Here is a 144,179-nt window from a genome sequence, read left to right as displayed (position 1 = left end):
GTTTCTCACACAGGTAGACTTTATGACAGGTCTGACTTCTAAGAATGTTGACAAAACCAGAGAGATCTAAGGCTTGACAACTTCTACCGCCAAAGTCACTACAAGACCTATTCAAAAATCAAACCCTAGGGCTTAAACTTCTATGAAATCCACTAAAACACTCAATGCTATAGAAACAAGTTCAGGTGAAGATCTTTGACAAGGGACTAATGAATCTGGGCAGTAAAAACTAAGAAAAAACAAAATCTAAGAGTAAAAAAGCAAAAAATGGAGTTTTCTCAACTTTTAGCAGGGGGACGCAGGCAACCCGTTAGAATAGGTGCGGGCCCGCTCTGTGCACACGGCAACAGTGCATCCAGGGACGCACTGTGCAGCACTCAGAGGGTGCGTCCTACTGAAAAACTCAAGAAAAACTAAAAGGATTCTAACTCTAAGCTAACCCACCCAAAGACAAAGTCACAGAGCCAAAAACCAGAAAAATAAACTAATTTTCGCAGAGCAAAGTTCATACAAAGGAAAAGACTTTTCACATTAATGGATTCCCCAGCGGAGTCGCCAATTTTTCAGGCGGAAAGAGTCGATTGTGCGGACACAACCAACCTCCCTAGGAGCCTAAGACTCTCTAGTGACAAACAAGACAAACAAGATCTATCCTTCTCTAAACATGCATTATGATATGAGATATCAAGTGTTTTGTTCTTACCTTTGTCCAAACGCTGTTGTAGAAGTCCAAGCTTTGTTGATCTGGATGAGCTCCTCCTTTTCTCCAAAACCTGTAATCACCAACAGTCAAACAATTAAATAGCACCTAATTATAACATAAAACAAAGCATATTCAACATGTAGACCAAGGAGCACATGAAATAACTCATAAACAACAAGTTATTGAGAAGAATGGACTCATTTGCATTAATAGGTAACAAAAAGAACAAATACAACCTGAGCCTTGGTGTTGTGCAAGTCCTTCCCAGGGTCCGTCAAGAGTTCTCCTTTACTTTGACAAAGCACACCCACTTCCAAATAGAACAAGCAAAGATGGCAATCTCTCCTCACAAGCTTCTAAATGGGAGTCCTAATTCCTGCAGCATTTACCCTTAGAAAATGTATAGCTTCAACCTCTCCTCCTTCTGGCCCAATGCCTGTATTTATAGTGCTCAAGAGGAGGTTAATCAGGTCCACCATCAATGGGATAATCCCCTCTTTGGGTGGGATAGCTCCCTTATTGATGGGATAAGTTCCTCTTTGATAGGAGTGCATGAACCATCTGGAGGCGCCCAATACACGTCGAACAACCTTCTAGAATGCTCTAGAAATGACCACAAGTAACTTTTTAAAGATGAAACTTGCGCATTCTAACCTTTACAGGGGGACGCACCTGTCCCTTTACATACAGAGCGTCTTTGGACGCAGCTTTTGTGAACATTGGGAGCGTCCCCGCAGGTAAGGTTGAGAGAACCTGCGTCCCCAGAGATAAATACATTTATACAAGACTTTCTCTCTTTTTTGGAGTTTGACATGGAGAGCAGAGGCATAAGACTTGCCTAAGAGGGTAGCATGACTGTTGATTGAGCCATACTAACTGTAAATAGTCATGGTGACATTTTTTAGTGTAACACTAGGGTTTCAACGTGTGCGAAGAGGTCGAAGTAACGTAGTTTAAGGTTTGAGCAAGTGCAAAAAAAGGTGTGAGAAATATATTCACAATACCAAAGGTTCGAAAGCTTCAGACTCATGGAGGCTCAATCAAGTGGTATACGAAATAGAAGGAATTTCCAGGTTAGGTCCAAGGCAATTGTTTGTTAAGCAAGAAAAGATGTATGATGTAATGCAGTGGACAGGGCTTATGATGCAAGGTAATGATATGTACAGAAGAGATAAGCTAATTGCAATTAAAAATACCAATGCAATGCATATGCAGAGGTTTCACAGATTCCATGTAATAATAAGCAAATGCAAGGACATGAGTGCAAAATAAACATGCAGGGAACTAACTACCTACAGTAAATAAAATGAAGCATGGCAAATTTCAATCATAAAGCAAATTCCAATCAGCCAACTAATAAGCAAAACTAAAACCTAGCTAGTCTAAAACCCTAAATCCTAATTTAACCAAAGTATAGGTTGGGTTATGTGAAATCAAACTTCCAATGCAGCCACCACAGCAGTTCCCAACCTGCAAAAACAAAGATGACAGCAATTAGAATTTGTGGAAAGTGTTGTGCAAAACATAACATGTTTACTTGTAACACATGCACAACAGCAAGAACATCTCGTCCACCTATAGGGAAATGTGTCAGAGAAGACCTTTCAAGTCGAACTACTACCCAATCCTGATAAATCAAACCACAAGCGTGAAATTTATAGTCATCCAGCCATAAGATACATTCGTTTATGCCTAACCCTAAATCCAATGCAAGTAAGGCAAGATGTTGTTGGCTAGTAAAGGCATCTGCCAGATTGATACGATCAATGACCCTATCATGATGCAGAGGATGACCAACTTGATAACCTTGAAAATAGGGGCCCCTATCGGGTGTAACTGAGATCCCTGAGGATTCAAACACAGAAACCCCAATTTCAGAAACCCCAATTTCAGAAACCCTAGCCTGAAATTGTTCATGGACTTCGTCAAGGACGTGAGGACCTGACATAACCATCAGCAAAGGTTGAAGTACCTCATTGTCCTGGCTAACTTTTGAACCTTCTAACGACACACCATCCAATATTGGTAGATTCGCAAGATTAATATGTGAGTACATATGGTTATCGTCGGTTGTGACTGGACAACTATCAGTGAAAATATTTTGGATTGGATCCATTGACTGAACATTGATAGAATGGTAGCTCGACAAATGAGATTCTTTAGATTCCAGAGAATGAACTGAATCAACCACAAGAGTATCAAACGAAGGGGAGATCAAGCGATTGGCACCCTCCCATCTAGGATATTGTAAGGTATCATTTGATTGCGTATGTTGACAGACTGTATTGGCTAGGAGACAATAAAAAATATTTGAGACAATGGCCAGAGCACTCCCCTTAGCAAACAAAATAGGATAAAGAGGTTGATGCGCCTCAGTTGAAAGGTGATGGAAATATTTTCTCAAAGAGAAATTTCTCCAATCAGAGGGCTTCCAAGATGAGCTCGCATCCGGCGATAAACTGTTGTGAGGAGCGTGATGTGAAGAAACCCTAATTCTATTAGGTTCAAGGGTCTCATCGGGAACATGGGAACCTAACATAACCATCAGCGAACGCTGAAGTGCCTTAACTTCCTGATGAGTCCCTAAACATTCGAAAGTTGGGTCATCAAATTCTGGGAGCTCTGTAGGATCAACAGTCGGATAAGTAGGAAAATCACCAGAGGTGTGAGTGAATATATTTCGAGAAAAAATAGGACTGCTGAAAAAGGGATCAATGAGAGACCCATCTTGAATTGGGAGAGATGAAGGGCCCTCTTCCTCACTTGTTAAAGGCTGCAAGTGGCAAATATTCGGCATAAGGTATTTAGACTCTGCATCCCTTGACTGTAAAACCTCGCCCCCATGCACATGATTGCAATCAGTGCGGGCGAGATAAGGATATGAATGATCTGAAGGAACTACCAATGCAGTAGACCCATAGACTAAATCAAGGTAGGATGGATGTACAGGGTCAGATGAAGGAAAACCAATCGAACCCGGACTCACATCCTGCCCATTTACATTTTCCAAAGAGAAAGACGAATTTAAAGGCCTGATATTCTCTGTGGATTTGATAAGACAATCAACATTACTTGAGACAAGACCAACACCATCATGCATAGTTGAATGAGATCCCGAGATATAGTGTGACATATGTTGAATGGACTCGATCGGAACAGATGTTATGTGATTTTCAGATTCCAAACCAAAAGAATGTATGAGGGATTTAGAGACGAGACCATCAGATCCATTTCCCAGAAAGAATTGTTCATCGTTTGAACCATTTACGGTCACAATATTATTATGTAACAAGTCAAGAGGAGGATGAGAAATCCCACAAACAGTAATCTCTTCCACGAGGGTTTGAGGTTGTTCCATATTCAAAGAGATAGGCCAAACAAAATTACGGGAAGAATCTGGACACTTTGTAATATGCAAATTATGATGATACTCATGCAGAATAGGACTTGTTTCTAATTGAAAATGTTGTAAAGAAACAAGAACCAATCGCTGAAAATTTATATTCAAATACACCCAGTCAATATCACTTTCAAGAAATTCAAAACAAAGATGCACAAATCTGAAAGCAAAACCCTCTAAAGATTCCTTAGGTTTCATCCTAAGCTCATTTATCCTCTTTAACACATCTTGAAAGTTGTACCTGTCAAATGCTTGTTGGAGCTTACTGACGAGTTGCTCGAACGAATGAATGGACGCCACTAGCAACGTGTGGCACCATTGCTTGGCACGACCTTCAAGGGTGAGGGAGAGCAATGCACAAGCAAACTCTTCATCGTCAATCTCAAAATATTCACAAAACTCGAGAAAATCATAAATGTGCTTGTTTAAGGTTGTTCCATCCTCACCATCAAACTTTAACTGAGACAAGTGATGGAGCTGCTCCTGGGGGATGGAAAATTGGAAAATAGACAAACCAGATAAACACCCTGGGAGAAAGATTTTGGTTGGAGCCATTAACAAATATGAGACTAAACTGCAGGCTCCAAGGGCTTAGCTTGTCAACTAGCCCTCCTTCTAGCGCCAAATCTGTTGACGGGCTAGAATTCTCTGCCAACAGCAAGGGGGACCTCCCCGGTGTAAGTTCCCAACTAGAGCCTGCACCGTTTGTGATAGGGGTCCCTTCCAGTATGTAGGCTCGACTGTCGTTCAATTTTGTTGAGCTTGCTTCGGAAGGAGGCGAAATATAAACTCAATTGAAAGCATGTACCTCAATAAATACAAGGAAATAATTGACAAATATTTTATGCCACATAAACCATGAATAGCTAGACTATAAACAACATAAATCTTATGTAAAGTTACTGTTAGCAGGCTTCAAATAAGACTCATGTTTGCCCAGATAAAATGCTTAGTAATTGTAAATTAGTTCACAATGATCAAACATTTATGAGCATAAACAAATGTACAATCAAACAGATTATACCAATACCATAGAAATAGTTCATCGGCATGAGCATAGAGTTAGTGAATCAAATACCATTCATACGAAGCAACACAAATTTTGAAGTATGAGATGACATATGAGGAAACCGCACATCAAAGAGCTTTCAAGAACATCCGATCCATCAAGTGAAGAAAATACTCATGGCATTAGAACATAAAAGATCTGAAGAATCCAATAGTGGAAACATACAAATACTCCTTGTATCAATTACAAGGACATAAATTATCTTAAGTAATGTATATATATCTCCAAAAGTGTCCTTCTCAAAAGCCCCCCCCCCCCTTTCTTCATGAATGAGGCATGAGGGTATATTTATAGGGTGAGAGTGATTCTTGGCCTACCCTTGACACTTGAACTTCCTCATGAATTTTCATCTACCCGGTGACTTTTGGTATTCCACATGACCTTTCATATTCACAAACGTGTTCTATGCTACTGCAGAAGATGGCGATATCTTTCTACCTTCCTTCTACCTTGGAGCTAGCTTGACTTCAATATCTGTTGTTGACCAAGATCATGCATTTCTGCAACAACGATCGTTTGGGTCATTCTAGCAAAAAATAGGCTCAAGTGTCTGCATAAATGACAGGGACTTGCCTTCGCCACTTAAATCCTACACATGTACAAAATCATAAATTAATCATCAAGAAAAAATGTACTCTGATGAAATATAAGATATAAATATCACAATTAATACGAGCCAGAATTCGTAGCCTTGACATCTCTTGCAATTTCATGGTCACAAATCTATGCGTTGATACGTTCCATGTCTTGGCATCAATCGTTTCTTTCCTTGAGTGGTTATATTATCATTGTTATATCACCTTTCACACTCCTTTTCATCCTTGTTGTATTGTTTTTAAACATTTGCAAAGGTACTAAGTAAATGGCCGGTTGAGGCCTATATTTATAGTCTTAGGTCATGCATGTGGGGTCATATGGGTCGCAGGGCCTGATATAGGTTAGTGTGCGACCTGCGACCTGCGACCTATGTGACCTGCGACTTGTGCAACCTATGCGACCTTTGTGAGTCGCGAAGTGGCATAGTTGCACGAGGGACTGACAGTAATGAAGGCAACTTTGCGACTTTGTGACTCGAAAGGTTGCGGGGTCACGGGGTCGCATGATAGTTGAGCGGTTGGAGGTGCGACTACGCAACCTTGCGACATATGTGACCTGCAACCTACGACCTATGCGACCTGCGACCTGCAACCTATGCGACCTGCGACCTATGCAACCTGCGACTTATGCGACTTGGTTTGGCTTATGAAAGAGACGTGAGTCTTTTCTAGACCTTTCTGGGGTTTCTTGGCTTCCGAATAGACTCTAAGGATGGGTGGTAGCTACGGAAAAGGTGGAGGGGCTCCAAAATTTAGAAGAGTTTGAAATTTCTGAGGGGTTGTTGTAGCAGCTACAACACATTGATATGGCAGGGAAGATTTTTAACCATGAAAAGGCGCCCGAGCTTTTGTGAAAGCGACAAGATGTCTTGTTAATCCTCGATCATAGCTTAAAAACTAATTTAAACTTTATTACAACATTTAATCATGTTTAAATGCATGATTAACTAAATCAACTAGCTAATGAAACTTAAATTTACATTTTTGAGGGTGCATTTACTCTTGTAGACCCATTTATTATTTATAGACTACTAAAACCTATTATATCACTAAAATTAAATTATCAAAACTAATCATGTTACAAGAGTCTCATTCTGGACTAGAAGAAGCCCTAGACAGGTAGCAAGGAAACAGATCAAGTGCTACTTTGAAGCACTGTTACCAAGCCACTGTCACCATAATATATGAAGGAGCCAAGACTCCTGTGAAATAAAGGACCTGGGCACACACATATATACAAAGGACCAAGCCTATAAAGTGGAAGAAAAGTTGACATGAAGCATAAGTAGAATCACTATTATATAAGGCATATTAGGCCTGTTCTGAGCATTCAACTACAATAATCAGTAAAGCCTTATCCAGAGGGCCATAATTTTAATCTTATATATCAATCACTCCTACAAATTGGATCTCATCGAAATAAGACCATTCTCAGAAATTAATATCAATTTTTGACAAGGCTTGTTGCAGCCTCTCTTGTGTCATCTTGAAAAGGAACTAATCTACATCCTTTTTGAGGTTGTAAGGAAACAAACCCTATTGACAAGAGTAGTAAAGGAAGAAGCTTCTGCATCTGATAAAAGAGAAATCCAATTAATGACTCATAACAAATCTTTCATTGTAATCTAATAAGAAGTTGAATAGAGCAGTAATATCAAAAGATATCCCTGTAAAAGCCTCATTAAAATAAAGTCTTGGTGGAAACATCTAACATCCTAGAACTAGATCTATTGTTGTAAACAAAGTCTTGGACATCTTTGTGCATAATCTACCTTTGAGCAAGCCCAAGGAAAGAAGCTCTAAATTCTCCATGAAGGTCTTGAAGCTGGAAGAGGATTAAGTTGGCACTAAGGAATCATATTGCAGTAATTTTATGGACAAATTTTGTCTTTGAATTCATCACTCTTAAAAGAAGCAAAGAAATTGTCACCTGAAGTACAAAGGTTCCTAAACTTGAGGTACGTACAACATGTCCATTTGTTAAGGGTCTAACATGTAGAAATTCCTTGTAGATTCAAACTGCTTATGTAATATACTGAAACAAAAGACTTAAATCTACTCTACGTATCAGCGGAAACAATTAAACGATCATGAAATCATGAAGCATACAAGAGAAAGAATTAAATCAACACATTACACAATGATTTCCTTGGGAAAGCCACAGCTAAAAACCCATGCCATCTTTGTATTGAATTAGTCAGAAAATATGAGAAGATTACAATGCTTTGCTCAAGCCCGGGCAACCTTTGCACTATCTCTATTTGTCTCACTGCTTCCTTGACAATCCTCGGCCAATACTTAACCAATTTTTGCTTGTCCAAGTCCTTATTTCCTAGCTATGTTTCCTTGGGAATTAGCCCCTTATTAATTAGGGAAATTCCTCGATTGGAATTATGCAATCCTCATAGGACTTCCTCTGACTGCATGCACCACCTATACAATTCAAATAATTATACAACTAATAGTACACTGTCCCTAAACTCCAAGCTCAACTAAGTAACTCTCATATCTGACATGCATGAGTTATTTATGAGTGAATCATCAATTTATTGGTTGATCACTGTAGGCAGCACCACACCACTATACCTCCCACTAGTTCCTCTAACAGTTGGAACTAGTTTAACTGAATTTATCTCAGTTAAACTAAATTAACTAATTACAGCTCAAAATAAACTCAAACAGTGCTATTATATGTAAGAGACACTCTACATGAATCAATTTAGATCCTCAACTCGAATTAATTGAGCCAACTAAGTCAAATTAACTTAGTTAACTAATACAAGTTGTCATGAGATGTGGAATTACAATTTTATTCCCAATTTAATTCAAGGACAAAGACAAACGAGGATCAAAGCATGGGCGGGATCAAAAGGCACCACCAATCAGAGACTTCAGACTCAGACAAGGAAATAGGCTTGCAGAAAGCAGAAACACAGTTAGTCATAACTTCGATCGAGCCCACCCAAGGAGAGTGGCGCAAGGTCGAAAAGAAAAAGGGAAGAAAAACCTGAAGTGTGAGTTTTACTCACTACTGAAACTCAGTTTTTCTTGCCTCCTACTTTCTTCTCTCTTTCCCTTTCTTTTTCTTCAAATTGCACGTTAGTTCTGTAACGTTGTGAGGGGTGCGAAAGCACTCGTGCCCAATGGGCAGCTTATGGAAATGCTTCAATGCATCTGCAATGTGTAACTTTTCATTTTTTAAATAAAAGGTTACCGATTTTTTCCACGGAAAAAAAAAAAAAATAATAATAAATAAATAAATAAATAAAAAATTTTAAAAAAAAATTTAAAAAAAAAAAATTAAAAATAAAAAAAATTCAAGGACAAAATTAAATTAGGATTTTCTTGTTGAATTTTCAAAAATCCCTCTCAACAAGAAAGGGATTATTTGCTACCCCGATCCTACCTCTATGAAACTTGAATTTGCATCTTGGCAATTCCTTTGTCAAAATATCTGCTTCATGTTCTTTTGTAGGAATGTACTCCAACAACATGATTCTCCTTTGCACACAATCTCATAGATGGTGATACAAGATATTTATATGCTTGGATCAATCATGAAAAATCGGATTCTCAAAGAGTCTGATACAAATCTGATTGTCATAGTAAATCACTATAGGATCCATCTGCTGGCTAAATAACCCAACAAGGATCTTCCTCATCAAGATAGCCTCACAAGTTGCTTGACTAGCAGCCATGTACTCTGCTTCTGTCGAATTGAGTGCAACTGATATTTTCTTCCCACTGTACCAAGAAACTGTTGATGACCCAATACTTAAGATTCCCCCTGATGTGCTCTTCATGTTGGATGAACTCCCTACCCAATCTGTGTCTGTGAAGCCTTGAATCTTCACTCCCTCTTTCTATCTATACCAAATACCAAATTGAGTGGTTCCTTTGAGGTATCTCAACACATGTTTAGTTGGCTTCTAATAGAGTTGGGTTGGCTTAACCATCGCTTGACTAAGTTGGTTAACTGCAAAACATATCTTCAGTCATGTGTTCACTAAATACATAAGTGAACCCACAAGATGCCTGTAAATAGTAGCATCTTCCTTCCTCCAATTCCCTGCTAAAGGAGTCTCCATGGGTTTTTTGCTCTCCATGTGGAACTTCTTTAGTGTCTCGTTAGCATACTTTCCCTGAGAGACAAACATTTCCTCATCTCCTTTCCATACTTCCATACCAAGGAAATAATGCATGTTCTCGAGGTCCTTCATCTCGAATTCCCTTGCAAGATCCTCTTTGAAAGATTTTACCAGCTTCTCATCACCTGTTAGAATTAAACCATCGACATATAATACTATAATCAACAATTTACCTTCAACCACAATATGGTAAAGGTTCGCATTTGCTTCACTTTTGGTGAAGCCCAACCTGGTGAAATAGTTGTCAATCTTGGTGTACCAAGCATGGGGTTCTTGTTTCAATCCATACAACGCTCTCTTGAGTCTACACACATGCGACTCTCTGTTGAAGGTCTCAAATCCTTATGGTTGCTCAACATACACCTATTCCTCAATCACACCGTTGAGGAATGTTGTCTTTACATCCATTTGATGTATCTTCCATCCCATCTGCGCTGAAAGTGCTAGAATAGATTTGATTGAAGAGTACCTTTCTACTGGAGCAAAGGTCTCCTCGTAATCAATTCCCTCCACCAGATAGAACCCTCTAGCTACAAATATGACCTTGTGTTTCTCCACACTCCATCTGTTGCTTGCTTTACCTTGTAAAGCCATTTCGAACTCAACAATAACTTGTATGCTGGTCTTGGGACCACTTTCCAAACATTGTTTCTAATAATGGAGTCATACTCCTCAACCATGGCATCAACCCATATTGGTTTCTGCACTGCTTCCTCGAATGAGGATGGCTCAATATCTACACTCTCGCTCATCAGAGCCATGTAGCCAATGTACCGATCTAGTGACCTCCTTTACCTGCGCTATGATGTGGGTGCTCCCACATTCTCTCTAGCATCATGCATCAATTTGTTAGCTTCTTTGGTGCACTTCCTCCCATCTCTAGAAGCTTATGCATGAGTGGGTGCTTCCACTATCTTCTTCTCTACATGCAGTTTCTCCACATCATCCTGAGGTTCTTCTTTTGGAGCTAAAATATCCTCATCTCCATGCACCTAAAGCTCCCTCTCAAGGGAACATCTCATGGCTTTCTCTTTGTCGAACTTCACATCTCTACGAACCATTGTCATCCTATGAGATGGAAAGTACACCCGATAGTTGTGAGGTGTATCAATGTACCCCACAAATATGCCCAACTCAGCTGTTAGCTCTAGCTTTTTTCGTGCATCCTTGGTAACATGACAGTAAACTGATGAACCAAAGATCCTAAAGTGTGCCACATCTGGTTTCTTACCTGAAAAATCTTCTTCTGGTGTACTCATCCCAAGAATCCGATGAGGACTCATGTTCTGCACATATACAACTGTGTTGCATGCTTCAACCCACAAGTGCAATGGTAGGCCCTAATCATGTAACATTGCCCATGAAACTCCCATAATACTTTTGTTCTTCCTTTCATCCACCCCATTCTGCTGTGGGTTATGGGGTGTTATTAACTCTTGTCAAATGTCTTTTTCTACACAGAAGTTCTTGAATTCATTCGACACATATTCTCCACCGTTACCGCTCCTACGAGCTTTAAATTTCATGTAAGTGTCTTTCTCAACAAGTTCTTTAAATTCAAAAAAATAGCAAACGTCTAATATTTCTTCTGCATGAAGAGAATCTAGCACTTACGAGTAAAATCATCTACAAATATTACATAATATGTGTTCTTGGTCATGGAGGCTATCAAGAATGGTACACACACATCTGAGTGAACTCTTTCAAGGATCGCTTGCGCTCGATTGTCCTTGTCATCAAACGTAGATTTGGTGTACTTCCCCAATGTACAACCTTTGCATGTGTCTCTCTACTCTAGTGTACCCTTGGGAAGTCCTATAGAAATTTGTTGCATGATCTTCAAAGCACCATGGTGCAAGTGACCCAATATTTTATGCCACAACTCCCCGATGTCTCGGCTTTGCACCTTCTCTACTTTTGTGCTCAAATAAGCACAGTCTTCTACATCCAACTCGTAGAGGTTCTTCACCCAAACCCCGATCTGCTTCACTTGTCCTGGGGCTATGTGACGAAGGAAATCCTTTCCTTTCCTAAATATCACATCGTAGCCACGGTCCTCCAACATGAAAATTGAAACAAAATTCTTCTTCAAACCTGGAACATACATGACATCTTTTAATGTGAGAGGAGAACCAAACTCCCTATGAAAAGTAACAAACCTTCCATCATCTCCCATTTCGATGTGCATCTAGAGGTTCTTCTCCTCCGAGTCACTGAAGAATTCTTTATTGTCGTTCATATGGAATGAGGCTCCATTATTCGAGTACCACACACTAACCATCATCGATGTCACCATGCAAGCAATGAGGGTGAAATCCAGCTCAAATTGTGAGGCAAGAGCTTCACCTGCCGCTCCTCCCGAGGGCTCTTTCTGACCTTCTTGTGCGAACACGTTGTGGCATAGTGCCCCAGCTCATGACAGTGAAAACATTTAATCTTCGACATGTCCTTCTTCTTGCCGCCCTGACTGGAATCTGATTTGGAATGGGATGACTTCCCTTTCTTCGCCTTTCCAGCTAAGGCACAATTCTCCTCATCATCATGCTTGGATGAGGATCCATCTATGGTGTTTCATCGAATCTCTTCTTGCACCAAGTCGGACCACAAACGCTCCCACTCTGGTAGATTCTCCCTCCCATTTACTGAGTCCTGGTAGTTGTGCCAGCTCTTGGGAAGGCCTAGAAGTGCTAGGCTGACCAGATCATTTTCAGCAACTGTAACACTAACACTTCCAAGCTCATCCCAACATTGGGTGAATTTGGTCAAGTACTTTGGTATTGTGTCACCCTTCTCCATCTTGATTTTCTTAAGCTTGTCCTTCAATTTCAGCTTCATGTGGTCATTGTTGTTTTGAAACAGGTTTGTCAAGGCCTTCCACATTTCATATGGAGTCTCCTTACCTTGGAGGTTCGAGATAATATGATCTCGAACTCCTTCTAGGATAATCCTTCTCGACTTTGCAACACATTTTCTCCACTCTGTCAAATCTTGAGCGTCAACTATTCGAGGCTTATGAATTCCTTAAGCTCATTGTCTTCCAACACTAACTCCATCCTATCCTTCCAAGAAATGTAGTTTGAACTACCCTCAAGGGCATATTCGAGTCTCAATCCGTAAAACGAAATCCTGTTGCCTATGAAGTATGATACTGCAAATTTGATTTCAGCGGCAAAATACAAACTCATATTCTCCTCTTCTGGAGTGATTTATGCTTTGGTACCATGTAGAAATTCCTTGTATATTCAAACTGATTATGTGATATGCTAAAACAAAATACTTGAATCTACTCTTTTCTACTCATTAGTGGAAACAATTAAACGTTCGCGAAATCACAAAGAATACAAGAGAAAGAATTCAATCAACGCATTAGACAATGATTTCCTAGGGAAAGCCACAACTAAAAACCCCTTTTATTTGTATATTGCATTAGTTAGAAAATATGAGAAGATTACAATGCTTTTCTCGAGCCCGAGAAACCTTTGCACTATCTCTATTTGTCTCACTACTTCCTAGAAAATTCCAAGCCAATACTTAACCAATTTTTTGCTTTCCCAAGTCCCTATTTCCTTGCATTGTTTCCTTGGGAATTATCCCCCTATTAATTAAGGAAATATCCCAATTGGAATTGTACAATCCGCATAGGCCTTCCTCTGACTACATGCACCACCTATACAATTCAGATGATTATACAACTCATAGTACATTGTCCCTGAACTCCAATCTCAACTAGGTAACTCTCAAATTTGACATGCATGAGTTATTTATGAGTAAATCATTAGTTTACTGGTTTATCACTATAGGGAGCACCACACTACTAGACCTCCCAGAGTTCCTCCAATAGATGGAACTAGTTTAAATGACTTTAACTCGGTTAAGCTGAATTAATTAACTACAACTCAAAATAAACTCAACCAAGGCTCCTATAATGTAGGTGTTAGACAAACTAATCCCTCTTGCGGACAAGAGATATCTCCTTAGACCTCAAAGAAATATAGTAACAAACAACAAAGAGTTGCTACATTTCCCTAGCTTATGATTGACTGAAACAAACAATATGAGAGAGGTCACTTACCATTTAATTGAAATTCTTGATGAAGTCCCTTTCAGTTCCTTCAACCATTTGCTTCTTTTCGGTGCTTTAGAGATTGTTCCAGCACTTCCCACAGCTTCCCCGTGTTGTCCTAAAGGAGATCTATATAGACAAAACCATACGTAAGATCAAAGCATCCAATATATAGCATAAAATATTAATTAACTAATTAACTCAATAATATATCACAAATTGATCAATATGCAATCACAACCTATGTGGGTGATCAAGGAAGACAACAAATGATATCAAAGAAGACATAATTGGGAAAGAATTATTTCTTTAATTTAATAAAATGGAGAATAAACTTACAACCTCAAAGCCTTGATGTTACAAGTCTCTTCTCACAATCTTCAACTCTCTCCTTGAATGAATAGCCTCCTATCCTTATTTCTGCAGCGTAATCCTACTTCCAACAATCATCTTCAATCCTCAAGCATGTGTTAGCTTTATAGGCCAAGAGGGGGAAGTTTGGGATCCATTTCCCAAGGGATGAGATCCACTAATGGTGGTATAGGGGTTCCACAAAAAGAGGGAGGTGGCTCCATCATGGGATCAATCAAGGCTGATTAGGCATCCATTTGAAGCTTGTTAGTTGGGAAATATTCGACTAACAATGCTTCTAGACTTTACTTTTTATTTTTACATGTGTTAATTCATGTGCAAAAACCACAGTGTAAGATAGAGCGCACTTATTTGCAGTTTCTAATGGACCTTTCTGCGTATGCACAGAAATTGACTAGGGAACTGTGCAGAAAGCCAAAAATAGGATTTTGAGCCATGGGATCCAGGAATTTTATCTCTTTGGGATAGTTTGGATTCTAGCCTTGCAAGGGGATGATTTGGAACACATTTATGGATAGAGAAAGATCCAAACCGATGGTCATTTGCCTAATGTGACAAAATGACATGTAATAGATTTCCCCCTAAAGTGCAAAGTCAGAAGAGATGTTTGATGACTGAAGTGATTTATCATGCCAAGGTTTGGGTTAGAGACTGCAGTCGGAGACCTGAAACAATTAATCAAATGTTACAATGCAATATATAATCATCGTTGAGGTAGGCATTCCCATACTCAAAACATAAATGTCTCAAAGAACCAGTATAGAAATACATCTGAAGATCCATGTCAATAGAAAACATAGTATGGACGCAGCCATCAATGGATCTATGTTTACAATCATGAATATTTAATAACTCCATGTAGCCTGGATGGATGAAACTAGATCTAGGGTCTTGATCTCCATCTCTTGATCCGTAGTACGAATCTAGCCATGCAAGTGAATGTCTCGTAGTCGAAGATGGTAGAAACCACTTGATTATCGGTCAATGATGTGAATCATTAACAAGTGTGAGAGAAACCACCAATAATGAAAATGGCTCTCAAGGTACTTCCAGTACAATATATGAAGTGTGAATAGATGTGTTGATTTTGAACACTCATAGAATCATTCGATCAAAGGTCAATGATGATAACCTATCGTTGAAGGTGAGAAACCTACCATTAAGGCATGCAAGCTCCAAGATACTGAAGGTTTCTAGATAAACTTCATAGATAGTGAGTTGAAGTCGATAGGAAGCGACCCGTCACAGGAGGGCCTACGACACGAAACTCATGTCAATTTTTGAAGAACAACAGTTTGGAGTAATCCAGGACTGACTCAGGGATGGTCGACGCGATCAAAGACTATGAATGGAAAAGTAATTCAACTGAGGTTGGACTTCTCTTGAACATATCATAGACATGAAATTCTGACTTGGTAGCATTTGACTCAAAAATAATACCCAAACCAATTGAATACTTTCAATGAGGTATGGTCAACTGAGAGGCAAATGGATTTCCCAACCCGGACACAAAAAGTGATGGAGTGTCATGTTCAAGAGCGACATATTGCCTTTTACAATACAAAAACAAAGGTTTTTTCCCACTTTTCCCCCACCATTACTGGAAAGTACCTCTTTATTTTTTACAAGATTGATGAGGATAGCATATGCTTGGCCTATAAGCTCATCCTTCATATTAGTCCTTCGAAATATTTTTTATGAACCCTAGGAAGGAGTGGTTTGGTCTCGTCATGCTTAACGAGTCCTGCATTGTTTAAGTTTTACAAGTCCAGTGAAGGGGTAACTCGATGTCATTTTCATGTTTAAAGAGTTTGAAAAGACACAAAATGAAAACCCGTTCAGTTCTTCCAACGTAAAATTTTAACGAGCCCAAAGAAAGAGAAGCTCGGTGTTTTTCAGTTTTGGTGAGTAAGGAGAAAAACATAAGTAAACTCCACAGTATCATTTTTCATAAATTGAGTCCCTCAAGCCCGAAAAAGGGTAAAATAATGTAGGAGAGAACTCTATTGACCATGATTAGTCAACGTATACATTTTTCGTAAATACTCTAGTTCAGTTCGTAAAAGGGGTAAACTTATACTGAATAGACGACTGTTCACTTACTTATACGAGTTCGAATAGTCAAATACTCGACGATGTTTTCATGTTTAGGGAGTCTGAAAAGGACTTAAAGAGAACTCCTAAGTTTCGCTTTTTCGTAAGTTTTAACAAGTCCGAAAAAGTGATAAAAATTTACTTATATCTCCGACTTTCAATTTAATTAACGAGTAGGAAAAGATAGAAATAACTCGGCATTTTCATGTACGTTTTAAGAGCATGAAAAGATAGAAAAAGAAGCTCAAGATTTTCATGATTTTAACGAGTCTTGAAAATAATAACCGAAAGAGACTCGAGGTAGGTTTCATTTTTACACAAGCTTGAAACATAGTAAAATTTTGTTTGAGAGTGGTTTCATTTTTACACAAGCTTGAAATAGATAAAAACTATGCTTGAGATAAGTTTTCATGCCCCCGGCATAATGACATAGGTACATGCCCCCCAATCTTCGTTTCATTCGCTTGAGTAGACTACTAGTTACTAATTGGCAGATCAAATGAAGTTTCATTTACGAGATCAATTAAAAGACTCGACTTAATTAGGGGAGGATTTGTTTCATTTTTTAATGAGCTTGACACAGGGAAAAAACTATGCGCATGGGAGTTTTTTCATTTTTTAACAATGTTGACATAGTAAAAGAATTATCCTCATGGACCTGTTTCATTTTTTAATGAGGTTGACACAGTAAAAGAACCATACTCATCATGCTTGTTCCATTTTTTAACGAGGTTGACATAGTAAAAGAACCATCCTCATGGATATTTGTTTCATTTTTTAACGAGGTTGACACGATAAAAGAACTTTCCTCATGGGTAGTTTCATGTTTATGCGAGCTTGAAACAAAAATAACTATGCTCATAAGAACCTGTTTCATTTTTTAACAAGGTTGACACAGTAAAAGAATCATCTCAACCACTTGTTTCATGGCTTCCATTTTGGAAGAAACACATGCCAATGGATACTTCTCGACCATGGCCTCCAAGAGATCTTCATCAGAAGGAATAATAGCTCTATGGAAGGAATACATGTGAAGAGAATCAAAAGGGGTAATAAAATCCATTTCAAATTCCCCCATAAGGTTCCCTATGTCAATTACTGGATCTAAGTCATAGGAATTCGAGCAAACAGTGAGAGGCTCACTTGCATCGGTGTAACGAATAAAATATATAAATAATATAAATATAATGTAAAAGACAATAATCATAAATAATAGTTAGTTAAGCTAGTAATTAGGTTGAAGAGGCATGTCTAATAGGACATGACTCTTCATGAAGAGACACTTGCTTGGTATATAAGCAAGCCTCTCGTTCTCATTTGTAAATCATCATTCTTATTCATATTTGATATATAATATTTGTATCCTCATGGATATCTTTATATTCTTAGTTTTCTGGAATAATTAATTTATAGAAGGAACTTTGTACGCTTCATTTGGTATCAGAGCCATGCTTCATTTGGTATCAGAGCCATGTTTGGCCACCAGGGCTTTGGCTATCAACCTATCATCAACCTTGTTGTTGTCATAATTGAAGCGTTTCGCTATATTGGGAGATTCTCCATTTTTTAGGCCTTTGGCCATTAAAAAAATTAACCAAAAAAAAAATATAAGTAAATAAATTAAAAAAAAAAGAAAAAGAAAATAAAAAGTAAAAAAACAAAACGGATACAAAATCTCATACCAAGTATATTTAAAGCTTTTTACGTGGAGAAGCCCATGGTTTTAAAAACAACCCATGGTAATTGTCCATGGTATTTTAAAAAGTTAAAGAAAAAAAAAACAAAAAACAAAAGGAATACGTTTTACTTTTTACGTGCAGAGCATTTTAACGGAGGTTTTAAAAACAACCCATGGTAATAGCCCATGGTATTTTAAAAGTTAAAGAAACAAGAATACAAAAGCTCTTACCTGAAAGGTAAATATTACTTTTTATAGGAGGTTTTAAAAACAACCCATGGTATTTTAAAAGTAAAAGATATTTTGATAACATTGGAGAAAAAAAAGTGTGATCTAAATAATTTTAATCATTCAAATCTAAAGATTGTGACTCTACCAAGAGTCACGTCTCATCCAAATTTTCCCAGAAAAAATATTATTATAATTATAAAAAGGATACTATATAAGCCTTATAAAGAAGAAGAAGAGGAGAATATTTGAAAAATATATATAGGAGAAATAAGTGATATTTTATAATAAAAATAGCTCGAGTTGACATATTGTTTACGTAAAAACATCAAGGAAAAAATGGAGAATAGTAATGAAAGGTTTCCTGAAACCTGTAGTACATGTGTTCGCACACTATTTAACATCAAAGGATCACTCGCAGGAAGAGACATCATAATCTCTATCAGTCCTACTGAAAGAAGTAATTATGTTAGTCCTAAATGTGCTAATCAATTGGTGATTCCTGAATCAAATATAGTTGAAACAAATTTTTTTGGCAAACAATACGATATAAGCAATTTACACCTAAATATTGGAGATTATACTTTTACCTCACAATTCACCGTGCAAACCCTATCTTTTAACGATAGTGACATTGTTTTGGGATCACCATGGATGAAAACTCTAGGTTCCTTTATTCTAAATACTAAGAAAAAGTTTTTAACATTTTCTTACAAGAAGAAGAAAATAACGCTCCAAGATTTTACACTAAAACCAAATTCAGTAACACCAGAAGATATCTTAGATATTTCAAAAGTAATGTCTCAAGAAGGTAAAAAGGTATTACAAAATATGCAAAAAGAAATTGACAAAATCAATGTTGACAAAAATGAAGAAGTTTCTCGATTTAAAAACCATAGCGAAAGATTGCTGACACAAATTAAGAAACTTAAGAAGGATAAGAAGTCATTAGAAATCCAGGTCCAACAACTTATCAAGAAGGAAGCATCAAATGTAGGAATTCAAGTAGATGACAAAACAACAAATATCGATTCAGTGAATGTCACAACTCAGGAAGAAGATGAACAAGTTGAAGAAAACACGCGCTTGGATGTTGCAGTTCAAACAATGAACATCCCCAGTGAACGTTTCATAACCAACTCAACAACATCTTCGCCAGAAGAAAATATGAAAATTGGCACATGCCCAGTAAGGAAAAATCAAACAAAAAAGGTTCCATATCGGCATCCAAATCATGAGAATAGACAAATCAACTATGCTACATATTTGAACCAATCAGAACAGAAACAACAAACTAATGTTCCAAAAAAGAGTAATGTAACCTCAACCCAGTGCTACGAGGACAAGTCGTTACAAAGTTTTAGTGATCAGAATGCTATACAGAAGATTAATCTAGGATGGTCTGATCCCTTCTCAGTGCGACAATTTTGTTTGTCACTAAGAAGATCATATCAGCTTATATCGACGAAGATGACTGTTCCAAGAGAGAGAGACTTTCGAAGCCGAAAAAGAGATCAAGCCTTTTTCATCGACAAGCTTTGAGGACAAAGCTTTTTGAGGAAGGAGGCAATGTAACGAATAAAATATATAAATAATATAAATATAATGTAAAAGACAATAATCATAAATAATAGTTAGTTAAGCTAGTAATTAGGTTGAAGAGGCATGTCTAATAGGACATGACTCTTCATGAAGAGACACTTGCTTGGTATATAAGCAAGCCTCTCGTTCTCATTTGTAAATCATCATTCTTATTCATATTTGATATATAATATTTGTATCCTCATGGATATCTTTATATTCTTAGTTTTCTGGAATAATTAATTTATAGAAGGAACTTTGTTCGCTTCAATCGGTGATTGAAAACATGGGACTGGTTTCCACATAATTAACCCATGGCAAAGTAGATACCACTTGTAAATAAGGAACATTCAGGGATGTCGGATGGTTAGTAGTCGAATCAAGATCAACGAATGAAAGTTTGTCAATAGTCACAATGTTTCTGTTGTGAGGAAAAGACATCACGTGAAAGAGTGTCAACATGACAACTTTCATGGAATAGACATAGTCTCGCCCAAGTAGAAAATTGAAATCCAAGGGTCCTTGGACTACCATGAGATCAATACAGACAGTTTTACATTCCAGAGTAATAGGTAACTTAGGAAGGATCCCTAAAGGTTTCACTAATGGTTCTGTTAAAAGACAAAAGATTTTGTGTAACATACACAAGCTAAGGGGAACCCAAAGCTTGCCAAGCAGATGAGGATAAAATACTAATAGAAGCACCTTCATCTACATTTGTGTGTCGCACATTCTTACCATACGCTTTCACAATGATTTGGAAAGGGGTGGAAGAAGGAAGATGAGGTCCTGTCAGTCTACTCCAATCAAAGGAAATAGCCTCATTACTTGGAGGGGGATCAATGGAAACAAGTGAAATGCCCCCATGTGTAGAAGAATCTGAAGTAACCAGGAGAACTTGAGTGGTATTAAGTTCACTCTCTAAAGGGAGAGTGGGATCGACCGAAGATAGAATCGAGTCAACCACTTGATCAACCAATGGCTCATCAACTTGAGTGATATGTGTTTCACTCTCCAATGGAAGAGTGGGATTGACTGTACTTGGAATTATATCAATCACTTCATCAACTGACGGTAGGTTGAGAGAAAGTTTACAGTAACCAATTGGAAGTTGTTGTTGTGAAACAGTAAGTTTTTCCAACAATTTTGAGGCTTCATCCATATGAGGGCAAAGGTGACTATGATGAATCCCTTTGCATAACCTACAAGGAAACCTAACTTTACCCTTTTTCCCAGGAACCTCACAATCACTGGTTGATGGATCAACAATAGGTTGATAAGAATTTTTTGACCATACTTCCAAGACCTTAGGAATACCAGGACAATCAATAAGGAAGTGGTCACCCTTACAAAGCTTTCAAGGGTATCTGGGCTTGTGATGCATACTGGAAGTTTCCTCAACATTACCATTACCTATAGCCATGGTTGGTTGGTTGACATATTTTTTATCTTGCTTCTTCTTCTTCTTCCCTTTCTTCTTCTTCTTAGTCACTCGGTTACTAGCATCAAGGCTTTTACTAAGCGAACAAGAACAAGGAGAAGAGGGTTGAGGTGGAGTAGTTTGGGTATTTTTGATCAAAGAAGTTGAAAACAACCACATCGGTAAACCTATCGTGAATCCAGGAAGTGACAATGTAGCCATATAAGGAGGACTGACATTTGCAAAATCAGGGAGAGGATTAGGGTTCCCGTTAAAAGAGAATTTTTTATCGGTAACTTTCGGCATTTATGCCATTAGATTCAACTTAGATAAATTTAATATCAATATTAACAATTGAAAATCACAATCCACACCTAAGGTCTATAAAAAAGTAAAAACAAGCAAATAACATGCGCTAATAAATATAAGAAATCAAACCATGCAAACAAGCTTTTCATAGCGAAATCACTAGTTGGTGATGAAACCCAACGTCGCAGAGATCAAAGTGAAAAGTGGCTAAATATAGAGCGGGTGGAACCAGTTATGCTGACAACCTGCTTAATGTACACGATCTGGTGCAATTAAACTTCATTTATGTCATCTCAAATGAAGAGTACCCTCCAAAAAGGTCCAAGTGAGTTTAACCAATGTTTATTCCAGGTACAGCAGAGACCTCTCCCCCGCCGTCACCTTGGGTAATAGCCCTAATATTATGGTCTCTAAGGTTACCATGTAAAGCAATTTAACCTAGGGGGATAGTCACAAATCGGACGTACACACAAGGGCAGAGTAACAAAGCTCAATCTCCTTGAAATTTCCTCATCATGGTTAATTTAAGGTTTGCTTCCAAGTGACTCCAAAGTACCTTTCAGCATCATCTTTAATACTTGTAAATCACTCTACCGTAGCCAATCATCACTCCACTAGGTCTGATATGATCTCGTGCTTGACTCCTTTGTAAGGGGAACTTCCCATAGCAAAATTGTAGTAAATGGATTTATCTCCCTATTGCAAGATGTTAATGTTTGTTTTCATCTTTGGAAATTTAACTCACTTCCCTATTCCAAATCCCTAAAATCTTATCTAATGTAGGTGGAAAAGAGCCCTAAAATAAATAAATAAATCTAGATGATTTTATTAGTGTTGCTTTTAAGAGTTGTTATTTACTCACTGGATAAATGGACGTGAAATTGATGGTGTTATGACTTGACTAAAAACCTAATGCAATCGAATATGAAATTGTAATTTTTTTCGTTTCGATGAATTGAAACTAAAATAAGGGAAGAGGTTTCATTAGCTTCTCAAAATATACAAGAATCAATTAATCATTTCAAAATCCACATCAAAGAGAATGCAAAATACACGATTCTTAGCTCTTCTTCAAGAAATGAAACCTAAGTTCTTCAAAATCTAAGTTACAATAAGCAAAATTTTGATCTTATCAACTGCTAACATACCAAAAAAAACAATCAATACTCTTCCTTCAGCATACACAATCTATAATTTCAATTTGACATAGTGAGTTGCAAATCATTGTAAAACAAAAGATTATGATTATTATAGAAATAATTAATCAGTAATCACTTTAGCAAAACAGAAAACTTCCAACCACAAGTGCTTCCTTGATAAACCCTAAATTTTCCTAATACTAATGACACTTTGCAGTTGAGAAAACAAAGTACTTAATCTGGTGGATTAACATGAAGAGGACAAACTCAAACTATCTTAGGAATGATGAGTCCTATCATTGATTAATAAGCAATTCTCCAGGTAAAACTTTGAACCCTAATTTGCAAAGGTAAAGAATTCTTCAAAAAGCAACCCAGGCAGTCAAATCAAAATAAGGGGGACATTTTCAAAAAGTAAACAAGTGTAATTAAATAGGCAAAATCAAAATCTCTGAACTTGATGAGGATAAAATTGAAATTTTCAAAAATTCCAGGTACGTGCACAGGTCATGGAATAAACTGGTGCTCATACGCATTGTTGCAAAAAGAAAAGTGCGCAGAAGTGCGCTTTGTGCCTAAAGATAAAGTTTGCACATTGGGAATTTTTTAGAAAAAATACAAATAAGTCAAATAAAACACAAAATCTAGATTTTCAACATTTCCAAACACTCAGAGGGGGCTTCAACAGAAGGATCACAGATCAAAACAAAGAGAATGAAGGAGAGTGAGACGTTCCCGAGTGGAGTCACCAATTTGTTAGGAAGACTAATCCCTCTTGCAGACAAGAGCGATCTCCCTAGACCTCAAAGAAATCTAGTAACAAACAACAAATAACTGCTACATTTCCCTAGCTTACGATTGACTGAAACAAACAATATGAGAGAGGTCACTTATTGTTTAGTCAAAATGCCTGATGAAGTCCCTTTCAGTGCCTTCGACCATTTGCTTATCCTCAATGCTTTAGAGATCGTTCCAGCGCTTCCCACAACTTCCCCATGATGTCCTAAAGGAGATCTAGATAGACAGAACCATACACAAGATCAAACCATCTAGTATTAGCATAAAATATTAATTAACTAATTAACTCAATCATATATCATAAATTGATCAATATGCAATCATAACCTGTGTGGGTGATTAAGGAATCCCACAAATGATATCAAAGAAGACATAATTGGGAAAGAACAATTGCTTTAATATTAATAAAATAGGTAATAAACTTATAACCTCAAAGCCTTGATGTTACAAGTCACTTCTCACAATCTCCAACCCTCTCCTTGAATGAATAACCTCCTAGGCTTATTTCTGTAGCATAAGTCTACTTCCAACAGTCCTTTTCAATCCTCAGGCATGTGTTAGCTTTATAGGCCAAGAGGGGGAAGTTTTGGATCCATTTCCCAAGGGATGAGATCCACTAATGGTGGGATAGGGGTTCCACAAAGAGAGGGAGGTGGATCCATGATGGGAGGGATCAAGATTGAATAGGAATCCATTCGAAGCTTGTTAGTTGGGAAAGATTCGACTAACAATGCTTCTAGACTTTACTTTTTACTTTTACATGCGTTAAGTCATGTGCGCGAGCCACAGTGTAAAACAGCGTGCACTTATGTGCAGTTTCTAATGGACCTTTCTGTGTATGCGTAGAAATTGACTAGGGAACTGCGCAGGAAGCAAAAAATAGTATTTTGAGCCATGGGATCCAAGAATTTTATCTCTTTGGGATAGTTTGGATTCTAGCCTTGCAAGGGGATGCTTTGGAACACATTTATGGATAGTAAAAGATCCAAACTAATGGCCATTTCCGTAATGTGAAAAAATGACATGTAACAGTAGGAGACACTCTACATGAATCAAGTTAAACCCTCAACTCGAATTAACTGAGCCAAATAAGTGAAATTAACTTAGTTAACTAATACAAGTTGTCATGAGATGTGAAATTATAATTTTATTCCCAATTTTATTCAAGGAAAAAATTAAATTAGTATTTTTCTGTTGCATTTTCAACATAACATAAAATGTTTTGGATTTTAGTTGCCTATATGATTCTAGGGTTTGGAAATTCTCATTATAAGATTTGTAATTATTTCCCTCTTAGAACCCTACCTCATAATGTCAACAGTTTGTAAATAATATGAGATTTAAATAATAACATAGTTAAGGTCATTCATGTTATTGTACTTGTATATTTTTTGTAGTACTTGTCAAGCTAATATTGCAGGTACATATAGAAAAATTGATCTTTTAAAGAAGTTCTTCAAGAAGAAGCCTCCATCTACTCACAAAAGGAAACTAAGAAGCTTTGTTGCAGAGGGAGTCCTTCATTTGTAAACTGTACAAGGTTTGCTACAAGAGCAACATAAGGTGTGAAATTGAAAAATTTGTAACAAATAAGAAGGTACAATCATCTTTTAAATTTTCTTTATATTACTAACTTTTTTCATGTCTAGGGTTGCACTATAAAGATTCTTATGTTGTTAAGGAAGATTAATCTTTAGATCAAATCAATCCTTATCATATTATCTATCTTTTACTCACTTTGATAAAACCCTAACCGTTAGGGTTCACTATAAAACCCTAGCCTTTTTATTCTTAGGGTATGTTGAAACTCTAGCCTACTTAGGGTTTGTTAATAAAGTTCTACTCTCTTGATGTTTAGGAAACCCTAGATTTTTAGGGTTTGTTGATATCTAGGATATTCGATGAAACCCTAGATTTTTAAGGTTTGAAGAATTAGGGTTTACAACAAAACCCTTGCAAAAGTCAATATAAGATCCTAGGAATAAAACCCTAGGTGTATGTGTTTGGTCAAGCTGTTGAAGTTTTGTTGTTTATGTCTAGGGTTTACGACAAAACCCTAGTAAAGTTTGATATGAAATTCTAGGACATAATAGTGAAACCTTAAACGTAAAATGCTTTTATTAAAGAACTAACTTGATTTAGTTATTGGTATTTAAGGATTTAATTCTCGATGACAGAATCTAGGGTTTGTGACAAAACTCTAGCAAATTTGTTGAAAGTTTAGGATATGAAATATGCAACGCTTGTTGATTGTCAACCTAACTAGGTTTATGTTTTGATTTGATTTCTCATTTTGATAAATGCTCCCATTGTGAAGATATGCTAGCCCTATATTAATATAGTTAACTTCATGCTCTTGTATATTTGTACTTGGTTGTACTGGTTGTTAAAGATTTTTCAGGTACATAGTCATCAAAGATGTTGAAGATGTTTACTTATTGATGATGATTGATCATGATGGAAGGAGGAAGTTGTAAGAATGTTAATGGATAGATGACCTTGTTGTCACAAAAAGAATAATGCTCTTGAAATAGTGAAGTTTTGGAAAGTCAAAGTTCTCTGATGACATGATGATGCAAAAGAAAAGCCTATGTGGCTGGAAGAATAAAATTGTTGATGGTTTTGTCCATTAGTTAAGAAGAAGCTTGAGTAAAAGAAAATGCATATCTCCCCAGTTAAGAGGAAGGGCATATTGTGACTACGATAAGAAGAAAGAATTATATTGAAGAATGGATAAAGCATTACAAATGGTTATTCAAGTTACAAACAAGAGTTGGATATATTGTAGAGTATTGAGGTTGAGCTTGCTAAAGAAATTGAATAAGGAAGCTTCCAACAAAATGTGTTTGATGATTGTACGAGTAGATCTCGCCATAAAGAAGAAGATTTTGGAAGCATGCTTGGACAAATGGATATCATTGATTTAGTTGATAGGGATAGATGAAGCATCTTCGGGTGACAAGATGCTTGGGAGGACATCTGGTGGGCCTATGATGATGTCTAGATCCCGAAGTAGGGAGAATATCGTTGGTTTTGTGGAGTTCTGACCTTGGATACGATACCTAGATCCTTGTGGGTTGGTGTTAGAGGTGAAGTCTGATGGTACCTACAGTGGCAGAAGCTTGGATAACACCTTAGTCCCAACCGAACATATACCTTGGTCAAATATCTAGTCCAAAGCACTGTTTGTTGAGACCCTTCATAGAACATGTCAATGAGTTCATCCTTGTACCTATATGTATAATTAAGAATACCCCCTAGTTAAGAGGGAGTGTTGAGAAATGTAATTAGTATCGGTCTTCATAATTGAGCCATGATGTAATGTATTTATCAAAAGAAGAGAAGATTTTTATTGTAAAAGAAAATTGACTTATTAAAACATGAGTTTCATGCTTGGGTCATTGGTCAATAGGCCAAAGCACCCATTGAAGTGCTCTAGGATTTTTGTATTAAGTCAAAATCAAAATCATTATGTAAAAGACCCTTCTTGGGCTCAGTAGCTCAAAGAAAGGAAATATTTTTTTTTAATGTCAAAAATTATGTCATATCCTCCTCCATCAAGTCAGCCCTTAAATCCTATCCAATCAGCCCTTACCTCCTATCAAGTCAGCCTCTTCAATTGTTCATGTCAGCCTATTAGTGGAGCTTCCAACAACTATATATAGCAATGATATCAACCCATTATGAGAACAATCAATCATGAAATCGATCTGCAATTTCAATAGAAAAAGGAAGTTCGAGGAAGACATAAAAGGAAGAGCTATGAAAGAGGAGAACCAAAAGTTTGATAAGCATTGCAGGACCAAAGTTTTCCAAGAAGGATTACAGGACCGAAGTTTGCCAAGAAGGATTGCAAGACCGAAGTTTTGCTAGTATGATTGTGAGAGTCGAAGGTACAAGATGACAGAGAGGTTCAAGTTTCTTGAAGAGTTGTTTGATGTTGATTAGTGAAGAAATGAACCAGAAGATGTTTGATCTATTTGGAAGGTTGACTTGATGGAAGGAAGTCTTGGTCAAAGGATCTTGGATATGTCTCAACTTGACTTGATTCTATTGAAGAAGTTTGACTGGGTTTTCCCCTCAAAGAGGGGTTTTTCCCTAGCTTGGAGCCTATCTCCGGTATCTCTATTGTTTGCATTGTGATATTCTTGTTTGGATTTTGTCTTGAAGATGTACAAAACATAATAATGATGATGAACTAATGTAATAAGAATCACAAGCACTTGTAAAAGTATAAGAGAAATCATTAAAAAAAACCTTAATCATGCCCTGCCCTAGATTTCTCAACACTAGCCAAGAGTACTTGATGGCAAATTTTAAATGATTTTCTTTTTAGTTGTATAGCTAAGAGTATGTTTTGTCTATGTTTCATTGCTAGGACAATATATAAGAATTGACACCTTCGAGTTTTGGAGAAGCAAACTACAATTCTTTTTGGGTTTACAAATGAAGGGGATGAATTTATTATATCACTCTTCCTAGAAATAAATGATTTAAGATTACACTCAAGTTGCATGGTTAATTTATAACTAGTTTTTTATCAACAAATAGCAACTACTTTAAAATAAAAATTATAAAGGTTAATCAGTCAGGGTTAGTTTATAATTAACTCTAAAATTGAACTCCATTTCTTATACAACCCAACCAAAGATAGCATTCTCAATCAAATTGGTGTGATACAAGGTGATTAGAATGAACCAGTAGAAGACATGAAAAAGCATGAATATTAAAATTGCAAATGAGAAAAGACATTCAACCATTAAGATTCCATTGTGATAGTGACACATTTAATGAATTTGCTTATTAATCAATTATTGTTTTCAAAAGATACAATTTTCATAATGCAGAGCTATCTTTGGGCAAGTGACAAAAACTTACCAATTTTCCCTTTGATATTGTTCATTTTCAATTTGGTTGCATAACAACTTTGTTAAGTAGCAAACATAATGATTCTCTTATTAGAGTGCCTAAAGTTAGGAGGAACAATGTATCTTAAATCTTCAATGTTGTCCAGACTTATAATTAATTTAGTTAGAACATAAAAATAATCAAATTCTTGTGCTTGTGGATAACAGAAAACTTCCACAAAAATATATATAAATTTGCCTATGCTGAATTACCATATAATAAATCTATTAAAATCAATATTTTAACATAAACATTATACACGACTTTAACTTTCTTCTACATTGTCATTAACCTAGTAACCATTTACATCTCTCATACAAAATTTGTTATAATAATAAAATTAAAAAATTTGCTATAGTAATAAAATTTAAAAAGTACCATTGAAGATCTCATAGAATACTTTCCAATTGCACATATCCTCACTCAACTGAAAAAAATAGATAACCTGGAAATCATGAAAGATAGAATTCCTAAACATTATAGAACCTTTAACCAAAATTGAAGCTTCACTAAAAATACATATCTAATTGAAAATGAAGTTGAGGTATTGAACAATGTATCAATGACGAAAACAGGTCTCAAGTAATCGACACAATTTTCAATGTTGACAATAAAATTGAAGCTCAGACCATTATATCTAAAAATGAGTAAAGTTGAGCTACATACACTCACAAAGTTTGGGTTGCTGCTTCTCAACCCTGATATGGTTCACAAAGGATCAAAGTGACTTTGCTTCAATTATCTTATATTATTAATTTAGTACGATGATTGAGATCTATGTTGTGTGATTTCTATTACATCCTTTATTTGTTATTTCTTGCATCCTTGTTACATATATGATACTCTCCCTTTTTTTAAAGAATAAATTACTCGTATCTTTATGAGTAGAAGCCTTCATATATCAAAGAAACAATATGATTTATTGTTGACTTATGATTGACACCGATCTCTTGCAACGCTTTGACATCAAGCATTTATTGTTTGGTGATAAAGTGATGAAGCATTTCGAGGAGGGAAGACATGTAATAAGTCTAATTAACACAATTATTATTATTAATTATTTTTACTACATACTCCACACTCGTCTAGTTTGGAACCCATGGCCTTCAAGGATGAAACACATGTTCTTGACCATTAAACTCAACAACATTAACACCACTGTTATTAAGCTCAACAACATTAACACCACTGTTTTCAAATATTTCTCCATATAATCATTACATATTCTAGATAATCCCACACAATTGTAAACTATGCCATGCATACATTCGGTTATCATAAATCTTCAATGTAATACTTGCAGCAATGCTGATAAGAAAGATATCATCACTGCTTTCTAAAATAGCAGCAAACCACGACATGTTCTAAAGAAACAGAGATGGCTTTAAACTGAACACTATGCATACATTCGATACAATCCACGAGCTTATTATATTTTAAGTGATTATTAGAACATTTAGATTCTCTCAATATTGTTCATTGTCTTTCATTTTGCCCACTGTTGCCAATACTTGTTTTATCCCACAATTTCAGCTCATTTATTCTTTGTGGTTATACTTTTTTATTGTTATATATCTTGTATTACAGTCTGCATTGTAGACATAGCAAACTCTATTAAAAATAGTTCTTCCAGCTTTCAAGGTGCCACGTTAATTGTTATATATCTCGTATTAAACTCTGCATTGGAGACATGGCAAACTGTACAAAAAAATACTATAGTTGCAGCAGCTTTCAAAGTGCCATGTTTCTGGCATATACACAAAGAATCACAAATCCTTAATGTGCAATTTAACAAATAATTTTTCCGATAGTATTTTTCAGCATGAAGTCACTATTTTAAGAACGGATTTTAAGGAATAAAAAGAATGCCTTGATGTACTTTCACATCAAATTACGCTGCGTTGGGGCTGTGGACAATGCAAAATTAGGGAGTCCAAAAAAACATGTCGAAAACAACAATCCCTGAAAAGCTTACGCACAAATGACCCTACAAAGCTTTTGGTTTAAATATGAAAAGTTCAATGATCTGCAACCAAAATAGTTAATGCGTCATAACCCCGCTGAGTTTCCACCCCTCTACCCCCCACCCCCCTCCAAATATGGAAAGATCAATGATCTGCAACCAAAACATTTAATGCGTCATAACCCCGTTGATTGTTAATAAATGTCATCTACAATAAGGGGAAACATGCACATAGAAGTATGACGTGGCCAACTCAAGTGTTCTGTGCAAATTTATGGTGGCAATTAGGACACTCATAAAACACTGTTTGCCCTTCATCCGCAGACCGTAACTGCAATAAATTCAGAACAGCGTGTCAGAAATGTTGAAGTTTGAGAGGGATTCTTTAAACTTGTAAACCAAATGCAATCCAAAACACTAGGAAAAGATGACATATCCCAACAAATTTAATATGCCTACCTGTCTGGTATAATACTCTAACTGTGGATGATTACATTGAGGACAGTCTTCATTGACCTACACCATTATAAAACAGAATATTTAAGGACGTTTTCAAACTCCCTGTGGAAGCAAAATTTCAGGCTTTCCATTTCAACCAAAACACCACTCACCACTGCCCTTTGCTGGATCTCATCCTCTTCTGGCCTTTCCTTATTATTGTCCACTTTTATAAATGGCTCGAGGTCAAGATGCTTTCTTAGGTCCTGCACCAAATATTCAGAGGATAAATAACATTGCTGCAACTAGATGGTGCAGATCACTATCCTAACAGACAATATTATCACATTACACAGTTCTTACATTGTAGAACTATAGGTCTGAATTTAGGCTTTTAGTTGGAGATAGCTATAATCTCTTAAAGTTATAAATACATTTCAATTTCCGATTGATTTTAACCCTCATTTTAATATTAATGTTTGATATATTATTTGTGTTCAATCTGAATATTAATTTCACATTGTTTTGCTTCAACAACTAAGTGTGTGAGTGACTGTCCAATGTGCAATATAAGACACCCTGAGTCCACTGAGATGGCAAAAATGTAAATCTAACTACTTTCTTCCAAGATAAAATTAACACTTGATCCTACGAGGATGATCATGTGTCACAATGTACAAACTTCTCATGATATATCTTCACAGCAACACGAGTCTTGTAAATCTAATATCAGCTTTTTCAAAGTCTTCTAGATTATCAATATCAAAATCTGCTATATTTTACCCCAGTAATTATACAAATGCAATTTCAAGTTGCCACCGTAGAAAAGCTTTGAGACAAACACAAGTAGACACAAGCACATACACCAACACAAACTGTATGCTAGGAAAATGACTAATCATCTACACAGTATCTAAATTTTTGCATAAGAATAAAACATCAGAAGCTGTCATTTTATAGGGACAACTATTGGTATTTAGAGCCTGTAATTAATTAAACAAGAAAAAAAAATATGCACAAAATCAGGAAACTGAATGCATACATAAAGACATGAATTTTACCTGGTAAAACCCTGACAGTGTGTCAAGGAAACCTCCACGGGGCAAGGGATTGGAATTATTATTATTCAAGGTCAACAACACAACAACCCTCTTGGGAAACATCATTTTAATAGGAAGACATCGTTAAATAACTTCTTACCATTACGCAACTGTTTGAACAGTAAAATTACATTTACAAAAAATTCTTATAATTGTTGTCGTTAATAACAATCTCCACCTTGACAACAATTTTCCTAATCCCTTGCCCATGCCCATTCATCATCTTTTCTGCAAGCCAAGAGAAGCCAAACACCACCACAGCTTCTCTACCAATACTGGTTTCATGAACATGTCTGCACAATTCTCTTATGTGTGGACCTTCTTGAGAGCTATTTGTCGCCATCGATTACATGTCTTACAAAATGGTATCTTACATCAATATGTTTAGTCTTGCTGTGATGAGCAAGATTAGTAGCTAAATGAATAACACTTTGACTATCACTGAATACATTCACTTTCTCCTGAATCCTTCCACGCTCATCAAGTAAACTTTTCAACCAAATTGCCTCTTATAGGCATCTAAAGCAGCTATATACTCTGCTTTAGTAGTGGACAAAGCAATTGTTTCCTGAAGCTTTGACATCCAACTAATTGCTCCACCTGCAAGAGTAAAGACATATCCTATAGTAGATCTCCTCTTGTCCAAGTCACCAGCGTAATCAGCATCAACATATTCGCAGACTGAATCACCGCAACCACTGAAGATGATACAATGGTCATTTGTGCCTCTCAAACATCTAAGCACCCATTTCACTGCTTGCCAATGTTCTTTTCCTGGATTTGCCATGAACCAGCTGACAACTCCAACTACATGTGAAATATCAGGTCTTGTAGATACCATCGCATACATTAAGTTTCCTACTGCATTTGCATATGGTACACGAGACATACTTTTTTTCTTCATCAGTTCTAGGACAACCCAAAGAAAGCTTAAAACGGGAAGCTAAAAGAACATTAACAGGTTTCACATTTTTTATACTGAACTTTGCAAGTATTTTCTCCACATACTTCTGTTGTGATAACCCGAGCTTTCCATTTGTCCTGTCTCTATGTATCTCCATGCCCAAGATCTATTTTACAACTCCAAGATCCTTCATATCAAACGTCCTAGAAAGCTAAGCCTCTAACATGTTGATCTCTTCCATGCTTTTGCTTGTAATAAGCATATCGTCAACATATAAAACCAAAATAATGAATATACCATTTAAATCTTTAAAATACACATAATGATCATATTAACTTCTGGTGAAATTTTGGCTCACCATGAAGGAGTCAAACTTCTTGTACAATTGCCTAGGTGATTGTCTCCGACCATATAATGATTTTCTGAGCTTATAAATTGATCTCCTATTGTGACCTTGTACAAAACCTTATGTTGTTCCATATAGATCTCATCATCCAAATCTCCATGAAGAAAAGTCGTTTTAACATCTAACTGTTCTAACTCAAGGTCAAGTAATGCAATTAGTGCTAACACCGTACAAATAGAAACAAGTTTTACAACTAGCCAAAAATTCTTGTGAAAGTCAATACCTTCTATCTAAGAGTACCCCTTTTTGCTACCAGCCTCGTCTTATATCTTTCGATACATCCATCAACATTTCTCTTCAATAGCCTCGTCTTATATCTTTCAATACTTCCATCAACATTTTTCTTCAATTTGAAGACCCATTTACATCCGACAACACTTCTTCCTTTAGGAAGTTCTACAAGATCCCAGGTTTTGTTCTTGGCTAAGGAATCCATTTCCTCATCCATAGCCTTCTTCCATTTTTCACTATTCGCATCATCCATTGCTTCCTGATAACAAGAAGGTTCCCAATCCTCAGTAATCAACGCAACAGATGAAGCAAAATCTTCATACCTCTTGGGTGTTCTTCTTTCCCTTGTAGACCTCCTAAGAGTGACAAGTTGTTGAACTGGTTGATGAACTTCTACAATTTCTTGTATAACTTCTTCACCTTTTTCTTCAGAAGTTTCTTCTTCCTTCTGACTTTCCGAAAAAAGTTGAGTCTCCAATTGAATTTGTTGATTTAGCGATCCCTGTTCCTATTCAACTTTTTCAACATCTAATTTTAGAAGAGAAGATTCATCAAACATTACATCTCTACTAATGATGATCTTATGCGTAAAAGGATCCCACAACCTATATCCTTTCACAACATCATTATATCCAACAACGACATAACATTTTGCTTTTGGGTCTAACTTCGTAACGTTGATTCTTTGGAATAAGAGAATAGGCATTACAACCAAAAATTCACAAGTATGAATAATCACAAGACTAGCCCGACCAAACTTCTTCCAGAATTTTACAATTAATAGAAACTGAAGGTGATTTGTTTACCAAATAACAAATAGTGGACATTGCTTCTACCCACAGCGCCTATAGATTAGCATTGATGATCATGCTCCCAACTCTTTCCATAAGAGTCTCATTCATATGTTCAATGACGCCATTTTTCTGAGGAGTATAGACAGCAGTTTTGTGTCTAACAATCCCTTCATCCTTGCAATATTGTTCAAATTCTAAGGAGGTAAAATTCACTACCATTGTCAATTCTTAAATATTTAATTGTATTGTCTATTTTCTTTTCCACCATAGCTTTAAACTGTTTAAAAGCATTAAATACATCAACCTTTATTTTTAACATATAAACCCAAACTTTTTTGGAGTAGTCATCAATAAACGTTACAAAATAGGATGCACCTCCATAAGACATTATAGAAGATGGTCCCTAGGGATTGGAATGAATATAATCCAAAACCTTTTTACTATTATGAAGCCAAAGTGGTCTCTTCCTGATAGGAGGATCACATGGAGGAGGATCCAAGGGGTCCATAGGTTCCATGGGATCATCAACAACATCTTTCTCAGGTTCAGGCACAAAAGGACCTTCTAGTAGGTCCATGTCATCATCCTTCTTTTCAACAGGAGGAGGAGGAATATCCCTTTCTTTTCCAAGGGCAACATCTTCATCGAAAGTCACATCCCTGCTAAACTCGATATTCCTTTGACTAGGCACATATATTCTAAAATCTTTAGAATTATCACAATACCCAACAAACATACCTTTCTTTCCAGTGGCTTCCAGCTTGTTCCTCTTGTCCTTTGGCACATGAAAGTACACGGGGCAGCCAAAGATCCTCAGATGTCCAACATCAAGCTTCACACCTGTGAATACTTCTTCGGGAGTCTTGTCACCCAAGGCTTGATGAGGAATCCTATTTTGAACATAGACCATTGTATTAGTGGCTTCTCCCCAAAGGAACTTCGACAGAGTTTGATCATGCAACATTGCTCGGGCAACTTCCATGATGGTCTTGTTCTTTCTTTCAGTGACACCATTCTCCTCAAGATTATAAGGTACAAAAGTCTGCTTCTTGATTCCAACCTTATTGAAAAATTCGACGAGTTACGAAACCATTAGAAGTGTATTCTCCACCATTATTAGACCTGAAGACCTGGATTCTTTTCCCTGTTTCATTCTTTATTAGCACCTTGAAATCTTGGAACATATCAAATGCTTCGTCCTTGTGCTTCAAGTAGAATATCCAAGTCTTCTAGGAGAAGTCATCCACAAAGATTATGTAATATAGATAGCCATCAAGAGATTTTACCAACATTGGTCCACATAGATCTGAATGTATGAGATGTAGGATATCATTGATCCTACTTGTGCTATAAGGGAATGGTCCCCTCGACTTCTTTCCACTGGCACATCACAGACATACCCCACCATGCTTAGATTAAACTTTAGGCATTCCAGAAACCATCCTCCTTACTTTAAGCAAGGCTTCATGGTGTAAATGAGAAAACCTTCGGTGCTATAGCTCACTTTGATGATTGCTATCATATACCATTTCTCGCAACAGTCTTCCATTGACTTTATAGAGTCCTTCAATTCTAGATCCCAAGGTGAATGCATCCCTCATGCGAGATTCCATAGGCTAGGTGAGGACCTTTCCTCTTATGAAGGCAACTCTCATCCCTTTGTCTTCCAAGGCAAATATAGATACAAGGTTCTTCTTTAATCCTGGTACATACATAACATCATGAAGAAGTACGATTTCCCCATAATCCAAATGAAATGTGACAGAACCAAAACCCTTCACAGGATAAGTAGAGTTGTCCCCAAGAATGATCTTTAGATTAGTCTCCCTCTCAACCAGATTTGAGAGGACTTCACGATACCCAGAGAAATGTCTAGAGGCCCCACTATCTACCAACCAACTATCAAACAAATCCGAAGGAGAGGAACTAGAAAGAGCAGAAATAAGAATATATTCAGATTGAGTAGCAACTGCATTATTTCCATACCTTGAGTTTCTTGATCTCTTTTGAGGATGATGTCCTTCTTCACGATCATTAGGAGCATCTTTTCTTCTTCTATCATCACCTCTTCTTCTATCATTAAACATGTTGTTGTTGAAGAAACGATTATTGTTATAGTTGGACCTTGGGACATCTCACTTTTCTAGACAGTCTCGGGCATAGTGACCATGCTTGTGGCAATTGTAGCATTCAATTTTCCTTAATCTTCTATTGGAATCCCTAGAATCTGGAGCAGGTTTTTAGAGTTAGATGATCTTCCTCTTCCTTTCCTCTTCTTGTCCTGTGCAGCAAATGCAGAAATTTGTTCGTCTTCATGCTTGTGAATAATCCTTCTAGAAATCATCCTAGTTTCTTCTTGAGTGCATTTGCCAACCAACTCATCAAATGTTGGAAACTTGTCATTGTTGCTAATAGTTGTAATGAATGTCTCCCATATTGGAGGAAGACCTTGAAGAGCAACGAGTACCAACTCTCTATCAGACATAGATTCTCCAGCAGTCAACAATTGATCCCTGAGTTGTGATAATCTCATGAAGTATGACTGCACAGTCTCTCCCTTGTTCATCTTGATGTCCTTGATTTGATTTTTCAAGGAGAGAATGTGATTCAAATTGTTGACCTCATACATCCCAACCAACTTGTCATAGATATCCTTGGACTTCTTCAACTTTCCAATGCAAGTAAATGATCTTTCAAAGAATCAATAAGTATTTTCTTGGCTTTGATCTCACCTTTCTTATACTTGGCCTTAGCAACAGCAAGAGAGTTTTCCAGTGGCACGGGTACTTTTCTTTCCACGTATTCCAAAACGTCATTTTCATCCAATGTCGCTTCCAACTTGATCTTCCAAGTAGTGAAATTAGACGAGTCACCCAGCGTCTTTGCATCCTTGAAGTATGAGGTAGACATCTTAACCAAGTAGCTTGTTCCAAATAGATTCCTTCATAGGTGATTGCTTTTGTCTCGTCTTCTTAGGCTTGTCTTCACCTCATCTCTGATACCATGTTAATTTTCCAGTGTTCTATGCTTAGCACAATCACTTATTCCAATTCTTCTTCAATTAGCAATCACTTTTCAAATTAATTCAATCTTCTAATGACAGTGAGCAATTGTAGATAGAACAATAATTCAAATGCAATAGAAAACAACCAAGAACAAGAACAAGAGAGACACGAGATTTGGTCAAAGACCAAGGAAAAAAACCCCACGAGGAGGGAAACCCTTTCAAAAATTCTTCTTCTATTAGATTGTCATCAAATGTTCAGCAAAGAGATACAATGTTCCAATTTATTGAGCCGAGGGGCTCATTCTACAACCCAGTATGTCCGTCCATCCATTCCCCTTTAAAATAAAAATTAAAATTAAAAATTATGTTCTAAATAGAAAAATAATGTCAACTATAATAAAAAAAGAATATGATGTAAAGTAATTAGAAGTTTAAAAGAATGTGTATGTTTAAATCTTATACTTTTCAAAAATATTTCAACAAGAGATTTAAATAAACTTTTTGAAAATCCATGTTAACTAATTTATGTCCATATCAGTTTCATATATATCTATATATAGAAAAAAAATGTTAAAATAAAATATTGAGAGGCTCATTCTACAACCCAGTATGAGGGGGATGTGTATATCTCTGTCCATATGTCCCTCTTTAAAATAAAATTAAAAATTAAAAAATTTGCCTTAAATAGAAAAATAATGCCCGCTATAATAAAAAAAATGAATATGATATAAAGTAATTAGAAGTAAAAAAAAATGTGTTCGTTTAAATCTTATACTTTTCAAAAATATTTCAACAAAAGATTTAAATAAACTATTTTAAGATCTATGTTAACTAATTATGTTGATATCAACTCCATATATATCTATATATAAAAAAATTGTTAAAATAAAATATTTTTATGTTGTATATAACAAAAAAAAAAATTTAATGGATGTGTATATCTCTGTCCATATGTCCCTCTTTAAAATAAAATTAAAAATTAAAAAATTTGCCTTAAATAGAAAAATAATGCCCACTATAATAAAAAAAAAGAATATGATATAAAGTAATTAGAAGTAAAAAAAAATGTGTTCGTTTAAATCTTATACTTTTCAAAAATATTTCAACAAAAGATTTAAATAAACTATTTTAAGATCTATGTTAACTAATTATGTTGATATCAACTCCATATATATCTATATATAAAAAAATTGTTAAAATAAAATATTTTTATGTTGTATATAACAAAAAAAAAAATTTAATGTGAATTATAAATAAAATATTTTAATATGAATTAATGTTGACATATACTTAAAATACATTAATAATAAATCATTTTCATTTGCGTGAGATGTACATGTTATGTAAAATATTTTAATATCAAATATGTATATATTACATATCATTTTAAAAGATTATGTAAAAAATTTAGTTTTATGGTTAAAAAGTTTATTTGGCCCCATATTTATTCTATTCAGCATTCAAAAATACAATTTAAACAGTGAAAAATAACATTGTATTTTGCACTCTAAATAAGTTTGCACGTGAAGAAATTTGATCCCTCTCGGCTCATGTTAGATTTGTATTTAAGACGGATCTATGTTGGTCACAAAAGAGTCAAAGTCAAACCTTTGAATATCTAAGAGACCAACCAACCAATACACAAAAGATGAGCCCCAAAGTCAAATCCGATCAACAAGTCAAATCTGCAAATTTTGTCAAATTCAACGGCAAATGATTCCCTAACCAATGCAAAAGTCAACGGTCAATAGCACTCCAAGTCAGCGCGGCCCGAAGTCAAAGAACTCAACTTTCCAAGCTTAGTCAAGCCCAATCAAAACAGCCTCCAAAACCTCAATCAAAGGAGAGAAAAAGTTTGCAATCAAGCTTCAAAACTTTATGCGGTCAACTATAGTCAAGGTCTATGGTCAATCCAAGTCGAACTACCTAGAAAAGTTTGGCTTCTTCACCAATCAATTCGGCCTTCCAAAATTGAAATTTTCCAAGTCAAAACATTAAGTCAAAGTTGGTCAACAGCTAGTCAAAGCAGCCCTAAATAAAAATCCAAGACCAAAACAAAATTCCTTTCTTCCCTTTGCACATGTGAGCTCGAACCTCCAATTACAACCCTGTACGAATGAATCAAGACAAGGGAGAGAAGATACAACGTGTGATGATGATGCTTCAAAGTGATGTGACATTAGGTCTATTTATATGTGTCTTAAGGGATCGAATTAGCTCGCCCAAGCCAACTTCTACTTTTGTGCACATGTGGGTTCCCCCCTAAAAATAATATTTTTTTCCTGACCAAATTAAATTCTTCCAAGGGCTAATAGGGATCTTTTTTTATGAGGAAGGTTGTCCAATGGAGGGAATTTCTCTTTGAGTTGCCAAATTTCTACACATCATTCAATTGGCAAATAAGTGTATTAAATACATTTAGGTGTTCTGCAATTTTAGTGTCCTCCTTCATCCAGAGCCTATATAACTGCCTCTTCAAATAAATTTTGTTGGATAAAGACTTGGCCATGTATAGAGTTTCCAATTTATCCCACAAACCTGATGTTGAGGTTTCTTCAACAATGTTAAAGAGAACATCATCTGCTAGGCACAACCGGATGGTATTGAAAGCTCAGGCGTCCAAGTCCTCCCATTCCAAATTTGTCATGCCAACAGGTTTCTTTCTTACCCCATCTAATGCTTTGTGCAACCCTTGTTGCACTAGCAAATCATGTACCTTCAGTTTCCACAATGCAAAATTGTTTTCACTGGTGAATTTCTCCACCTCAAACTTGGCATTTGTCATTTTTGCCATTTTCTTTTTACACGAGGCTCTCTTAAAAAAAATTATTAGGTTCTATCAAAATTCTAATTAGAATTCTTTAACTAGGGTTTTCCCCTTTTTCTTGATTTTCTGAATTTGGGTTTTCCACTAGGGTTTAAAAAAGGTTTTCCACTAAAATTTTTTAAGTAAACAAAACTCTGCTTCCAGAATACCCAAATAATTTGTTTACACTTTCTTCAAATAATTTACCCTACTTCTTTGAAGAAACCCAACAGCGAATACCCAAATAATTTGTTTACTTTTCAGAATTTATAGATTATCCACCAATTTAAAGATAGAGTCTTTGCTTAGGTTTTAAACTAAATTACCTGATAACCAATGTGTGTTTCCTCTGCCTGATCTGGCTACAGTTTCTCGAAATCCTCAGTCGTCGGTTCCTTGTTGGTCTTCTTCAGAAGCACCTTTTTCTACAATTTCCATTCTTTTGCAATCCAATGGGTGGCTATCCTCGCGACCCTACAATGTTTTGCAGCTTTGGGCTTCAAGCCCATTCATAGTAAAATTTGTGGCTAGGGTTTCAAGCTCTACACGATTGTGCTTTGCTTGGCTTCTTTAGCCCACCTTCTTTAACAACAAGCGGCTAGGGTTTTATGGTAGGCGGTCTGCTTATTCTTTGCTCCATGGCTTACGACTTTAGAATGAGATTGGTGTCTATCCACTGCCCAACCTGCTTCAGCGACTACCCACGACTCCCTTTGGACTCCTCTCCGTACAAGAATCAATTTCTAAAAAATGCGAAGGATGAATGAAATTACTTGCTTCTCTATTTTACGACTTCACCACTCCATAAATGATAGCTCCCCTGTGGGCCCTTCTCGGCTGCAAGAAAAAATGGCAGCTCCTCTGTGGCTGCACGTGGTTTCGTTACTGCACAGCGAACGAACTTACACACTGCTCTCTTTACCTCACGACTCTCACAACCTTATTTCTTGGATACCACTTGTTGGTATTTAGAGCCCATAATTAATTAAACAAGAAAGAGAAAAAAAACACATAATCGGTAAACAAAATGCATACATAAAGACACGAATTTTACATGGTAAAACCCTGACAGTGTGTCATGGAAACCTCCATGAGGCAAGGGATTGGAATTCTTATTATTCAAGGTCAACAATGACTCTCCAACAACACAACAAACCTCTCAGGCAAAATCCTTTTAATAGGAATACATCGTTACATAACTTCCTATCAATACACAACTATCTAACAGTAAAATTACATTTACAAAAAATTCTTTTAATTGTTGTCATTACTAACAACAACTGCACCCCTTTACATGAGGTTCGATTAAACAACACCTAGTATCCCAAGTGGTAATACCATTCTTATCATAAATACCATCTCTACAAATGGAGAAATTCATTTTTTAGAAAGTTTATTGCATGATAATGTGTGGCTAATAAGGATTTTGATAAACTGACCACCAAGCTTGGGAACAACAATGGAGGGGAGGAGTTTCACACCAAACAGAAAGGATCCATTCTCACAGGTTGTTCCAACAACTTGAGGTAGCCATTGGGCAACCCAAAGGTTGAACATAGGCAATCCATGGGAAAAACCCCATCAAGATGGATTGGAGATATACATCTTAATGGCAAGGTTGAGGTCCACATCACCATATTAAGGACCCATATTTATGCCCATTTTCACTTTATGGCCTACCATTTAGAAAGCAACTTCACATTTTTTTTGGATGTTTTTGGTGAACACAAGCAAGGAATTTTTCCTAGTCCAAGAATTTATTACAACAAAGGGAGGGGATCTTGCACACAAAAGCGGCTTGATACTTGCACCTAGGCCCAACCACAATAAACAACTCCCTTACACAAGCACATCAGCCCACAAGGGGAAAATAAGTGTTTGGGGTGATTTGAACTTGGGTAGGGAGGAATGGAAACACTCATGGTTTACCAATCAACCAAGACCTATTGACTACCACTTCACAACTTTTCGAGTGGCGTTATAGTTGTCTTAGGTTTAGGGTTCTTTTGTAACAAGGTTTTCCAAACTCCACTTCTTTGTTCAAAGACAATACAGTGGTTCAAGCTCCTCAAAAGAGATTTCCCTATCAGAGTTTAAATCTTTTGTTGAAATAGCATTCAAAAAGTTGTTATAGTTGTCTTAGGTTTAGGGTTCTTTTGTTGCATGGTTTACCAAACTCCCCTTCTTTGTTCAAAGATAAAACAATGGTTCAAGCTCCTCAAAAAAGATTTCCCTATCAGAGTTTATATCTTTTGTTGAAATATCATTCAAAAAGGTGTTATAGTTGTGTTAGGTTTAGGGTTCTTTTGTTGCAGCATTTTCCAAACTCCCCTTCTTTGTTCAAACACAATACGGCAGTTCAAGCTCCTCAAAAAAAAAAAAAAAAATTCCCTATCAGACTATATATCTTCTGTTGAAATATCATTCAAAAAGGTGTTATAGTTGTCTTAGGTTTAGGGTTCTTTTGTTGCAAAGTTTTCCAAACTCCCCTTCTTTGTTCAAAGGCAATACAATGGTTCAAGCTCCTCAAAAAAGATTTCCCTATCAGAATTTATATCTTGTTGAAATAGCATTTTGTTGAACCAACCTAATAAGCCTAGAGTGCTTATCTCTATAAGTGCCAATGCTTGAATTGCATCAAAGCTCCCCACAATAATGAAACACCTTCAATTAGTGCTCTAGCAGGGAATTTTATAAAAACATGCTTGTCTCCCAAATCTCTAGAAGTTTGGATCGAGAAAATTTGGGAACCCCTTACTCAAGGCCGAACCTTTGTCCTTTATTGTAGAAATGGGCACTTTTTCCTTCCTTGTTAAGCAAAAGGAAGACATCATTTTCAAAGGTGAGCCTTGGATGATGGGTGCAAGAAGCAACATCGAGTTATCAACATAGATAGTCTCTCAATTTAAACCCTATGGAGGAAATCAAAACAATAGTCCATGTTTAGGTTGGCATGACTTTCCTCTTTATTTATAGGAACAAGAAACTTTTTTTTCTTTTATTGGCAATGTTGCAGAGAGATATGTCAATTTCACAAAACCAGGAGCATAACCAAAAACTCAATTATAAAGAAACTGACTTTAAGGGCAAATTGTTTAATGAATATTGTAATCTTGAGAAAGACAAAAAAATGTAGTAGATTATGAAAGAATAGTATAAACTGGAAGCCTCCAAAAAGCACCAATAACCCCTATGTTAAGGTAAATGATAGAAAAATCCAAGCAAAATGAAAAACGCAGAAAAAATGATACAGCAAAAGGAAATGAAAAAACCTATAAAGTGTTGAAGAAAGTGTAACTAGGTTCGGAATTTACAAATGTAATTTTGATCTTTGTACTTGTCAACAAAATGAAATATTTTTTTGTGAATTATAAGAATGAGTTTCTTGCTCATTTCTTAGGAAAGTCAAAAGTCAATGTCATGCTCTTCTTGAGCTTATATGTAATGTAAAAGAGTCAACCTAGTGTCTAGATCAAAGCCCTCCAAGACAAGTACCATCTCCTTGAAGAAGGAAGCCTGCAACAGTCACGTCGGCTCAAAAGACACAATTGTTCACAATGCAAGTCGGCTAAATGAACACACAGTGATCTCCTTAATAAGTCGGCCTGACTTATGGCTCACATGTCAACCTAATGGATGTCAACAATGACCCATATGTATAATGCATGTAGTGACATTTCAAGCACAGTACTTCGGATGATCTCAGAAGAGGAAAAGCGAAGGTGAAGTATACACTCTCTCGATGGAGTATACACAAAACCGCAGTCTCTTGGTGAAGAAGTATACTCTGTCTCTCAGTAAAGTCTACACAGACCACAGTCTCTCGGTTAGGCATCCACGGTCCCTTGGTGAATCATATATATTCTCTCGATGAAGTCTACACAGAACCGCAATTTCTCGGTGAGGCATCCACAGTCTCTCCATGAATCATATTTAGATCTCGGTGCAAGGAAGGATTACGCTCACTATATTTGCGATGATAATCTTTGTCTCAACATAGATGTGATTCCATAGTATCACACTCTTGGCATACTCTGTCTCGGCATATGAATGATAAACAGATCTCACAGTAACACGCTTTGGCACGATTTAGATGAAGTCATGATCACGGTCTCAGTTACAAATTATTGATCATGAAAAGATCTTTGTGCAACTCTCAAAGATATATACATATCTCAATATCGAGATCTCTTTGTTATAGTGATCATGTCATTAAAGGTGTAGAAATAATCTCAATGAAAAGCAGTGAAGACCTCAGTGAAGATGTGACAATGGAGGTGAAGTAATTATTTCACTGTTATCAGTGAAGATGACCTTGATGAAGCAGTGGTAATGATGATGATCTCCGCAGTGACGAAGAAGATGATTGGTGTCTTGGTCTTGGAATGGCATAACAGGTCAAGGGTCTAGGTCTTGGTGTTCGTCAATTGGAATCTCTATAAGAAGAATTATGTGTGGGTTTTCCTCTCCAAGAGGGAGAGGTTTTGGCCCTGGCAGAAAGCCAAACATCTTTTGTTCTTGTCTCTTTGTTTTGATAGCAGTTTGATGAAGCAAACACACACACTAATAATAAGAAGAAGATCAAGCTAAGATAAATTTCAAAAGCACTTCACAAATTGTTATCAAGTCTAGAAGAATCACATTAATCCCACTTGCCCTAGATTCTTCAACATGGTATCAGAGCTAAGGTGTTGAAGTCAAATGAAGGGCAGCAAAAGAGACATACAAGGATCTGTCTTCAAGGACATCAAAGCAGGTTGAAAGGATTAAAGGAGCAAGTATACAACAAGCGGGTCTACAACAGTCATGAAGTATCAACTTCAGTAATTATAGTCATGCACTCGACTCATGCTCAGTTTGATAGAGTATATCAGTGATCCTCACTTCTTGATCACTAAACTTTCTCCATGCCATAAAAGATATTCTCAGGTGTATATATATTGCAGAAGTAATCAGTATAGTTATTACATCAAGGCATTTTCAATGATGAGACAGTTTATCTATACAGTGCCCACAGTTTAGTTATGTCATTCATTGACAAGTTTGGGCTCTCTATACATTACCTCCCTACACAACGCACATAGACATCACTGTGCAATGCCATATCAATATACTTGTCACAGTCTCAAAGTCTGTCTATGATTATGATCTCAATAGCATGGTGCTTGGATCAAAACATAATATCACTAACATGTCAACAATATGTTGAAGTCAAAAATACCTTAAAATGAATTGGGAAGGTCGTGAAGCAGTCTCGATGATATTAGACCACTGATGTCATGGTGCTAAAAGGCCTCCAAGGAAGTCGTGATGAAAGGATACTAATGATGGGCAGCTCAAGCAAAAGAAGCATCAAGGTGAAGATCTCCTCTTCACACACCAAGTAAGTATCTTTCAATTTTATAATCAGATTTGGTTAAACGATTTCATGATTGCATAAGGAGGATTGTCATAATCCTCATAGAAAAGAGAAATCAATGATATCTATGAAGAGGTCTATGAAGGTCAAGCATTGTTTGAATCCATCAAGAGATTCATAAGATTCATATGATATCACTCAAAAGTCCTCTCATACCTAGATAGCAGAAGAGGAGACATAAAGAGAGATATATGAAATGCTAGATATACTCTCGGAAATTAAAGTAAATAAGGTCACTTAGATCTATACAATAGTAAAGGTATCAAAGAATGAAGGAATAACTTCATGAAGATCTAGGAAAGATGATAAGAAGGTAGTCATCATTGATGAGCAAGGTAACAAATATCAATGAACAAAGAAGGTTACCTCACTCGGCAATTTGTGGTCTCTATGCTAGATATAGAAAGACAAGTTGCAGTCTATAGTATTAAAGGATAAAAGAATTCAACCTTGTGCAGAAAGGAAAGGCAAGGTTGGTCCTCAAGCAAAGACAAAAATAAGTATAGTTAAGATTCAATACTATAGAAAAATTTTGGAAGCTCATATCACTGAAAGATAGAGGAAGCTGAAGAAAAGGGCCAAGGAAAGAGGGAGTAACAAATCTCTCCTATGAGTAAGATAGTATCCCTCACAAAAGGGTCCTATCATAAGCTCCTAAGTCTTGTGTTATAAGATATGACAATGATAATAAGATGCATCATGGCATCTTGGAAGCATTAGAAACAAGAGCTCATAACATCTCCATTAAGATCATGAAGGACAAAAATCCATGGCAGACAACATGTAGGATATATAGCTCTTGGTAACCTCAATGAACATTGAAGGAAACAAAGGAGTCATCTAAGGCTCATCATACATCAAGTCAAAAAGAAACATTTGCCAGTTGGGGATATACAAGATCCTCAAAATTCTTTGAAGGAATCCTCATCGTAGGTCTCACTAATCTAGAAAGGAAGCAAGTGTTTCAACAAGAACTCTAACATATGGAATTCATGAGATGATATGACATGAAGCAGATCAAGGGATTGAAGATCTTTTCAATCAAGGAAGCTGTTGGAAGAAGCCTCGATGATCTGAAGGTAAAATAATGTATGTATGATTGTGTTTAATATTATAATGTCGTGTCATATGGTTGCAAGTAACATGGATCATTGCTTCTATCTTAAGAAGCATGATCAAGAGAAAAAGGATCTCCTCCTCTGAAAGGCTGCAAGAAGGCATAAAGTCACACTAAGATGAAATCAACATAATATGTCCTCATATGAAGTATGAGGTGGTTGACTACAGTTAAGAAACTCTGATTGAAAGCTCGTGGAATGGAATGAGTGAGGAAGGAAGAGATCATGAGATATGCAACCATGATGAAGGCAATCAACATCCAATAGACCAAGAAGATTTGACCAGGAAATCTCCCAGAAGGATATGAAGACTATGATGAAAGTTTGAAAAAGATGGAGACCCTTGACAATGGATATCTTTGGGAGATGTGTCAACATGAATACAGGATGCTGATACTTACATGAAGATGTCATGATGAAGAGCCATCTAGTAAGGTACGATTTGATTTAATGCTATGTTTTGATTTCTTGAATAATATCTGGATGAGTGCATGCAGGGCTACTAGAACAAGAATTGTAAGTACAAGTACAACTAGCATTCATGTGGTGGATGGAAATTCCTAAAAGAAGCATAATGGGAAAGAAGTAGCTATGTGACAAATGTTCCAAATATGTATCAAGAAGGCCACTTTCCATAAAGAAAGGAATGATGAACCAAGAAGAAAAGTGATCGATGGTTGATGCCCTACAAGAAAGAAGCTCAACTAAAATTTATGACATCAAGGAGAGAAGTTGATCAAGCAGCTAAAGGACCCACAAAGAAAAAGTTGTGGATATATAGAAGAGTCCCTAGCTAAGAGGGAGCTCTGACAGGTCCCTGATCAAGAGGGAGTTTGAATTAAGATCACCCCTGATTATAAAGAAGTGACAATTGTGTTTTTCCATGTCATGTGTCATGCACTAGACAAGAACTAACAGCAGTAAGTCTAGATAAAGGCCATGAATGGAAATGTAGACACATGATAGACACAACATTCTTGTCTTCACTTGGGAAGAAAGAATGGGAGGATTGAGTAATCATCTGCCATATGATACTCTTTGAGGATGTGTAGGGCATCCAAGACAAGAGTAGGCAAGAGAACCAATATTCTTGAGGGCTGGGAACCCAAGATAAGAATAGTCCTACAAGGTCATACTCAGTGAACACCTGGGTGGGTATGTACCTTGTGAGACAATGATGAAGGTGACTATAAATCATTGGTCTCGCTAGCATTGTAGCTCATGGTCTCGTGGAGAGATGGAGCTATTAGTCAAGGCCTTGCACTATGACAATGTTGATTGATATGATGCTATACAGATGGGATTACCAATCCGATTCTTCTTATGAGAAATTCTTCAAATTGAGAATAACCAAGTACCATTGTAAATACCTCCCTAGTTAAGAGGGAGTGTTGAAGAAAGTGTAACTAGGTTCGGAATTTACAAATGTAATTTTGATCTTTGTACTTGTCAAGAAAAAGAAATATTATTTTTTGTGAATTATAAGAATGAGTTTCTTGCTCATTTCTTAGGAAAGTCAAAGAGTCAATGTCATGCTCTTCTTGAGCTTATATGTAATGTAAAAGAGTCAACCTAGTGTCTAGATCAAAGCCCTCCAAGACAAGCACCATCTTCTTGAAGAAGGCAGCCTGCAAATGAATTAACAAGTACAATCACGTGGGCTCAAAGACACAACGATTCACACTGCAAGTCAGCTAGATGAAAACACAGTGATCTCCTTGATAAGTCGACTTGACTTATGGCTCACATGTCGGCCTAATGGATGTCAAAAATGACCCATATGTATAACGCATGGAGTGACATTTCAAGCACAGTACTTCAGATGATCTCAGAAGAGGAAAAGCGAAGGTGAAGTATACACTGTCCTCGATGGAGTATACACAGAACCGCAGTCTCTTGGTGAAGAAGTATACACTGTCTCTCAGTAAAGTCTACACAGAATCGCAGTCTCCCGTTTAGGCATCCATACTCCCTCGGTGAAGCATATATATTCTCTCGGTGAAGTCTACACAGAACCGCAATCTCTCGGTGAGGCATCCACAGTCTCTTCGTGAATCATATTTAGATCTCGGTGCAAGGAAGGATTACGCTCACTATATTTGCGATGATAATCTTTGTCTCAACACAAATGTGATTCCATAGTATCACACTCTTTGCATGCTCTGTCTCGGCATATGAATGATAAACAGATCTCACAATCACACGCTTTGGTACGATTTAGATGAAGTAATGATCTCGATCTCAGTTACAAAGTACTGATCATGAAAAGATCTTTGTGCAGCTGTCAAAGATATATACATATCTCAATATCAAGATCTCTTTGTTATAGTGGTGATGTCATTAAAGGTGTAGAAATAATCTCAATGAAAAGCAATGAAGACCTCAGTGAAGATGTGACAATGGAGGTGCAGTAATGATTTCGTTGTTATAATAAATATCTCAGTGAAGATGACCTTGATGAAGCAATAGTAATGATGATGACCTCAGCAATGACGAAGAAGAGGATTGGTGTTTTGGTTTTGGAATGGCTTAACAGGTCAAGGGTCCAGGTCTTGGTGTTCGTCAATTGGAATCTCTATAAGAAGAATTATATGCGGGTTTTCCTCTCCAAGAGGGAGAGGGTTTGGCCCTGGCAGAAAGCCAAACATCTTGTGTTCTTGTCTCTTTATTTTGACAGCAGTTTGATGAAGCAAACACACACACTAATAATAAGAAGAAGATCAAGCTAAGATAAATTGCAAAAGCACTTCACAAATTGTTATCAAGTCTAGAAGAATCACATTAATCCCACTTGCCCTAGATTCTTCAACATAAAGGTCACATGCATGCTACCACAAAATCTAACAGGGCTTAGCAGGAAGACCCTACAAGGCTATAGCTAAAATAAGTGCCAACAATAGGGTAGTGGCCCACTGTCACCACAGCCAAAACCCCCTGCTATTTACGGATTTTCACCAATAGGAAGAGTCTCGGTAGGAGAGTGGTCACTTAAGATTGGTATTCTAATATTGATGAACAAGGTGACCTAAGTAGGATTTCAAGAAGAAAGGCACAATTTAGGTTCAAGGCTTCACAAAGAAGCAATTCACTTTTTAGAAGGAGATTCCTACAAAACAAGGCACAAGACCTAGGGCTTGATAATTCTGATGTGTGTTGGAGTGTCCAAAGGTCAAGGCCAAAGAGAAAGGGTTTCTTGTAAGATAATATGACAAAGGCAAGGCTCATAATACCCTGAACAAGCCCCCAAGTTAAGGCAAGACTAGCCTAGGATTTAATCTTCAGGCAAACAACTAGGGCAAGAAAATGCATGGATGAGATTGAAGTGGATGCCCACCAAAGGAATAGATTTTCTAGAAAATGCTATTTCCTTGAAAATGCTATTTCCTTGATGCTCAAGCTCACCAATCCCCTAAATTTGCTCTCCCTAGGTGATCACCTATAGCCTTAAAGGGGCTGAAATTGGCAATAGAAGATATTGTGGATAAAAATGAGGTATGATCACCAACCAAGTAGACCAGTTCCTTGTTCCTTGGGAGAATGGAATCTAGGATGAGATATATCAGCCAATAGTGTTTCCAAGGAGGTTGAAATTTGATGCCCCAACAATAAGATTTCAAGCATTTACCTATGAAATAGAAAAATGGATTTTTATAGGAGAGCTACAATGAGTTCACCACTAATATAATTCATCACATGTTATGTAAGAGTAATGCATGCAACATTCATCTAGATAGCATTTAATTTATCTTCAAAAAATTAGGGCACAGTTTAGCATAACTTAGAATCAAGTATTCCATACATTAGGCAAAGAGAAATAAATATTCAACGATTAGGTACTTACAAGATAACATGCAATATTTCCATCAATTAGACCAAAGAATAGCTCCAAAGATAACCAAGATCAACTCCAAATATCAAAATGCATCCATAACGTCCAAATTTTCCACAAGAGAACAACTCTGAATTTAGCTAACTAGGTCGAAAATCTTAAGAGGTGTGATGATGAGAAACAAATGAAAGGCCTCCTCTATTTATATGATATCTTTGGGAGATGTGTCAACATGTATGCAAGATGTTGATACCTACAAAAAGATGTCATGATGAAGAGTCATCTCGTAAGGTATGACTTGATTTAATATGTTTTGATTTATTGAAAAATATCTAGATAAGTTCATGCAGGGCCACTCAAACAAGAGTTGTAAATACAAGTACAACTAACATTCATGCGGTGAAGCATGATGAAGAAGTAGCCATATGACAAAGGGTCCAAATATGAAGAAGGCCACTTTTCATGAAAAAAGGAATGACATGAAAAACTAAGGAAAGTGATCGATGGTTGTTGCCCTACAAGGAAGAAGCTCAACTAAGTTCATGACAACAAGGAGAGAAATTGATCAAGTAACGAAAAAACCCACGAAGAAAAGGTTGCTGATATGTAAGAGTCCCTAGCCAAGAGGGAGTTCTGACAAGTTCCTGATTAAAAGGGAACCTAGGCAAGTTTGTGATCAAAGGAAACTTTAGCATATCTTCCCCAGTTAAGAGGGAGAGATAGACACAACATTCTTGTCTTCACTTTGAAAGAAAGAATGGAGGATTGGGTAATCATCTGGCATCTAATACTCTTTGAGGATGTGTAGGGCATACAAGACAAGAGTAGGCAAAATGAACAATATTCTTTGAGAGATGGGAACCCAAGATAAGAATAGTCCTAGAAGGTCATACTCAGTGAACACCCGGGTGGGTATGTACCAGTGACACAGGAATCGCCGATTCTGGCGATTAATCGCGAGTATGACTCGGCTCGGCGGCAAAACGGTTCGATTTGAAACTCTGCGAGTCAACTCGCGTTGACCGAGTTTGACTCGTGGTCAACGCGAGTTTGACTCACGATTCTGGCGATTTACGCGACTCTGCGTTTTTTTGGCGAGTCCCGCCAATTTTGCGTCGGGTTTTGGGTTCCGGTTTGTGACAGTGACGCGTTTATAACGTGCGTCGTGAACGATGATAGCACTGTTTCATTGAAAGGAGGCAAAGTGAACGGTGATAGCGCTGTTTCAGTGAGCTTGTGTAAGTGGTGATTCGGTGAAGCATTTCAACGTGAAGATCAAAGATTGGCAGCGGAAGACCAGAGCCCGAGTCCGCACTCCGCAAAGTCTTCAGTCAACAGTGGACACCGCCGCAGAGTCCTCAATTGACAGTGGACACCGCTGTAGAGCCGCAGAGCCTGCGTGAGCCTTCAGCGGCCAGCCTTGACGTAACAAAGAGGTAGCACTTATCTTTTGTTCAGCGAATCAAGATACATTTAGTTTCAGACCAATGAAAAGACGGAATCACAAAACTGGTAATAGCCAATCACTAACGAATTCCAAAATGGATTTGTAATACACATGGGATAAGCCTAGTTCCTATATCATCTACCTGATTCAAATCATCTTCGACTTCTCTTTTCTTTTCTCCATTAACTAATACAGATTTTTGCTTAGTTTGCATGATGTTTAAGCCTCATTCTCTCAGCCTCTATATCCTTGGCACTGATCTTCAACGACTGAAATGTTGGAACAGAACCCATACGTTCATGAACCATTTCTTCATTCTCCCAGTGCTGACAAGGTCACAAGGGATCGTGTGAGTATGCACTGGGCACATATAGAACCCTTGATACATTTTCTTCCCACCACTTCAATTAGAAAAGATGGTCCACTCACCTGTTTTGTCCTCAATGTCTGATTACAAGTATTTAATAGGTTCCCAGGGTATCCTTTAAGACTTGCACCAGACTTTAAAAACCCTCACTGCCAAGATAGATCATCATCAATCTTTTAAAGCCCACGACCAGACAAGAAAAAATATTTATTTCAGGCCCTTTGTTATTAAATTTCAGATGTGATAATCCTTAGAATAATAGTTTCAGATCTGGGGTGTTAGGCCCTTTTGAAAGCTTATGAGTCATGACCAACCTTTAAAATCAATTAAAATTTTAATTAAGTTTTATTTAGATTTGTGAGGAAACTTTAATTAAGGCTTAGGTCTTGAATCTGTCCCGAGGGCCAAAACAATGGCAAGGACATTTATAGAACCTTTCTCAAAAAAATTCGGTATCACAGGCTACAGCCAAAAATTCATTAGATCAGTCACAAAATTAAACTAAAAAAAAAGAAAAACCTTTAAAAATATTGCTTCAGATCTGAAGGTTTTCAGCTCTCCATGAATGATGAAAGAGGTCTCTCAACATTTCTATATGTTCACTGACATCTGTCTTGACTCTTCATTTAATTTTTTAAATTTCTAGTATATTTTAAATTTTTGGATCATTTTTAAATTTGATTTTTTGTTGTCTTTCACAGGAGCCACAAATTAAATAGAAGCCAGACTCCAAATCTTAACAGAAGCCACAAATTAAACACAAGTTCAAAGCAACAACAATGCCGAGAGAGCGGGACTTTGCTTGGGCTTATTGTGACAAGATTCTCGGAAAATCCTTGCTCCTTTGTAAATTTTGCAAAAAGGAATGCAGTGGAGGCATTTATAGATTCAAGTTCCACCTTGCAAAAATACCTGGCCATGATATAGGTATTTGCGGCAAGGTTGACGACAATGTCCAATACCAAGCAGCCTTGGCCCTTGATATGTTAGAGCAGCATAATGCCAAGAAAGCAAAGCAAAATGCTGAAATAGGAAATGTTGGAGTTGATACTTTTTCTGCCACTAGCCCCATGTCACCTCAATCTGTTGAATCCTCAATGCCGTTCCCAAGTTTTCCACACATGCCTCCAAGGCCAAGTCAAACTCAAAGCCATGCCAGTCCTTCAACTCCTTCCTTCAACACTGGAGGTGGAAACATAAACACCTTTTTTGCTCCCCGCACAAAACCCGGTTCCCAACCTACCTTGGATGGCACTGGTTGGAAAAAAAATATCTATAGTCAGGCAAGGAAGGCCATTGCTAACTTTTGGTACTATTCTGACATACCTTTCCACTGTGCCAGAAGTCCTTATTGGCAAGCTATGATTGATGCAATTGCTACTGCAGGTCCAGGGTTCAAAGCCCCTACATCAGAGAGCCTTAGGACAGATATGTTGTTAGAGAGTGTTGAAGATGTCATGTTTGTGCTAGCTGAGTTTCGTTCATCATGGGTAGAAACAGGGTGCACCATCATGAGTGATGGATGGACAGATCAGAGGAATAGAACTTTAATAAATTTCCTTGTATCTTGTCCCGTAGGCACAATGTTTCTCAAGTCAGTGGATGCTTCAAATAAGGTTAAGACTGCCCAACTTATCTGTGAAATGATGGAGGAAGTCGTTCAAGAAGTGGGAGAAGAAAATGTTGTACAAAATGTCACCGAATTATATGGCTGCTGGTAGACTTTTTGAGATGAGGCACCCCACTATTTTTTGGACCTCTTGTGTTGCCCATTGCATAGATTTAATGCTTGAGGACATTGGTAAGCTTCATTGGATACATGAGGTTGTGGAGAAGGCAAAATCCATAACCAAATACCTATACAACCACACTATTGTCCTAAACACTATGAGAATATACACTGAAGGTAAAGAAATTGTTCGACCTACAGTGACTAGATTTGCAACAAATTTCATATCTTTGCAATCTGTGGTTGAGCAAAAGATAAATCTGAAGAGGATGTTCTTGGGACCTGAGTGGATGGGATCTAAACATTCCAAGACCCCTGAAGGCATCGAAATTGCTGCACTTGTGTTTAATGATGGCTTCTGGAAAGATGTCGAAGAGATTATTGCTGTGACGAAGTCCCTTGTTAGAGTTCTCAGGTACTTTTAGTCTTTTAAATTTTTCATTTTTTAAATTTCATTTCAAGCTTCTTTTTATTTACAATGTTTCATATTTCTTTAAATTTGAATGCTTGAACTTTCAAGATGGTTGATGGTGACAAACCCGCTATGGGTTACATTTATGAGGCGATGGATCTCGCAAAGGAGGCCATCAAAAGAAGATATGGGGATGATGAGACAAAGTATATGCCTCTTTGGGACATTATAGATGCACATTGGGATAGGCAATTGCATTCCCCCTTACATGCTGCTAAAAGAATGTTGAATGAATGAATTAATTTCGAATGAGCAAACAGCGCAATCATAATACAGAGATATTTACAATAATAGAAACATCAGGTTTCTATGTAGAATATAGAAACACTCAGTTTCATCTAAGAAACTGCTAAAAGAATACAAATAGCAACAGCTAAAAGGAATGAGCATTAAATGCTAAATAGGGATATTCTAATATATTCTAATACCCTCCCTTAATGCTCAATCTATTTACAACACCAATAGACCCTCTGAATTTTACAAATTTATCAGGACCAAGAGGCTTGGTGAAGATGTCGGCGGGCTGCTCTGTTGTGGGAACATATTGCAACTGAACTGAGTCGTCTTCAACAAGCTGGCGAATGTAGTGGCAATGAGTTTCCACATGCTTTGTTCGTTCATGAAAGACAGGATTCTTGGCAAGTTTGAGCACTCCCTGATTATCACAAAACAAAGAAGTAGGCCCTGTCTGGGGAACATGCATATCTGCCAGCATACGTCGAAGCCAAACTGCCTCACAGGATGCCTTAACTGCTCCCCAATACTCGGCTTCTGTTGAGGAGAGAGCCACTGCCTGTTGCTTCTTACTAGTCCAAGTAACAGCACCGGATCCTAGATTAAACACATACCCAGCTGTAGATTTACGGTCATCAACCGAACCGGCCCAATCAGAATCAGTGTAACCACTGAGAATAGGATTGGAACTTCGAGTGTATAGGAGGCCATAATCAGAAGTGCCACGCACATATCGTAGCACCCGCTTTGCTGCTTGCCAATGATCAGCTTTAGGAGCGGACATGAAGCGAGAAATGTAGCTTACTGCAAAACTGATGTCAGGTCTGGTAGCAGTAAGATAGATGAGACTGCCCACTAATTGCCTGAATAAAGTTTCATCCACAAGTGGAGAGGATGACTGAGCTGAAAGTTTGAGCCCTGGTTCCATAGGAGTCGTGGCCGGTTTGCAATCCTGCATTCTGAATCTGTCCACAAGATTTTTGGCATACTTGGACTGAGAGAGAAAGATCTGATTTTCAGTCTGCCAAACTTCAACCCCCAGACAATAATGAAGAAGCCCCAAGTCTGTCATCTCAAAAGTTCTGCATAAATCTTGTTTGATCCCATGGATCAAATGTGCAGAGCTGCCAGTAATGATAAGATCATCCACATAGACAACCACAAACAAGATATCATCACCAGTATGCTTGATGTACAGGTTTGCATCAGAAGGGCTCCGCTGAAAACCCTGATCTGTCAGGTACTGATCAATTTTCGTGTACCAAGCCCGAGGAGCTTGTTTCAATCCATAGATTGCTTTAGCTAACCGACACACTTTCTGTTCTTGACCAGCAACCTTGAATCCTGGAGGCTGCGTCATGTAGACTTCTTCTTGGAGATCACCATTTAGGAAAGCACTTTTTACATCCATCTGATGAACTTTCCAATTGAACTGAGCTGCTAGGGCAAGAACAAGCCTTATGGTACTCATCTTGGCTGTAGGAGCAAAAGTCTCCTCATAGTCGATGCCTTCCTTCTGTGAGAATCCTCGAGCCACAAGCCGAGCTTTATACTTGTCTATGGTTCCATCAGCTTTGTATTTCACTTTATACACCCATTTGCAGCCTATGGGCTTTTTGTCTGCAGGAAGATCAGAAAGTGTCCATGTGTGATTCTTCTGAAGACTCTGGAATTCGGCTTCCATAGCCTGTTCCCACTCAGATGTACCCTTAGCCTCTGAATAGGTTTGAGGCTCAAAAATACTGTGCAGGTTAGCCATAAGAGCAAAATTGACTGTAGACTGTTGTCTGTTCTTATGTCTAGAAGTTCTGCCTTCAAGGAGCTCATCATCCCGGAGATCACCAATGGTTTTAGCCCACCATTTTGGCCGAAGAGTAGAAGAAGCAATAGCAGGAGTAGAGGAACCAATATCAGGAGGAGGTGGAGAAGACTCAAGAGCAATAGGGGCCGCAAGAGGAGGGTTATTTTCTGGAGGAAGCTCAGATAGAGTATTATCAAATACTGATGCGACATCATCCCTCCCATCAGGTGGACCGACCGGAAGAAGAACACTGTGAGGCTGATCCTCAGAACACTGCTTAGAAGAAGAAGACTGAAAGAATCCTCTGTCTTCATCAAATACTACATCCCGACTGAAGCTAAGACGACCAGTGGCTATATCTATCAGCCTATAGGCCTTGTGATGATCACTGTATCCTGTCATCATGAGTTTCTGGCTTTTGGAATCCAACTTAGATCGCTTAGCAGCTGGAATCCAAACATATGCAACTGAGCCAAATACTTTGAGATGACTGATCTTAGGCTTACGGCCAGACCAAACCTCTTCAGGAGTCTTCCCTGTAACAGCCTGAGTGGGTGATCTGTTAAGAAGATAAACAGCAGTAAATACTGCTTCAGCCCAGAATTTGTTTGGAACACTCCTGTGTTGTAGCATGGAACGAGCCATTTCAACAACCGTGCGATTGCGACGCTCGACAACACTATTTTGCTGAGGAGTGTAAGGAGTGGTTAATTGACGTTTGATGCCATGAATATCACAGAAGTTGGCAAACGCTGAAGAACAAAATTCCCCCCCATTGTCGGTCCTAAGGGTCATGATGTTACAACCAGATTCTTTTTCTACTAAGGTTTTAAACTTCTGAAAGGTACTAAGAGCATCAAATTTATTTTTTTAAAAATATACCCACATCTTTCTACTGAAATCATCTACAATAAGTAAAAAATGTTTGCAAGCAGTGATAGAAGCTGTATTCATAGGACCGCAAATATCAGCATGAAGTAACTGAAGTACCTTAGATGCGCGCCAAGATTCTCCATTTTTGAATGAAGACCGATGTTGCTTTCCCGCTTGACAGGCGCTGCATACCCCCAACTGCTGAGTCTGAATATCAGGTAATCCAGACACAAGTCCCTCCCGAGAGAGCTGAGAGAGATACTGCATATTGAGATGCCCATATCGCTGATGCCATAGAGTGCTGATAGGAGAGATATGTGCTGCTAGAGCCACTTCTGGAGAGTCACCGGTGTCAAGTAGCCTGTATAGACCATGATCCTCTAGGCCAACAGCAACTGTTAAACTAGTCTCCCTGTCAATAATGGAGCACTTGTGGGTACTGAACACTACATCAAGTTGAGGAGAATTCCTCATAATCTGGCTGACAGATAGCAGATTAATTTCCATACCAAGAACATAGTATACATTCAGAAATATAAGTGTGCGCCCACTAGACTGAATTTGAACTGTACCTCTGCCAGCTACTGTGTACTTTTCACCTCCGCCAAATACCACGGAATCATTGAAAGGTGAGAAGTCAATAAACCAGTCACGCCTGTGAGAAAAATGACGTGATGCGCCAGAATCAATGTACCATGCAAAGGAAGGAACATGATCTGAAGACCTTTAGCCATAAAGGCGTAAAAGGCAGACTCTGTCTGCTCGGAATGTTCTGCAACATTTGCTGTCTGATGTGGCCCTCCCTGTTTCCTCTGTTCAGAAGCAATCCTCTGTCGGCAATCTTTCTTCATGTGACCGAACCTGTGACAGTAATTACACTGCACACTTTTCTTCCGAGCAGGATCAAAAGGCTGAGAGGAGCCTTTCTGCTGAAAGGACTGAGAGGACTGATATTTTGCAGAAAATGCATTTTCCGAGGACACTGATGAAGCACTACTACCAAACTGTTGTTTCCACCGATCCTGCTGCAGAAGTTTGGTACATAAATCTGGAAACTTCAGATCAACATTTGTGGTGGTAATGTTTAGCGTTTCAATGAAGTGTTCATAAGATTTCGGTAGACTTTTCAAAGTAATGACTACCATATCTTCCTCCTCCATGGTCCGACCAATGGCTTCGAGCTGATCTCGAATGTCTTTAATTTTGTTGAGATGTTCCTGTAAAGACATATGTTCGTCCATCATGATGGAGAACAACTGATTTTTGAGAAAAAAAACTCTGCTTTTATCAGATGTCTCATGCAGTTCTTTCAACTGTTGCCAGATTTCAGCAGCTGTCTTGCCAGAAGGGATCTGTGGTAACTGATCATCAGCGACAGAGAGCTTGAGAAGCATAACAGCCTCTCGATTTCGATCATCAAATTTATCTTGATCGATCCCGGCTGTACCGGGACGAAGCTCTTTGCCCAAAATGAGTTGATCAAGACGCCTGTACTCAAAAATGGTCAACATTCTTTGTTTCCAAATGTTATAGTTGCTGCCATTAAAGCGTTGATTTCCTTCTAACATCAGATTGGTAAGTGTGGCCATTTTCCCAAAGAAAATACAGAAGTCTGACACACAAGAAAAATGTAGCTGCCTGTTTATCCTGGTGTAAATTAAAAAACAGACTTTGTCCTGCTAAAAAAAATTTTTACCCAGCAAAAATATCTCTCCAGTCTAAAACAATAGTAATACTGCTAGCACAAAATACAGTTCTGAGAATACAGTTTCCCACAGGAGAATGCAAGTCTACCACAAGTGTATACTGATGCAATAAACAGATGTCACAGGTATGCTTCAGGTCCTTGGAGCTGCACCATAATCCGACCGGCAACAGATAATTTCAGGTCTGAGTTTGTAATGGAGGCTGTCAGGATCACAAGAGAAAAAAATTCCGCTGATTGGTAACACACTGCCGGCACACAACCGATGATGATAAGGCAAAAAAAAAAAACGCAGAAAACAGGGACCCACGTGAGCCGTCAAAACTTTTACGCCTCAGCTACACACGTATCCACGGGTTCCAAATACGGGTCTCAGCTACAAGTTCACGGTTCCAAATACGGATTCCAGATACGGGTATCAGCTACGGGTTCAAAGTTTTATGTCTCAGTTACGGGTCTCAGCTACGTCTTAGTTACGTTCCACAGGGTTTCAAACAAAAACCACCCGCTACGTCTCAGTTACGTTTCACGGGTTTGAAATATAACTAACCACGATGTATTTGCCAGGGTGTATCCACGGGTTTCAAACAAAGACTGTTGCCCGCAGACCACGACTCCGATTTTCAAACCACGACCACGACTTTCAAACCACGACTATATTTTCAGAAAACAAATGCGTTTTGAATGAGAGAAGAAACACCTGGGTCACATTTGCCGAAGAATTCCACCGTAGATACGTGCTGAGTAGCCGCCAGGCGAAGAAGAAAATAGCCGGATTCAATTCACGATTCCAAGCAAACTGGCCAGCCAAGAAAATCCCGCTCCCACGAAACAGTCACCGCCACAAAGTTAATGCAGGGGAAGAATCCATTTCTGTATCGAGATGGACGACTGTAAGCTTTTATCACAGCGAGCAAAGCCGAGGCTAAGACTCAGTGAAGGCTACCTGGCTTACAGAGGGCTCGACCTTAGAAAGGACTCAAGAGATTGAGATGCAGAGAGAATAACTGTTCAGGAAATCTCTTAACCTTGCTCTGATACCATAAAAGAATGTTGAATGAATGAATTAATTTCGAATGAGCAAACAGCTCAATCATAATACAGAGATATTTACAATAATAGAAACATCAGGTTTCTATGTAGAATATAGAAACACTCAGTTTCATCTAAGAAACTGCTAAAAGAATACAAATAGCAACAGCTAAAAGGAATGAGCATTAAATGCTAAATAGGGATATTCTAATATATTCTAATAGCTGCTGGGTACTTCTTAAACCCACAATATTTTTATGATAAGAGCAAATTTAATGAGGATGGGGAGGTTGGCAGAGGACTTATGACATGCATGGAAAGGTGCTTCCCTGATCCAGAACAACAAAGTCGTGTCTTTTCCCAACTACAAGATTATAGGGCACCATCTAAATTGTTTGCCTATACCAGTGCTATAAGACAAAGGTCAAAGATGTTGCCAGTTACCCAGCTTGAAGGCTTCATCAATTCATTAAATTTGTTTAAACTTTATTTTGTATGTTAAATGTTTTATTAAATTTTCTTTTCTTTTAAGTTTTTACTATTTACTAATTTGGTACTTCTAGTCTTCTACTCACAAACCCTTACCACTTGCTAGGTCTTTAGTGGCAAAACTTTGGTACTGATACGCCAGATTTGAAGAGATTTGCCATTCGAATCTTAAACCAAACATGCAGTGCTTCAGGTTGTGAACGCAACTGGAGCATGTTTGAGAAAATACATTCTAAGAAGCGCAACCGATTGACACAAAAACGCTTGAATGACCTTGTATTTGTCCATTACAATCTACGACTTCGCAACAAACAAATACAAGGTGAGATTCGAGAGCTTGAATTTGAAGGTTTCATAATCTAGTTCGTACTTTAAAAGTTTAAAGTTCAAACTTCAAAGTGAAATTTTAATTCACATTTCAATGTCTCATGATAATGACAGGTATGGATCATTCACCAATCGACCTTGAAGAGATAGATTTGCAAGCTACAAATGCAGCAGAATGGGTTCAATTAGATGAGCCTCCTCTTTTCAGCCTTCATGACTTGCAGAACTTTGAGAGTCAAGCAAGCGAAGGAGTGGAAGGAATCGCTTCTAGTTCTCACTCTTAAGAGTCTTAGACTCTTAGTTGCTGATTTTTTTCTGATTAGTATGCAGTTTTTAACTTTTTTGTAAACTTTTAGAAGCATATGCTTCTAAGGACTCAAGACTCAGTGCTTTGGATCATGTGTGGACTCATAACATATCTGAGATACTTATTTATTCATGATATTTTGGACATCTATTGATATTATGCATTGTTTGGACATACCTTTACCCAATATTAATGAAAAATGGTTTTTTTAATTCAATATATGTGTATATTTTTATTTAATGAATTTGCCGATTTTTTCCCGATTTTTTCTCGATCCGATTAAAACTCTTCGCTCTTTTGCATCGCCGATTTATTGCCGATTCCGAGTCTGGTATCACTGGTATGTACCTTGACATTCAATGATGAAGGTGTCTACCATCATTGGTCTCGCCAACATTGTGCTCTGATCTATGAAGAGATAGAGTTGTTACTCAAGGCCTTGCTATGTGACAATGTTGGTTATATTGATGCTATACAGATGGATTACTAGTCCAACTCTTCTTATGGGATCTCTTTAGTATTGAGAATAGCCATGTACCATTTAGTGAAGACCTCCCTCGTTAAGAGGGAGTTTTGAAGGAAATATAGCTAGGTTCGGTTTTCATTATGACATGTAATTATGATATTATGTAAAATAAGAAACAAATTATTATTATTCCTTCCATCATGGGTTTCATGAGCAAGATGTGTTTACCATAGGTCAAAGATTTCTTCTTGATGTCTTTAGGATTTTATGTCTCATCATAAGTATTATAAAAGTCATAAGGTCAAAGGTCTACGCTCCAAGAACAAGTGTCACTATCCTCGTGCAAGTCGGCTAAATAAAAGACAGTGATCTCCTTGATAGTATGTCGGCCTAGCTTTAAGGCACTCATGTCGGCCTAATGTACCATTGTTGATCTATATGTATATATAAGGAGTGACGCTGTGTCAAATAAACAAGTCTTCGGATTATTCATAATACAGTCAGCGAAGAAGATACACATCCACAGTGATCAAGGGTAATATCTCGGTGAAGTCTGCCTACTATACATCTACATCATGTCAAGCTCTCGGAAGTCTAAACAGAACTCTCGAAGGACTACATATTTATATATATATGCAGTGACTGCTCTTGGTATAGCTCTCAGTGGTGGCCTGTCATATCATTATCATAACAGCAAAGAGCATGAACGACTGTCTCAAGACTATGACATGAACGAAGTAACTTATCCCTGAGCGAAGAACTGTGGCAGCCAAGGAAGAAGGAGCCAAGAACTGTGACTAGACAGCGAAGGTATAAGGAGACAGAGAACTGAAGGAGTACAGTGACATCAAGTCTATAGACTGTGGATTGAAAGCTGAATAGTGCAGGGGATAGTGACAAGTAGCTTGGAGGTAATCTTGAGTCAAATTTTGTCAAGGGTCTTGGTATTCATCAACTAAACATCCAAAAGAAGAGATTGAAGGGTTTTCCTCTCAAGGGGAGAGGTTTAAGCCCTGGCTTGGAAGCCTAAAACATTGTGTCACTGTCTTATTGTTTTGGTTGCTATTTGATGTACTGAACACACACAATAATAAGGATCTAAAACAATATAAGAATATGTACACAAGTAGTAATCAAGTAAGAGAATCTGTAATAAATAAAATACCCTTAAATTCTCAAAACCCCCTATGCATCACCCCACCGTGTTTCCCACCCATAAAACCACGACACATTAGTCATTGCATTTTGAATTTGTTTCATTCATACAGGATTTCTTCACCGCTCCATCTACTAGCAACACCGTTCGACTGTTAACCAAAGCCAAAGTTGAGGAGTATTTAGGTGACTTGTTGAAATCTGTAGCTGCATTTGACTCAAGTTTTGATCAGAGAATTAGAGCAGGGTTACCCAGCTGTTGGGATTTACAAAGGAACCCGCTTTCATGGGAACAGTATCAGCAACTGCTAGTAGAAGCTACGAGTAAGGTTGATTCTTCTCATGAAAAGACTTCCACTCTCAAAGGAAGGACCGTAGTCAACTATTTGCAGAGAGATTTCCAGCTACTATGGTTCGTAAAGACTTTCTTTGTTGACAGGCCAAATTACACTGAGCTCACCAATTTTAAGATAGCCTATCAGAATTTCTTTCGCTCTCCTTTACTGAATCCAACATTGTGGCAAAAATGCGACCATTTCGTTAATCCGCCACAAATCCAAATCATAGAGTCGGGGTAACTCCCAAAGGAACCAGCTGGCCAACAATGAATATATTTTGATGTGCTAATCATGACAATCCATGTCATTTTGAATTTTTTGTAAATATTTTGTTTCAAGAAAGGAATCTAGAATGTTATGTAATCATTAGGGCAGTTGTGTTAGTAGCACACTTGAAATGTCAAGTGGTTAGACAGTTATGAGATTTTCAAGAGAGAATATTTTGGAAGCCGTTTTTGGGACTCTATAAAAGGGTATGAGAGACTCATTAGAGAGGGTTCAAATTTTTTTGTTCCAGAGGTGGTTCTAACCTGCAAGTTTTGCAAGTAGTGAAGAAAAAGATTAATAAAGAAGTTCTGGTGATTCCAAACGCTGAAACGTGTAGTATGTAATCCTCTCTTTGTTTATCTTTTCATATGTGTTTCTTTCCTCTCGGAAAGCGTGTAATTGTAGTTGTTGGACGTAATCTCAAAGTTGTAGATTCATCTATGTCATATTTTGATAAATGGTGCATGTGATGTATGAGATAGAATGTCCTTAAAACACTCTCCACGTTTTATGAATTTCATTTACATCATCTGTCCAATATTTCTACTGGAATTTAATGCATAGGATTCTGATATCAGCCTTCTGCACTAATTTTCTTTCTTTATGTTCTACTTCTATCTATATTGCAACAGCCAACAGAGCTACACCTTTTGTGTGCAGACCACCAAACCTGAATGTTAATTCTTTTAAAAAGGGTACTCACTATATATGTTAATTAAATCTGCCTTTGGAAAGAATATCTGAACTAGTTTAAATCATCTTATTTTTAAATCTTGAATACCACAGATATATCATTCAGAGACTTTTAAGATGTCCTAGGCACTGATCTCTTTCTCAACCCGGAGGTTGTATCTAAGAACCACAACAGGTCTCTTGGTGATCAAATGCCTAACTTTTGCTCCAACATTAAGGGCTCTGAAGATGGTGCTAGCCCTCCCATGTCTCAAGGTATCAGACCATCCTCATTTGTGCCCTTGATCAACTGCCTGCCTTTGTGATCACTGCTAAGCCGGTTGGGTGCATGTTGTTCTAGCTGCATCATCCCATCAAAGTAAATGATATAGGGCAAAGTGCAAAAACGTTGTGGGTGCTGAAGGTGCCCATGGATAGAAGTGATGCTCTACAAATAGCTAGTAAATTATTATAGAACTCTGTTAGCAGAGCCTTAGCCAGATCGAAAGGATGCTCTAGGGAAAATTACACAGCATATTCCTTAGCTTGTCACACTTGTGATTCCCTCTTAAGGAAAATAAATTTGGAAGTTGAGCAGACAATCATGGACATGCTAAAAGGAGAGTCTCCTAGATTGAAAGGCTACACCACAGACTTCTTCCATGCCTGTTGGTCAACCATCAAACAAAAAGCGTAGGAACTTGTGGGAAGACTCTTGAAAGTTCTCTAATGTTCTCCCAAACTCTAATTTAACCTTCTTTGCATTGATCCCCAAGGATAACAAAATTAAAGACCCATGCAAATTCCAACCCATTTCTCTATGCAACATCATTTATAAAATCATCAGCAAGGTGATTACCAATCATCTAAAACCCCTCCTACAGTCCTACCTAATCTCATCTCTCCTAAGCAATCAAGGTAAGTGGAAGGCCGCAAGATTTTAGATGTATCATCCTCGTTCATGAGGTGATTCACTTGATAAAAAAATACAAGAAAAAAAATATGCTTATCAAACTTGATATGTTAAAGGCCTTTGATAAATTGAATTGATAGTACATCAAGCACATTGTTTTAGCTTTTGGTTTTTCAGTTAAACAGACAAAGTGGATCATGTCCCTCATGTCCTCGGCCTTCTTTTATATTCTTGTTGATGGTTCCCCTTCAGCAACTCTCTCCTTTAGGAGGTATCTGTCAACGGGACCCTCTCTCCCCCTTCCTCTTTATCTTGATGACTGGAGGCCTCGATTGATACCTTAGGATGCGACTGAAGACAAAAGAATTAAACGATTGAAGTTTTACGAAGAAAACCTTGCTACTTTGCACCAACAATTTGTAGATGATACCATGCTCATGGGAACTCCAATAGTTTGTGAAGCCAATGTTATCAAGAAAGTTCTATTTGATTTTATGTCTGCTTTAGAAACCTCAATCAATCAAGGTAACCCCCAAATATTTTTCTTCCAAACTCCTCTTGCTATTGAGATCAATATTTCTTGCATTCTCAACTTCCAAAAAAACTCCCTTCTGTCCAAATACCTAGGTGACCCTCTTGTTGCTAATGCACTCCATAGTGCTTCTTAGGGAAACCTTCTCTCAAGATTAGAAAAGAAACTAGCAAGTTGGACCTTTCAATTTCTTAACATGACAGATCAATTGATTATTTTTAAGTTTGTCCTTCGAGCAATGTCTCTATACTCGTGTTCAGCACAAGTTGCTCCCAAATACATTCTTAGAGTTGTTCACAATCCACAAAGATCCTTCTTTTGGAGCGATGCAAAGAAGGAAAGAAAATGGGCCTTAGTCGTTTGGGACAAATTGTGTCTTCCGAAAATGGTGGGTTGGACTTGGCTTGAGAGACCCTGAAACCCCCAGCTCGGTCCTAGAGGCCAAAACATGGTGGAGATTGCTTCATAATGGCAATGAAACATGGGGAAAAATATGGACCAGATATAGCAAATCAAGGTCTTATCCAAATGAATGGAAACAACAATAGCTTTCTAATCTAGAATGCATCTTGGCAAAATAGACATCTCATCCAGGATCATTGTTTCTAGGAAACTGGACATGGAAAAATTGTTTTATTCTAGGGCGGTGCTTGCCAACTGTAGGAATTTACAGGGTAAGTTCCTCAGACAGAACACCAAAGGACACCGCTCACAACCAGATCGCAGATCAATACACCAGTATTTTTGACGTGGTTAAAACCCTCAAAGAGGGAAACAGTCCACGGCCTGAGCCAACGCGGCCACTTCAGGCAATTTATTAATAAAAGAATGAAAATTTACATATGCTTCTCTCATGCACGGATTACCCTACAAATGACCCTCCATGCGCTTTAAATAGAAATCATGGACAAATCGGGTGTCAAGCCACGGATCAAGTGTCGGTAATGCCGAGGAGAGAATGAACCGTCGGATCACTACATATCGTGACCGTCGGATTGTAAGTTACAAAATGTACAAGGTAAAGAAACACACTTTACCTAACTCTATACTAGACCAAGTTGTACTTAACTATTTCCTATGTGTCGGAATATCCTAACATCCCCCCTTAAGAACAACTTGGGATAGGATTGAAGGATTTACAAATATGACACAATAGGAGAAGGAAGGAGGCACTAGAGCCTATCCCCCCTTAGTGACAACTTCCTGAACTCCAACCATAAATCGAAGTTTAGTGAACTTCGCCTCTGTGAGAGCCTTTGTGAAGATGTCTGCAACTTGATCATCTGTTGAACAATATTGCACTTCAAGAACATGGTTGTGAATGAGCTTTCTGATGAAGTGCATGTGCAGTTCAATGTGTTTGCTGCGCTGATGTTGGACTTGATCTTTGCATAGTTGAATGGCACTTTGATTATCACACCAAAGTGTAGTCAGATGCTGCTGCTGAAAGCCAAACTCTGACAGGATCTGACGAAGCCACAAGGCTTCCTTACTAGCTTCTACAGCACCACGATACTCTGCTTCTGCTGATGAAAGAGAAATGGCACCTTGTTTCTTGCAAGCCCATGTAATAGGTCCTAAACCAAGAGTGAACACATAACCGACAGTAGACTTCCGATCATCAGGGTCACCAGCCCAATCGGAATCATTGAAACCAACCAATAGAGGAGATGCTTCGGCACTGTAATGAATCCCAAACTGAACTGTACCTCGAACATAACGAAGTATTCTTTTAGCTGCTTTCCAATGACTTTCACGGGGGTTTTGCATGAACCGAGCAACAAGGCCAACAGCAAAGGAAAGGTCAGGACAAGTATGGGTTAGATACAAAAGTTTTCCTACAAGTTGACGGTATAAGGTAGCATCAACTTCAGGAGAAGTACAAGTGACTGAAAGTTTGACTCCAGACTGAAAGGGAGAAGGGGCTGGCTTACAGTCTTCCATGTGAAAGTGGCGTAGAATATCACAGGCATACTTGGACTGAGAAAGGGAAATACCTTCCTTGGATTGCAAGACTTGAAGACCGAGAAAATAATGTAAGTGTCCTAAGTCTGTCATTTCAAACTTCCTTTTAAGGCTAGACTTCACATGGTTGATAAGGTTGGGATCACTACCAGTCAGGATAAGATCATCAACATAAAGAACAAGAATGATAAGAGACTTGCCCACTTTCTTGGTGTAGACAGTATTGTCAGAATGACACCTAGAAAAGCCAGATTCTAAAAGAAAGTTATCCATTTTGGCATACCAAGCTCGAGGAGCTTGTTTGAGACCATAAAGGGATTTCTTAAGCCGACATACAAGGCTGGAGTCTGTTTGTATAAAGCCAATAGGTTGTTCCATGTAGATTTCTTCATGCAAGTCCCCATGCAAGAAGGCAGATTTAACATCCATCTGATGGACTTCCCATTTGAACGAGGCAGCAAGGGAAAGAACAAGGCGGATAGAGTTCATTTTGGCAACAGGGGAGAAGGTTTCAGTGTAGTCAATGCCTTCAACCTGTGAAAAACCTTTAGCAACAAGACGAGCTTTATGTTTATCAACTTTCCCATCTGGTCCATACTTGGTTCTGTAAACCCATTTGCATCTAACAAGTTTTCGTCCCTTTGGTAGAGGAACAAGATCCCATGTATCATTTGCCAATAATGAATGATATTCTTCATTCATAGTTGCTTCCCAATCTGGATGGCCTGAAGCTTCTGCAAAGGTGTCAGGATCATAATTTACTGGAGCTTGAGCCAGTAAAGAAGAGGCTCTCTCGAACTGAGAACGTGTACGTCGCTGATCTGTAGGATCACCGGCAAGATCACCTGTTGCATCTCGAGTAGCACGAACCCATTTTGGAAGCTGAGGAGCTGAAGGAGGATCCTGAGATGGTGGGGGAGGATTGTCATCCTCACTTTCATCATCTGAAGAAGAAATGTTTTCAAAAGTAGAAGAGATAGGGAGAGGTGGCACATCCGCCGGACTAGGCTCGCAGGCCGATATATTTTCATCAAATTTTACATCTCTTCTAATGATAACATTTTTGGACTTAAATGGAATAAGTCTATAGCCTTTGACATCTTCAGAATATCCAACAAAAGTACATTTTTCACTCTTAGGTTCTAAAGCTTTATGCTTTTCATCTGGAATATGGGCCCACGCTTCACTTCCAAAAACACGAAAGTGACTTACATCTGGTTTGATTGAACTCCATGCTTCTTCTGGAGTGATATTCTTTAAAGCCTTAGTAGGAGTGCAATTTATTATGTAATTTGCACAGTTAATTGCTTCTGCCCAAAAACTAAGACCAAGTCCTTTAGATTGTAGCATACAATTAGCCATTTCCTTTAAGGTGTGATTCTTCCTTTCAGCTACACCATTTGTTGTGGAGTATATGGAACAGTATGTTGCATTTGAATTCCATTCTCAGTGCAAAAGTTGATGAATGTGTTTTTAACATATTCTCCGCCATTATCAGATCTTAGCTTAAGAATTTGATGTCCAGATTGTTTTTCAACAAAGGCTTTGAAGGCCAAAAATGTGTTAAATACTTCACTCTTGAGTTTTAAGAAGTATACCCAAGTGCGTCTAGAGAAATCATCAATGAAAGTTAAGAAATACTTGCAGCCAGAGAATGAAACAACAGGAAGTGGACCACGTAAATCGCTATGCACAAGCTGTAAAGGGGCTGAGGCGTGCCAAGAGGCACGTTTTTCAAAACTGTCCCGATGATGTTTTCCGAGTACACATCCGGAACAAACACCATCTCTGCAAGATACCATAGGAAGACCTGTCACCATATTTTCTTTACATAGATGCTGAAGGGAGCGATAGTTTAAATGACCAAATCGCTCATGCCAAAGTTTGCTCACTTCATCGTTATGAGCAACAAATACTGAGTGAAGATTTGATGACCCAAAGTTGTGAAACTTATACAACCTTGTAGAATCATCAGCAATGCCAATAGCCAAAATCTTTTTAGGATCTCTTAAGTCCTTGATTACAACATCATGAGGTGAAAATTCAACGATTTTACCTTCACCTGAATGAGTTATCTGATATACAGATAGAAGGTTGCAAGATAAGGTTGGAACACATAATACATCATTAAACTGACCATTGTCTAGATGAACAGTTCCAGTCCCTACAACACTAAGAGATCTATCATCACCAACATATATATTTTTGGTGTTACAATCATTTAAAGAAGAAAACATGGCTTTGTTTTTGGCCATGTGATAAGAAGCTCCATAATCAATGAGCCACTCATGAGAATGAGAAGAAGAAGATACATTTAGTGCATAGCCAGACCGAGATGCTTGACAACCACATGCAGAAAGTGCCATTCCTGAAGATGAAGTTGAAGTTGAAGATTGCTCCAAATGGATGTTATGTTTCTTCATCGCTGCTTCCAAGGCTTCCATCTTCTTAAAGCATTTGGATTCTAAGTGGCCATCTCGATTACAAAAGTTGCAATGTCTATCAGTCTTCTTCCATTTGTTTTTATTTGTCTTATCATTTTGCTGAAATGATTTTTCATTTTGAGGCTGAGATTGCTTAGGACCCTTGTTTGGTTTAGGACCATTCTTTTTAGGATATGACTTCTTAGGATTCTTTGAATTTGGTTGTTGTTGGGCGGCTAACGCTTTCTTAGAAGAGTTTCCAAGATTAAGAAGACCAAGGTGTAAGATTTTTTCTTGTTCTCTTATTAAAGAATCACAAAAAGAGTCAAAGGAAGGGGACTTGTAGTCTGTTCCTTGAGAAATGAAGGCTTCTCTTGTAGAATGGAAGGTGGAAACAAACACAGAGTAGGCTGGTCCCAACTTAGTAAAATGGAATAGATAAGGTTACTATCTTCTTTCTTAACTTTAACACCTTCCAAGAGATATCTAAGGGTCTTGAATTTGGACAAGAAATCTTCAATGCAAGAAAAATTATTAGGGTCCAATGTAAGCAACTCATTTTCAAGTTGATGGGCTCTAAGTTCATTTTTAATCCAAAAACTTTATTGATTTGTTTCATTGCTTCATCAGGAGTATCAAGTTCTGCAATATGGAATCTAAGATCTGGAGAAATAGACATCCCTATCACTCCACGTGTTTGATCTTACCTATTTTCCCATTTAGCAGCCTTATCTTCATCCTTCGGTTTCTTTTCTTGGCCTGAGGCTATTCTGTAGAGACCTTTACTTCTAAGTAAATCCTCAATGTAGGACAACCATTGGAAGTAGTTGGTGTTGTCAAGGGTAACTTGGTATTGACTTTCCATTTCAACAGAAACTGAAGCTAAAGATGCTGAAACTAAGTGTTCCAATGGATAGATCTCAAAAAATTAGGCTGGTTTTAAAAAAACGGCTCTGAAAACGGCTTCCGGATGAAGAAGTTATGGCTTTTTGAAAAAAAGTTGATGAAGTTGCCGACGAAGTGCGGGAATGTGCGGAAAAAAAAAAAGTCCGCCCCCACAAAATGGAGACTTGAACCCAAGACCTCTACTCTCTTAAAATAGCTTGAACCAATTGAGCTATACAAAATATTTGAGAGAGAGAGAAAGGGAGGTGCTTTGGGTTGCGTGCTTGCTTTGAGAAAGCTCTTTTTCCCTACAAAACAAAAAACACAAAACCCAACACGGACATGCAAAGAAAAATGAACCTTACAGCTCGAAGTTAGCTTTAGCCGAAAAACTAAATATTTTCAAAAATGAACCTTGCGGCTCAAAGTTAGCTTTAGCCGGAAACTAAATATTTTTCTCAATGTTTCTGATTTTCCGAGATCACACTAAGACGCAGGGAAAAGAGCATACGCATGAGAAAAATCCTTCCTTTCTGTTTCTGATTTGCCCAGATCGCACAGAGTCGCAGGGCAAACAGCATACGCAGAAATGAAAGGTATAGATCCGGTAATAAAAAAGGCTAAATAAACCGAAACCGAAATAAACAAAGAGAAAATAACTGTAAACTGCAAATAAACATTGTATAGCTCCAAATCTTAAAAATGACGCAGCTAGGGCTACTGGAAACCTTTTCGCATGAAACGAAAGGGATTCCTCACTGGAACAGATGCTCCCAACACAACAGAGCAGTCCTCTCGGCCCGAAAGCAGTCAAAAACAGTAGATCTAGGAAACGACAGTCGGATGCAATTCTACTGGCTTCAGATTTGGATCACCAACAGACGCGGCCCTCAAATAGCTCTGATACCATGTAGGAATTTACAGGGTAAGTTCCTCAGACAGAACACCAAATGACACCGCTCACAACCAGATCGCAGATCAATACACCAATATTTTTGACGTGGTTAAAACCCTCAAAGAGGGAAACAGTCCACGGCCTGAGCCAACGCGGCCACTTCAGGCAATTTATTAATAAAAGAATGAAAATTTACATATGCTTCTCTCATGCATGGATTACCCTACAAATGACCCTCCATGCGCTTTAAATAGAAATCATGGACCAATCGGGTGTCAAGCCACGGATCAAGTGTCGATAATACCGAGGAGAGAATGAACCGTCGGATCACTACATATCGTGACCGTCAGATTGTAAGTTACAAAATGTACAAGGTAAAGAAACACACTCTACCTAACTCTATACCTAACTCTATACTAGACCAAGTTGTACTTAACTATTTCCTATGTGTCGGAATATCCTAACACCAACAACTACCAAAGTGAAAGGATCGAGCAAAGTTACGCGAACAAAAGGAATCTATGCTAAATCATAAAAAAGTTCAGCTCTCTCATTACTGGAATCCCATAACCCCAAAACAAAAATAGTGAACTTGGCTTCCTAAAAGGCAATGGGGCCCTCTCCCAAAGAATTTTGACTAGGAAAGCTTCTAGAACGAATTGTCAGAATGGAAAATAAAAATCAATGAAAGCGAAGACAATTATGGTGGGACTATTAACGAAGGGGCTGTTGAATTTTTGTAGTTATGGTCGGTCTTCATAATTAAAGTTTTAGCCCTTCAAATATATATATGAATGATAAATATAAATGTGGATTTCAAGTCGGCTTCAAAAGAGGGAATTATACTATTTAAAAGTCAAAATTAAATTTATTTTCCCTCCAAAATGTTCAGAAATTTATATGGCAGCACTTAGGCTCATTTCTCTTACTTGATAATTGCTTGTGATATTATATTAACTACTTGTTGTTCTTATTATGTTCTCTTTCATCAAACAATTACCAAAAACATAAAACAATGAAGATCACAAAAAAATGAACACAAGATGTAGGCTCTCAACTAGGGCAAAACCCCTCTCTTAGGGGAAAACCCAGTCAAAATTCTTCTCTTCTTATATAAACAACTTCGAATGAGAAATCCAAGACCAAAAATCCTAGACCAAGACCTCCTCCAAGCACCAAGTCAGCTCTCCAACAAAAGCCCTTCCAACTAGTCAAAGTCAAACCAAGTCAACAAAGGTCAAACGTTTCCAAAACTGCTGCAAACATGGAATTTTGGCTCCCAACATTTAAATTTTGGACTTACAATAGGTATGCAACTTCAGCCCCCTGTAGCATCTTGGAATTTCACACGTGTTATAGAAAATAGTCCAAAAACTAGGTCAAAACTTCAATTTGCTTTCCTCCTTGCTTCAGTTTTTCTTTCCTTTGACTTTCTTGACTTCTTCTTTGAATTTCGCACTCTTCTCCTGCAGATCAAACTTCTTTTGATGATGGTTGCTAATGAGGTCGAAATTACTTGTATTTATACCCTTTTCAAGGGGTCGAATAGCCTCTTCTAAGCTGATTTCGACTGGCAAGGCTGACTTGGTCTTGGAGATCAATATTGGCAATTTTGACTAAAAATAATTCCTCTTTCTTGTTACAAATTGCCCAACAGGGTCTTATACATAGGACAAAGACTTTCTTGACTCATGACACATCATTTATTGACTTGACATACCCTAGGAGCATGAACTGCATGCTTGACCTAGATGAACACTTAAAATGGAGCATGAAACCCATGCTTGAAAAAAAATAATTTTATTTCTTCTTTTCTTTATTCTTTTGAAAGATACATAAGATATACATAATGACATGAGTACAATGACAATTATGAACACTGAACATAGTTACATTATCAACACAAAAGATCAAGTCGGTCAGCCCCAAAATTACAAGTCAACTCAGTGAATAGACACACCAATTCAAGCTCTTTTGATCACTATTTAAAGGCAATTCGTCCTCTTGGCACCAATTTCGATCACTCATATTCATCTTCTTTTGACACATGGGAGTTTAGAAAGAAAATTCTGAGGAAAGTGCAAAAGGGTCAAAAGTTCAAGAGGCTGAAATTTCAGGAGACCAAATGTCGTTGGCTGACCAAGTTTGACTTGGGTATGTTTGTGGTTGGATTGAATTTGTTTTTTATTGGAAGATCAAATTGTATCTCTTGTTGAATTGGATAATTTCTCTAAGAAAAAGTTGTTGGGTTTTTCCCTAAAAGAGGGTTTTCCCATGGTAAAATTTGTGTCTCTTGTCTCTCCATGATCCTACTACCATTATTGTTTCACTATTGAATATTTTCTATGTATAATTGCTTAATGACGAATTTGACACATGATAAATTAATGAAGAAATATTTGAAGTAATCATTAGTCTAGAAAATCCTGAAAAATCAACATGGTATCAGAGTTAAGGTTAAAGAGCAGCCTTGAAGAACCCAAGTATGAGAAGGTCCATGTTCTAGAAATTCCCTAGCCCAAAAGTTTGACTAAGTAAAGAAGGATAGGTATATGAGTTTGTATCTCTATCTACCATGTATTTTTCAATGAGGAATGAAGCCCTAGATTAAAGCCAAAAAGCCTGAGGTCAGAAAAAGAGAGGATCATTGATTAGGCCACAGAAAAGATAACTATTAGGCCATATGCAAATCAATTTCTTAAGACAATTTGAAGAGTTATATGAGAACAATAACAAGGGTTCTTTGATATAACATCGCAGGGATTTAACATAGGGGTGTCAATCAAGCCAGCTCTCAAAAGTGCCCAGAAAAGAGCTCGGACCTCTTTCGTAATTCACATAAGGTTGAGTTTTCCCTGTCGTAGATCAGTCTCAAGGCATCTAAGGGATTAAAAGCAGAACGAAGTTATCTTGTTGGCCGAGATTTTGTTGTTGAACTCAGACCTAGTTGCAAGGAGGCAGAGGGCCTTAGTAAAAGGACAAGAAAACCGAGAAGCCTCAAACCTGTAAAATTGCCAACAAAAGTTGTCTTTCTATAAGAGGTATGTTAAAGCTTGTTTGAATAGATTGTGGAAAAGACTATTCATGAGTATGAAGTTTGTTCGTAGCCGTTGAATGATACCTTGCAAAGTGGCAATAGCATTTCATGGTTGTTTTTCAAAGTACCACATACTCATAGCAATTGAATATTGTTTGTTTGCCTCGGTGAGTTCTCTTGGGACTTGTATGAAAGACATCGAGACATCCTATGAAGCATTCCTTATTTATTTTGTTGACAAGATACTAGTCAACAAAGAGCATTTCTTAATTGACTGACATCTCTTAGTTGACAATCTTATCACATATGTCGAGGCATGGGACTCCATGGTGTCAAAATTTGAAAGTTCTATCCATAAACTTAAAATTCTTTGCAGAAACTTGAAAGTTCTATGCAGAAAATTGAATGTACTTTGCAAAAAGTTGAATGTACATTATAGAAAAATAAATGTTCCATGCTAGGACTTGAAAGTACTTTGCAGAAAACTAAATGTTCTATGTTATTACAAATACCTAGAATGCAGATTTCTTCTTCAAAATTTCTCAGATCATCAATTGTAGATAGAACATAAACTTAAGAATCATATGAAGACAACCAAACACATATGAAACACTAAGATTTAGGTCCAATGACCAGGGCAAAACCCCTCAAGAGGGGAAACAAAAGTGATTATTCTTCTATTAAATTTCTTCATTTGTTCAACAAAATACAGAGAGAGAGAGAGAGAGAGAATGAGAATGAATAAAGTCACAAATGTTTGATCAACTTGCAGTTGAAGTGCTCTTGTTCTTTGCTTGAAGATATTCTCCTTCTCTTGATCAAATCTTGTCCTTCACACTTTCTCTATCTCTTCCCTTGCTCCTGATCTTCACTTGTTCTGGCTCTTCCCTTGCTCTCACACTTCTCTTGCACAAACTCAACACTTGCTCTCATTCTTCACAATTAACATGCTACTCTCAACTCTCACTTGCTCTTGCTTAAATAGATGAGAAAGGAGAGGAGTTACAAAATGAATTCATGCCTTGAGCCAACAATAGGAGAATCGAATTTCATGAGGAAAGAGTTACCTGAGGAAAAGTGCAAGAATAGAGAGAGAGCTACACTTGCCTTGAGGAGTCACAATTCGAATTAGGGAGAGAGTTACAGTTAGACATGAGAGAACATTTGGTGAGAGTTACAAATCGAATTGAGTGAGGGAGTTACAAGTGCATTTAATGAGGAGTTACACTGTTTCCATACATCGAATTAGTGAGGGGGACTTACATTCTCTTAAGTGTGGAGTTACTATTTTATTCCAAGAGAGGTTTGATTTGCTTAGTAAGAGATTCTCAATTTAACTGACTTATTCCATGAGACTATTGAGAATTTGTTGTTATTAATCCATTAAAGGTGAATGACTTTAAACTATTTTATAAATAATAGTATCATAATAATAATACTAGTAAGGACAAAATATTAATTCTTGACTTGTATAATCATGATTGATTTTATTTTAAAGTGGATTCCATATGTTGAGATCATCTTTGATCATTTAGACATAACTTTCTAAATTTTGGAAAGTCACTTCCAAATTGAGATGTGACTTACTATTTTTGGAAAGTCATATTAGAATTGTCATAAATGAAATTTTATTATAGATGGTTCAAATAGAACTGAAAGATATGATTTCTTCTAGGAGAAATTCATCCATGAGCTGCCAAATTTTAACACATGGCACATTCTTGTCTTCTTATGGTTAGAATGAACTGTCTCATCTATATTTACTACAACCAAAAAAGTTGCACAAGACAGATTTGATGATCTTATTTGTCTAAGGGTGAAGACCTGAAAGTTTTTGAATTTAGCTTATGCTTCAAAAGTTCGATAAGGCCTAAAGGCATAATAAGGCCTGCTAAGGGAAATGGACCAAATGTGTTTGGTATTTTTAAGTATGATGTGTTGGATTGAAGTGTAGGGACATTCCCTTTGGTTACATTATACTGCAAGATACGCACTCAAAAGTAGAGTTTGAAGTTACAAAGATCGAAACCTTTAATGCCATACACCTTGTACTTCTATAGAAATATCGTGTATGACTAAGGGTTTTTGTCAAGGATGTGAAAGATGCTTTGCAATGTATTCGTGTGATTATGATTGTATTGGTTAAGATATGTTACTAGTATTAGGGTGCCATTGCTTGAGTTTAGCTATTGCTAGAACAAATTAATATATGGCAAAATTTTCCTTTAAGTGTTTGAGATATGATCAAGTAAGATACTCCAAAGCAGAAAGGTTTCTTCACCTATAATGCTATGAGATTCACAGCAGGATATTGAACTTACAAAAGGTGTCAATAAGATTTGGAAGTCTTAGGGTTTGTGAACCCTAAAAGACAAGAAGTTTTGAAAAGCCCTAGGGTTTGTGGAACCCTAGAACTAGACCTAGACCAATATTTTCATTGAAAGAATAAAACATAGCTCATGCAAGGAAGGAAAGGAAAGCAACATGTTGGTGATGAGAATGAGGAAGATGAGTTTGCAGATGGATTTCATTTCAGCAAGAAAGCAAGGATCAAAGGGAGTTGTCAATTGCCTACAATCCTCAAAGATAAGTAGATATCTTTCTTCCTTGATTGTTATCATTTCATTTTTTGGTTAGCCTCTTGTCTTTGTATCTTTACTTGGTTATAAGCAGTGTTCCACGGGGACTCGCCCCCCCCCCCCCCCTTAGGGGTCTAGTTTCCTCGCTCCCCCGCGCTCCGGGGACTTGGGGACGAGTAGGGGACGTTTCCCCACGCTCCCAAAATGGAGGAAACTCGGGGGGACGTGCCAGGGAAACGTTTCCCTTCCCTGAGGGGGCGTTTCCAAAAAGGGGGGCGTGGGGGGACGTGGGGGGGCGTGGGGGGACGTGGCACACTTTTAATGCATTAAAAACCATTTTAAATTTTTAATTAACTAAACACTGAACTTAATCTTTAATTAAGAGTTAATTAACGTTTAGGGTTTTGGAAAATCGTTGTTTCATGTTATAAAACCGGCACCCTGAACCATGAACAACACACTCACAGCGGCACAACCTTTGCAAGTTCGCTGAGCGCTCCACTCACAGCGTTGGATTTCATTGTTCGGATTCATCATTCCAGAGGGAGCTGATTTCATCTCATGTGAATATCTAACAGCCAACTGGCATACTTGAGTAAGGCCAGGTATTCATATATACATAAGAATTTTAAATTCAGTGCAATTTATCTAAAATATATATTTGCACACATGATCACTTTATTCTGTTTTTCTATGTTGAACTTGGTGCAAATATCTAACTTCTCCAAGTTAAGGTCTTGTCTGTACTGGTTGATGTTTATCGAGGCTCTTTCTGAACAGAAGATTTGCAAGGTGGAGTAAAGCCCAACTTTCATATTTTCAAATTTGCAAATTTGCGGGTGTTTTAGAGATATAATATAATTCTGCATAAAAGCTGACCATATTCTATTTGTGCAGTCTATCTCTCTCTCTCTCTCCAGGTGAAGTGAGGGCCCATTATTAGGTTGCCTTCATGAAAAGAGATCCATAATATATCATGTTGCATTTCATTTCTTGTTGGAAATAAAAATCATATGCTTATTTCTCTCTATCCAGGTGAAGCGAGGGTCCTTATTTGGTTGGCTTCATGAAAAGAGATCCATAGTATATCATGTTACTTTTCATTTCGTGCTGGAAATAAAATCATATGCTTATTTCTCTCTCCAGGTGAAGTGAGGGCCCATATTAGGTTGGCTTCATGAAAAGATATCCATAATATATCATGTTACTTTTCATTTCTTGCCGGAAATAAAAATCATATGCTTATTCTGAGTGAATCATTTCACATCGACAATGGTCAGAGTGGACAAACCAGGGATCCACAATGGGAGAAGCACTATACAAGTATTGTAAATACTAAAAAAGCTATGTTACAGTTCAAAACATCTTAGGCTCCCTAGAAGGTTTTATGGTGCAGTCAGGCTATATTCGAACAAGATAATTATAATAAATTGGAGATTTATATGTTTTACGCTTTTAGTTTCAATCATGTCCATATTTATCTACTACTAACTATTTGTCTCGTGATGCTATTAAAGATTGAAGTTTATATTGCATGAAACATATCATTGCAATTAGATACTTATACCTATTGGAAGCTCAGTGTAATGTTCATTTCAAATTAAAGAAAGTTTCTACAGCTGCAAAATGTGGCTTTTTCAGGGTAATTTCAGCCGTGCCTAATAATATAAAATTGTTTTCTATAAAAATTTAGAGCATATGGGAGCCTTTAGCATTTGGCATTTTTTGCCAATGATGACTCTTGATGTATTAGACTTGACTTTAATCTTTTATAAATTTGGATAATGTCAAATGATATTCATATCAATGATCATGCTTTGTAGCTTTTCAATTCAAACCAAATTGTCATAGTGGACTCAATTAATAAATTATATTTTATATTTATAAATTTTTAAGACCCTGACGCTCCCCCACGTTTCCTAAAAAGTGGTAGGGAGCTTTTGCATAGGCCGCTCCCGCGCCCCCTCGCTCCCTCGCCCCCTCATCCCGGAACCTTGGTTATAAGAGTTTCTTCCATGACCTCCTAGTAAGGATTGCAGGTAAATAATGAAGGTTGCCAATGCTCTAGCAACAGGGATGTTAAAATGGGAAACTAGGGCCAAACTCCATGTGGGTCATCTTATTAATGGACGCTGATATTTTTCTTAGATCCCTCTCATCGAGAGGTGTAGGATTGACCTAAAGATCATCCGATTCCGATAAGTATTCATGGAGATATGAATTTATTTGTGTTATGGGACAATTCGTCAAGGTCGGCCAACAACCAAATAAAGCCCACTTCTGCTCAACGTTTTAGTACAAATAGAGGTGGCCTTCAAGTCATTTCAACACACTTGGGATCTCTTCCTCTCTACTTGTCTTTGGGTTTTAGTAGGAGGAGAGATCCTAAGGGATAACGCTGCCCTAATCCAAAGGGCAGAAGCAGGAACTGCTGAAACTGCCGGAATTGCCAGGAATAGCCAGGATTGCCGGAACTGCCGAGCACTGCCGAAATTGCTGGCAATAACCGGAATTGTCGAAACTGCCAGGAATAGCTGGAACTGCCGGGAAAAGCCGGAACTGCCAGGAATAACTAGAACTGTTGGGAAAAGCCGAAATTGCCGGGAATAGCCGAAACTGTTGAGAATAGCCGGAATTGTCGGCACTACAGGAACTGTCGGGAATAGCCGGAACTGCCGGGAAAAGCCGGAACTGCCAGGAATAACCGGAACTACCGAGAAAAGTCGGAACTGTTGGGAATAGCTGAAACTGCCAGGGAAAGCTGGAACTGCTGGGAATAGCCGAAACTGCCGGGAAAAGTCGGAACTGCCGGGAAAAGCTAGAACTGTCGGGAATAGCCGGAATTGTCGAAACTGTTGGAACTACCGGAACAGGCAGGAAAGCTGACGTAGAGAGCAGAAGCCAGAACTGTTGGGAACAGGCAGAATTGCCTGAATTGCCGGAACAGCGAGAATTGCTGGAACTGCCGAAACTACCAGAACTGCCGGGAATTGCCGGAATATCCAGAGCATCTGTCTCTGAAGGAGAGCAGCATGCAAGGGACAACTAACTAACATTGTAACAGTTGTATGGTACTTAGCAGCAAATACACCAAGCATGCAATGTTACAGCTAGCATGCAACGGCGAGCATGCAAAGGACAACAAGCATGTTAAAGACAACAAGCAAGCAAGATGCAGCCAGCACATAGGTCAGTATGGCAACATGGTGCAGCAATGGCACATAATGTAGTACAGTGATGGGTACAGTCATGATTAATGATGCATGATGAGAAGCAGCATAGTGATGATGGGTGCAACGCGGTGAGGTGCAGCATGATGACGAAATGTAGCACAACAATAGGTGAAGGAGTCATCTTGGAGCATCAGTTGAAGCATCATGTCTTCAACTGATCTCATGTATCATCTTCTTAGAGATGATCTATGCTCTTATCTAGATAAGTCAAAGTGTTGACTTCTGTTGTAAATGTACTATCTATCTCTCTCTGTGCTGAACTATTGAAGAACATATAAGAAGAATTGATCAAGGGTTTCCCCACATTGGGGTTTGTCCCTGGCTAGCACCACATCTTGTGTCCTCTTGTCTTGGCTTGTCTTCTGCGATTTATGTTTATGTTCTATCTGCAGTTTACTTTAATGTTGATGTGATTACTAATCTGGGAAAGATATTGAGCTAACTGTGAAAATTGAAATAAATTGCTCTAAGCATAGAACATACCTAAAATTTAACATGGTATCAGAGCTGAGGTGAAGACAATGCCCAAGCAAGAGTGAAAGAGCAATCACCGAAGACAGTTGGGAAAGGACAAAAGGATCAGTGGATTCCTCATCCCTCTTCAAATTCACCAAGGGTGAAGTCGAAGCAGAGAATATTATTAGAATAGCACAGCAGAAGTTTCTGATGGCCTACCTAAAGATCACTTCATTGGGAAGTTCAGATCTAAGGGTGGAAGGAAAGGCAGATGCCTTGGTTGCAATAAGTTCGGCCATTTTTTTTTTTAACACATGGTGAATCGCTAACTATCAAGTTTAATCCACGGGATGGCCACTATAAACCTCATTGCTGCAATAAGTTCGACCATTATGCGAAGGAGTGTCCGAATGGCAAGGACACATCTCTTGATGAAGATAACAATCATTCCAGGGACATCTTCAATGATCAAAGGAATGACAAGTAATGCAGGTCATCAAGGAAATGGCCGACTCTTCAAAGAAAGCAAAGAACCCCAGGTATGAAGAATCAAATGTTGTTTTTGATAAGATAAAGAAGCGTTATCTTGTATTGGCCCTCTCCTTCAGATTCTTTGGGAATCTGGCTTATTGATTGTAGTGCTTCAAGGCACTTCATCAGATAGAAGGGTACACTCTCTAATTTGGTAGAGATGGAAACAATCGTGGGATTATACTTGGAGCCGATGCCACCTATCTCGGAAAGGGTGTAGGGAATGTTACCCCTCAATTGAATGAGGGTAACTCGATTCATTTATAGAATCTCTTTTATGTACCTAATCGCAAGAAGAAACTGGTGTCCATTTCAGCAATGGAAGTCAAAGGTTACGAGGTGGCACTCATCGATGGAAAGGTACGTGTTTGAAAGTAGAAGTTTCAAAGATGTTTTTGAGTTCAGGGTTGTATCAAGTTGCAGGAAGTCCACTAGGGATCATGTCCATTGACACATAGCACCGAAGGTCTGTGAGTCAGATGGTGACAAGTATGCCTGAATTCAAAAAGAGCATGAAAATACATGTCTGAGATGTACCGAAGGAAAATCTTACAAGGGGACCATTCCCCTCATGTAGCAGGTCCACAGATTTGGAACAACCTGAGGGGTTTGAGATTGATGATCAGGAATCTCACGTATGCAGGTGGAAGAAAGCCCTCTATGGCTTGAAGCAAAACTCCCCGGGCGTAGTAGAAGAGGATTGATAGCTGTCAGATGAAGCTGAGATTCAATAAGAGTGAAGCTGATCCAAACCATTGTTTGAATATTGTGGATGATAGACCTCTCATACCAACACCTTATGACGACGACCTATTTCTGACAGGTGCAGATCCTCTCATTTACAGAAGTAAGAGGGAGTTGGATTCCAAATGTGGAATGATAAACTGCAAGCCTGTGACTACCTCGAGGATCTTAACTTTCAGAAGTTATATGGTAGTGACGTTGGACCAGATTTGGGAAATGCCTCTGAGTTTCATAAACTCATTCGCGTTGATGTTCTTGGTGAACTTCCGTTCGGATATATGTTTTGCAGTTAGCATGGTGAGCTCATATTTGGTTGAGCCTCACTGGATAGGTGCCAAGAATCTTCTGAGATATCTTCGGGGCACAATCTCTAATGGATTGAGATATACTGCCGGAAATATGAAACTACATGATTATTCAAACGCTGACTGGGCAGGCAGTGTGGAAGATCACTAGAGCACTTCTCAGCGCTGGTTCTCTTTAGGTTCTGCTTCGATATCATGGATGAGCAGGACGCAGAATTCGGTTGCTATAAGCACCGTCGAGACCGAATACATAGCTACGAGTATGATCCTGTATGAAGCTGCATGGTTGCAGAAGCTCTTAAGTGAGTTGTTTGTACACATGATGAATACCACTGTGATTCTCTGTGACAACCAAAGGGGGGATTCGATTATTGAGGAATCCCGTATTCGATGATTGCTCCAGCAAATAGACATCAGACACTGCCTTATCTGGGATATGGTAAGTCAATGAGCGAGGAGGCTCCATCGCATTGAGACTGATGTACAGGTCGCAGACATTTTGTCAAAGCCCCAGAGAAAGGTCAAATCTGTGACTTTCCCGAACGACTTGGAGTCGATGAGAGACCTTCTTATAAGGGTCCTGCATGTTGCATGCATTGAGCTCTAGGAGCTCTAGGGTGCTTGGGGTACTTACTGGAGCAACATACGACCACAAGGCGACTTCCCCTAGTGGTGCGCTATGTACAGGATGATAGGTTCAACCTTCTCCTATGATACCCCGTGGCGACTTTGGAACAGGATGATTAGTTCTCCTGTGGGTCGGGATGATTAGTTCTCCCGTGGCAATTGCGAAACAGGATGATTAGTTCTCCTATGGGCCGGGATGATTAGTTCTCCCGTGGCAACTATGAAACAGGATGATTAGTTCTCCTGTGGGTCGGGATGATTAGTTCTCCCATGGCGACTTTGGGGCAAGATGATTCGTTCTCCTTTGGACAGGATGATTAGTTCTCCTGTCGAGGCATCCCACCCATGCAGTCTGGGACTCATGGGAAGTACCTCTCATCTGATCAATGAGCAGGGAAATAGGGTTAGGGACCATAGTAATACTATCAATGGACGCATCAATGTATCTACCACACTCCCTATGCTAGGATGACCTCCATTGATCTGGGATCAGTATGAGTGGTTTGAGACACTCTCTTGTGATATTGATCTAGGATCAATAAAACTGACTTTGGGCCAGTAATAGTGATGTGACACTCTTTTCAGATGAAACTGACTTTGGGTCAGTAGAGAATGGTATGAGACATTCTCGATCAATTCTTCTTCTTCATCGTTCAGCAGAGTAGAGCTAAGTAGAGCTCAGCAGACCAGAGCAGTGCAGGGCACTCACGGCAAAGATAGTACAGTCGGACATATGGATCAGCGGATGGAGTTCTCCCTAGTTGAGAGGGAGTGTTAAACTTGGCAACTAGGGCCAAACTCCATGTGGGTCATCTTATTAATGGAAGCTGATATTTTTCTTGGATCCCTCTCATCGAGAGGTGTAGGATTGATCTAAAGATCATCCGATTCCGATAAGTATTCACGGAGATATGAATTTATTTCTGTTATGGGACAATTCGTCAAGGTCGGCCAACAACCAAATAAACCCCACTTCTGCTCAACATTTTAGTATAAATAGAGGTGGCCTTCAAGTCATTTCAACACACTTGGGATCTCTTCCTCTCTATTTGTCTTTGGGTTTTAGTAGGAGGAGAGATCCTAAGGGATAACCCTGCCCTAATCTAGAGGGCAGAAGCCGAACTGCCGAGAATAGCCGAAATTGTCAGAACTGTTGGAACTGTCAGGAATAGCCGAAACTGCCGGAACTGTTGGGAATAGCCGGGATTGTCGGAACTGCAGGAACTGCAGGGAATAGCCGAAATTGTCGGAACTGCCGGAACTGACGGGAATAGCTAGAACTGTCGGGAAAAGCCGGAATTGCCAGGAATAACTGGAACTGCCAAGAAAAGTCGAAACTGTCGGGAATAGCCGAAACTATCGGGAATAGCCAAAATTGTCGAAACTGCCGGAACTGCCAGGAATAGCCGGAACTGCCGGGAAAAGCCGGAACTGCCGGGAATAGCCGGAACTGTCGGGAAAAGCCGGAACAGCCCGGAATAACTGGAACTGTCGGGAAAAGCCGGAACTGTCGGGAATAGCTGGAACTGCCGAGAAAAGCTGGAACTGCCGAGAATAGTCGAAACTGCCGGGAAAAGCCAGAACTGTCAAGAAAAGTTGGAACTGTCGGGAATAGCCGGAATTGCCAAAACTATCGGGAACAGCCAGAACAGGCAGGAAAGCTGACGCAAAGGGCAGAGACCGGAACTGCCGGGAACAGTCGGAATTACCGGAACAGCCGGAATTGCCGGAACTGCCGGAACTACCAGGACTGCCGGGAACTGCCGGAACAACCAGAGCATCTGTCTCTGAAAGAGAGCAGCATGTAAGGGACAACTAACTAACATTGTGACAGTTGTATGGTACTTAGTAACAAATACACCAAGCATGCAATGTTACAGCTAGCATGCAAGGGACAGCAAGCATGCAAGGGACAACAAGCATGTTAGGGACAACAAGCAAGCTAGAGACAGCAAGCAAGCAAGATGCAGCCAGCACATAGGTCAGTATGGCAACATGGTGCAGCAATGGCACATAATGCAGTACAGTGATAGGTATAGTCATGATTAATGAAGCATGATGAGATGCAGCGTAGTGATAATGGGTGCAACATGGTGCAGCACGGTGAGGTGCAGCATGATGACGAAATACAGCGCAACAATAGGTGAAGGAGTCACCTAGCAGCATGTCTTCAACTGATCTCATGTATCATCTTCTTAGAGATGATCTATGCTCTTATTTAGATAAGTCAAAGTGTTGACTTCTGTTGTCAATGTACTATCTCTCTCTCTCTCTGCTGAACTATTGAAGAACATATAAAAATAATTGATCAAGGGTTTCCCCACATTGGGGTTTGTCCCTAGCTAGCGCCACATCTTGTGTCCTCTTGTCTTGGCTTGTCTTCTGCGATTTATGTTTATGTTATATCTACAGCTTACTTTAATGCTGATGTGATTGCTAATCTGGAAAAGATATTGAGCTAACTGTGAAAATTGAAATAAATTGCTCTAAGCATAGAACATACCTAAAATTTAACAAGGTAGAAGTATTGGAAGAATGAAGCAAAATTTGTGGCAAGAGGATTCCTCTCAGGGTCAATGATTTGTGGCAGGAGAAATTGTACTAACATCTATAATTGTACCTGATGATCGGAAGAGCTCCTAGTGTTGATTTGGGGTAGTATCGAATGTGCTCTAGCCATGAAAATTGGTGGAGAGGCTAAAGACATGAGATCTCCAAGACCTGGATATGGTTTGGACAGATTGTACCCGGTTTGGGAGATAGTAAAATAATTAATATTTGTAATGGAGTTCCTAAGTCTAAACTTAGCAAAAATAAAATCTTAATGGGTATTAATATAAAACTGGTTTAGAAGGTTCCAAAAGTCATGGATCAAGCCAAACCTAATCTTAGCCGTTGATTAGCTATTTAATCTCGGCCGTTGATGGACCAACGAGCAGGCTTGAGGGTCAGTTGGAGAATACACCAGAGTGATCAGTCATTCGATTTTCTAGAGTGGGGTTTTCTAAGAGAAATCGAATCAGTGATCAGCAGCAAGGGGCAGTGAATACATAGCAGAGAGGCAAAGTTGGTACCAAAGAGACAGCGCAAAGCCTGGAGAGGTTAACACAGAGGCTGCTGGGTGCTACGCAGAGGCAGTTGGGTGCTACACAGAGCCAGGAAAGGCCAGCATGGGTGACACAGAGGGTCTGAGGGCTTATGCAGAGGCTTCAGTGGCTACGCATAGGCTAGCACCGTTGACGCAGGGCCAAGAGGCAGTGCTAGGAGGATTTTCGTGGGGCAGACTGAGTGTTAGTGAGCGGGATAAGGTGACGCAATCCCTATCAGAATGACGCAGAGCAGTGGAAGCTGCAATTGTTGCGGTGGGATCGTTCATCCAGTGATTATTCAACCGGAATATTTGTCTCCGAGAAGAGGTACTACTGTCGAGGGCATTCTCTGTTGGGTGAGCCATTTCTGGTGCCCTAGTTGTATTCTGAAAACTGCATAATAATAAAACCCTCTGAATAGCTACACCGGTTTTCTCGCATTGGGTTTTTCCAGGGATATTGGTCCAAAAATAACGGTGTCACTTGTGTGCTTGTTTTCTTTCAGTTGATGATATGTATATGTTGATATTGTACTTGTGTTTATTTTCAGTATTTACATGGTAAATAACTTGTTAACTAATTAAACAAGTAGGTGAATTGAACCAAATAGTACAGGAAGAATTTCTAACGAGTTAGACTTAGAAATTCCAACATAGTATCAGAGCGTGGTTGCAGATCACAGGAACACTGAAGGCATCAACCGAGCAAAGCATTTGGAGCAGATTCAGCTGTCCCGAGTGACAGAGTGATCCTTGCAGAAGGCGACAAAGGAAGGAGTGACGCAGAGGAACTGCGTCATCATTCTGGGCCAGAGAAAGGCAATGTAGAGGCTAAGGGAAGCAGAATCAAGCTCACGCGGAGCCACACATAGGCCAAGAGGGCTGACGCAGTTGGCTGGGGGAGTTGATTTGCCGGTGTTGGGATTGCGCAGAGCCAAGTGGCTCAATCCTTCAGTTGCTGAGGCATAGGAGGTTGTGGGTAATTTGCGGAGCGAAGCTGGTCGGGTACTATGGTCATAATAGTACCTAACAGGGCAAGACCAAGGTGGAGGGAGTTGCTGCCGAGGCGGATTTCTAGCCAAGGAATCTGGATCAGTGGTGCAGTTGCACAAACGATCGGAATGGGGCAACTTGACGTTGGCAGAGGAATTTCTAAAAGGGAAATCGAGACTCAGAGGGAGTTGAACCGAGAACTTCCTGACGGAACATTGAGAGACTCAGTAGGAGTCGAACAAAGGACTTCCAAGAGCGAAGTAGAGAGACTCGGAGGAGTCGAAAGAAGAGCAGCGAGATGGCCGTGAATGGGCTGAGAGATCAGGATAGGCTGGACAGTCCAACTTTGTGGTCAAGATAGGCTGGACGGAGTGTCCAACTTTGTGGTCTAGATAGGTTGGATGGAGCGTCAAACTTTGTGGTCTGGAAGGCCAGGATCTTGTCCATTCTAGAAAGACATTGCCTCAAGGGCTTCATCACGAGAGTGATAGCTGTCCCAGTTGACCCAGCAGCTAATGAAAAGTACGAGGAGGCAATGGCGAAGGCTAAGTGGATCATCCTTGATGGGTTCAAGGATCATGTGGTACCACATATTGCGGAGAAGGAAACAGCAAAGGAGATGTGCGATGCCTTAAAGACATTGTACCAGCATACTTCCGTGTAGAGGAAGATGCTCCTGGAGAATCAGCGAAGGGCATACCAAATGCAGAAGGGAGAGCAGATAGATGTCTTCCTCGGTTGCTTGAAGGAGATCCGTGACCAGCTAACTTCCATAGGGGCCACCCCGGATGAGGAATTGATGGTCAAGACCGCACTGAACACAATCTCTGAGAATTGGGAGGTATTTGTCCAGAGCAAACTGGGCAGGACGAGTCTTCTAGATTGGAAAGAACTGTGGGCGGCTCTTCGTCAAGAAGAGATCAGACAGCTAACCAAGGCGGGGAGTAGCGGCAAAGGGGTTAGAATCAAGAAGGAGGAAGAAGAGGATGCGACTCTAGCATCTGCGGGAAAGCAGGAGAAGAGGAAGAAGAAGGACCTCTCCAAGGTCAAGTGCTTCCACTGTGGGGAACTGGGTCATTTTGCGAACCAGTGTCCTAGGAAGAAGAGTAAGGGAGAGGCTTCTGAGACCAAGGCAGCACCAGCGAGGGCGGAGAAAGAAGTCGAGGAGGATGACGATTGTGCCATGAGTGCTCATGTGCCACTTGAGAAGAAGTGGGAAGACATCGAGTTGTAGTCAAGAGGACTATAAGCGATGAGGGGCAAGATCCTTGAGGTACCCAACCTCTTGGATTATACCTTTCTACGGGAGCCCCGAAGAGGAGTAGCAGGACTGGCAGATGTCAATAGAGACGAACGCGGATGGAGCGGCAGAGAATGCTAAAGTGCAAGAGTCCCGGGACAGTGCGAGGCTAGCAGGCTGCAACAGTGCGAGAGGCACGGGAGTGTTGCACCATTGGAGCATGGCACAGAAAGGTGTGCAACGGTGCAAGATGCAGGGAGTTGTTGCAACAAAGCAAAGGTCAGTAGAGGGAGCACTTGTTAGCAGCAGAGGGAGCTTCAACATTGGGAGTGTCTCTAGCCTGACAGGGATGTCAGAGTTGGGTGGTGGATCAGTTACTCACTTCTCAATAACTGAGTTGCAGTGCAGTAGCAGTATGCAATAGCACGATGCAACATGATGAGAGGGGATGCAGTGCAGATGCAATGTTGGGAGGATGGACCAGTCGCAGCACGAATGTAGAGGGAGCTCTTGTACGAATGCAACAGTGGCAGTGGCAAGGCCATCGGCAGCAATACAGGATGCAACAGTGCAAAGGATGTTGGGCAAGGAGGCCTACCATCAACAGAGGGACTAGTGCCGGATAATCAATGTCATACTCAATGAGGAGTATTACTAGAGCACAGTCCTCACTAAAAGGGAGTGTTGATTTGGGGTAGCATCGGATGTGCTCTAGCCATGAAAATTGGTGGAGAGGTTAAAGCACATGAGATCTCCAAGACCCATAAATGGTTTGGACAGATTGTACCCGATTTGGGAGATATTAAAATAATTAATATTTTTAATGGAGTTCCTAAGTCTAAACTTAGGAAAAATAAAATATTAATGGGTATTAATATATAACTGGGTTAGAAGGTTTCAAAAGTCATGGATCAAGCCAAATCTAATCTTAGCCGTTGATTAGAGATTTAATCTCGACCGTTGATGGACCAACGAGAAAAGTATAAGAGGAGGCTTGAGGGTCAGTTGGAGAATACACCAGAGTGATCAGTCATTCGATTTTCTAGAGCGAGGTTTGCTAAGAGAAATCGAATCAGTGATCAACAGCGAGGGGCAGTGAATACATAGCAGAGAGGCAGAGTTGGTACCAGAGAGACAGCACAGAGCCCGGAGAGGTTGACACAGAGGCAGCTGGGAGTTGCGCAGAGCCAGGAAAGGCCAGCGTGGGTGACGCAGAGGGTCTGAGGGCTGACGCAGAGGCTTCAGTAGCTGCACAGAGGCTAGCAAAGCTGACGCAGGGCCAAGAGGCAGCGATGGGAGGATTTTCGTGGGGCAGACTGGGTGCTAGTGAGCCGGATAAGGTGACGCAGTCCCTATCAGAGTGACGCAGAGCAATGGAAGCTGCAACTGTTGTTGTGGGATCGTTCATCCGGTGATTATTCAGCCGGAATATCTGTCTTCGAGGAGAGGTACTACTGTCGAGGGCATTCTCTGTTGGGTGAGTCATTTCTGGTGCCTTAGTTGTATTCTGAAAACTACATAATAATAAAACCCTCTGAATAGTTGCACTGATTTTCCCGCATTGGGTTTTTCCGGGGACATTGGTCCAAAAATAACGGTGTCACTTGTGTGCTTGGTTTCTGTCAGTTGATGATCCGTAGATGTTGATATTGTACTTGTGTTTATTTTCAGTATTTACATGGTAAATAACTTGTTAAGTAATTAAACGAGTAGGTGAATTAAACCAGATAGTACAGGAAAAATTTCTAACGGGTTAGACTTAGAAATTCCAACACCTAGTTTAGAGGGAGCAGGCAAGCTAGTAAGTTTGAAGGATGTCATTGTGCTGAGATCTATGGAAAGTCAGTGATGACTTCAAAGTGGATTTACAAGATCAATCATTTGGTAGATGGCAACATAGAAAAGTACAAAGCAAGGATTCTCCCAAGAAGAGGGAGAGGACTATGAAGAGACATTTGTTCCAATTGTTAATAAGAAGAAGTGTACAAGAAAAAACCTCTCGACTTTGAGGTACATGAGAGGGGATCTCATGTTTGCAGACTGGAGAAAGCTTTGTACAAACCTCAAGGTTGGTATGGATATCTAAGAAAGATTGGTTAATCTTGTTTCTAATGAGAGTGGAAGGACTCACTTGTGAGAGGGAGCAGTAGTTGCAAGAAGATTTGCTTTCGTGATAGAGGGAGAAATCATGACAAAGGGAATTGATCTCTAGGATCGAGATGATGGATCTTGGTTGGATATATTACTTCTTGGGACTAGAAGTGTGGCATAAGTTGGATGAGATATTCCTTGGTCAAAAGGAAGTTTATTATTACAACCCTTCAGTGATTTGGGATGATGGACAGCAAGTCCATGGCCATTCCCATGGTATCCAATCTGATGAAGTTGATTGGCAAAAGCAGCAACCTGGATTGTCTCGGTAGAATTTGTTTCAGCATCTGAGGGAGCGCCTAATCAATGTGATCAAAAAGCAATTGTGGTGATGGATTCAAGTTGGTCAGTTTATGGTTGACCTAAGGCATGTCACACAACATGTGTTGAGGTACCGACATTGTACAGCAAGATATGGATTGAGATATGTCTCATACAGCTGCAGGGATTCACAGATTCAAATTGGTTAAGAATGTAGAAGACAGGAAAAGTACATCAAGATGATGATTCAGCTTGGGGTCTGCTATGATGAGCAGGAAGCTAACAACACTATTGAAGCAGAGAATATTGTAGTTGTTTAGCAAATCGCAAAGCAGTGTTGCTTCAGAAGCTACTTGCAAAATTGTTTGATCAAGTGTGGGAGACGACCGTGATGATAGGTCAAAGCACATGGTACAAAAGGAGCAGTGAGGCTCCTATGTATTTCTATAATCGAGTTAGTTGCTGACATTCTCACAAAGCCTTTGTCCCTGGATGAAGTTGGCATACTTCTGGGACAAGCTTGGAGTGATTAAGAATGCTTCCCTTGGTTGAAGGGAGTGTTGATGTTGTAGCATCAAGGGGTAGATAATCTCCCTTAGGTCATGGGTATTGATCGGGAAACCATATAATATGGCTAGGGAGATTGGCCCAATAGCATCAAGGCTTGGATTGTGTTAGAAAATCACAAAGGCAGAAAGATTTTCTCTTGTTGATAATTACTTGTGATTATTGTTATAATCTTTCTTGTGTTCCTCCTTTATCTTAGTTCATCAAGCAATTACCAAAACCAAAACATGAAGATCAAGGACACTAGATGTAGGCGCACAGTCTGGGCAAAACCTTTGTTGTCACTTACTAATAGAAGTGTTTCTAGTTGTCCAAAGAGTAAATGAGAAAAAAATGTTGCAGTCATTTTCCAAGCCACGGAAGGACCCAAAGCCTAAATCGGACCCTCTCCATTGGAAAGTGCTCTGAACAAGCTTTCCAACGACATGTGGAAGTCCAAAAATGGACTCATGGATCAAAAGATATGGTTTGTCGAAGTTTCAAGGATTAAAGCCTCAGGAAGGAAAGAATATCGGAGGCCCATAATATCGGCGATCGCAACATTAGAGCATCAAGGATATCGGCGATGGCATATCAGAGGTCAGAGATATCAGTGGTCGCATTATCAGCGATCGCAATGTCGGAGGTCCTGCATATCAGAGCTTGGAGGAGATCAGCACATCGGAAGGTTGGTGAATCGAAACTTCTTAAGGTGACAACCTTTTAAAAGTTGCGATATCATAATGTGTCGATAGTGATAAAAACTGCAGGGAACATCAATAAAGGATTAACAAAGGATTTCATCGCAAAACCAAAGGTGCGTCAGCGCTTTTCTCTCTCCTCTAGCAGGACACGTGGTGGCATATGGTTGGTTCCAATAAAGCTACAGTGATATATGATGTCAGCATGACGTGGCGGTACGGAAGGACACATGGCAGGCAATTCTGGTGTTTTGATTATCCAAAATGGATCTTGGATAGACTTCTAAGTCTAAAGTGTTCCTCGCAGAGGAAAATGAAAGTCCAAGGAGGCTCCTGGAAATAGTCCCATTGCGTAGATCTTTTCAATCTGAATCTGCTGCAACTTGAATGGGCTAAAACGGACTTCGAATGATAAGTTATCGCAGAAAGAAGATTGCCTTTGTCCTTTGGAAAAAGAGGAATTTCTTCTAAAAATGGCATAAAAGGCCTTATATGCAAAATCGAGTGTGAAAGGTTAAAAGCGCAGACCCGAAATATTATGTTTCGCAGCCTAAACCCTTATCGGATCCGTGAGATGTATCGGATCGGAGCGATGAAGGGATAAAGGCCTGGCAGGAGGACTGGGCGATTGCGATTATGCAACATTGCAATTGCCGATGATCGGATCGGCGGATCGGGTCGGCACAATCCATAGTCAATGGAAAGAACCCCCGGGCCGCTACAAATGCGATATGCGATAAAGCGATGGGCCGATGTACGATCGCACGACAGTCGTCGGATCAGGAACAGAGATCAATGGTCAGGATTTAATCGGCAGTCGGGAGATCGGTGATCCCCGATACAAAGGGTCGATGCGATAGCGATATGCGATGCGATATGGACCGTCCGATCAGGGATCAGATCAACAGTCCAGATTTAATCGACGATCGGCGAACCCCGATGTTAGGGCCAATGCGATTGCGATAGCAATATGCCGATAAGGGTCGGACCCGATGGGTTTATAGACCCGATTTCATAATTTTTGAAGTCCGGGAATTGGATTTTTCAATGTATTCCTGTGTATTTGGGGTTTTGGCCAATCCACCTATGCGATGCGATATGCGACTAATGGTGGACCCGATAGGGTTTATAGGGGTGATTTCAGGGAATTTGAAGTCCGGAATTCACGCCCGATAGTGTAATTTTCGGAAAATCTCTGTGTATTGGAATTTTTGTCCATTTTCGGGTTTTTGCTTGGAAAAAGGCCCCGATCCCTTTGTAACAGCTCCTAATCGTTGTGCCACGCTGCAAGCGGGCATTTTGCAGACAATGATGCATTTGGGAACGCGCAGAGCCACAAAGTCACAGAGCCAGATGGCCAGTCGAACAGACAAGGAGCAGAGAAGCCGCAGAGCCGCAAAGGGATGATTACATGCAGAGAAACGGTTGGGGAAGCCGCAGAGCCGGAAAAATGCCTCAAGAGAGCCAGAGAGCCCAATTAACGGGGCAGCTAGCGAAAAGCTAACGCGCAGAGCAGCTGAGGGAGTCTTGGAGTCACTTGGAGGTCGAGCGAAAAACCAGAGAGCTAAAAGTTGTTGAGACAGTCGCTTGGAGGTCGAGCGAACTGCTGATAGCTCACAGAGCTGCAGCGCAGAGAGCGCATTTGACTGAAGGTCGCTTGGAGGTCGAGCAAACCATTGATGCACGCAGAGGCCGAGAGAGAGAGCTCAGAGAAGCCAGAGCCAAAAACCAAGAGCCCGAGCCAGAGCCAGAGCCAGAGCCAGAGCCACGAGCCAGAGCCGAGAGCCAGAGCCAGAGCCAGAGCCAGAAAGACTGAGAGCTTCAGAGCCACGAATAAGATGGAGCTCTAAGCCCATTGTGTTCTATGTAAACCAGTGGAGTTGAGCGTGGAGTTTGTAAAAGAACTTATGCCATAATCCCAAAGAGCCTAGTCGAGTTGACTAGAGCTCAAGAAGACGTAGCCCAAGATTTTTGGGTGAACTCCAAATTAATATTGTTGTTATATGTGTTTGTTAATTGCTGCATTGTTCCACTGCTATATGTTTTATATGAGTTTAAACAACAGAACTTACAGCACATAAACGGTTTTAAAATAAACATAACCATACACCTATTTTCAAGCACATTATTCATTCCGCAATTGGTTAATCATAAGGTCTTGGGAATAAATAAGCTTTGGAATTGGGAGAGGTTCTTGTAAGCCTGACAAGAAGCCTTCAGCTCCCCATTTTCAAATCATTTGAGGAGGCCTAAGGGGGCAAATCTGGGCGACACATGTCACCACTCATGAGGTGCCACATGGAGTGATGACATCATATCGGAGGTTGAGGATGTCGGCACTTTGTAACACTTGATACTTGAAAAAGTGTCGATAAGGGGGCTCCGATATTAGGGCTGGCACATGGTCGAGAAGAACTTATAGAACCAAGGGCACTAAGCTCTTAACAAAGGAAAAACGGCCCCCGGGCAAGAACAAAATGCCCTAGTGCCTTAAGGCTAAGCCTCTGGTCACCGCACCCAGTCCCATGGAGGAAAATAGAAAGGGGCTAAACAAAAGGGGCCAAGGACATCAAAACTCTATTTTTGTAATGTCTTTAAGAACGAAATCTCGATGAGTAAAAGCTCTTATATAACATTACTGCAATAATACAGGTCATATTGGGCTCCGATAGTGTAATACAGAGAGTTAAAGGTGTATGGGTCGGCAACTGCAAGATTGAATGCGGGAACAGAGGAGTTGGTCTCAGAAGTAATGGCAACTGTCAAAGATCACTGGGTCAAGGCAGCAAAGACCACGATCTGCAAGAAAGAGTGTTGGGTCTACCTTGAAGTGATACAAGTCATCTCTGTGCTCCAACGCATGTCTTCAGTGAGTAAATGGAGGTATGGGACTCAAGAAGCAGTGTGCAGGTCACCTGAGAATTAATATCTCAGCATGGAGCTCCACTCAGTCAGACAGTGAAAAATTGCTAGGTCAATCTTTGTTTTTGAACTGTGACAAGCAACCGACAATTGATCGCTCCCAGCTCCAGAGAGTGGGGAATTCAAGCAGTTAAGGTAAAAGCGCCGAACAACTAAAGAGGAATGTCATGGCAAAGACGTGGCCTGATCGGAGGCCATCACAGGAATGGCAGGGAGATATTTTCCTCAACCATCATTCAATTTTCTTTATGTTTATTATTCTGTAATTTTTGCATTTTCAAGAACGGAATCAAATCCGATTGTAATCATTTTGGGCAGCAAAACCTTCACACGCCGAGACAGCTAGTCGATTAGACAATTGGAGCTCAGCTGAGATATTTTGTAATTGTTGTTCAAAGCTCCCCCTTCCCTTATAAATAGAGGGAAGAAACACTTAAACAAGGTTCCCAATTTCTGCATTCTAAAGGCCCAAATTCTGCTTTTGCAAGTTCTGAGCTCTGTTTGCAGAGAGAGTGGTTCCACTTTGGTTCAATTTGCTTGTTCATATAAACTTCATACATAAGGTGCCCGAGCATATACAATTGTTAAATGTAATGGACTAGTGATTTGGACTCCATCTTCAAAGATTAATGAAACAATTTGGTTGATTCCAATCGGAGCAATGCGCAGTATGTTTTCCCCTTTGTGTATCATTTCATGTATGTCTTTCCTCTTCTGAAATTGTGTTATGAAGCTGCCAGTTTCACTCTCTCATGGTTGTATGTATGCTACTAAGTAGTAAGAAGTACCTGTGTAAACGCAGATTTACTTGTGTTATTTGATAGCCTGCAGTACCTGTGTAATCACAGATTTACTTGTGTTATTTGATAGCCTACAGTACCTGTATGTAAGCACAGGTTTACTTGTGCTAATTGGTGACAAATATATTCATGAGGCATAGAGCTTGAGACCTTAATTCGCGCTCCAGGAGCCCCGAAGAGAGAGTAGCAAGACTGGCGGATGTTGGTAGAAACGAATGTGGATGAAGCGGCAGAGAGTGCTACAGTGCAGCAGTCCGCGGGCAGCGCGAGGCTAGCAGGCTGCAACAGTGCGAAAGGCACAGAGAGTGTTGCACCATTGCAGGATGGCACAGAGATGTGTGCAAAGGTGCGAGATGCAGGGAGTTGTTGCAGCAGAGAAAAGGTCAGTAGAGGAAGCACTTGTTAGCAGCAGAGGAAGCTTCAGCATCAGGAGTGTTTCTATCCTAACAGGGATGTCAGAAGTTGGGTGGATCAGTTACTTACTTCTCAGTAACTGAGTTGCAATGCAGTAGCAGTTAGTAGTAGCACAATGCAGCATGATGAAAGGGGGATGCGGTGTAGATGCAGTGTTGGGAGGATGGACTAGCAACAGCACAGATGCAAAGGGAGCTGTCGTACGGATGCAGCAGTGGCAGTGGCAGAGCCATGGGCAACAGTACAGGATGCAGCAGTGCAAAGGATATTGGGCGGGGAGACCTAGCATCAGCACAAGTACTAGTGCCATATAATAAGAGTAATGCTCAGTGAGGAGTATTACTAGAGCACAGTCCTTTCTAAGAGGGAGTGCTGAATTGGGGTAGCATCGGATGTGCTCTAGCCATGAAAATTGGTGGAGAGGCGAAAGCACATGAAATCTCCAAGACCCAGAAATGGTTTCGACAGATTGTACCTGGTTTTGGAAATATTAAAATAATTAATATTTTTAATGGAGTTCCTAAGTCTAAACTTAGGAAAAATAAAATAATGGGTATTAATATAAAACTGGGTAAGAAGGTTCCAAAAAGTCATAGATCAAGCCAAATCTAATTTTAGTCATTGATTAGAGATTTAATCTCGGTCGTTGAAGGACCAACAAGAAAAGTATAAGAAGAGGCTTGAGGGTCAGTTGGAGAACACACCAAAGTGATCAGTCATTCGATTTGCTAGAGCGGAGTTGCTAAGCAAAGTCGAATCAATGATCAGCAGTGAGGGGCAGTGAATACTAGACAGAGAGGTAAAGATAGTGCCAAGAGACCAGCACAGAGGCAAAGAGCGAGACGCAGCAGCCAGAGCAAGCCACGCAAAGCCCAGCAGAGACAGCGCAGAGGCCAGAGGGCCCGCGTAATCCACGCAGAGTACTGCAGGAGTGACACAGAGGGTCCCAAAGGCTGCGCAGTGCCTCAGAGGGTTGACGCAGAGGGTTCTGAGGCTGACGTATAGCAACAGGAGGCTGACGCAATGCTTCAGAGTTGCTAGAGAGGGTTTCGTGGGACAAGTTTTCTGAATACCTATTTCCGAATAGAGAGGTATTATTCTAAGTTGCAGGAAACGTGGGGGTAGGGGTCGTTTCCCCCCTGAAACGGAAACGAAACCAGGAAACGCGTACCGTACGGCCTGGAAACGCGTTTCCGGCCGTACTGGCACGTTTCCCGAAACGAAAACGTGGCAGTACGGCCGGAAACGCGTTTCCAGGCCGTACGAGCCACGTTTCCCTAATTTAATGTGTTGTTTTTTAATTTTTTTTTTTAATTGGTTTTTAAATATTTTTTAGGTTTCCGGAAAATTCAAGAAACCTATTCTAAAGTTATAAAAGAGCAGTTTGTCTCATTCTCTCATCACACTATTCAGCAAGTCGTTTCTTTTGGAGACTGGCAGTTGTTTCAGCTAGGGTGTTTTGAGCAATGAGCAAAGTAGATTTCAGCAGCAGGAGAAAGAGATTTCAGCAGCAAGAGAAAGAGATTTCAGCAGGAGATTTCAGTAGCAGCAGATTTGGCTCAGCTACAGCCATATTTCTCTTCTCTTTTCTGGCATTTCGGGGTAGTCTCAACCACAAAAAATTAATTTGGGTAAGCCACATTCATTTTTTTAGTAAATGTGATGTAAATTTAATCTTAATGTTTAAATGTAATAAATTATAATCATATAATGTAAATGTATCATTAATGCTTTATGATTGCACATATATATATATATATATATATATTAATAATTTTTAAATAATTTTAATATATATATATATATATATATATATATATATATTATATATATTCGCGTTTCCCCGTTTCCAAAATTTGGGGAGGTCGCGTTTCGTATCGCTTCCCGTTTCGGAAACTCGTTTCCGTTTCCCCGTTTCGTGCAACTTAGGTATTACTGCTAGTTATTTTTCTCTGTCGGGTGAGCCAGTTTGGCACCCAGTTGTACTCAAGGAAATACTGCATAATAATAAACCCTCAGAATAGTTGCACCGATTTTCCCACATTGGGTTTTTCCAGGGACATTTGTCCAAAAATAACGGTGTCACTTGTGTGTTTGTTTTCTTTCAGTTGTTGATCTATAGATGTTGAGACTGTATTGTGTTTATTTCGTTATTTATATGTTTTAAATAACTTGTTCATAATTAACAAGTAGAAGAAATAAACCAGAAGAATACAGATTAAATTTCTAACGAATAGACTTACAAATTTCAACAGAATAATCTTGGTTAATTTCACTCACTAAATCCATTGTCCCATTTATCTCTTTACTGCAATTGTCTATTTCTTTCACTCTATAGATTAACTCTCTCTTGCAATTTCATTTGGTTCACTTTGTGTCAATATCATTATTTAGTTCTATTTTCAATTGTCATTTATTTTCAATTAACTTTTCTTTCATAGAAATCGGGCACTAACAAATCTACCTCTAACATAAGTTGGTTGAAGTAGACGACAGGGACCCTCCTTCCCCTATTGACTCCTCACTTTGAGATCAAGGTCCAAGCCAGGATGAGGTCTAGGGAAACAAACTTATTTGAAACTTGATTTAGAAATTAGGATTAATTTAAAATTAACCAAGATAACCTCATCAAATTACAAAGTAGCATCATCATTTAAGTTTATGTTTCATGTGCTCGCATTTGGAATGGGTCTCTTATTTTGAGTAGATTTTATTTGCTTGCAAGTATCACATTTATCACTCAAGCATTTGTTCAAGTTGATGAGCACTTGTTTCATTTGTTGCACTTGCTAAAGCTATTACTTGACACCATTACTTTTGGAAACATCTATCGTGTGGCATTTTGTTTACTTTCCAAGTTGCTTTGCAAAGTTGTATCTTCACTTGGAATATCCTTCGCAAGTAGTTATATTTGGGCACTGGCCTTATCTTGCTATATTTGTGGATGTATGTGTTTGCTGAGCCTATAATTGTAAATTGATGATATATATCTGAAGTGTATATTGATCACCTTGTATTAACTCCTAAAACATTAACTCGCTAGCTTTAAGCTAGTTGAACCTTAGACACCTTTTAGGGTCCACCCCCCTTGGCTCCGCTAGGAGTAAGCCTAAACAAAGGAGTTGAGAATTGAGTGATAGCTTCAACTCAAAACTTGCCCCCCAAAGCCACACCAAGTGGAGTTAAGGATTTTCTACACGATAATCCTAAGCATGGGTTAAGGCAGCAACAGGATCAAAATTCAAAACAAAGTGTAAACTGGAATTGAAATAGGTCTAAATATTATAAACTGTTTCTAAATATTTACTTATGTTATGTTAGTTTGGAGCATATTATCTTGTACTCTACCTTTGTGTTTGAAGCATTACAACAATGTCAAAAGAAATATGACCCAAAGTCAATGGGGCGACACATGTTAGATTTTACACGAACCCAACACCAAGTATTTAATTCCAAGCAAAAAATTATTGAACAAACACATAGCTAGATTTCTAACAAAAAAATTTGGCAGAAGCAAACTACAATCTGAATCACATGAATGATAAACAGATTTATGCCCAACAAATCAGTTCATCATTAATAAAACTCAGAGTTTACTTGGGCTCCCGTCCTGGGATAATGGCCCAACTGAGAAAATGCAGATTACAATACTCTAGATCTAATCCAGCATATTTGCTTTCTCTTGCAAATCTGCATCTCTAGCCCTTTTGCAATCTCTTGGACCCAGCACACGCTCACTAAGATACTACTCTGAACCTTGTGTTGTTATTTTGTCTTTGTCTCAACCCTTAGGCTCAATTTATAACTTTTCTAAGTTAAGATAGATAACCCAAATTAACTTGTCAAGTTAATTGAAGATAAGATACTTTAGTTAACTTTCTTATCTTTAGCTTTCTTTACTTTAACTCAAGTACCAATAATAAATTTAGCCTACATTACATGCATATCTCATGCACATGCAACTAATACACATGCATGCAACTCACTTGCACACTCTGCATGTTGCATGCAACTCACTTGTATGTCTTTCATGTTGCATGCAAGCTCCTAAAGAGGCAAAACAAGGTCCTTCTAGTCAAGACACATGGCTAAAAGTACATGCCTGAGCTACAAAAATCAACAACACGCAAATTATAGGGATGGATTTCTTAGACCAAATCATCATTGGAGGTCATTTAAATAGAAGAAAAATAAAGCTCCCTCGGGGAAGCTCGCTTGGCAAGCCCATGAAACTATATAGCAAATGTAAGTACAGGGTCCCATGTTCAAATCCCCCAAAATGTCTAACCTATGACAACATGTAAGGGGCAACACAAATCCCCCTAGGTGTTATAGTGGTAGCGGTTGGAATCAACCTCGTGTAACGCAAGTACAAGACAAACCCAGTTGTCTATTCCTCTAACCAAAAAAAAAACATAAGAAAAATAAAATCTAAAATGGTTCAACCATCACATTATAATAGCTTATAGGACTAAACCTTTTATTTAGGTAACCTATAGGAAGGTTGGAAGGTTTCTTAATTGATTGACATGTGATTAACTGAAGGAGATGAGAAAACCTTAGAAAAGCTTTCTATAACATAGAAGGTGCTTAATTTGCTTGTTACTATGCATCCTATCTCTTTTTTGCACATTAAGAGGTGAAACCTTGCCAATGAATGGAACCACTTCATCACAACCTGCAACGGAAATTTCTTTCAAGTTTGTCTATTTACGAAACTTCATTGTCTTTGTGTTCTTATCTCAAACTTGTACTTATTGAATCAGCCTAGGAGTGGTGTTGCAAACCACATGCAGTCTCAAAATCCTCCCTGTTGGATCAGCCTAGGAGTGGCTCAACTATTAAAGTGGGCTATTCAAGTTGGTTGCCTACATAAATTTACAACACTCCAAGGTCATGGATATAAAATCCTTTAACCATGCATGCAATACTTTTTGATGCTTCATCAACCATTGTGTTATATAAATATATGTTCTTAATTGTTACAATTTGTCATTACTTAAGATGTTACAAACAGAGATATGGCAGCCTTTTGTGGCTTTGCTTGATGATCACTCATACTTCTATGGTTGTCGTGCATGTCAACTACTTAGAGTGGATAAAGTTTAGTATTTTTGTTTCTACCTATGTAACCTTGTAGCATTGTTTCTAGATGATAACAGTGTCAGGATTTACAAACTCAAGCCAATTACATATGCCTCTCAATAAGAAAATATAGTTAAACTCTCGCTTACGAGAAGTTTGTGAAATGAATTCCCCAAAAAATGCAGAGGAAGCAAACAAAACCAAGTATAGTGGAAACACACCTCAGCGCCAATCTTGAACCATATCTCTTTCCCTCGAATATCTAAAAACAGCAGACATATGAAATAAAAAGTATCAAAGGATATGCCTATGAATGCAAATTTTGCATGGTAGTACAACCCATAGCCTTAGATTACGATGTATATAATATTGAGTGCGATGAAAATACCTTTAACATTGTGCTGATTATGACACAAAGGGCAAGATGCAGATGATAGATTATCAAAATATAGAAGGGTCCCACAGAGATTGCAAAATAAATAATCATCTACATGTGACCTGGCCATGATACAGAGTTAAGACCTACAAGTGACACAATAAATCCTTAATTAGTTGACAGCATAAGAAAAATACATTCTGCTAAAACAATAATAATAATACATATTTTCATGTACAGAAAAACATGTTGGAACACAACTCCCAGTGTTTGAAAGTCCCTAGACAATTATTGCTGCATTATTATGTTAGTTGATATGGCCATAAACATTAGTAAAGTTCAGTGGGTTTATCTTATATATTCACATGGAAACCATATATAACTATATTCAATGAACATAATTAGGAATGTTTTTCATTCAGGTTTATGACAATGAGGGAAAAATTCTATGATATGACCTTGATTTATTTAAATCTTTTGAATATGATACTGAAAGTATGTCTAGCATATAGCCCCAAGGCATAGCTCCAATGATATGATGCTTTGAGTGAAGTCCACAAAGGTCTTGCGATCCATTCCCACAGGGTCCTTTAAAGTTACCAATGACCTCTCTAGTCAACAATGGATTTGCCATCCATGCAGAAATTCCACAGACAATGGGGGAGATTCTCTGTGCAGATGTTTCTTCAGAAAAAATGTCTGGAATATGATTTTGTTTGAATATAAATTAGTCTAAAACCATTAGAGGAACAAGATTGTTTAGATTTGAGGCTTTTGTGATCTGAGTTCTGTCGGAAAGTTGCTTCCGGATCCATCGCATGGGACTTTGGAGTTATTGACGTTTTGAACTTGCTCGTGAGGTTTATCATCAGAACGAGGATGTGAAAAATCTGACCATGCCAAAAAGTAATAAATAAGAGAGGAGGACAAGGGAGAAAAAGAGCCGACACAGATGGAAGAACCCTAGACCAATAAAAATACAAACAAGGAGAAAACAAAATCAGAATTATTAGAGTATTATTATTATTAGGAAAGAATCTAATATTAACAATAATACTAATTAATATTTATTACTAATTGTACTATGCTAAATACCTAAAATTAATACAAATGCTTTATAGTTTAGATATAACATGACCAATACCCAATTACTTAAAACTTTAATATTACTAATATATACTAAATCTTAATATAACGTTACTCATTTTAATATTAATATTAACTTAATAGTAATACTTAATGTTCATATCATTATTAATATTCATGCTTATTAATACATAATAATCTATACAATACTTATTAAGTATAATATACATATTAATATTTACATGAATACTTATTAATAAATATTTAATGTTTAATACTTAGTTATACTAGTGTTCCAAACTTAATATAACCTAATATACTAATATATTCAAACTATTAATATTAATATTACTCATATTAATATTAATAGTAATAGTAATATTAATACTAATTAATACCTGTACTATACTTATGACCTAATATTAATGCATATATTTAATATTAAATAAAAAGGCCCATCTCCTTGAAAATTATAAAATGGAGGATAAGGAATGATTAAGCAAAAGGAGAAACTAAGAAGAAGAGAAGAAGGAAGAAGGCAAATAGTGGAAGGAAACAAAAAGAAGACAAACAAAAGAGAGGGAAGGATTAGTTGGAGACAGCCCTGGAGGTGAGAGTACGAATACAATTTTCAGTAGTTTTCCACCCATCATCTCTGTTAAGGTTTTTAGGGTGTGTCCCTATTTCAATTGCTTCCCTGAATTTTCTATGGCGATACTGGTCAACTTTGTCCAGGGTACTAGGATTTTCGATGTAAATGTAATGTTTTGTTTTCTCAGAGTGTTCAGTCAAAGTTGAGGAGCGGGAGCAATTGTGTTTGATGTCAGCAGAATGTTCATGAATTCTAATCTTTATGGAGCAACCAGTTTATCCCACATAGAATTTACAGCATGAGCAAGGGATCAAGTATACACCTTTCTGGATCAATGGGATCTTTGACAAATATGAGGTGGTTGCGAATGGTATTAGTAGGTTCAAAGGTAGTAATGATGTTCTTCTTATTCAGGATGTGGGAGAGTTTGAGAGTTATTCCTTGAATGTAGGGGAGACAGACCACATTGCTAATATCCTTTTTTTGATTTAGGTCACTTATTGGCATTCCCGAAGGCTCTAATTCCTTGGTGCCTAGTGTAGCCGTTTTTCTTGAAAACTTCAAGGAGATGGGCCTCTTCAATTTCCAAATGGTCTTTGCAGAGATTCTCGGGGACCCAGTTGCTAAAATGTTAAGAACCCTGAGTTTCTAGGTGGAATGATGGCAGGAATTAGCATATAGAGGTACTGCTCCATGTGAATCTGTTTGCAATAAACGTGGTGGGAGATGGAACCAGGAGGATTTCTTTTAACAAGAATATCAAGAAAGGAAAGGCGACTGTCAACATCAACTTCCATAGTAAATTTGATAAAATCGGACTGATTATTGAGGTGTTGCCTGAAGATTTCCAATTTCTCACATCCATGGGGCCAAATGATAAAAACATGTCATTAACAAATCTCTTCCAAAGTTTAGGTTTCAACATAGCAGAAATTAGAATCTAATGTTGAATGGCGTTGTCATTGATGTCAATCCTCTACATCAGTTGATTGCATTGATTGGGAGTACCAATGGACAAGAAGCCCTGGAAGAAAGGAAAGGATGTCAAGGTCCAGATGCCTCACATTTGATGAGGAAATTGAATGGGAAGAATCATGAGTTTGTTGGCAAGACCATAACTTGTTGATTGTAATCGTCATGTCGTTTCTAACCATAAGTAGCACGCCACGTATCTCCTCACTGTTGAGGAGATATGCCATCTTAAAGTTGAAGCCCCAAAGTTTGGTCAAGGTGCCCCAAACAAATTGAAAAACAGCTCTATGATTGGTCCAAGTTTAACATTAAAAATTCATAAGAATATATGATGCTACATTGACCTAATTAGCCCTCCAAAAGAGGATTTTTCTTTATTGTAGAATTGGTTTCACAAGTTGAGTTAAGGTCGGCCTTGCATCAATTTGGATTATGAATTTAAATCTTTTATTTAAAGGTCAGGTCGGCTCCAATATTTAAGGGATGTTTAGGACAAGTCACCCCCCCCTCTTCATTCCCCTTCGTCTTGTATATATGGGGCATTTGATTTCCCTTCTATGGTATCAATTCTTCACACTCGTCTCAAGCAATTTTCATCTAATATATTTGAGGCCAAGGTAGAAGGAAGATCAGTAGAAGAGGTCGAGTTTCTTCAAGGTTTTGCTGTTTCAAGTGCTTACCTGTCTCATGCACAAGTGTTGGTAAAGAAAGATCTGAGGACGAGTTTGTATTCTACTATATAAGGAAAGAAAAGGCCTGTTCTGAGGCTAACCTCAGCTTGTTCTGAGGCTAACCTTGGCCTGGTCTAAGGCCTTTCCAGAGGCCTATTTCGGCCTTCTCTGAGACTAGTCATCGGCCCCCCTTCCTAAAGCATATTTCGGCCCTCTTGAGGCCTATCTAAGGCACTACTATGACCAAATCTGAAGCTAATCTCGGCCCTCTAAGGCAGGATTCCTGAGGCCCTTTTTGGCCTTTCTGTGGCAAGAATTTGATCATCCTTGAGACTGTTTGAAGACGAGACTGAGACTGCTTCTTAGGGGAACTCTGAAGCTGAATTTGTAAGACAAAGACCTGTTGAAAACAAGCTCCAAGTTGTTCGTCATGATCCAATGTTTGATAGCATTTAAAGCCTAATTAGGGCCATAGTAGCAAGCCATCAGACCACAGTCAAGAGGCCTGTTTAAGCCGTGCCTTAGTACAAAAGTGAGGCCTAATTAAGCCGAGTCTCAGCGAAGAAAGATTAGTCTTGTTAGTTGCAGAAGAAGTGATCATTAAGAGGTTGATCTAGTCCTACTTTGGCAGCATAAAGAACGTCTTCTTAGGGCACAAAAGAAGGTCTTAAAGCAGCTTTTTAAAACATTGAAAAGGTTGTTTTAGGGCCTGGTTAAGCAGTATTTGAAGTACTGATTAGGAACTTGGTTAAGCCACAGTCAGGACAGAATTAAAGAAAAAAAATTACCTGAACTCAAGTGACTGATTCTCGTTGATAATGTGCAGACTTGTGCGATCTGGTAAGGTGTAATTAATCCCTGCTTCCAATGTATCTTAAAGTCTCTGTTTGGGGCTGATGAATGCAACAGAGTACAAGTTGTTTTGGTAAGTCAATTAGTTAAAAATGGTCAACTAAGGTCAAATTCCACTATAGACAGCTCCTTTGTATGAGATGATGATGGCATTGGATTCCTCTTCTCGAGAGGACCAATTTTGACCTAAGGCACGATGGATTCTGACAAGCAGAAATGTATTTTTGAAGTCAAGCCCACAATGTTGGTTTTGGTCAAGGTCGGCCCTACAGTCATATAGACTCATGAAACCCAAGAGACATGACCTTTGACCCACATTGACTTGTATAAATATAAGATGAGTTCACTCCATTTTGGCATCATCACACACATGATTTTCTCTTTCCTCTCATGATGGACTAGACTTTCTTTGGGCAGCTATCTCTCTCCCACACGTGCGAACTTTTGGAGGACAAATTTCCTGTGATTTTTCTGTGGTTTCTGCGGTTGACTTTTCTAGAACACAGAGCAGCGTTGACCAGGCACTTTTCCCAACTGTTTGACTGTGATTTTGATGGATTACTACTCTGCCGGCTAGGCCACACTTGTGGGCACAGGAACCGAGGCAAACTGAGGTGTTTTACCTGCGTTGACCTCAGGTTTGACCACAGACCATTGACCGAGCTTTGACCAGACTTTTGAAGGCTACGTTGACGGCATTATGACTGCCTAGAGAGCGAATTTCTTTCTCCTTTGACTGAATAGATTGGGCTCATTTGACTGGGCTGTTGACCGTTCACTGCTCACTGGTTAGGGCAGCTTTGACTGTTGTTGGCTGCTGCATTGACTGTTGTTGACTTCTGCAGATGTGACTTTGACTTTTGGACAGTGGATTGGGATCATCTATGGCAAGTCAATCTATTGACTTTGACTAAAGTATCATTGTACTTATGGATTTCTCTCTCTCTGAATATTTGATATTATCAAGAAGAAAAGATCTCTGGGTTTTGCCCTGGCTTTAAGCCTAAATCATGGTGTCCTCTTCTCTTGGCTTGTCTTCTGCATTTATGGTTGTTGTTATTTCATCAGTTACTGTCATATGATATTGATTAATGTGATTGCTAATGGAAATCTAATGGAATAATAATGGGCTAATGGATTAATAAAGTAACTGTCTTAAGCAAAGAACATGTTAAGATAAAATTAACATGGTATCAGAGCCAAGTTAGGCCAAGCCCAAGCAAGAGTAGGAATCCAATCACAAGAGATGTTGTCAAGTTTCCCTGAAGTCAAGATGAAGCAGGGGATTGTTAATGCATTTGAAGTATCTTCTTGCAAGCCCTAGAAAACATGAGAGGTCTCAAAAAATAATGCAAGTCTGGTTATATGCAAGAGCTGGGTTAAATAGCTCATGAAGGCCATTAATCAAATTTGAAGATGCCAAAGTCCTCCTTCAGCAGCTAAGCTACCTATCATGATAAGAAGTCTATGAAGAGTTTTTTTAGGAATTTGTTGATCTGAGTCCAATCTTCTGCTTTGTTAAAGCAGCCAGCAGCATGTTTGAAGATCCGATCCCTTTGCCACCTTTGCATCAGAATTCTGAAGCGAGCAATCCTTCCATCCAGTCACCTGTGCTCACCTAAATTCAAGTCTAGTGAACATGGATGTCCAGCAAGCAAATTTGTTGAGGATCAAATCAGTGAAAGTCTGATGGAAGGGCTACAATCAAGGTATGTTGTGTTAATTACAATGTTTCACCAAGTTTCGGGGACGAGGAAGCGAGGGAGCGGGGTACACGGGAGCGGCCTATGCAAAAGCTCCCCACCAATTTTTAGGAAACATGGGTTGACGTCGGGTCTTAAAAACTTATAAATATAAAATATAAATCGAGGAATCATATAACTGAAACAAATTTAAAACGAAAAGCATGATCATTGATATCATTATCATATAAATTATAATCATACATCATACATGTAATTTTGTAACTGTATAGTGTAACTACTAGTCTACTAACTTACTAACAATGCACAATGAAAATAAATTATAAAATTATAAATGTTTAAAGTTTTAAACTTTAAACTTTAAACCATATTGATGTTCCACTTCCAACTATGAACATTGAATATTGAATAATATAAAAGTCAAGTCTGATACATCAGTGGCAGCGTTCCGTTCAACGAAGGAGTAGACAGAAGGCTGCTTGGCGATGGCGGCAGTGTTCAATTCAATGATGAAGCAAACAGAAAATGAAATGTGAAATGAACATAATGTAAACCCTTCCCGGTCAGTCAACAAATATTAAAAATTACGATTTTTTTGTTTCGTAAAAAAATTTGCGAATTTTTCTAGGGAAACGACCCTGAAAATAAAGGAAACGACCCCTTTCACGTTTCCTCGCATACCCTGTTTTTTTGGGAGCGTGGAGAAACATCCCCCTCTCATCCCCAAGTCCCCAGAGCGCAAGGGAGCTAGGAAACTCGACCCCCAAGTGGGGGGACACAACCCTGTGGAACACTGGTTAATTATGACTCCAAGGATACATACATTTATTTAGATTTGATCAATGAATTAAAGAGTCTTGTGAAGCAATTACGAACCGAGTTGTTGGCCTAGTACTCTGAAACATTAAGAGGGAGCCAAGTGTTCCTATTGTTCTGAGCACAAGAAGCACTAAAAGATCTGTTATGCAATGGAGCTATCTCTCTTTTACATTTTGGGCATAAGTATGCTTTTGGAAAAGTCTCAATCTATTGAAAAGAACTTTATTCTGCTAAGAGGCCAAGAAAAGTGCAAGAACATAAAAATATGTCAAAGTTCCTTTCATGAAGCCAACCTTGGATTACTCTATTCTGCGATATTGTGGTATGGAGGCCAAAATGCTATGGCTCAGTGAACTCCATCTTATATTCTCTCTCGCTCTTCTTCAATTCAGACAGTAAATCTGACCTATTCATGCTTCTTTTTTCTCTAAGTTATTGAAGAGAAAAAGTTTTGGTTATGCTGATTGTTTTATCTCAGGAGATGCCTACTTATTCCTTATGCTTGTAATAAGGTCGAGAAGCCTATGTCACATAAAGCACTGCTATATATTATCACTCTCAGGGTTGCGGGGAAGCGCCCCCCTCCCCCACACGAACCCACTCCCAATTCGCGCTCCGCTTAGGAGCTACTCGAGAGCTAGTTGAGAGCGCAGCACGCTCCCTTTAAAAAAAAGTGCTCCCTGGTTTTTAGGGAGCGTTTAGGGGAGTGATCGCTTCTTGACCGCTCCGGGAGCAAATTTTAAGGGGGGGCGGTCGGGGGGCGATCGCTCCCGACCGCTCCCCCTCATAAAAAACGCTCATGTCCGGCACCGGAAAAGGAGGCCGTAGACCAAGAGAGAGGGGCGACGACTGGCGGTGGAGAGGGAGAGGAAAAAGAGGGAAAGGGGAGGAGTGAAAGGATAAAAAGACCCGCTCCCCTCCCTAGTGCATTTCCGCATGAGGCTAAGAATGACAACATGGTTATATATGAACTTGGGGATGCTCCTAGCATGATCAATCACCTCCTTGATAAAGGAAAGTTTGTCCATATCCGCAAGCATCAAACCAAAACAATGTGCAGTGCATGGAGTCGAAAATACTAAATGATGCCTATCCAGAAGCATCCTACCAGCAACCACATAATTAAATGCATTATTAGTTATGATTTGCACCACATTAGGCAAACCGATCTCCTGGAGGAACCCATCCAACAAGTCACAATAACGTTGCATTTTTTACATGTGCAGATGCATCCACTACTTTGATAAACATAGTACCCCTAAGACAATGCACCAAGAAATTTATAAGGGTCCTATCCTTCCTATATGTCCAACCACTTGACATGCACAATAAACACAAGAAAATGACTTTAAACCCCCACTAGAAACAAATATATCCTGCTAATTTAATATATAAATTATCAAAGATTTCAAAATTTATATTTGATCATTAGCAACTAAAAATGACAATAGGAGGGTGGAAAACAAATTGATTCAAGTTTGTTGTTCCATTTCTAAAAAAAACTTACATTGTTTTACGTGCATGAAAATGTGGCAAAATGTTAAGAAATAGAGGCAAAATGTAAGCAAGCAAACAAAAATCTATGGAAAAAACATTAATATAGTGGGGTTTAGATACATACTTGTCAATGGAAAGCAAATAAAGCTCACCCCTTGCAAAAAATCTTTGATGGTGGATTGGTGAAAACTACTTAGATTCCTCCACAATCAACAAGTATGCCCACAATTCATTCTCCTCCCTTCTCCAACAACTTAGAAAAAAATGAGGGAAAAAAAGACAAATCAAGCTTTTTAATCTGCCTTTCATGCCAGCCTGGCAATTGTTTCCATAAGGCAGTAATAAATTGGAAAAACATCATGATTTTTAAGGGGCGATTTATCATTTTGCTGAAAAAACGTCGATTTATTTTTCAACACAAATTAATCCTGATTCCTGATATCGATGAATGCTTCACAGATGCTAAAATAGTAGTACATCAATGCCTATTACCAACATTCAAGATTGAAGATGCTTTCCAATTACTCACCCAAGTGGGGAAATTACAAGCTAGACACAAAAGTGTTTACAGGATTTGCCAAGTATGGATGAAGATTCAATTAAGCACTATATTGAAGACAAAACACACTACGAGAAGACAATTATTGATTTTTTGGTAGGAGCCGACGCAAGGCTTCAACAACCTCAAGACAACTACGGGTTTCTTTCATGGTTGGTTGAAGAACGAAGAAGAGCAAAGCACTAGAATTAGAAGAAGGAGGATGTTTAGGGTTCAAAGAGGGTTTGGATTGGGGAGCACCAGAATTAGGGTTCAAAGAGGGTTTGGATTGGGTTTCACCAACCGAGATCGATCTATCTATGATGGTTCCCATCAGATAGAAGCTTTGAAGATTCAATGCAAATAAGGAAATAAGTTCATGCAAATAAATGGAAAGCAGGTGGAGGGAGGAGGGTAATACGAATTTAATGAACAATAGAACATCAATGAGACATAAGGAAAGGTTGAAGGAAGCATAAGAGCAGAGCCATAAGGCAAGGTTGGAGGAAGCATTAGAGCATAACAAAGCATAGCATAGAGGAAATAAATACCTGGAATTAGAAGAAAAGCAACCCTGTAAGTACATCAAATTGTTTTACGAGCAGCACTGATCTCCATGACCCAGAAGAGCGTTGAGCAGGCCAATCGCATGAAGAAAGCATTCTTGGAAGTCGAAGATTGGTAAAAGTGTACTTGAACCATCACTGGGAAGAGATTTGCTCTAAATTGCACCAAAAGTTCAAGTTTATCACGCAAAAGTTTTTCGTGTTCAGAAAAAACTGCCACAGTTTTATTGGTATCCTATACATTTTCTCTACATCGAAGGAGCAACGAAGTCTTATGAGAAGGTCTTTGAAGGTGTATCGCACTATTCTCATACCATCACTCTTTGACTAATATATCAATTAAGCAGCTGTAGAAATGGTGTATATGATGGTTTCTCTGCCAACGGCACAAATAAAGACATCAAGGGCAACCACAGAGAGCATCTGTAATTTGTAAGTTCAGGTTTTTTGCCTGAAAACCCAAAAGAAAGGTTTGCTAAGACAAAAGAAAGGTTTGCCTGAAACCCAATACAATAAGTTGTTATTACAGAGAGTCGGAAGGAGAAAAAGCTACGGGAAGGAGCAGGTGCAGAGAGCATTGTCTGCCTGCCTAAAAGCCAGGGTCTTCTCTCGCATCCAATATTCTCAAACACAATTAAATCGCCTTGGCTTACTTTTGCACGGTCAAGAGCCAAGCAAAGGCCAATGTATGCAGGATTCTACATCACCCAGCACGGGAGCAGTGGGAGCCAGGTTCTAGGCACTGACTGCAAACAGCAACAGCAGAGGCGCGGACCAGGAAAGGAAGAGAGGATGCACGCTAAGTGTTTGACGAATCAATTGTATAACAACTGAAGTAACAGTCCTTGTTTGTGCAGTGTTTTTACAGGACCTCTAATGGACTTAGACATGGACGTCAACCAATTCCTTGAAATCCTGTCAGAGGCTCCAACTTCGCCTGAACCCGCAGTAATAGTGGTTGAAGGTCAAGGGGGTATAGTATGAAACTGGGGTCCATGAAAAAACCATGGAGTCAAATTTCTCATTCTGGACAGCCCAAGTAAAACAAATGTTGCAAAAAATGGAATTTCTGGAAACTGAAAACAACAAGCTCTGTTCAGAAATACACACCCTCTCTACCAGAGTTTCGGAGGTGGAAGGGGATAATTTATCCCTTAAGAAGATATTACGTGAAAGTAAAGAGTAAGAAAATCTCCATCCTCCAAATGATATGTTGCATGTAGAAATTCTCGACCTTAAAAGCAAACAGGAAGAAATCTGATCCCAACAAGACACCTTCAAACAAGAAACTGAGACACACATCAATTCTTGGGCACAGCTGGTTCGGGCAAAGGATAAAACTCCTACCCCTCTTGCAGCAGTTGAGGAGGTGGTCAAAGCAAAACTTGTGGAAGAACACACCAGACGAGCGAGAGAATTGAATGTCAAGGTGAGAGGTCTTCCCTTACCTCACTCCTCTCCAGATCCTATGGAAGTGGGGGCTAGGTTCCTTCAGGATACTCTTAACCTCTCTCATATAGCTCTGCACAGAGCCTAGTTGGGTTACAACTCCACTCTCTTCCTCAAGTTTCGAACTGCATCCGATCGACTCCGCGTCCTCAGGGCTAAGCGAAAGTTGTTTTCTCTCCCCAACATGATTTTCTTGGATGAGGACCTCACTTGAGCACAAGTTGTGGAACTTAAAGAATCCAGAGAACAGGTTATGGCAGCACGGCAGGCAAGGAAATGGGCAGTTATCAGGAATCTTCGGGCAAACATTCGAGACTCCTTCCCACCTGGGTGGGAACCCCGAACTGGAGGTTCCAAATGACAGACCCACTTGGGGAGACGATAGGGTACAAGCATCTCTATCCACTGTTGGAATGGCAATGGATCTTTCTAGTCATCACCGAGACTTTTGTATGACGCTCTCGAATTAGCAGACATCCTCTTCGTGACCGAGACTCATGCAAGACTTGTTCAACCTCTCCCAGATATCATAGGTTACCATTGGCTCTCAGCGTGTAGGCAAGAGACGAGGAGCTCAGGAGGGGTCAAAGGATTATGTGGAGTTTCTTATTTGGCTAGTGACTCACTCCGGAACAGGGTATCTTTGGTAGCCGAAGATGAGTTTTCCAAGTTTATGTCGATTCATATTAGCGTCGGAGTCTCTCCTCCAAGGGACATCTACATTGCAGTATGTTACTTTCCCCCTAACTCTTCACCATTTGTCGTCCATAACGGCTCAAATGGGGACCCCTTTATATAGACTTGTACACTGGCATCACCTAGTACTCTGTTGCTGGGGAAGTCATCCTCCTAGGTGACTTCAATGCTCGTACTAGAGATCTCCAGATCCCTCTCCACGATCGATCAAAGGATGTGTTTTGTACCCAGGGGATAGATCCAGATTTAGTTGGGCTTCACCGGATGTCAGATGATGCTTTGGGGCCCACTACAGTTTATGGTAAGCATCTATTGCAGTTGGGGGAATCACAGGAGTTGATAATTTTAAATGGTCTCCCCTGTTTCCCAGACTCCCGCTTTTTCATGTGTCAACCATATGGCGAGGGTGCAAGTGTAGTTGATTATGTCCTCGCTAGCCAAAACTTGCTCCCTTTTATTTGCCATCTCTCTGTCTCCCCCATCCCCCTTGCTGACATTCACTTCTTTCCCTCTCTCTAGTTTGACCCTCCCCTTCCACCCCATCCTTCCCCTCGGGGCCCACCCCGAACCACCTTTCGATTTGACGAAGGCAACCCTGACATCTTCTCCTCTACCCTACGCAAGACGCTCCCATCAAAGACCAGTTCTCCTTACTTGATTCTGCTTCCACCAAATACACCCGTCTTTCATCTGCCATTTTGGGAAGCACCATTCAAATCCTTCCCTCACTCCACTCGTTCCACTTCCATCTCCTGAAAAGTTGGATCTTGCCCCATGAACAAATGGTACAATGATGAATGCAAGACTCTACATCGAGAACTTCGATATGCTTTCACCCACTCTCAACCCTTCTACCCAAACCTCAAAGCTTCTTACCATCGTCTCCTTCATCGCAAGAAACGACTCTTTGTCTCTCATAGAAGACAGGACTTTCTGCTCTCCTTGCCCACTCCCCTAAACAATTTTGGCATACCATCCTTCCCCAACGCTCCCCTCTTCCATCTGACCTCGACCCTACATCCATGTTCTCTCACACTTCCAACCTTTACGACATTCCGAGGTAGGGTCAAATTCATGTTACCTATTCTCCGACAAAGATATTATAGAGGCCATTTGGATGATGAACAGCAGCAAAGCAACCGATGGGGAAGGCTACCAAGCAGAGTTCTTTAAACACGGTTTCTGTGCTTTGGTTAGCTACTTGCTTGATCTCTTCAACCATGTAGTCCGTGAAGGTTTTCCACCAGCATGCTCACACCACATCATCCATCCAATCCACAAATCAGGCTCCAGCTCAAATCCCAATAACTACAAAACAATCATGGTGGGCCACATGTTCTCGAAGTCGTATGCTATTGTTCTACATAGGAAGAACTCCAATGACCTCGAGCAAAGAACTCAAAGCTAGGGGACAGGCAGGTTTTCAACCAGCTCATCAGACCATTGACCACATCTTCACCCTTCGCACCACGATTGAGGAGGCACGACATCACTCTTCGAAAGTCTATTATTGTTTCGTAGATTTTTGGAAAGCTTTTGACTTTGTTCCGAGGGAAGCCTTACTCCAGAGACTCAAATATATTGGCATCTCAACGACCCTATTGACAGTTATTACGTGCCTATATGAGTTTGTCCTTAGTCGTCTTCACATGGCTCATGGGAGGCCTGATTTCATCCGAAGCACTATTGGGGTTAAACAGGGTTGTCCATTGTCCCCTACCCTATCTGGGATCTATATTAATGAGTTGGAGGCTTTTCTACACGATCATATCCAAGACACTAATGGTTACCTTCTTCACCAAGTTTTGATATCTATTCTACTCTTTGTTGACGACGTGGTCCTCCTCTCCTCATCTCCAGAAGGATTACAAAGGCAACTAGATGCCTTAGCTCTATTTTGCGATCTTCGACAGTTGACGGTCAACCTGGGAAAAACCAAGGTTATGATCTTCAATCGGGTGAAGAAAACTTCGAACCTTCACTTCTTATTCAGAGGGGAGGAGGTTGAGATCACCAGCACGTATACATACTTGGGAGTGCAATTCTCGGGTCCCTGCTTCAGTTTGAGATCAGCACTTCAGCCTCGTTTCAACAAAGGATATGGATCCTTAGCCCTTCTCGAGAGATAGTGCTTTCGACATCACTTCCAGGACATCTTGTCCAAGATGAGCCTCATGGACACCTTGATCCGTCCCACTGTTCTATATGGCTCAAAGATTTGGGGACTGTCTTTACTTGAGTCGGATTGGGCTTCAGTTGAGAGAGTCCAAATTCTTCTTCTCCGTCGCATCATTAGATGCAAACAGACAGTACCTCAGCACATCATCCTTGCAGAGTTTGGAGCTCAGCCCTTTCGGCTTGAGACGGGCTTCAGTTGAGAGAGTCCAGATTCTTCTTGAGAGAGTCTTAAGTTTGGTCTCATTCTTGCATCATGTCCGGGGATTTGCAGACTCGATAAAGAGTAGGGACCGTTACCCTTACTTGGCATATTGCTCTTCTGAGACTATTGCCCGTTCTACTCCCTCGGGTCAGGCTAGATGTTGGTTTACAGGAGTTTCAGATCTCTTAGAGTCAGTGGGCATTCAGTTGGATCGTCTCCCTCCTTTCTGATATTCCTTGGATGCTCCTGGTCACCTTCTACCTACTAGACAAGAGTTGAACAAGATCATCAGGGAGGACATCTACAGGCAGTTCGTCCAGGTCACCTAGGTCAATCCTCCGGGAGGGTTGCGCCCAAAGATGACCTTCTATGCTGAGCACTTCTTGGAGTTGAGAGACAGGCTCATTATTTGACCCTAGTATACGTTTCACCACTAGATGCATGCTCTTCGCATTCCTCTAGGCTAGTTCAGAGTAGGTTCTCATAGACTTCAGGTACATATGGACCACCAGATTGATAGACCAAACAGAATCTGCCAGGTATGTCATTTACAGGAAGTAGAGACCGAGGTGCACTTCATTTTTGGATGCCCTATCTACTACGAGATCAAAGGAAGGTTCCATTGCTTGTTCAGATACTCTCAGACTCTTGCAAACTTTTTCAAGTATCCCAATCAAAGATGTTTGGCCCTATATATGCAAGAGGCTTTCAAGTTCTAAGCGCATATTCTTTGGCCTCCCATCAAACCAGACCCCACACAGAGGATCACAACATTTTTCAAGGTACTACCTTTAGACAGGGACACCAAGAGACCAATTGATACCGTTTCATATCCAAACTCTAGATCAGTGAGGATCCATGGAACCTCACCCTGCCACACGAGATCTCAGCAGCAAATCCGTCTCAGATCCGTCCCTGGGAGATGAACTAGGTCCTCCAAACCTCAGCAATGTGCGAACTCCCCCAGACAACAATTTAGTGGACAGTCTGCACCTCCCACTGGCCCTTCATCAGGCCAACAAACTTTGTGGAGTTTTTTTCAGTGTTCTTCAGTCAGCCTCAGATGTTAGGAGAGATGATTCTGATCCTCAGACCCATTAGCCCCAGGATCTTCTCCGTCGGGGCATTCCATACATTGTATCTTTTATGTTCCTGCATTGTACCTTTTATATTCATGCATTGTATTTTTTATAAGAGACCGTTTGGTTCTCCCGCATTGTATGGACATCATTGTACTCAACAGTCCCTTTGACCTACTTTGTGGTCATTAGTTGGACATAAATATAATTATCTTATCTTATCTACATTTGTTAATTTTAGGTATGTTCTATGCTTAGAGCAATTTATTTCAATTTCCACAGTTAGCTCGATATCTTTTCCAGATTAGCAATCACATCAGCATTAAAGTAAACTGCAGATAGAACATAAACATAAATCGCAGAAGACAAGCCAAGACAAGAGGACACAAGATGTGGCGCTAGCCAAGGACAAACCCCAATGTGGGGAAACCCTTGATCAATTCTTCTTATATGTTCTTCAATAGTTCAGCATAGAGAGAGAGAGATAGTATGTTTACAACAGAAGTCAACACTTTGACTTATCTAGATAAGAGCATAGATCATCTCTAAGAAGATGATACATGAGATTAGTTGAAGACATGCGGCTTCAACTGATTCTCCAAGGTGACTCCTTCACCTATCGTTGTGTTGCATTTCGTCATCATGCTGCACCTCACCGCGTTGCACCATGCTGCACCTCGCCGCGTTGCACCATGCTGCACCCATCATCACTATGTTGCATCTCATCACGCTTCATTAATCATGACTGTACCCATCATTGTACTGCATTATGTGCCATTGTTGCACCATGTTGCCATATTGACCTATGTGTTCGTTGCACCTTGCTTGCTTGTTATCCCTAGCATGCTTGTTGTCCTTAGCATGCTTGTTGTTGCATGCTAGCTGTCCCTTGAATGCGAGCTATAACATTGCATGCTTGGTGTATTTGCTGCTAAGTACCATACAACTGTCCCAATGTTAGTTAGTTGTCCCTTGCATGCTGCTCTCCTTCGGAGACAGATGCTTCGACTGTTCCGGCAGTTCCCGGTAGTTCCGGCAATTCCCGCTGTTCCCAGCAGTTTCGGCTTCTGCCCTCTGCATTAGCATTCTCGGCTGTTCCGGCAGTTCCCGGAAATTCCGGCTTCTGCCCTCTATGTCAGCGTTCCCAGTTGTTCCGGCAGTTCCCGACAATTCCGGTTGTTCCGGCTTCTGCCCTCTGCATCAGCTTTCCCGACTGTTCCTGCAGTTCCAGCTTCTGCCCTCTGCGTCAGCTTTCCCAGCAGTTCCTGACAATTCTGGTTGTTCCCAGCAGTTCCCGGCAATTCCGGCTTCTGCCCTCTACGTCAGCTTTCCCGGCAATTCCGACTTCTGCCCTCTACGTCAGCTTTCCCGGCAATTCCGACAGTTCCCAGCGATTTTGGTCGTTCCCGACAATTCGGGCTTTGCCCTCTGCGTCAGCGTTCCTGGCAATTCTCAGCAGTTCCGGCTTCTGCCCTCTGCGTCAACTTTCCCAGCAGTTCCGACAGTGCCCGGCAATTCCGGTTGTTCTCGGCAGTTCCTTCTTTTGCCCTCTGCGTCAACGTTCTCGGCAATTCCGGCTTCTGCCCTCTGCGTCAGCTTTCCCGGCAGTTCCAGCTTTTGCCCTCTGCATCAGCTTTCCCAGCAATTCTCGACAATTTCGGTTTCTGCCCTCTACGTCAGCTTTCCCGGCTGTTCCGACTTCTGCCCTCTGGATTAGGGCAGCGTTATCCCTTAAGATCTCTCCTCCTACTAAAACCCAAAGACAAGTAGAGAGGAAGAGATCCCAAGTGTGTTAAAATGACTTGAAGGCCACCTCTATTTATACTGAAACATTGAGCACAAGTGGGGTTTATTTGGTTGCTGGTTGACCTTGACGAATTGTCCCATAACACAAATAAATTCATATCTCCATGAATACTTATCGGAATCGGATGATCTTTAGATCAATCCTACACATCTTGATGAGAGGGATCCAAGAAAAATATCTGTTTCCATTAATAAGATGACCCACATGGAGTTTGGCCCTAGTTGCCAATTTTAACAACATTCAACTGAGCAAATAATGTTTTCCATCATATTCTATTAAAAAATCAATCTATGAATGAAAATATTGTTTTTCCAAGGAGTTTTGAATTAGATAAAGATTTTACTAGACTCGAAGATTAGTCAACAAGGAAGTTGAATAGTTAGAGACACCAAAGAGACATATTGGAATTCATATAGTTTGTAACTCCCAGCTCATTTTGTGTAAATACTAAATATATATAAAAGAATCCGAAAAAGGGCTCTTGGATTTTGGACATAAATGTTTTTTTGTCTAATCTTTGAAGTCCATTGGCATGTGGATTATAAAGTTGTGGTGATTTTGTGCATGCTTGTTGTGTTCTTCATTTATTGATTTCATGTTATGGCTCAATTATTATGAGTATATTTCAAGAAATGTGTTCATTGCTTATATGCTCACATGTTTTTCTTGCTAATCTAGAAATGGAATTTAAATCGAATTAGAGAAGTTCAAGTGATCTCGTTGTCTCTACTTTTGTTCTTTCGTATCTAAAAATAGTTTAAGTTCTATTCTGAAATACTTGCTCTTTTCCTTGTCACATATTCAAAGTTATTTCATTTTTGTCTTTAACTTTAATAATCTTTGCATTTCTTTCTTTATATTTTTGCATGAGCATATCCCATTAAAGATAAATAAAAAATAAAAGAACTTAAAATGTATCACGTACCTAGTGCCACAAAACTAGAGGATTTACATTTAGTAGCTGGAAACCCCAAATTGAGGATTTTACTCCCGTAAATCCCTTGACGTTGACAATGGTCAAAAGACCACATCAACAGTCACCAAGATTTTGAACTTTGTAAAGAAGTAACAAGTTTGGAGATGACCTCAAGTCGCAAAGGATAGGAGCTGAACTCCCCCAAACTATAGCCTAAAGAGCTATGTAATTGCAACGGATAATACACTATAGCATAAGGGACTAAATTCTCTCTATCCTGGCCTAGTTGACAAGAATCAAGCTAGCTCCCCAGATCTCGAAATCATATGGGAATTAGTGGGTGGGAACCCTAAATTGAGGATTTTAGTCTCGTAAATCCCTTGACGTTGACAATGGTCAAAAGCCCACATCAACAATCACCAAGAGTTTAAACTTTGTAAAGAAGAGACGAGTTTGAAGATGACCTCAAGTCACAAAGGATAGGAGCTGAACTCTCCCGAACTATAGTCTAAAGAGCTATCTAATTGAAACGGATAATACATTGTAGCATAGGGCCCGAATTCTCTCTATCTTGGCCTAGTTGGCAAGAATCAAGCTAAGTCCCCAAACCTCGAAACGATATGGAGAGTTGCTTTGATTGTCATGTTCAAATGGTAAATTTTAGATATGATACCTTGGAAATGGCTCTAGAAGCACGGCCTCTCAATTAGGGTAAGGAAGACATATCCCTTATTAAGTCAATGTTTAGTGAAATTGATAGTTAGAGAGAGCATGCCTCAACATGTTCAAGCTCATGACCCTAGTCTTACCCAGGTTAACCATCAACTATCGAAGACCACAAAAGCTATAAAGGGCATCAATCTCTCACTGCAACCCCTCAGACAACGAGAACAAGAGGATCACATCACAAGAAAATACAAGCAAGGAGATCAAGACATGATGTTGGAGAGAAGTATCACCTTCTTGTGTGCCCTCCCTGAGGAATGTAAATAGCAAGAGTGGGTCAGGGAGGGCACATTTAACCCCTACATTACTCCTAGTAAAGTCCGAGACACCATGGGAAATGAGCAGATGACCAATAACTAACTCATAGAGTCTCATGATGACAACCAAAAGGATTTCTAAGATGTCAAAGTCATGTCATGCAACTTATGTAACATGGCCTCTCTCAAGAACAAGTCAAACGCCTTTCTAAAATCCACCAAAGAGTAGAAGAAATTCAAAGAGCGATGACAAGCCTCCTCAATCATGGCCTCGAGGATGACATGATCAATAACTTGATGCTTCGCGTGAAACCCTATATGTCCTCTGGCCTTAAGATTCTTCCACCATAGTTCATATGTTAATCATGAATGAAGGGTTGTAGCATAAAGCTTGGTGAAAATATGTCAACTCATGGTGGTCCTATAACTTTATGAATCCAAAATCAATCTTGACATAAAAATAGAGTGAATGACATGGTGAGACCATGACAGAGAGAAACCTAAACAAACAACATGGTTAAATAAATTAGCAATGTGGAAGTCAAGAGAGTGAATACCATGCTTGAGGAACTCAGCCTGAAAACTTATGGAATTTCCCCAAGGAGACTTACAGACGGATCGAATAAACTTATTTCAGACTTTGAAATTTTCAAAATATGGCAGAAAAAGAGGAAATTCTACAGTGATGACGACAATAGCAAAGGAGGGAGTGGAACTGGCTCATGGCTCAGGAAATATGCAACAAACGGGAGAGATAGGGTGCAAGAGGGTTCTCGACTCCTATAATGGACAGCACGGTGCTAAAGAGAATGAGGAAGAAAGTTCGACAGTGATGACGACAATTGCAAAGGAGAGAGTGGAACTGGCTCGTGGCTCAGGAAATATGCAACAAACGGGGGAGACAGGGTGCAAAGGGGTTCTCGACTCCCATAATGGACAGCACATTGCTAAAGAGAATGAGGAAAAAAGAAGTTCGGCGAACCTCCCTAGCTCCCACCAAAGATCTCCAAACGAACCTCTCTGGAAGAATTGGGATGAGACAACCTGAAGTACTGCACTTCAAAATCATATGCTGGAGGAGAGTACAGGGTAGAAAAAAACAAGCACTCGGAAGGAGGAAGACAAGGACCAAGACTCGGGTCGAAATGGGCCCAGTGCGATAAACCTGGATAGTGGTAACCATAGTGGTAACCAAGGATAGTTTATGTCCGTCAAACCATGATTCTCGGTATGAGGGGACTGATGTATTTATTTTAGAAGTGATATTAATAAAGATGCTAGTTTCGAATTCGTTAAGTCTCTGGAGCCTATTCTCAGCATGTAAAGATTTTGCTGAGAAAGTAAAAGACACTTCTGCCTTGCCGACTTTTGTATAGTATGTATGGGAATCCTGTAACCAGTTTTGTATAATGTTAATGTGAGCCCTGTAGTCCCTGCCCAAAACTCAAGCACCAGACTTACCCCATATATGTAAATATTGTAGCAAGTGATCAAGTGTGTTTTTCTTAGGACCAAAAAAAACCTAAGGGAATTGAAACTGAAACTATAAATATTAAATGCCCGCAAATTTTTTCCATGCAAGAGGGTAATAAATAAATAAAGAAATTATACAGTGATATGGGGTTTAGCGGTGAGTTTCGCTGGGTGAAACCCACGAGATGAGGGTTCAAATCTCATTGAGTATATATTTGACCTGTTGTGTCTTGGCTAGAAGAGTAGGCGACCCCATAGAGGACGTCTCGGCTCTTGTTGAGGCATAAGTTTCCTGCTATTGTGCGGCTTGCAGGTTGTTGCACATAGCCTAGGTTTATAGTGGCAGCCAGTTAGATTTGATCCTGGGTCTGTTCAGAATAACTCTCACCAGTTACCGATTATCCTAGATTCAAAAAAAAAAAAAAAAATTGCTCTTACTATTCGCTATACCTTTGGCGCCTGATAGAATCGATCCCAGTGTGTGATTGAAGATCGAAGACTTTGCAAACGAGTTCAGGGCAGGGAACTCTATCTCTGCAACATATAAATGGATAGAGAAAACGTCTAAAAGATAATTCAGACGATGCAGCTTGGTTCCTGTGTGATTTCGTTAAAAAAAGAGAACTTTTCTCAATACCCTGACTATGGTATCTGGTTGGCGAGTTTGCGGCTAGATCAGTTCAGACTGGGGCTTCAAAATAATCCACCGAATAGTCCAGTCAAGGTGGGTTACGCCTTCCCAAATTAAAATCGCCAATTTTATTTGAAATAACGACTTTCAAACTACTTAAACTAGCAATTGCACCAGATGTTGCAAAGTAAACGTCGTAAGGCATAAATTCGAGAAGAACTGTGACATATAAAGAATCATTGAAGAAAAAAATGAATAAACAAAATGCCTTTCAAAAATAGAAAATAAAGAGAAAACACTAACATTACCTTGGATACATCAGTGTCTGATCCATAAAGAGAAAACACTAACATTATACATCAGTTTCTGATCCGAACAGGTTTCAAACATACTGGATGTTGGGGTACAGAGTTTTCTCTAGATTGCTGCCAAGCAATAGTAGATAGAGAATTTGAGATCGAAAGCCATTAATGTTGTTGCAACTTGCAATGTATCTAAACAATATCGTTTATATTTTTACATAACAAATGCTAAGTCATTAAGATTCCGATAATAGGTGGCCTCTGAAGTAAGCTGAGCTAATGTATCTAAAAAATATCGTTTATATTTTTACATAACAAATGCTAAGTCATTAAGATTCCGATAATAGGTGGCCTCCGAAGTAAGCTGAGCTGATTTTTCAAGCATTACAGGTTACTCTACCAATCGACCAGTTTTGTCAATATCTCCAATGTTTGTTTCCATGCTCATTTTCGCTATCTGCATAGCATGTCTACAAGCATCAATTGCTCTTTCCTGCATATTCAATATTAATTCAGTAGACTGTTGTTTAAGATGTGGCTTCTAATCCATGTTGATTTGTGGAGTGCCCAATAAAAGTAGAATGAGGGATACTTTCCTTCATTATACTTTTAGACGACATACAAAACTAAAGACATCGCAAACGTAAAATTCAAGGTTTTGAAACATCTTGTAATTTTTGCTTTAGCAATATCCACAACATGCTTCTCTAGAATAACATGACTACTTTCATCCAAAATCGAACTGAACATTCCTTGCAAGGGTACAAGATTGGTTGAAGCTCCACTCAAAATAACTAGTGACAGGGAAGCTCCTCGACATGCATATTTCAAAGATTTTATGGTAAATTTTGGGGATATTCCAAGCATATATCTTCAACTTTGATAATTATAGACATTGATGACTCAACAATATGATCATTTTTCCCATTGATTGTTTTTTTCCCATTCGCACTAAATCCAAATTTGTTGTAAAATTTGTAGCTCAAAACATGGGTTTTTGTATAATTAGGACAAATAGAAGAAAACACGCATGGCTCTCATATAAAAACCAAATATGTCCAATGTACAACCAAGGCAATATGATTTGCCCTTAGATGAAAATAAGTGCGATTTGCAAGGGTGGATAAGCCATAGAGGGATTTTGCAGGGCATATTTACCATAGGGAGAGAAATTTCTAGGTGTGGGTAAGACTCTCCACTAGTGATGGATGGCCCCATAGGTGTGGTTTTCATAGTCTAGTTTACCTTGGTGCCTACCTAGGACTAGAAATGAATAACTTCGTGGAGATATCAGCTTTGGCATCCATGATAAGAATGTTGACATCTCTGATTAACATTGACTTGCCCTGCATCAACCAAACTAATTAAAAGTCATGTGGTCAGTATTATATTTTAATTGGTGACAACTTCATAGGGTGATATTTAAAGTACATTTGAGAGAACTGCCTTTTCTGGCTATGTTGGTTATGTTTTCCAGCAACCCTGCATCAACCACACTAATTAAATGTCATGCAGTCACTATTACATTTCAATTGGTGACAAATTCATAGGGTGATATTTAAAATACATTTGAGAGAACCACCAATAAGTTGCATAAAAGCTGAAAAGCTGACTGAGCAGTCTTTGGTTCCCTACCAAAGATTGTAACTATTAGTGCCAAGTGCTTTCAACTTTCTCCATGGTAGACACTTCGAGGGTTGCATTGCACTAATAGATTTCAAAACTTTGTGACGAGGCTTGATTCTAAACTCTAAACTATACAACATGAGCTTAGAATGTGTTAAAAGAAACTTTGCAGGAAGCCCTATAGTATGTACAAAATAGTCCACGATTTTCTCCACTTTACAACCCACAATGCAACAGAAATGGTGGCATTAATTTAAGGACTTTGCCTTTGTAAAGGCCTGAAAATAAGCAGAAATATCCCATGTAGAAGTAGAATAGAAAATTGTTAATTGAAGTTAGAGGAGGAAAGGTTCTTCTAAATTTAGAAGTGAAATAAATTTGGTAGAAGAACCGGCATATGAAGTAAGGCGCAGTCTTACTTTCTCTTAGAGTTGACTTAAGAAAATTCTCTAATTTTACTTTGGTTAAAAACAGCAAATCAAACACAGCATGCATTGAGTTGACTTAGGAAAATTCTCTAATTTTACTTTAGTTAAAAACAGCAAATCAAACTCAGCATGCATTGAGATTTTATCTCAGTTCGACTTTAGTTCAGTTAGATAGTTTGACTCGAGTTCAAGAGGCCAATTCGCTTGAGTTCAAGATGCTAGCTAGAAGGCGCAGTCTTACTTTCTCTTAGAGTTGACTTAGAAAAATTCTCTAATTTTACTTTAGTTAAAAACAGCAAATCAAACTCAGCATGCATTGAGAGTTGACTTAGGAAAATTCTCTAATTTTACATTAGTTAAAAACAGCAAATCAAACTCAGCATGCATTGAGATTTTATCTCAGTTCGAGTTTAGTTCAGTTAGGTAGTTGACTCGAGTTCAAGAGGCCAATTCGCTTGAGTTCAAGATGCTAGTTAGACTTGAGTTCGGTGGAATAGTTTGACTTGTGTTTAAGGAGCTAGTTCACTTGAATTGAAGAGCAGTTGGATTCTATATAGAGAAGGGTGCAGACTTGGTGATACATGTGATTATTCACAATTTGTGTGCTTTTAAGCTCAATAAAATAGTTCCATATCAGCGTTTGAGGTCAGGAGAGCGCATCACTTAAGGAGACAGAGATACCTTGCACAAGGAGGCAGTTCAACCTGTATAGTTGGTACAGCTGCACAAAAGAGAGGCCAAATTGGTCTAAGGTTTGTAGGATATTGTGTTGAGGAACGAACAGGAAGAAGGGAAATTTCCCTTGTGCTTTATAATTAATTACTGAGGGCATTGTTTACAGAGACGTCAAATTTGCCAGGAAGGTCAAGTTTGCTAGGAAGATCAAAAATCTCTAGAATCTGGCTATTATTTTTACAAAAAAAAATTGATAGCAGAATTGTTTGAATCTTGTTTGGATCAAAATCTTAAAGCTTGACCGCTATATCTAGTTCAGTTTCTAGCTCTTGCATCTAAACTATAATGCAAACAAAATCAGACAAGTTGGTAAAATAGTAGTTTGAAGAAAATCTATTCAACTACAATCCCAGTAATCCAAGTAAAAAAAACAATGCTATGGTAATTGCTATCTGGTATGCAAAAATGCCTGTCTGGCAAGAAAAGAGGTCTGTCTGGTACGCTAATTGCTGAGAAGAGGCCCTAGACGTCTGGCCTTATAATTGCTGAGGAAAGGTCAAAGAACATTGCAGCTTGAATCAATGCAAGACAACTGTGCAGTGTTGGGAGGGAAGTTGCAACGACTAAAAATCAAAGACAGGGATTCCGAAGACTAAGTCAATGATGGTAACACAAATAAATTAAAATGAAGTAGAAAGTAAAAATAAAAAATATAATGCAAACAAAAACAGACAAGTTGGTAAAATAGTAGTTCGTACAACAAAGTTGAAGAAAATCTATTCAACTACAATCCCAGTAATCCAAGTAAAAAAACAATACCATGGTAATTGCTATCTGGTATGCAAAAATGTCTGTCTGGCAAGAAAAGATGTCTGTCTGGTACGCTAATTGCTGAGAAGAGGCCCTAGACGTCTGGCCTTATAATTGCTGAGGAAAGGTCAAAGAACATTGCAGCTTGAATCAATGCAAGACAAATGTGCAGTGTTGGGAAGGAAGTTGCAACGACTAAAAATCAAAGATGCAAAAGGATTACGGTCCAGTTAGACCATCATGGGGAAGAAACAGTTAAGTAAAATTGTCTTCTAGGCATGGTGGAAAAACATTACACTACCACAAGCTTTCAGATATTATCAACGAGAATTTAACTACAGTCTTGGGAATCCAGAAATCTATATATGTCGGGCACCCTAATTGCTGAGTAGACACCATAATTTTAGTTGCAAATTGTAAGGGTTATTAGATATTCTATTAAATATGAATGTTATTAGTTGGTTACATGTTGGGAAACTTAAACCTAGTTATTTTTCAAACATAACATTGCATTTGGAAATTCCCTTCAAAAGTAAGCTATGCAGCAAGCTCATAATGAGGACAGGGATTCCGAAGACTAAGTCAATGATGGTAACACAAATAAATTAAAATGAAGTAAAAAGTATAAGTAAAAAATATAATGCAAACAAAATCAGACAAGTTGGTAAAATAGTAGTTTGAAGAAAATCTATTCAACTACAATCCCAGTAATCCAAGTAAAAAAAACAATGCTATGGTAATTGCTATCTGGTATGCAAAAATGTCTGTCTGGCAGGAAAAGAGGTCTGTCTGGTACGCTAATTGCTGAGAAGAGGCCCTAGACGTCTGGCCTTATAATTGCTGAGGAAAGGTCAAAGAACATTGCAGCTTGAATCAATGCAAGACAACTGTGCAGTGTTGGGAGGGAAGTTGCAACTACTAAAAATCAAAGACAGGGATTCCCAAGACTAAGTCAATGATGGTAACACAAATAAATTAAAATTAAGTAGAAAGTAAAAATAAAAAATATAATGCAAACAAAAACAGACAAGTTGGTAAAACAGTACTTCGTACAACAAAGTTGAAGAAAATCTATTCAACTACAATCCCAGTAATCCAAGTAAAAAAACAATACCATGGTAATTGCTATCTGGTATGCAAAAATGTCTCTCTGGCAAGAAAAGATGTCTGTCTGGTACGCTAATTGCTGAGAAGAGCCCCTAGACGTCTGGCCTTATAATTGCTGAGGAAAGGTCAAAGAACATTGCAGCTTGAATCAATGCAAGACAAATGTGCAGTGTTGGGAGGGAAGTTGCAACGACTAAAAATCAAAGATGTGAATGTTATTAGTTGGTTAAATGTTCGGAAACTTAAACCTGAAGCAAAGGTCATAGTGCTCGCTGAAAATTGGGCTATTGCAAAAATGTATGTCTGGCAAGAAAAGATGTACTCATAGCAAGAGCCCAACTCTCCGCCATAGCAGACAAAGGGGGCATGCCCTCATCTACATATACTGTAAAGCAACTCTAGCCACATTTTGAATATTGCTACAGGGGCTTATGCTTGTGCTGAGGATGGTAGCTAATAAAGAACTACACTTGAAACCAAACGGGAAAGCGAATGTCAATTTCCTGAAATTCAATCCGAGCAAGAGTGGACGAGGATTGAACCTGATGAGGTTCCTGTAGCATTACAATGCCAAGAGTGAATTAAAATGACAACCTGTATATAAACAATGAAGACCTAAAAACAAGTATTCGACGAACAGTAAGAACAAAAAATAGAACCCAACTAATATATATAATTCGCTCAGGAAGAAACCACTGGGAAACATGAACCTGGGAACAAAAACTCCATAAATGAGTAGTATGCTTACGAAAATAAAATAATAAAATAACAACAGTGAAAACCCTAATCGATGGAGAGTGGATACTTGTGTATGGATTTCGAGTAGTAGTGCAAACAGTTGGATTTTGAGTAGTGTCACCCGTTGGAGACGAGGCCAAGAATGCTCCTGCAACTATAACCTGTGAATGAGGGTTTGAATCTAAATATAAAAGTATGAAAAATAAAGACATATAAACACCTTCACTAAGTCGAATTGCAGGGAAAGCGTTGGGTTTTGGAGGACGGGCATCGAATTGCGGGAAAGAGTTGGGCTGGCCGCGGGTATCTTCTTGCTATTCATATGGTCTTCTAGCTATTCATATGGTTTCAAGATGCGATTTGTTTCAGTGATAACTAGATTTTTAATCAACGGTGCTAAATAGTTTAATCGTCCTAATATTATATCATGTTATAGGAAACAGATCATAATAAGACAGGTAAGATAAGAGGGGAGTCGATTTCAAATAGAATAATCCAGATCATAATAAGATAGGCAAGACAATAGGGGAGTTGATTTCAAAGGGAATGCATTATGGCGTAATTACTTGGTTTCTCAAATTTTCACTACAAAATGGTATCACGTTTGATATATTGAGAGGCCTCATTTGCAAAATGAAGAATTTTATTTGAAATGTTTATTATAACCTTTATGTGTATGGTATAACATATGGATTTTATCTTTTTTATTTAAAACTATTATGGTAATTTTTTTATAGGGTGTTGGGCTATAGAATAAATATGAAATTAACACTAGATGGTTTGAAACACGTCGATAAAAAGTTTTGGATGTGATTAGTACCGAAATATGTTCCAATAACGAAATTGATGTATGATAATGAAGTGGTAGTCAATCGCAAGCATGTGGTGGTGGAGGTTTATGTGGATGAGGGTCTTCATATGCCTAAGGAGATGGCCTAATATGGACTTATGTGTCTATCACCTTTACAACACCTGCAGTACAATCTCACTTTCAAACATGGGTGTGAGGTTGGTTGCCATTAATGGCACAAGCTATGGAGATAGCCAACCCAATTGGTGTATTGGATAGGTGCATGAGGAAATGACCTCCCATTGGCTTTCAGCACGGATTTTGTTTCATGAGAAGAAGATTATAATGAATGGGTCATCATATTTTAATATGGAAGTTATAGATTAGATTAATTTTGGGTGTGCACTTCACCTAATTCAAGGTATGATTTGGTATTATGTTTGTGGAAGGTTCTTTTGAATTCATTGTCTAGAGAGTTGCTCTGCCTTTGATCCCCCTAGTTTAAGTACAAAGGATCCAAGGGATGAGACTTAAAAGGTGTACACTTGAAAACGAGGGAAGTTTGGCATTTGTATTGCCTCCTTATAGGGAATATGGGGACACTGACTCACCAAGAAAACAACAAAGGGAAAAAGTTGGTCTGAGGCTCAACTGGAATCTGAGATTCTAGGTACTGCTATATTTCTCACATGGATCAAGACATGGAGCGTCCTCATAGCCAGTTCATGCATAGGTGCTTAGGATGGGGTAAGGTAGCAATATACAAGGTTGACGTGGAAGTGCAATGGTTGTGGGGGGGATATAGATGCAGAAAGGCTTTTGTCAAGACACAAGGTTGGGTCTATAACCCAATCAATTCTCACACCAAGGAGACGCAACACTTTCATCTAGTGGAGATGTATTGGACAATGAAAGTCATAGTAGCATAGGCTATGACTATGGAGACATCTGAGGTTGCAAGGCTTAAGTGACATCTGATGTTGTTTGAAGGAAACTTCGAGGCATTCATTAAAGGGGTATAGGTTCTCAACATTTTGACTAGAGGTGCAATAGAAAGGGCTAAATGCATATAGGATCATGATGATTCGAGAGGTTCAAAGGGATCCTAAGAAAACCCCATATTAGTTCCAAGAGATTTTCACTTGCCATCATCCAACTTGGCTAGTATTCCGAGCTCCTGAAAGTTAGGTCCATGCAAGGAGGAGGTAAGTCTAGGATCCCCATTAGAGTATGACTCCTCCTTTGATGAATTTCAGCTTTTAAATTTTCTAGATTTCTTATGTATTTTAGTCTCAGTGATCGAGGTAGCTAGTTAGGCCTTATTGTAAAAAACTATCGTAATTGCCATAACCAAATTTGTATACTTAGACAATACCAATTTTTGTTATCGTTAATGTCACCCTTGTTGTTGTCTTTCCTTTTTTGGTCACTTAAGGCTTGGTTTCCCATTTTTGAACTATTAGAAGTGCCCGGTTTCCCCTGTGGCAAAACCTCCTACCCTCAACGAATATTATATTTTTTGTGTGATATTAATGTCAAATAGAAGGGTGTGTTTTAAATTAGTAAAGAAAAGAAAGTATCACGATGTGATTTAATTAGGTGTTATCTTTATATGTGGTTTATCCAATAATTACTTATCTTTCATCGTTCATATGAATGCTCTTATGTAATAAATTATGTTTACTTCAATCACCTTATCTTAGTTTATATGTGCAACCTTTGTAGGATGTCTAGTACCTAGGTAGGGTTCCCCCACCACCTCTCATTTTGTTTTTGGTTTTTGGTCATAGGTTTGACTTTGCTTTGGGACGATCAATTGGAGAACTCATCTATTGTTTGGGTTTTGTCTTAGACTTCAAGCCCTCAATATATCCCACAATTAGTTAGAATGTTTTAATTCGCAATCCTAATAATCCAAAACAATTTAAGAATGCTTAATTAGGGGTCCAATGGGTTAAACCTTCCTTAACCCTTCCCGATTTTTTGCCACTGAGTTCACTACGACTTTATTTAGCTATACCACATTTATGGGTCCTGATCCAAGAGCAAAGTACATTATTCAAAGAAAATACTTGTAGTGTTGGGCTTGGAAAACAAAGTGCATTTCCTCAATACATAATAATTTCCCCAACAATGAGCACAGCATTCACTTACATCGTGAGATCATTTCATTGTCTATTTATATTATTCATCTCGACTTTGTAAAAGCTCTTTTATAGGCTTATCTCATTAAAAACCTATCGTGTAGAAACACTTCCAAATTAGCACCAAAGCTTGATTTAGCTCCTATATTCCTTCTCCATGCTCTTCAATTTCTATCTAAGTCATCTCTAGCACTTCTATAGGTCTCTCTTGCTTCTTGTTTGGTTTATTTCTTAAAGGTTTATTGTCTTGCGTAATGTCCCTAACCGCTTAGGAGGCATATGATAGGGTTTTGTTAGCCTAATTAGTTCTCGTAGGCTAAGGCAGGGGAAAAATTTAACTAAGGGAATGTGATTCGCCTAGGGAAAACATTATAAATATCAAAGGGGTGAAAAAGGGGCCATTTCTTAGGCTAATAAAAACTCAACTTCAATTTATAAAGTGAAAAGTTCCTAAAGTGACTTTATAAAATTAAAAGGTAAAATAGCAACAAAAGTGGCCACAAAGTTATAAGAGGAGAAAAGTGAGGAGTCTCTCATTCTATCATTTGACATTTAAGAAAAAATGATTTTTGGGAGAATTTGGAGAAGAGCTCAGGGTTTGAGAATCCCTAGCCTGCCATTACTAACTTTGGTGTTGAAACTATACACCTAGTTGGTATAGAGAGTGAAATCACTCAAATTTCGCCATTATGCTACCAGAAATAAGAAGATTTGCAGAAGATAGTGGAGGTAAAAGGTGTTATTATTTTATTTTATCTTCTAATATGGAGTTTTCTATCTCATTTTACAGGTTGGAGATTCTCATGAAGATATCAAGCTTCCCAGTTTAGTTCAATAACACATCCTTGCGAAAATCAATAGTTCGAGTTATCAAAGAAAGAGGGGGTTGAGTTGTACTATCCCTTAAGAGAACAAGTTGCCAAGCACTGCCATAAACTAGATCGTGTTTCCTAAAGAGAGAACGAGTTTCCCTTTTGCTAAGCAAAGGTCGAGTTCTCGTCTATACTTGATGGACGTGTTTCGTGGAGGAGGTAGTGTATTCTCCAACTAATAAAGGGTCGAGTTCAGTATTCTGTCAGTGGTTCAAGTTGTTGATTAAAGAGAGTTGAGTTTCCCTTCATTTAGTTGAATATTGGGCCACGTATTGAAGGTTGAGAGCCACATTGTATTGTGTCAAGTTCTTTAGTTGAAAGTCTATGCTTATGCTGACTGTAATAGTGAACGTGGGCCAAATTTAATCTTTAAAGGCAGACATGTTAGTCTCTATTATGTTAGCTGTGAAGCCTCATCAAAAGTCTGTGTGTGGTGGTTACCACGGCTAAGAAGAGGACGTGGGTTTCTTTTTTGAATTTACACAATAAAGGGGGTTGAATATACTTCAGAGAAAAATACATATTCATGGTCTATTCCTTCTATAAAGAATTGATACCATTGTGAAGGAATATATTGGGTTCCCTCTATTTGGTTCTTCATTATAAACTTTGTTAGTGTGGTGTAATTTCTCTGTGGAGATTGTTATGCAAGTTTATATGTTTGGTGTGCATGCATGATAGATGTTAGTTAATTAGTGTGATCATATGCATGTGCATCAATTATTTATGCATGGCAATTATTGTGGTCATATGCAAGCTAGTTATTGTTATTGTGGGTGCATGCATGATAGTTAAGTTCTTGATATTATTATGTATTGTGCTAATTTGGATTGACATGTGCAGATGCAATAACCATACTAGAAGTAAGTTGCGGTAATGATTTTGATTATTCTTTTATTTAGCTAACAATGGCATATTGCAGGAAAATGGAAGGTCAAAGGATGAAGAGCAGAATGGTTGAGCACAATTCATATGACTCCATGTATAGGTTAGAAGAGAAATTGGTGGGCTGGGAGAACTCAGTCGAGTAGCAGGGAGAGAGAGGCTCTCTTGATCTAGTAGATACGTTAAGAAGTATGAATACAAAGATCATAAGTTGTAAAGCAAATAATGAGTGGTCGATTGAAGCCCAAGAAAGGCTTGCAAAAGCTCAAGAAAAGCAAGTCGAGGTCAATGCAGTCATTCTTTAAAGCCTTTAAAATTTGCAAAAGCAGGATCAACTGGGGATCAACCATGGAGATAGGCAGGAAGAAAAGACTAATGGGGCAGGTGGAAGCAGGTCTCATAAAAGGTACAAGATGGACATGGATAATATAGTAAAGGGTGGTAAATCCTTGAGTACACCTGAGAGGAGGGCTAATACCGATGGATTTTATTCTAGCTATGATTCCATGAGACATCATTGCCATCTCCACCAACATCACTATAGGAGGAGTGAGAAGGGGTATTTTCCATAGCAATTCAAGAAATCCAAGCCTCCTAATTTTGATTGTGAGATGACTAAATCAAAGGATGCAAAATCATGGTTGATTGGGATGAAGAATTTTTTCTGACTACATGATTACTCAAAGAATATGAAAGCCAAGATAACTACCTTTAGTCTCAAAGTAAAAGTATATATATGGTGGGAAGATGTTAAGCATGTTAGAGGCATCAAATATGAGAAGCCGACTTGGGAAAAATTTGAAAGACTCTTCAGGAAGAAGTACATATCTGAGAGATATTATGATGGATGGGCCAAGGAATTCTATGAGGTAAAGATGGGTTTCATGACGGATGAAGAATATATAATTAGATTTATGGAGATATTGAGGTATGTGCCATGTCTCAAGGATGAGAAAGCAAAGATCCAAAGGTTCATAAGTGGATTTTCATTGTCATTCAAAGACCAGATTGAGTTTGATGAGCCTCAATCATTGGAGGAAGCCATCGCAAAGTTGAAGCATTGTTATGAACAGTCAAAGCATAAGCCTAAGTTCAAGCATGACAAGAAAGGTAGTGAAAATATTAAAGGAAAATGGCTCAAGAAGCAAGGAAGATCTCAGGATGCATGTGAGGAGGAAAATATGGCCTTGCATAAGAAGTTTAATGCAGTTGAGAAAGGACATGGATCTCAACCTATGGAGCAGCAGAATAAAGGCAGTGGTAGAGAACCACTGAAGTGTTGGATTTGTGGTAAATACCATCTAAAGAATGATTGTCCATTTTATCAGGGTGGTAGACCTCGGATCTATTGTGCCTAGGAGGTGCAAAGAGTTGGGGATGTAGCTTAGAGCATTCCTCGAATCTATGCAATTGTCGATAATAGGCAAGTATATCAACAAGCATCTATCTTCGAGATGGAAGGTAAGTTGTGTGATCAAGTTGTTTCCATTTTGATTAATCCAAGATCAAATTATAGCTATGTTAGTCCTAACCTGGTGGACAAGTGTCATTTGAATAAATAAATGCATCTAGAATCTTGGTTGGTGTAGTTGGCTATAGGGGTCGAGAAAATAGTTCACCATCGGGTGAAATCTTGTGCATTTGAGTTTAATGGCATGCCTACAACAACACACCTGAATTTGCTTCCTTTGGGTTCATATAACATACTATTAGGCATGAATTGGTTGTTTATTGACGAGACTAAGGTAGTTTTCTACGAGAAGGCCATTGAGTGCCTAGATGAGATTAGAGAAAGGAGAGTCTTGCATGGAAAGTAGAAGTCTACATTAGTGGGGATGGTTACAACTATGCAAGCTAAGTGCAGCTACAATAAAGGATGTGTATTGTTTTCATTGCATGTTTCCAGTGACAAGCAGTTGGATGATGAGGTTGGTGAAGTCTTGAGGAGGTATCCTATCCTACAGCTATTTCAAGATGTGTTTCCTGGAGAGATTCTAGAGTTGTTGCCTTGTATGGAGGTGGATTTCTTTATTGAGTTGATACCAAGAGAAACACCAACATCTAAGGCAGCATACAAATGAGCACTCTTTAGTTGGTGGAACTAAGGTTGTTGCTTAAAGAGATGCTTAATAAGGGTTACATAAGGCCAAGTGTATCTCCTTTGGGTGCACCAGTGTTGTTTGTAAAGAAGGATGGTATTGTCATATTGTGCATTGATTATAGACAATTGAACAAGGTGACTATCAAGAACAAGTACCCATTACTTTGGATTGATGATTTGTTTTATCAGTTGATGGGAGTAGTAGTATTTTCAAAGATAGATCTGAGATCGGGATATCATCAGGTGCACATCAAAGAAGAGGAAACCTACAAGATTGCATTCCATACAAGGTATGGGCACTATGAGTTTGTGGTCGTTCCTTTTGGTCTTACCAATGCTCTAGCCATCTTCATGTGTTTAATGAATAATGTATTGTGCCCTTATCTGGATAAGTTTGTTATAGTCTTTGTTGATGATATATTGGTTTATTCAAAAAATGAGGAAGAGCATGTAGAGCACCGAACAACGATGTTGAGATTGTTGAGATAGCATAAGTTGTATGCCAAGCTCAACAAGTGTAGCTTTTTTAAGTCTCGGATTCATTACTTGGGACATGTTGTTTCCAAGGAGGGGATAACAGTGGATCCATAAAAGATTAAGGCTATCATGGTGTGGCCAACTCCAAGGAATGTGGACGAGGTCAAATCATTCATGGGACTAGAAGGTTATTACAGGAGGTTTATCGAGAACTTCTCCGAGATTGGCTATCCTATTACATCCTTGCAGAGGAATGGAAATAGGTTGAATGGACTGTTGATTGTGCAACTAGATTTAATCAGTTGAAGAAATCGCTTACCAGTGCTCCAATTTTGAAGATTGCAAATCCTGATAACAAGTTTTTGGTTTGTACAAATGCATGTAAGGAAGGACTTGGTGGAGTCCAGATGTAGGAAGGGCAGGCGGTTTGCTATGAATCACAAAATATGAATAAGCATGCGCATAATTATGTGACTCATGATCTTGAGTTGGAAGACATCATTCCTGCATTGAAGATGTGGAGACATTATCTCCTTGATAGGAGGTTCATCTTGATGAGTAATCATAATGGACTGAGGTGCTTATTTGACCAGCCCAATATGAATACAAGGCAAGTTATATGGTTGGCTACTCTCAGTGAGTTTGATTTTGAGATCAAGTACATAAAGGGCAAGGAGAACAGAGTTGTGGATGCTCTCAATAGGAGAGTACAAGTGAATCATATTTCAATTGTGAACTCTTATGGGATATATTTGAGGAGCAGATCTTACATGCAGGGTGACAGGATGAGAGGTACCAGTAGCTGAAGTAAATATTGCAGCGAAAAGGTGATAAGGATGAGGAGTATCACCTCATAGTAGGTGGCTTAATTATATTCAAGAGTAAGATCTATGTGCTCAACAATGGTGAATTGAAGAAGCTTATTTTGAAAGAGTTTCATGTCAATCCATATTCAGGCCACTTAGGATACCAGAAGACCTTGACAACTATCAAGAAATTCTATTATTGGCCTAATTTGAAGAAAGATGTGGTTGAGTTTATTGCTAAGTGCTTGGATTATCAACAAGTGAAAGTTGAATGCAAGCATCCAGCTGGTTTGTTGCGGCCTATTCTGATTCTAGAATGGAAACGGGAGGTCATTTCCATGGAATTCATTATAGGTCTGCCTAAGACATCAAGGCAACATGCTCCATCATGGTTGTGGTTGATAGGTTGAGTAAGGTAGCTCACTTCATTGTAGTGAATTCTACTAATTCAGCTAGTGAAGTGGCTCAAATATTCATTAGGGAGATAGTGAAGTTTAATGGAGTTCCCAAGAGGATTATATCAGATAGAGATGCCAAGTTCACTTCCAATTTTTGGAAGGAATTGTTTGGAGGATTGGGGACTAAGTTAGCTTTCAGTACAACATGTCATCCGCAGAAAGATGGGTAGACAAAGAGTATTAACGAGATTCTTGAGGATGTGTTGAGGATGTATGTCATTCATTAGCAAAAAGAAATGGGAGGAGTATCTTCCATTGGTAGAGTTTTCTTATAATAATGGGTATCAAGAATCCTTGAAGATGAGTCCATTTGAGGATATCTATGGAAGGAGTTGTAATACTCCTATCATTTGGAGTGATCCAGTGAACAGGGTGTTGAATGGACCTAATATGTTACAAGAGATGTAGGTTATCAAAAATAATTTAAAGGTAGCACATGATAGGCAAAAAAGATATGTATCAAAATAGAGCATTTAAGGAGCTTCAATTTGGAGAGCATGTGTACTTGTGTATCAAGCCCAAGAAGATCTCTTTGAGGATTGGATCATATGCAAAGTTGGCACCTCGATATTGCAGACCTTTTGAGATCCTTGAGAGGATTGGACTAGTGGCATACAAACTTGCTTTGCCTCCATTAGTGAAAGTCCATAATGTTTTCCAAGTTTCATTGCTTAGCAGATATGTACAGGATGTTGATCATGTGATTGATTGATTTGTATTGTGGGTGGAACCATGGGGAGAGTTACAACCAAAGCCACAATTCATATTGCAGTAAAAACAACTCAGGCTCCATAACCGAGCAATATAGCAAGTTAAAGTGCAGTGGAAACACTTTGGTCCCGATGAAGCTACATGGGAGATGGCTGATAAGATGCGGACATTATATCCTTCTTTATTTGTCGATTGAAGCAAATATCTTTGGTGTATATATATATATATATAGAGAGATATATATATATATATATATATATATATATATATATATATATATATATAGATATAGATAGATATATTGTGTAAGTGTGTGTTGTAAATACTGCAATGAGTTGTGTTATAAAGATCAAATAAGCAATATGTTGTCAATATTGCATCAAGTTGTGTTATAAAGCTCCATAAGCAATATGTTTGTCAGGTTCAATGGTTTTCTAGTCATAAGTGTCATATAACATCGAGGATGGTTTTCCCCCAAGGGGGAAGGGTTTGTAACAACCTGAGGTTGATTTTCCATGCAATAAAAGGACATTAAAAGGAAAAAGTAAAACCAATGTCATGGGGCGTGTATTCTAAGTTAAATGAGGGGGAAAACTTCACATTGGGCATCACTTGTGGTTAATTATTGGTTATGGAAATTGGCATTGGCATTACAAAAAGGCAAAGGGCAATAAATGGCAATTAATTCAAGAAAGAAAGGAAAATAAAAGAAAAGGAAGATGAATAGACAATAATATGCACGTAAGGGAAAATGAACAAAAAAGAAAAAGAAAAAGAAATGGAAAAAGAAAAGGAGGAGAGAGAACATTCTAACACACTCTTTGACACTCTCAAACATTCTAGAATACTCACTTGGACAAGGAGAGGAAAAGAAGAGAGAACATTGGGACACAAAGAAAACACAAGCAAGCAAGCAAGGGATAAAAAAGGAAAAGCAAAGGAGCGCAAAGGGAATTGGATTAACAAGAGGATTTTGGAGGTAAAAAATTGCATGTGTGACTATCTTGTTGTGATTTGAATGCATGGTTCTTGTATTTCGTTTATTGGCAATTTTGTTGTCACTGGTATGGATTTTTCCTGGATTGACAATGGTGTACAACCTTACCTATGACATTCTCAGATAGCCATGATGTAGTGGGTTTCCTATTTCGTTGAGATTTGGATTGCTGGAAGATTTTGGAACCGAGTTGAGGTGGTCTCAGGAATGGGTGGAGATAGTTTTATTCGGGAAGCCCTTAATAGGTGTGTGGAGACAAGAAAAAATCCTCTAGGTATGGTGAAGGGATTATGAGGCATTTAAGCTTGTATTAGTTTTGGTGATCTCTAGACCAGTTTAGGCGAGATCACTATGGTTTGAGGGTGGAGGTGGTTTAACCTCTAGATTCCTTGTTTGGTTATGGTTTTTTTTTCGCATGAGATCCCACATTCATGATTGGAATATGGCATGGGGGTGATTAAGTTGAAAGAAAGATTTGGTTCAATCTCATTCTATGGTTAAGTGGTATGTGGAAGTCCATGACTTGGTTGGTACTATGCATATGTTAATGTGTTATTCTTGATTGATGATCAATGAGAAAAAGTGTTGATTTTCTATTGTTTATATGGTTGGTTTGTCATGACTTCATTTTGGTTAAATGTTGGTTACATGCATGGTATATTTCTTATTATATGATGTGCTCTTGATATAGATCTAATTCATGGTTTGATGGTTTTATTGCAATTAGTGCGAGAGGACAACATGCCTTATTGATGAATATATGATGAACTAATGAAAACAATGAACAAACTATGCATTCATGAGCTACATGTACTATGTATACAAAGTATTTGTATAAAGGTATAATTTGGACTGCCAACTTCTTGGGGTCATAACTTTCGCATACGATCTTTGTTTGGCATACCTCGTTTCAAAAATATCAACAAGGAGACCAAAACAAATATTTGTAAAATATATTTAGGCACTTTTCTGGTCTCTCTATTTTCCTTGAAAATTTCGTTTGGGACCTCAAAACAACCTCGAATGTTTAGGATCTGAAAAAAACTGTAAAAAAATAGAAAGTTGTGTTATATTTAAAGAAACAAAACTGAAAGGATTAAATAGTGTTGGGTCAAGTTAGGTTGATAACAATGTGATCATGTGTCACTTGGTGTTTGCAATCAATTTTGGACATGTGGACCCCATTTTCCATAAGTGAATCTTGGAAATTGGGTCGTGCATAGTAAATCTCATCTTATGTTTACCCTCGTGAGCAAGTTAAAGTGGGTAAATGTGGGGTGGGGTGTTATAATGTGGTATTAGAGCAGGTTCACAGCACTGGACCTTTTGGTAAAAGCATATTGTTATGCAGGTTTATATGTTTGGCGTGCATGCATGATATATGCTAGTTAATTAGTGCGGTCATATGCACGTGCATCAATTATTTATGCATCACAATTATTGTAGTCATAGCATGCTAGTTATTGTTATTGTGGTTGCACGCATGACACTTAAGTTCTTGATATTATTATGTATTGTGCTAATCTAGATTGATTTGTGTAGATGCAATATCCATAGCATAAGCAAGTTGAGGTAATGATTTTGATTATGCTTTTATTTAGCTAACAATGACATATTATAGGAAAATGGAAGGTCAAGGGATGTAGTGCAAAAAGGTTGAGCATAGTTCATATGACTCCCTATATAGGCCAAAATAGATATTGGTGGGTTAGGAGAACTCAGTCAAGAAGCAGAGAGAGAGAAACTCTCCTTATCTAGCATATACATTAAGAAGTTTGAAGGCAAAGATCATAAGTTGTAAAGCAGATAATGAGTGGTTGATTGAAGCCCAGGAAAGGCTTGCAAAAGCTTAAGAAAAACAAGTTAAGGTCAATGCAATCATTCTTTAAAGCCTTTCATATTTTTAGAAGCAGGGACAACTAGGGATAAATCATGGAGATGGGTAGGAAGAAAAGACTACTGGGGCATATGGAAGCAAATCTCAAAAAAGGTGCAATATGGATAGGATAATACAGTAAAGGGTGGAAAATCCTTGAGTACACCTAAGAGGAGGGCTAGTACACATAGATTTTATTCTAGCTTTGATTCAAGGAGACATCATCGTCATCACCTCCAACATCATTATAAGAGGAGTGATAAGGGGCATTTGCCAAAGAAATTCAAGAAAGCCAAGCCTCCTACTTTTGATGGTGAGATGACTAAATCAGAGGATGCAGAATCATGATTGCTTAGGATGAAAAAAAATTCAGACTTCATGATTACTCAGAGAATATGAAAGCCAAGATAGCCACCTTCAGAGTCAAAGGAAAAGAAACTATGTGGTGGGAAGATGTTAAGCATGTTAGAGGCATCAGCGAGGAGAAGCTGACTCAGGAAGAATTTGAAAGACTCTTCAATAAGAAGTACCTGCCTGAGAGATATTATGATGGAAAGGCCAAGGAATTCTATGAGTTCAAGATGGGTTCCATGACAGATGAAGAATATACAACTAGATTTCCAGAGCTATTGAGGTATGTGCCATATCTCAAGGCTCAGAAAGCAAAGATCCATAGATTCATTAGTGGATTTCCATTATCATTCAAAGACCAAATTGAGTTTGATGAGCCTTAGTCAGTGGAGGAAGCCATCCGAAAGTTGAAGCATTGATATGAACAGTCAAAGCGTAAGCCTGAGTTCAAGCATGACAGGAAAGGTAGTGAGAATATTAAAGGAAAATGGTTCAAGAAGCAAGGAATATCTCAGGATGCAAGTGAGAAGGAAAATGTGGCCCTGCATAAGAAGTTTATTGCAGCTGAAAAAGGACATGGGTATCATCCTATGGAGTAATAGAATAAAGGCAGTGGCAAACAACCATTGAAGTGTTGGGCCTGTGGTAGAGGCCGTCACAAGAAGGATTGTCCATTGTATCATGGTGGCAGGCCTAAGATCTATAATTCTAAGAAGGCGGGGACAATTGGGGATGTAGCTCAAAGCATTCCTCAGATCTATGCAATAGTCGATAACAGGCAAGAAGATCAGCAAACATCTATCATTGAGATGGAATGTAACTTGTGTGATCAAGTTATTTCCATTTTGGTTGATCTAACTATGTTAGTCCTAACCCAGTGGACAAGTGTCGTTTGAATAAAGAAATGCATGCAAAATCTTGGTTGGTGCAGTTGGCTACAGGGACCAAGAGAAAAGTTCACCATTAGGTGAAATCTTATGCATTTGAGATTAATGGCATGCCTACAACAACGCACTTGAATTTGATTCCTTTGGGTTCATTCAACGCGCTACTGGGCATGGATTGGTTGTTTATTCATAGGACTAAGGTAGATTGCTATGAGAAGGCCATTGAGTGCTTGGATGAGACTGGAGAAAATAAAGTCTTGCATGGAAAGCAGAAGCATACATCAGTGAGGATGGTTAAAACTATGCAAGCTAAGTGCAATTGCAAAAAGGGGTGTGTATTGTTTGCAGTACATGTTTCCAGTGACAAGGGGTTGGATGATGAGGATGGTGAAGTCTCGAGGAGGTATTTTATCCTGTAGTAGTTTCAAGATGTGTTTCTTGGAGAGATTCCAAAGTTGTCGCCTCATAGGGAGGTGGATTTCTCTATAAAGTTGATATCGGGAGCAACACCAACATCTAAGGCACCATACAAAATGATAACTCCTCAGTTGGTGGAATTGAAGTCAAATCTTAAAGAGTGTAACAACCCTTGGTTGATTTTCTATGTAAATAAAATAAGACCAAGGTCATGAGACATGTATTCCAAGTTGAATGGTGGACAAAACATTATAGTGGGCATCACTTTTAGTTGATTTATGGCTATGTAAATTGGCAAAGGAAAAAAAAACAATAATTGACATTTGATAATGAAAATAAAGTAAAATAGGAGAAAGGGAAAGTGAAGAGACACAAATTTGCATGAAAGGGAAATTAGAGGAAAAAAGAAGGAAAATTAAGAAAATAGAATCATTCATAATAAAAAGACATTAGAGAAATGGTTGCTATCTTTTGACAAGTTTTTGATAGTTTGGAGGGATCTCTAGTTCATTCTCTCACACTCTCATACCCTTGCACACTTAGAGTATTATTGGAGCACTCTAGCATTCACTTGGACTTGGAGAAAGTAAGCAAAGGACAAACAAGGAATTGGTGCGCAACGGAAAGAAAGTGGATCAACAACTATAGTTGGATTGCTTTGCAGGTAACATGTTGCATGTGTTATTCCTTGTTACTTTATGGATGCATGATGCATGCATGTGATTCCTTGGTTGAGTGTTGTCATTGGCTTGGAGATCTACCTAGATTGACAGTGGTTTCAGCCTTACCTTTCCATTTCCTGGATAACCATGGTGTATTGGGTTTACCTTTTGTATTTTTTGATGCATTCTCAGATTCCTTATGGCTATGGGTTGGAACAAATGATCTAGAGCCCTAAAACAACTTGGGTTCCCTAGAGGTTATGGGTTGAGTTACTAGTCCCCAGAGCCCGAGGGTTGGGACAAACGCTCTGGAGCCCTGTAACAAATTCGGATTCCTGGAGACTGCGGGTTGAGTTACTAGTTCCTAAAGCCCTAGATAGCTTAGGTAAAGATCGATCTAGTTGTTGTGAGCGATTTCTAGACCGGTTAGGTGAAATCACTGTGGTTGAGGGTTGAGGTGGTTTGGCCTCTGGAAGCCCTGGTTGGTTTGTTTTGGTTTAATCCTTATGATCCCATGTTCATGCTTGGAATATGGCGCGAGCATGATTGGCTGTGTTGTAGCTAAGTCTTGACAATTGGAAGGAACAAAAGCTCTTTAAGCATAAACTAGGGAATGACAAAAAATAAAGTGTTTCTCTTTAAGTTATATGTTTCCTTGCAAGGAAGAATAATATTCTCATGGGAGCTTGTGATGTTACGTGGCAAAATTTTAATAATGTTGTTTTATTCCTTTATAAAAATTGGGCTTACTTTATTTAAAAAAAAAGGGGCTCCAAAACCTAATCTTCAAAGTTCTCATTCCATGGGGTATGTATTATTGGAGCCCACCAACCATAAGTTACCAAGCCAAGGGAGGATCCCATGAAGGGGCCATTATATGCTCGATGCATCAAAGCAACACAAAAACATCAGTTTATATAAAAATTAACAAATTCAAACACCCAACCAATGTGGGATTTTATCTTTTTCCTTCTTTTAAAATTTATAACAAATATTGTTATATGGTGGGCTCAAGCCATAAATAGGGAAACTGAGCCACTAATTTTATACTATCACTTGATCGTCTAAATATGTTTGCACTATTGATGTCATATATCAGAAGCATGACTACATATACGTATTTTATATGGTACATTTACCAACTTTTCTAGTGGTAATTTTAAAATTTTTGTTGCTATAGAACTCTTCTAGCGAGAATGCTATATGAACTGTTTTGGAGTGTGTTTGCTACAAGAAAGGAATAGCTGCATAATTAGATATTATTGGTGGAGCATTAGTTTGTGTATTCACTCAACTCATCGTCGCTAAGAACACTTTAATAACCAATTTAAGCCAAAATTGCTATTGGGAACTACCTTCCAAATGGGCCTCGAAAAATGGTATACTCGTTAATAGAAGGAGAATTAGCGTTGGGTTGATCATAAGGACGCAGAGCCAAGTCAATT

At 38.9% G+C, this 144,179-nt stretch overlaps 1 protein-coding gene across 4 annotated transcripts; it reads right to left on the bottom strand.

Moving 5' to 3' along the window:
* Window positions 1-30,277: 30,277 nt before the first annotated feature.
* Window positions 30,278-128,672, bottom strand: LOC149138011 (DNA-directed RNA polymerase I subunit RPA12-like). 4 transcript variants are annotated; one of them, XM_089446658.1, is made up of 7 exons: window positions 128,521-128,672; window positions 128,368-128,448; window positions 101,917-102,050; window positions 101,750-101,790; window positions 31,081-31,173; window positions 30,929-30,985; window positions 30,278-30,800 (listed from the first exon to the last, which is right to left on the bottom strand). In XM_089446658.1, the coding sequence occupies exons 3-7, from the start codon at window positions 102,032-102,034 to the stop codon at window positions 30,723-30,725; spliced, it is 387 nt and encodes a 128-aa protein (XP_089302784.1). In that variant the 5' UTR covers window positions 102,035-102,050; window positions 128,368-128,448; window positions 128,521-128,672; the 3' UTR covers window positions 30,278-30,722. The 4 variants fall into 4 exon arrangements, with proteins under 4 accessions (XP_089302784.1, XP_089302785.1, XP_089302786.1 ...); XM_089446659.1 differs by having other exon boundaries at window positions 128,368-128,454; window positions 128,521-128,665; XM_089446660.1 differs by having other exon boundaries at window positions 128,368-128,461; window positions 128,521-128,663.
* Window positions 128,673-144,179: the final 15,507 nt, after the last annotated feature.

Source organism: Pinus tabuliformis, chromosome X (genome assembly GCF_031772625.1).
Source record: "Pinus tabuliformis cultivar Carrire ecotype Pingquan chromosome X, CPIR1, whole genome shotgun sequence".
NCBI classification, from domain to species: domain Eukaryota; kingdom Viridiplantae; phylum Streptophyta; class Pinopsida; order Pinales; family Pinaceae; genus Pinus; species Pinus tabuliformis.
The sequence above is the reverse complement of the archived record's forward strand: the minus strand, read 5'-3'. Positions and strand labels throughout refer to the sequence as shown.

Excerpts from the sequence above, each read along its gene's own strand:
- LOC149138011 (XM_089446658.1), bottom strand. The coding sequence starts at position 102,034 with ATGGCCAGGTCACATGTAGATGATTATTTATTTTGCAATCTCTGTGGG. Across the intron at positions 101,791-101,916 it reads TAATCAGCACAATGTTAAAG|ATATTCGAGGGAAAGAGATA; the intron begins GTATTTTCATCG and ends TGCTGTTTTTAG. Across the intron at positions 30,801-30,928 it reads TAGAGTATTATACCAGACAG|TTACGGTCTGCGGATGAAGG; the intron begins GTAGGCATATTA and ends AATTTATTGCAG.